The 144,179-nt window shown below is 38.3% G+C and overlaps 1 protein-coding gene across 7 annotated transcripts; it reads left to right on the top strand.

Annotated features, from left to right (window-relative positions):
• The first annotated feature begins 34,865 nt into the window (after nucleotides 1-34,865).
• On the top strand, nucleotides 34,866-122,208 carry Katnal1 (katanin catalytic subunit A1 like 1). Of its 7 annotated transcripts, none has more exons than XM_047553657.1 (12): nucleotides 35,464-35,599; nucleotides 38,260-38,399; nucleotides 50,544-50,719; nucleotides 52,395-52,555; nucleotides 68,452-68,617; nucleotides 77,751-77,878; nucleotides 78,467-78,572; nucleotides 88,605-88,763; nucleotides 89,470-89,596; nucleotides 92,022-92,156; nucleotides 115,569-115,695; nucleotides 116,980-122,208. In XM_047553657.1, exons 3-12 carry the CDS (start codon nucleotides 50,558-50,560, stop codon nucleotides 117,176-117,178), a joined length of 1,470 nt encoding a protein of 489 aa, XP_047409613.1. In that variant the 5' UTR covers nucleotides 35,464-35,599; nucleotides 38,260-38,399; nucleotides 50,544-50,557; the 3' UTR covers nucleotides 117,179-122,208. The 7 variants fall into 7 exon arrangements, with proteins under 7 accessions (XP_047409610.1, XP_047409608.1, XP_047409615.1 ...); XM_047553656.1 differs by lacking the exon at nucleotides 35,464-35,599 and adding an exon at nucleotides 37,640-37,742; XM_047553654.1 differs by lacking the exons at nucleotides 35,464-35,599; nucleotides 38,260-38,399 and adding an exon at nucleotides 34,866-35,007.
• Nucleotides 122,209-144,179: the final 21,971 nt, after the last annotated feature.

Genomic DNA, 144,179 nt, shown 5'->3' with positions numbered 1-144,179 from the left:
TAGCAGTCATAGTGACTGAAATAACTGGAGTTATTTCCATATTCAAATGCAGTTTTGCAGATCTCTTATGCAGGCAGCTGTAATTGCAAAGGAAACTTCTTCGCTGGGTATTCAGAGCTACACAGGGATTTGGGGAGTTAATCTTCACCATGTCTGTTGTGAGAGAAAAGGAACACAGAACTGCTCTTTCTAACCTCTCTTCCCCAAGAACATCTATCTCCTTTGTGTCCTGGAATGATGGAGATGGTGGAAACTGCAGCTGGGATCCAGTCAGCTCCTCCAGGCAAGCTGGGCTTACCTGAAAATCTCTAAAAGAGCAGGTGCGGTAGCACACTCCTCTAATCCCAGCGGTTTGGGAGGCTGAGGCAGGAGGGTCATGAGTTCAAAGTCAGCCTCAGCAAAAGCAAGGTACTAAGCAACCCAGTGAGACACTGTCTCTAAATAAAATACAAAATGGGGCTGGGGATGTGGCTCAGTGGTCGAGTGCCCCTGAGTTCAATCCCTGGTACCCAGTTATAGCTCATAGTCTTAAAGATCCCAGGATAGACATTCTACAGCCTCTCTGTTAGTCAGTATCAGTGCTCAATCTTCTGTTATCTGAATAACCTTTTTTTTTTTATGATGCCAACAATAGTGGACATTTTAAAAGGAACACTTGTAAGCACCCACAGCATTTAAAGAATTTTTTTTTTAGTTGTTAATGGACCTTTATTTTAAAAGGAACACCCCCAATAAGTCACTTGCAACTATTTTACTATAGTTCAAGTTCATTGTAGAGAGAGCAGGTATGCAGGAGACACTGCTTCATAAAAATAAGTGTAATTTTATGTCTGAGGCCCTGGGTTCAATCCTCGGCACCACCACCTCTTCCACTGAAAGTATTTTGGAGAGATCTGAGTGTGAATGAGTCCTATTTCTCTTGCTGCAGGGTTTGTTTCCCCCAAAGTCATCCTGCCTTTAGAAACTTCCAGTAAAGAAGCAGCCTGCTGTTCATGTGTACCCCCAACCTACAAAGGGCAAACACCCACACGTTGTTCTTACCACCCTTGACTACTCCAGAACAGGCCTGAAGCTCTGCAGCTGATCTGGAACCTACCCGGGAGCAGGGTGGCACTGTCCCTTTCTAGCAGGCTCCTGTAGTGTCTGCAGGTGACCTTCGTGGATTAAGACTGGGTGGACTACAGCCAGAAGCCAATTCTGGTTGGTTCCCTGTTTTTGTATAGCCCACGAACTAAGAGGACTTCATACCTTTTTTCAGAGGTTGAAAAAAAAAAATCCAAAGAAAAATACTAGTTTGTGATATGTGAAAAATATCCGAAATTCAAATTTAAGTGCCATGTCTTATTGGAACACAGCCTTTCTCATTTGTTTCCCTTTCATTCGTTGCCATCTACAACTGCCTTCACACTACAGTGACCGTCTTGAGTAGCTGTGGAGGAAGTTGTATGGCTGGCAATTCCTAAAAAATATTTACCAACTGACTCTCCCCAGAACAAGTTCTCAGTCCACTGTCTCAGGGCCCCCCAATCATTTGAGCTCTCTTCTCTTCCCCCCAGCAAGGGAGGCAGGCCTCATCCCAAGGCACGAAGCCCCTCAGGCCATCTCCCTTCCCCAGTCTGCTCCTTGGGTTGATGGTGGTAGGGCTTGCTCAGCCAAGGTCACAGTTGAGGGACAAGCAGGAGGGAGTTGCCCACTCTGGTCCTAGTAGTCTTCAGCAATCCTTAGAATGGAAGATAATTAGGACTTAGGGTTTTCAGGCTGTGGGTGTCATTCTGGAGAACTGAACACACAGGCCAGGAGAGGTAGGAATCGGGGACAATGTCTCCGTTTGGACCATATTTGGGGTCATGAATGGGGATGAGAAAGACCAGGAGAGGAACAGGCTTGAGCAGGTAGACGGAAGAATTAAGGTTCTGCTTTGAATGGACCGCGTTTGTGCTTTATTGAGTGGAAAGAGAAAACCGACCACGCGAATCTGGGAGGGAAGCCTGCATGTGTGAGTTTTCAGGAGATGGTTAGTCTGGAAAGTCTTGGTAGTGACTTAAATTGGCTAGAGAGTAAGTACAGATGGGCACAAGAAGCAGGCTGAGGGCCCAGACCCAGGAGGTTGGGTCAAGGGAGAAGCCAGGAGGGCAGGATTCTGAATGTCTCTTTCTCTGCTGCCTCCCTAGCACTGGATGCAGTGCCTGGCATATACTACATGCTCAATAAATTATTTTTTGAATGTATAAATGAACTTGAATTCCAAAGAACGTGCTTCCACTCTGAGCGTATTCCAGAACATCCCGCTGACCTACCCTTTCTCCCTCTTCTTGGCCTGCCTCCCCTTCCCTTTTCCTTGGCATTCTTGTCATCTTCTCTAATATATTTTAAGATATTTTTATTAGTACAGCGTAGCTATACATAATAGTGGGGTTCAATGTGACATAGTCACACATGCATGGAATTCAGTTTGCTCCATTTCAGTCTCCAGGGTCGTCAATATACGTTAAACCCCGCAGAGCACCCTGGCACCGTCTTGAGCCTTGCCTCGGGTAGCAACTGCAGGGGACACTGGTGACTGGTCCAGTGAATGAGCCAATATCGACCCTTCTTTTTGTCTACATAGATTGTTTTTAAAAATCACACACTCATTCCTCTTGAACCTGACCTTGATTAGGAACCACTTCTTCTGTCAGTCAATGCTGTTTTGATTTCTATGTCTGCCATCAGACTAATACAACTTGCTGTCATCCGTGATCTTAACTGGGAAGTTCTCAGTTACACACCTGGGGTAAAGGTAGAGCTGTTCCACCTGGGCTGCACTCTGACATGAGTGAGGCAGGCAGGTGCTTCCTTCCAGGCTGAGGCCAAGTCACTGCGAGGCCACCTTTCTGGTGGTACTGTTTGGCTCTTGGTGCTGGCACTCTAGAGAGAAAAGAGTCTCGCTTATTTCCTTGTATCTAGTTGATGGAAGATCACTTGAGGCAGCGTCTAAGGTCACGCTCCAGCCTAGCAAGAGAGCTTCACTTGCTCATTCCTTATCTATAGGGCCTGTCATCAAAGAAAATTAAATTGGGGCTGGAGCTCAGTGGTCAAGTTTGCCTAGCAATTGCAAGACCCTGGGTTCAATTCCTAGTACTGCAAAAATAAATAAATAGATATATATTAAAAAAAAAATTAAATTGGTCTGCCAAGATTTGATCTGCACATACCATTTGGGTGAGTACGAATTGCTTGCTTCTTGCTAGACTCACTTTTTTTTTTTTAACCAAGGATCAAACCCAGGGGTGCTTACCCACTGAGCCACATCCCCAGTCCCCTCCTCCTTTTTTTTTTTTGCTAAGGCTGGCTTTGAACTTGGGATCCTCCGGCCTCAGGCTCCCGAGCCACTGGGATTATAGGCATGCGCTACCATGCCCAACTATCTGGACTCCCACTTGACGCTGAAGATAAGTGGACTTGATCTGCTTGGGAGTTAAGCGGAGCAGGACGAGGGAAATCAGAGAGACCTAACAAGGATCAAGGTTCTACTTTGCCCCAGGCATTAGGCTGCCCCTTGGTGTAGCTTTTCTCACTTAAGTTTCCTTATCCCCAGAGACATTGGCATGATTATTTGTTTTCCAGTTATGGAAACGGAGGCTCAGACAGTAGAGTTTCTTGTGCCAGGTCTCACAGCTGTTAAATAGCATTAGCCAAGCAAAGAAACTATTCTTAAAGGTGAGGTTCACTAGGAACAAGTGTAACATTTTAAAAAACAATCTAGATAGACAAAAAGAAAGGTCTCTATTGTCTTACTCACTGAATGAACATCACCCAGAGTTGCTGCCAAAGAGGCCAGGCTCAAGGTGGGGTGCTGGGGTGCCCTGATGGGCTTAACCTATGAGAGAGAAGAAGGCAAGAAGAAAAGAGAGGGAGAGGCAGAACCAGAAACAGAGGAAGGGAGGGTGGGCAACCCCAACTTCAAGTCCTTCCCACCGACTGCAGCCGTTGTAAATGCGTGGCATCCTGAAAAGTACCTCATTATGTTAAAGAGGATCCTTCAACTTCAGAGACTTTAAATATCACTAGGGAACAAATGAGTTCAAAGTTCATATGGTTGTCCTCTAACACCCGTCCCCATCTCCTACCCTCCTGGATATTTCCACTGGGACATCCATCCGAAAGCTCAAGTTCAATCTATCAACTCTAATAATCATCTTCCCTCCAAAACCCAGGACTCCTCTCGTTCACCGTCCTAGGTGTTTCAGTGATACCTCATTTCTTTCAAACTTCTCAAACCCTGAATTATTTTAAGCTTCTCCCTGGGGATTCTGTCTCCAAAATCTCCCTTGCCTCCCCCTCCAATTTCCCTCTCCATCCTCTCTTGTGGTTCTGATTACTGCAATGGCAAAATGAAAATCTGTCCCCAACTGGTACCGTTGAAACACCGCTTAATCAAGCCAGTTCCTCCAAACTGTGGTCTTCACCTTTGCACATTGGAATCACCTGCGGGGAACTTATAAAGCATGAAGAACTACCTAGGATCTGGGGTCTCCCCTTTCCTAGTATTTTACAGGGGCCACATCAGATATGTTTGTATTTCTGAGACCAGTGATGTTATTTTAAGGTTCTGGGGACCAGACACATTCGCCAGGCATTAAGGAGGTGTGACCCTCGCCATACCCTTTATCTCATTGGACTGGATGTAGGCAAGTAGGCTAGGCTCCAATAAAAATAGAAAAGTAGGTGAAATTGAGCCTTATTAGCCCCAGGCATTATGCTGGCACTTGGTGTAGATTTTCTCATTTAAGATTTGTTACGGCCCAGGGACGTTAGTATGATTTTTTGTTTTCCAGAAATTTCCCCCTTTCTGATATCTCCCCTGAAGGTATCTGTCCTGTTTTCCAGTGACTCGCTCAGTTGAATGGTGCCTCGGTGAAGCCTTTGACCTCCCCAATACAAGGCCACTTTTCAGAGCTACCAGCTTCACTGTTCATATATTTTCTATCCAGCTTTCTTGGACTTCTTTTCCAGAAGACAGTTCATATGTTGTGCAAATCTGGGTCAATTAATCCAGAATATAATGATGGTGTGCCTTAATTTCTGTTTTGTATAACTCTAGAACCAGAAGGTGCGCTACAAAAAAGGAGACTTCCATGTCCAAGTAATTTGAGCTAATCTCTTGGAGGTGTGGTTTAGCATGTTAAGAGTTCTGAGAAGGGCTGCACTGAAAACTTTTGTTTAGTTATATTTAAGCCACTATTTTCCAAACTGATTTGGCCATGAAATCCTTTTGTTTTTAAGCACCATGTTCCGATAAAACTAAGATACCAGTGCCCATCAGATGTATCACGATTTTAGAGAGGTTCAAGCCTAAGAAAAATGACCAGTGATGATTATAAAAATCATCCTCTGTAGCAAATATTCTGATTTGGGAGACATTAAAAGGCAAAGGATTGTATATCTTAGTCTTAATTGAATTTTGTGATATGCAGAACTTCCCTTGGGGTTGGGGAATGGCTGGGCAAGATGGCTCTATTTTAACGGGGATGTTCCGGTTGTGGTTGGACGTGGCTTGAGCTGGGCCAGCATGGGCCCTGTGGTAGAAAGGGCAGGCAGAGACATCTGGGGAGGGAAGGACTTGCCAGTGGCTGCCACTGCTATTTCCAGGAGGATTGGTCTGGAAGGAAGGGATGATGTCTTCATTGCCAGTGGCCTAAACTTTGACTGGCAGAAGAGTGTGAAGGTCCAGTTCTGGAGAGAACACTGGAGAAGGGAGAACTGTCCACCCTGCCCGGCTGTAAATGCAGAAATGGGACCTTCTGCCTCTTCCAAGAGAGGACTCATGGAATCAGCAAAGGTTCGTGTGCTTCTTAATTGGGTGGCAGGGAGGGGTGGCCAAGAGACAGTGGATAGGGAAGAGGTGTTGAATACCAGCTGTGCCCCATTCTGGCTGTGCAAACTTGAACAAGTTTCTTAACTTATCTGAATTTCAGATCTTAATGCGTAAGTCGAATTGCTGTGATAATACAGGTTGAGCATCTCTAACATGAGAATTCAAAATGTCCCAGAATTTGAAACTTTTTGAATGCTGACATGATACCACCAGTGGAACGTTCCATACCAGGAGTGTTGGTTTTATGCACAAAATTAGGAAAAGTATTGTATAGTATTACCTCCGGGCCGTGTGTATAAGTACATGCTAGACATAAATGACTGTCATGTTTAGCCTTTGGTCCCATCCCAGAGAGACCTCATTATGTATATGCAAATATTCTTTAAAAATTCAAAATCTTTTTGGTCCCAAGTATTTTGGATAAGGGAACTCAATCTTCAATTATCAGATAGGCAGTATGTAATAGATAGGCGGTACACTATAGTGCTTTAACCAAGCAAAACTTTCTTTTTCTCACACTTCCAGGAAGTCCAAAGATTGCATTTTGAAGAGTTGGGGATATCCATGTCCCAGATTGCATCTTTCCATCTGTCTGTGATCCTCTTTGGGAGCCTTTTGCCTTCACATCTATCTCCTCATGGTCATAAGATGGCTGCTTTATCTCCTACGTTACTCTGTATTCCAGGCAGGATGATGAAGGAAGAAAGGGAAGTCCCTATATTAGGAAAGTGAAACCTCTCCCAGAACCCCCTAGCAGAATTCTGGCTAGAATCCACTGGTCAACATGTCTCCTACCCACAAGGGACATGTCTAAGCAGGCAAGTGTTAGCATGAACTTTGCCATCGTGAACAAAATTGGGATTCTGCTAGAAAATAAGAAGCTGAAAGTGGATACTGGGTAAGTATGCACAACATTGGCCACAAATACTGACCTCTCTGGCCATGGGAGGTATGAAAGTGATAAGCTGTACACCTGACAGAATGGACATGCACCCAAAACTCCCCTTTCTACACCCCCAGCAGCCAGTAGTGTTTGATGGTTTCCCCTTTCCTCAAGGTTGGAAAATGTGTTGTAACTTGTGGTTTTTCCACAAGGTGGCATGTAACCAAGAGGGAGCCAGAGTCAAGACTATGAAACCTTGGGTCCAATGTGCACCATGGAGGAGAATAGACGGGACATTTTGTAACAGGAAGCCGGGGAAGGATGCCAACTAGTAACTAAGACAACAGAGCACTGATCAATAGACCATTCTACCTCCGCTGGAGCAAGTCAGTGTTTGGGTCAAAGTCCTCCCCTGACTACCCAAGTGAATTGTTCCCTGGTCCTCTGATGCCCAGAGGACTGAGTTATCTGTACTGCTATATGGCACCCCTTTATTGTTATTCTCAGGAGTTTAATCTTGTGTCTTCAACCATGCTGTCAACTCCACTAGGACCAGGCTCCTTTTTAACTTCCCTGCTGTCTCCAACCTCTGCTCCAATCCTACCAATAGCTCAGTACCTTTGAGAGTCAGCCAGGTAACCCTGTGAGGTGGGCCTGGAGCTAGCGGAAGGTAGCACTGGAAATGTGCACAAGCCCTGCCTGATGGTGCTCATAGCATACAAAGCAAAACATGGAGGATTAGCGATTTCAGGAATGATAAGCCATGGCTACTTACCTGACTAAGAAAGGACAACCACCTATCTTATGCCTTCTGAAAGAAGCACACACCTCTGAAGAATTTGTGTCAAAAATATCAAACCCCAGTCCCAACCAGCTTCTAGAAAAAACTATCGATTTACAGGACATCAACGAGACAAGGGAACATGACAAGCAATACCACAGAAAGGCAATTAGTAAGATCCAGACTGTGGGAAACCCTAGGGGACAAAATGACCCAGATTTTTTTTTTTTTTCCCAAAAGTAAGTTGCAAAGAAAACAAGAAATGTAGAAGCCAAGTCTATAGATTAACAGAGACTCAAGAGCTGTATCGACCAGGTCTGATGTACAACTTATTTGGTTCCTGATCTGAACCACCTGTAAAAAGAATAGTTGAGACAATTAGAGAAATTTAAACACAGACCTACTTAGGGAATTGTTTATTTTAGGTATGATAACATTATTGTACTATAATTTTTGAAAGAGTCCGTAACACTGAGAGATGCATATTGAAAGATTTTAGAGTATAAATGATATCAGGGACTTGCTTCAAATTTGTGCAGATGTGTGGACGGGAATGGATGGTTAATTCATTGCAGATGAGAGCGAAGATAGCCCATGATGGTTGGGGAAGCTGGGTGACAGATGCACAGGACATCATAGTCTTTTTTTTTTTTTTTTTGGCGGTGCTGGGGATTGAACCCAGGGCCTTGTGCTTGCGAGGCAGGCACTCTACCAGCTGAGCTATATCCCCAACATCATAGTCTTGATTGCCCTCATCTTTGGTTATGTATGAAATGTTCATTAAAAAAAAAAAAAACTGGAGTAGGAAGTGTCACGGGACCAGCCAGAGCACACCCATGGCAATCAGAGGTGGGTTCACCATGCAGCAGAGGAAGCAGAGGCTTCAGAACCTGCCGTTGGCACAGCCCCTCCCCATTCTCTATTCTTGATTTTTTTCTTCGAGAAGACTTCCCAAACTGCAGAAGCTTCAGGTCTCCCAAAACATGGATCTACTTCTAATGGCAAACAACCAATTGACTCCCATTCCAGGTATTTGGTAAATGTTTGTCAGCATGCATTTTATTTTATTTTAAATATTTTTAGTTGTAGGTGGACACACTACCTTTATTTTATTTTTATATGGTGCTGAGGATCCAAGCCAGGACCTCACATGTGCTAGGTGAGTGCTCTACCACTGAGCCACAACCCCAGTCCAAGCATGCATTTTATAAAAAACACCTTTTAAATGAAGATTTCAAACTTACCCCAAAGTAGACACATCGCATAGTGAACCTCTTGTGCCCTTCCCCCATTGCAAGTGTCAACATTTTTCTTTCCTCCCTTTCCCTTCCCTCCTTTTCTTCTCTTTTTCACCAATAAAATTCTATGTTGCTCCATTTTCTTTCACAACCTCAAAATCATCATCAGATTTGACAAAATTAGCAATAATTCTTTAATATTCTTTGAGACCCAACCCAGGTTCAAATTTTCCTAATCATCTCAAAATGGTTGGTTGGTTCTTCTTCTTCTTCTTTATTTTATTTTATTTTTTTGGTATGGGGATTAAACCCAGGGGCGTTCAACCACCGAGCCGCATCCCCAGCCCTTTTTGTATTTTTACTTAAAGACAGGGTCTGGCTAAGTTGCTGAGACTGACTTTGAACTTGTGATCCTGCTGCCTCAACCTCCTGAGTCACTGGGATTACAGGCGTGCACCACCACACCTGGCAAAATGGTTGATTCTTAAGCAAAAATCTCCAATTAATACCCAAAATATGAAACAAGAGCTATTAATGAATTTTTCCCCTTTTTGCATTAGATGGTTCCAGTCACACTTTCCTCCTCCATTGCAGGTAGATCCATATAAAAATATTGACTAAGGTTAACCTTTTTGTGAAATATGCTTGAAAAGTTAAAACAGTTGTATTTATCAATGGCCACTAGGTGAATAAATAAGATATAAGCATGTTAGTGAAAAGAAAGGCTTATTTGAAATATAAAGAAGATAGCATTTGCTTTCTTTTCCTTTTTTCTTACTAGAAAAGAGCTAGGATTCCGCTTTTAGCTGTGACCTTTACTTCCAGCCCTACCGTTCTGTAATGACCTAATGCTTCATGTGTGCTTTACAAACTATGTGGACTATGCTTTGTAGTAAAGAACACGTGTTCTATGGAATATGCTAAGAATACTACATTTTATGTTTGGTGAGTAAAACAAGGTTAAGAACCTTGGTTGTCATAATAAAATTCTATCAACTGTGTGGCTTAAAACAGAAATTCATTTTCTCAAGGCTGAAAGTTCAAAATCAAGGTGCTGACATATTTCGTCTCTGGTGAGACCTCTCTTCCTGGCTCACAGGCTATGCCTTCACGCTGTGCTTTTGCTTGGTTTTTTCTCTCTGTGTGTGCACGCATGTCATGAGAAAAATGGAGAGCACCCTGGTGTCTCTTCCTCTCCTTATAAGGACACCAGTCCTATGGGATTAGGACCCAAACTTATGATTTCATTTAACCTTAATTCCCTCCTTAAAAGCCCTATCTCCAAATACAGGAACACCAAGCCTTAGAGTTTCAACCTGCGAATTCCGAGGGGACCCAATTCGGGGCATAATGTATGCATGCACATGCACACTCACACCCTTAGGATAAAGGGCAATGAGGAGAGAGGGGAGATGCTCATTAGATTTGAAATAAGTGGGTCTTTAGGGACCTTATTAAACATACCGCCTGTGTAGCATATAGAGAGTAAAATATATATTAGAAATTATCCAGTAGTGAATTAACTTTAAAGTAGATACTTAGGAACTTGTATTTGAAGAGGAGGGAAGATATATAGGATTAATGTCCATTCCCACCTCCCCTCTCCCCTGGTTATGTGTGTATTTTAAGGAGAGTGAATGAGTGGGGAACGTCAGATGACAGATGCTAGTTCTAGAAGGAATCTTGATAAATCAATCTGGTTCAGTGGTTGAGATAAGAGTAAGTGTGAACCAAGAAGAGGACCACCAATTTCAAAATAGGGAGGGAGGTGGGTCCTGGAGACTGGTGAGACGCTGGCACTGCAAATGGGGTGAGGGGAGGTCATGATTTCAGAGGTGGACAGCTGTAATGTGGAGATGGCAGTGGCCGGGGAGCGTCCATGTGACTTAGGTCATTTACAAAAGATGGAATCAATGGAGAAGGGAAAAAATTTTTTAAAAGGGGGTGACCCAAGAGCTGTGGGGGTGGGGACTAGTCTTCCTGAACCCTTTGACTTGGAAAACTGTCCAAATGGTTGTAGATTTATTGTCCAAATGGGGAACAGCAAGAACCTGGGCTGTTCCTGGCAAGCTGGAGTACAGGCACCCTGCCAGTGACTCTCTCCTTTCTTGCTGAAGATTTGTTCAAGCTTCTCAGCTGTTTGGGGTGTGGATGGACATTTGTCCCTTGACTTTCAGAAACTATGGAAATGTGCCCTCCTCAGGGTTTCCTTGAGGGGAGGTTAGAGCAGAGAGCCAGCCAAGCTCTGAATCTGTAAACCCGAAGAGCTTGGCCCGGGGGCAACACTGCTGATTTCAACATGGAGGCTGGGTTGGATTCTCTTTGTGCTCCGGGATCCAAGAGATAAATTTTATAAGATTAGTTCCTGGAACAAAAGGAGGATCTTTTACCAACTGTTGCAAACGCAATAACTTTTCCAAAAGTGCAAGAAAATGCTTGCCCAGAGCCCCTAGGTTTAGAAATTTAACAATGTATTGAGAAATTCTCAGTTTCCTGAACTCCTGTTTTTCAAAAAATAAAAATAAAAAAACAAACTCTTGATTTTTATATCAAATTACCCTGGTTGACAAATAAGATTTTGGAAATGTGTAGAGGAAGAACTTTTGCTATTATTCAAGAAGTCTCATATAATTGGCAAGAAATTTGAAGTGACTGAGATTTTATCCCACTTGCAAGCTAATGAATTATCTTGCTATAGTTTTAAGGGTGCTAGGAAAATACACAAGACTGCTTTGTCAGAGAAGACAGTCTATAACTCACAGTCAGAGCAGTAGACAGGCTCCAAAAATATTTTTTAAAACTTATACTGATTTCCCAGGTAAAAGGTGTGTGTGTGTGTGTATGTATTTTTTTAAAGGTCAAGGAAGGCCAGATTCTTCCTGCACATGCAATGGATTGCATTTCAGGAGAGGAATTCTGAGCTCAGGGGACCTGAATCTTTTATAAAGGGCAGTAGCATGCATGACCTTTACTTCAAAAGTTGATGGTTCTCTCTACCTTCCAAGGACATAGGCAAATCAATCTTTTGCTCTAGAGGTAGAAGTGGTTATTTTTCCAAGTTGTTCACTATAGAAACTTCCTTCAAAAGATGGTCTAGAACAAATGGCAGCCAGTGTGTCTTTCAAAATAGCAAAGGGATCTACAAAGGATCATAACCTAGCAGTGGTATGAGCGTGAATTCTTTCTCTGGTCCTGTTCTGTTTCTCCCTGGTATCGGGGATCCAACCCAGGGATGTTCTACCACTGAACTGCATTTCTAGCCTTTTTCATTTTTTCTTTAGAGGAAGGATCTTGCTGAATTGCCCAGGTTGGCCTTGAACTTGCAATCCTTCTGCCTTGCTCGCCTGAGTTGCTGGGATTACAGGTGTGCTCCAGCAAGCTTGGCTTGAGATTAAGTTATTAATAAATGAAATTAGAATGCAAAGTAAAGTTTTATCATACCTTATTTTCATCTTTATCCCAAACCCCTTATCTAACCCCTCCCTTTAAAAAAATGGTACTTTTGAAGAGTTTTCTGACTATCTTATCATTATCAATGTCCCTAAACTAAAGAAACTTCCTAAACACTGCTGGAGCCTTCTCTCTGCTTTATTCATGTCCATCTTTGGTATTAGATTCCCTCCAGCCTGAATACCCTTCATCATGTCTCTGCCCACATGCGTCTCCTCCGCACTGTGGCCCATCAGTCTCTTTTCTCTTCCTACTCTCTACCTTTTAAAGCTTTTCTGTTCATCTGGGATTCTCCTAATTTGCTTTTACCCATAAGATTTGTAAAAGACCTTGACTGATTCCACTTCTGAATGGCTTATCTCATTGGATAAAACAGGAAAGGATCTTAAGGATACTCAAGCCAACTTTTCAGATGTGTGGGAATGATCAATGGCAATATAAAGTTGGTTTGTTTATTTACTTCTTTATTTATTTTTGGCAGTGCTGGGGATTACACCAGGGCCTTGAGCATCCTAGGCAAGTCCTCTACCATTGACCTGCATCCTCAGCCTGGGAAATATGAAGTTTAAAGAGTTAAACCAAGGCAAACACTATGGAGAACTGCTTAACATTTTTCATAAAGTTAAACATATTTATTTTTATTTTTAAATTTATTTTATTTGTTCTAATTAGTTGTATATGACAGTAGACTGCATTTATACATTTTGATAAATCATACATAAATGGAGTGTCATTTCTCATTTTTCTGATTATACATTATGTTCTTGGTGCCCCACCAAAGTCTCACATGAAAATGTTTGTATAAGCCTTATCCATTATAGTTAAAACCTGGAAGCAAGCCAAATGTCCATCAACCTGAGAATGGATAATCAAAGCTTGGCTCTATGGTCATTCACCACATAATAATGTTTCAGCCAAGGATGGACCACATATATGAAGGTGGCCCCATAAGGTTAGGTTGCCTAGTGACGCTGTAGCTGTGTCAGTTTGTGTGAGTACCTTCTATGATGCTCACATGATGACAAAATCACCTAATGGCATGTTTATCAGACTTTATCCCTGTCATTAAGTAATGGGAGGCTGTGTGCGTGTCACATGAATTTGTTTACACATGCACAGTGGAATACAGCTCAGCGATAAAAGAAAAGACCTGAATTATGGATATAAACAACAGCATTGATGAAATTGAAAAATCTTTGAGCAAAAGAAGTCAGACACATACACAAAAACATGCAGAACTCACTAATCCAAGAACTAACAAAACCAGGCTCAAGTGAACTCAGTACTTTTCTTTGAGGGGTCACAGGGGTTTTCTGGAATGGGACTTGGAACTTCCTGGGGTGATGGAAATGTCTTCTTTTGTTTTGGGTGGTGGTAAATGAACATGAAACTCTCAAAACTTGTTGAACTGAATACTTGAGATCTGTGCATATGTTAATTATACCTCAATTATACCCATTTTTTAAAGCATATTTCTTCACTATGAAATTTGTAGAAAGGATTTAACAAGAAGAAATGTATTGTGCATCTTTAAGAAGGAGACAGAGCATAAAGTGTTCTTTGAACATATTCCAGGAGGGAACACTCGAAGGAACATCTCATGGAATAGAAAACCTTTCAGAGGAATGATGCTTGGCTCACACTTGACTTCAGTGTATTTCTCTATGATTATCATTTTTCCATTCCATTGCTGATTTCCTTCCTTTTGCTCATTGCAGAGATGGGCTGCTCATGCCAACCCATGGGACAGAGGGGTGAGTCAGTCACCCACTGTGTTAAATTCTCCTGCCTTTCCGTTACCAGATGGGTCTCCTTGATTGGTATCCTCCTCTCTCAGTGACCACAGGTCCACCTTCACTGGAAAGAGACACATTTTGGTGAGGGGAGCCCAGCCCTCCTGCATGTGCAGAACTTTACCTTTTTCAGTTCATCATTCAGCCATGAACGCTTTCCTTCACTCCTTTACAGCTCACACTTATGTGAGCCCCTTTATCTGTCTGTCACTGTCACTGTGCAATTATCTGGAGACCCCAAGTGAGTAAGACACAATTCCTGCCTTAAGGGGGAGAAAGTCATGCTAACACAGCTTTTAAACAAAGCAGAACTGCAGTATTGGAGCAGCACTAAAGGCCTTGCTATTCCTTCTCTTGCAAACACGCGATTTCCTTTTGCTCCTATGGGTTTGCCCGAGGCAAAAGTAATAATAGCAGCCATTTGACACAAAAGATTTATTACTGCAGTAGTTGGCTTCCCGTCACTGTGACCAAAAAAACTGAGGTAAAGAACTTCAAAGGATGAAAGGTGTACTTTGGTTCGTGGTTTCAGTCCATGGTTGGTTGACTCCCTTTCTTTTGGGCCTGTAGTGAGGCAGAACATCACAGTGGGAGCATGTGATGGAGGAAGTGGCTCACCTGAGGGCAACCTGGAAGCAGAGACAGAGGTGAAGGAGTTGGGATTCTAAAATTCTCTCCAAATGCAGGCCCCCAATGCCTTACTTCCTCCAAATAGGCCCCACCTCCTAGAGGTTCCACTACCTCCTGATGGTGCCACAGGCTGGGGACCAAGCCATTAACACACAGGTCTTTGGAAGACATTTCAGCTTCAAACCACAGGAATTACTTTAACCAAAAGAGTGTCTGTTGCAGCATAAATACTCTATATGTGGCAAAGTGGCAGGGCAGTGCAATAGATAAGGGTCCCAGGGTCTGCTGGGTTCTGCTGTGCATTTGTGGGTATGGTGGATACTGTGATTTGGTTATGAGGTGTCCCCCCAAAAGCTCTTGTGTTTGACGATGCAGGAATGTTCAGAGGTGAAATGATTAGTTTATGAGAGTTATGATGTAATCGGTGGATTAATCCATTTGATGTATTAATAATTTGGACAGATTATTGGGTGGTAACTGTGGACAGGTAGGTTGTGATTGGAGAAATTAGTTCACTCTGGACATACCTTTAGGGATTATATTTTGTCCCTGGCTCTTCACTCACACTCTGCTTCCTGGCTGCCATGAGCTGAGAAACTTTCCTCTACCATGCCCTACCACCATAATATTTTAGGCCCATAACCCTAGGCCCATAACAATGGAGTCCACTGACCATGGACCGAGCCTCTGAAACTGTGCACCCCACATAAACTTTGCTCCTCTAAATTGTTCTCATCAGGTATTTTGGTCACAGCAATGAAAAACATGAACATAGCAGGCTAGGAAGAAAACTCAGAAGAAGCTAATGCTCTAGTGAGAAGGTGACATATAGATCTCTAAATCCTGATCCTGATGAGTCCAGAGTTTTTTTCTTGTTTAGGGTGAGGAGTGAGGGGAGGTGACCTTTTAATTATTTTGTGGAGAGAGCACTAGCTCAGAAAATGCATCCTGATTTCTTATTCAGAGTGTAACTCAAACACTTGACATTTTCTTTGCTTGAACTGGCAATCTGGCAGGTGGGGAGGGCAAATTTGACTATGAGTTGTACCCAAAGGCAGCAGAAACAGCCTGGCATTGACCTTACTAAGTACCTTCACAAGCAGGTATCAAAGGGACGAAGTGAAGCTAGAGATGTTATTCAAAGACTAGAAGTTTCTTAAGAAAAAAAAAAATTGTTGATTGCTTAACAGATTAGCAAGCAGCAAGACTGACTTTGTGTGTGCATAATGTAGAATCCTATGCATTTTAGTATGTGTAGAGAATCAAGATACATAGCAACTCCATCACAGCAGAATCCCCCATGCTATCCCCCTTAATTCACACACATCCCACCCCTGGCCCCTGGCAACCACTGATCTGTTCTTAGCTGCCATAGTCTGTCTTTTTGAGAGTGCCAGAGAAATGAAATCATTACTGTCCATAGCTTTAATGGCTGGCTTCTTTCACACAGGGGAGTTATATCTATAGATCTTTCTTTTGCAGTTCTTCTGGTGCCTGGTCTACTGCCAACCAATTCTCTTATTTTTCCTTCATCTGACTTTATTTCACCTTCATTCCTGAAGAATATTTTCTTAGAATGTAGGATTCTGGGATGATATTTTGTTTTCTTTCAGCAATTTAACCTCGTTGCTCATCTGCCTTCTTGCCTCCAAATGTTTCGGAGGAGAATTCTGTAGTCATTGAACTGTTGCTCTCCTTTAAATGGTGTGTTGTTTTCCACTGATTGCTTTCGTGATTTTTGTGTTTGTCTTAATTTTTATTAGTTTGATTAGGATGTGTTTGGGTATGTATTTCTCTGGCTTTGTCCTGTTTGGGGTTCACTGAACTTCTTGAATATACAGGTTTGGGCTTTGGGCTAAGACTGGGGTTTTTTCAGTCTTTATTTTTCAAGTATTTTTCTGCACCAAGCTCCTTTTTCCTACCTTTCTAGGACTCTGATGATACAAATGTTAGACTTTTGGGGAATTGTTCTATAGGACCCCAAAGTGCTGTTAATTGTTTTTCAATCTTTATGAAAAGATTGTATAACTTCTGTTGCTATTTTCTGGTTGCTTGATTTAATGTTGTCATCTCTCTTTTATTGGACCATTTGGTAAGTTTTAAATTTTTATTATTGTATATTTTAATTCAAAACATGAATTTGATTCTTTAATATTTTATTTATTCATTTATTTAGCTGAGGCTTTCTAGAGTGTTCATTCTTACTTCTTAGAGCATTTTTCTACTAGCTGCTTTAATAACTTTCACATCTTTGTTATCTTAGCATTGACATCTGTGATTGTCTTCTTCTTTGTGAGTTGAAATTTTCCTGGTTCATATGCCAAGTAGCTTTGAATCCCATCATGAACATTTAGAATATTGTACCATGAGATAATGGGTCTTATTTAAAACCTGTAGATAATCTTTGTTTGTTTGCCTGTTGTTTAGCACGAAATTGACAGTTGATTTAGATTACAAATTCTCATCAGCCTTCTGAGATTGTGGTTGGAATGTCAATTCTGTTTTCAAAGTCTTGGCAGTGCTGTTTAGATTTCTCTTGGATGACTACTCTCTCATGGTCAGGCTAAGACCTAGATTAATTAATCAGCTTGTTGCTATGACAAAATACCTGAGATAATTAACTTAAAAGAAGGAAAGACATGGCTCACAGTTTCAGAGACTTCAGTCCATGGTCACTTGGTCCCATTGCTCTGGGCCTGCCGGGAAGCAGAACATCATAGTGGGAGGCCATGATGGACAAAGCTGTTCACCTCATGCAGGCTGGGAAACAAAGAAGAGAAAGAAAGAGAGGAAGGGGCTAGACTCCTAATATCCCCTTCAAGGACACATCCTCAGTGATCTAACTTCTGTCACAGGCCTCATCTCTTAAAGGTTCCACCATTTCCCGATATTGCCACAGACTGGGGACCAAGACTTCAGTACCCAGACCTCTGGGGGACATTTACAGTCCAAACCATAACAGTGATATAGCTGTCAATTCAGTTCTTACATTCTTTGTTATGCAGTTTTTGGTCAAATCCAAGCATTCATAGCTTGGGGTTAAGCCCCCAAAGTCTGCAAATGACTTTTTGAGTTTGCGTTTCCCAAGCATCTCCCCCTCCATGATCTCCCCAGAACTTTCCACTTTCCCAGGATTCACCTTCTTGCTTGACCATCCCAGAAGCTGCAGCTTTATTTACCCCGCTCTTCTGTGCCCTTATTGTGTCTCCGCCCCTGTTCAGGACCAAGTGGTGGGGGCACACAAGGTAAAAGAATGTTCGGGAGACCACAGTCCTTTGGTTGGAGAGGAAGTGTTCCCTTCCTCAGCATTTTCCATGTCGGGGGCCCTTCCATGCTGTGGCTGTCACTGCCAGAAGATGCCTTTCTCTCATCTTGAACCTGAACCATGAGACTGATGCTGGAGCTCTCTGCTCACACTGAAGCCCACTTCTGGGTTTCATGCTACCTTGAGTCCTACCAGAGGGAAAACATGGCGAATGCAGTTAGTTTGGTGGCCCTTTGCATTCTTGTTTTCTTCTCCAATCTACCTGCTCTCTTAAGAGTCCTCATGTGCGGTTGTGGATATAACTCAGTTGGTAAAGTGTTTGCCTCGCAAGCACAAGGCCCTGGGTTCAATCCCCAGCACCCAAAAAAAAAAAAAAAAGAGTCCTCACTTGGCTTCCCCATGCATTCTGTCCACCCATTAACTATATTCAATAGGAGAAGCAGAACCAGAACCTCCCTGAGCCATTTCCCCAAAATCCCTTTGGTTTGAGAACTGGGGATAGTTTCCTGACTACAGGGGTAGAATGGACACATCATGCTAAGGGTTTATGGCGGCAGTTGTCAATTATGTGGGTTTGCGTAGTTGTGTATGAGCCCTTGTTAGGTATGGAGAACAGACATTGTGAGCTATTGTCGCAAGGTGATGACTACAAGGAGGGACCAAACCCTCGTCACAGACTGAAGTGGAAGTCACCCTCTCTTCGTCCTAGCCACTACTCATGGGAAGAAAAGCAATTATGGTACTGTAGGCAACCACCTGCCTGCAGACCTATCATTAATGGTCTCCTGGGAGCATTTGATATTTGAGATACGGAGTGGACAGCCCTGCATCTCTTTTCAGGTCCCACCTGAAACTTTTTCTTCTCTTTGTCTTTAATCTGTTTTTTCCTGCCAGCCACTTGTTGTGGAGTAATGTAACATTAGGATAGAACGACAGCTCCAACTAACAGAAGGGGCTAGGTGGAGGGCTCAGGTGAAGAAACCAGGCTCTTCCATGTCGTAAATGTCATTATCTAGCCCGGAGCCGTCTGTGGGGGAAAAGCTGCTGTGCAGAAAGCCCTTTACTGATAAAGATAGAGTTGTTCTTGCCAATGTCACCCAAGGGATAAACACTTGCCTGCCATAAAATCTCATTAGTCCTGCCAGGTAAACAAGGAAATGTAAAGATCTGTGGCCCCACGCTAACTAAAGCCATTATCTCCAGACCGTCTGGGCGATGTGTTATGGGCCTATTTGAAGATTTCAATTTACCTGTAGTAGGTTTGCTTCTTTCATTCCACTGGCGGGAAATATTCTGCTTGTCTTATTGTTTTGGATTTATGTTCAGAGGACTGAGACTACCAGAGGCTTCTCTCCAAAAAAAAAAAAAAAAAAAAAAAAAAAATAGTCAAAACACCAGCCACCTGGCCTCTGTCCCAGCACACACAGTCAGTCTTAAAGGAGGTTTCAGTTTGTGCAGCAACGGGCCAGTTTGGTGCGTGTACAAGTCGAATGACATGGTTGACATACTCCTGAATCCATTTGTGGTTGAAAAACATGGTGAGAATCTAAAAAATGCCAGAGAGCCTCTGAGAAAGACATTATCAAGTACAGTAATGTTTTCCTCTTTTATATATTTGGTTATGTAAGAAACATTAATTCTTTCAACAAATGTTGACTGAGTGTGTCTGAGGCAGGGCCTGTGTTAGGAGCTGCAGAAGCTGCAGAGAATGCCCGCCTTTGCTTTCTCAGAGCTCACAACCTGCTGGCGAAGACAAACTGCGCTCTCAAGTGTGGCCTGACCATTCCCAGTCACCAGGTCAGAAAGCCTGGCCAAGCTTCAACTTCGCTGGGTGCTCACTTCCCACGTCCAACTGGTCACCTGATTCTCTGGGTCCTATTTCCAAAATTCTGAAATTGACTTTGTTTTCCTCATCTCATTGCTGCTGGACTCTACAAAGCTATTACTGGTGATAACTGTCTGGACTCCAGCAATCTCCTCCTAACCAATCTCCAGTCGTCTCGAATCTGATTGCATCTCTCCCCTACTTGAAATTCCTTCATAGTTCTCCATTTAGGTCCAGGTAGGCCCAGACTCCCCACATTATTCTGGCCCCAACTTGCTCTTTCATGGCTTTCTTCCACTAGACCTGTGATATCAGTTGCTCTCTGAGAAGGCCATATATTTGCCCACTTCTGTGCCTTTGTTCTGGTTATTTTTGTTTGTTTGTTTGTTTATAATCCCCATCCCTTTTTCTTTCCTTGCCAAGCAAAATCAAATTTGACCTTTGATACCTGGGTCAAATGCTATCTCTTCACCGTGACTGATTAGTGGTTATAGCTCCCATTTCTAGGATGCAGAATTTTGTTTAGGTACCATTCATTCATTCTTTCATTCAATATACTCATTAACAATACTTTATTATTGGGCAACAGCAGAAGATCAGCTGCTGAGAGTACTCAGGTAATCAATCAGTGGAGAGATGAACTTCAGTATAAACCCATGCAATGGCAGAAGTGATGGTTGATGGATGTGGGGAAAAAGGTACACTCATACATTGCTGGTGGAGTTGCAAATTGGTGCAGCCACTCTGGAAAGCAGTATGGAGATTCCTTAGAAAACTTGGAATGGACCCACCTTTTGACCCAGCTATCCCACTCCTCGGTTTATAATCAAAGGACTTAAACTCAGCATACTACAGTAACGCAGCCATATCAATGTTCATAGCAGCTCAATTCACAGTAGCTAGATTGTGGAACCAACCAAGATGCCCTTCAATTGATAAATGGTTAAAGAAACTGTGGTATAGATACACAGTGGAATATTACTGAGCCATAAAGAATAATAAAATTATGGCATTTGCTCGTAAATGGATGAAGTTGGAAAATATCATGCTAAGTGAAATAGGCGAAGCCCAAAAAAACCAAAGGCTGAACGTTTTTTCTGATAAGTGGATGATGATATATAATGGGAGGGGGTTGCGGAGGGAAGAAAAGAATGAAGGAACATTGGATGGTGTAGAGGAAAATGGGGTGGGGGAAGGAAAGATAGTAGAATGAAACAGACAGTATTACCCTATCTACATTTATGATTACATGAATGGTGTGAATCTGCATTGTGTACAACCATAGAAATGAAAAGTTATACCCCACTTGTGTACCCCATTTTGTGTCTGTGAAAATAAAAAAAATTTTTAATAAAAAAAAAAAGATTAAAAAAAAACAGTGATGGCTGAGACCTCAGAAGGCAAAACTGTGGATAAGTGAGGGGTGGAACCACCACACTCTTCCAACCTTCTAAACTATTAAATCACTAGTGACTTATTAACTTAAAATTATTCATCAATGCAAATTAAAAATAATTTCAGAAACCCTATATGATTGGGAATGACTATGTGGACTTACTGAGACAATCAATAAGGGTGTTGGAACGGTTTTCTGAGGCCTGTGGGGTCTTTGCTCTGTAGCACCTAAGAAGAAAGAGCGGAGGGACAGAGCCCAGCTGCCCTGAAGAACCTGGGAAGCAGCCTGACGCCGACCTTGGCCTGCCGTGCTCAGGTAACTTGGGCCATTTTGGGGGGTAGATTTGCTGTATCAGAACGGAGTGAAGGGGATCCGTCTTTGTCATGCCCTCGGGCTGTCGCTCTTGGTTCCCAGTCTCCCTACCCAATCCCTGGCAGAACCTCCCCAGGTTATACCCATTATTAAAAAGTTATCCGCGGCTGCTCCTTGCTTCCTTTGTCTACCCACATGAATCTATCAACACACGTCTGTTTCTAACACTTTCCAACTAACAGAACTCAGGGCCTCTGGGGCAGGGTCGCACCCTTGCAGTCTGGCCTTGGAAGCCCTCAGCCATGTGGCCTGTGCCTGGAATTCCTTCACTGAAGGATTTCACCCAGTTTCAAACAGAAAACGACACGTTGCAGATGAATGGCTCTGTCCTCGCCCTCACCTTCCTAGCTCCCTTCCTGCTGGAAAATGCTGGTCCTTCCCCTGCCTTTACCTCGTGGTCTCGATGCAGTTCCCCATCATCTTAGGTACCCAGGGAGGCCTGAATCCTCGGAGTTCCTTCTCCTCTGCATTTTTGTAGTTCTTATGGTCTGAACTCCTCACTTTACATAACCGTGAACCGTGTTGGATCTCTGTCTATCGTTTCCTGGGGCTATGTTCTGTTTCTCAAGTGGAATGCAAACTGCTTGAGGTCAGGGACCACGCTGTGGAATACTTCTTAGGTTTTAGGGTTGTATGTAATTAAAAAATGATACCTTAGACCTGTAAGTAAATATCTTGTTGAGACCTTGCACATAAATAAATCCACAAACCTGAAAATAATTTTTTATTAGACCATGTGTCTTATTTTTAAACTTCAAAATATGCTAGCTATTTTTATAGGTGCTAAAGAATCACAAAACGTGGTGGTAATAATAACAAACATGTAAGGAGTTCTTACTGTACCTTGCACACTTTCCCAGTGGTTTTCTGTGTAATAACTGCTTAATTCTCCTGACAGCCCAAAGACGCTGGTACTTGGGTTTCTCCCATCCTACAGCCAAGGACACCAGGGCACAAAGAGGTGAAGTCATTGCCACGGTCAGGCGGCTGGGCCTGGTGTCCAGGGGCTTAACCACAGTGCATACTGCAGCTCATTCATACAAGGACATGTGAAATGTAGGTCGAGTTAAGGAATAAATTATAATTAGAGGCCAGAGGAAAAACTGTGAAGGACCTTGTCAGGATTTACGTCTGAGAGGTGGAAAGACGGAACGTGTCCTCTGGGTCATGAAGGTGTTGTGTTCTAAGGAACTCAGGGGAAAGAACAGTTCGTTTTCTGTAGGATCTAGTTTTAGATGTTTTTTTAAAAGACATTATAAAGAAGAAGAGTCTTCAGTTAGATTACTGTGTCTATAACAGGTCTGATCTTCTTCTTATTTTTTTTAAATGCTCTACCCAAACTCTGGTGAACTTTGTTGAGTTTTTCGTTAAAAAAAAAATCTCCTTTTCAAACCTAGAAGATATTTCATCTTTTTCACGTCAACAGCTGGAAAGTCTCCCTTGGGGGGTCTTAGTTTTATTAACTATTTTTAGGTTTCCAGATTCTTCTGTCGGCTCTCCAGGAAACCAATTTTGTCCCTAAGCCCCTGAGAGTAGTCCAGTTCCACCTTTTACCCACTCACTGCAACGCAGTAAAATGTTGCCTAATTATCACTTTTGTGGGATCCCAGAGGTGTGGGTATTTGTCTCCAGGCTACTGCTGTGCACTATAAAATCTCAGAGGAGAGATAAACCCCTTCATTATTTAAATCTCCAGGTCTTGTAATAGGAGTTTGTCCCAATCCAAATTATTTGCCGTCTTGTGAAAGAAGTGATCAAATGAGACAGTGTAACTCATCCCAAGAGAAATGTCTAAAGCGAACAGTTGAAGGGACTGTCTCATTTGGGTGGTTCCCAGTTCCAAAGGGAGCTCCCCACAAGGTCAAATCCTTTTATTATTTTGTTTCTTCATTCGGGGGATGATTAGCAAATTCAGGGGTTAATAGATAAGGAAATGCTACTTCCTCTCCTGTGGAGACACAAAATCAAACCCTAATGATAGCAATACTTCGAATTTTACTGCACTTTTTCTTCTGATAATGGCTTCTTTAGGCAATTTGAGATAAATAGCTGAACCAACCTTTTTACTAGAAATTACTTTTAATGGATAAAAACATATCACATTTTTATTTATAAAGTAAATTGATGCTTATTTGGGTTAACCTTAAAATGAAATATCATACATGTACAATTTACAAGTACATTGGAATTCAAGGGAAGGAATTAATATTAAATGTTGCATGATTATTTCCTTATTATCAGTAGGGAAAATTATAGAATTGGCCACTAGTTGTTTATGTATTTATCCTTCAAGATTTTTTAAAGTATACAATTTTCTATTCACTCTGACATAGGGAAGGCATTGTGGAATGCTTTCAAGAAGTGGATTTTAATGGAGGAACAGCAATGGAGAAGGAACTCTCTGACCAGGATTCTCTACTCTGTTTTCTGCCTTATCCATCTGTGTCTCCCTCCAACAGTGGCTGTTTAAAAAAGAGGTACAATACTTTAGATCTGGAAGTGTCCCCTAAAGGCCTGTATGTTAAAAGCTTCATGACCAGCCTGTGGCACAATTAGGAGGTAGTGGAACTTTTAGAGGGCAGGCACTAGTGGAAGAGTCAGGTCACTGGGATGTATGTTCTTGAAGAGGATGCTGGAATCCCAGTCCCTTCTTCTTTCTTTCTTTGCTTCCCTGATGTCCTGAAGTGAACAGGCATCCTCTGACATGTGCTTCCATCATAATGTATTGTGTTGCCACAGGCCCAAAGCAATAGCGTCAACCAACCATGAACTGAAATCCTAAAACTATAGGCCCCAAACAACCTTTCCTCCTTTTAATTTGATTACCTAAGACGTTTTGTCACAGCAATGGAAAGCTGACTAATACAATAGGCTTGCTACATATGTGTTGGTGGTATTTTAGGATGATTTTGGTTTGAGCTCAGGGTTAAGTTCCTGGGTCTCTTTCCTAACAAACCTCAGATCTTCTTGACTTCTATACTTCCATCTTCATAGCAAAGGGATGGATATTTACAGAAGCAGAAGCTGTGTCCTTTAAAAACTAAGATCCCTTTCAGTAGCCATGAAGATGCATAAATAGTCTCAGTAGCTTTAGTTTCCAATCTTATCTGCATATTAGAATAGACTTGGAAACTTTAAAAAAAATATTGATGCTCAGTTCCTTCTCTGCCTTAAGATTAAAATTGTAATTGGTCAGTGTGGGGACTGGAAACCCGTCTGTTTAAAGATCCCCAACAGATTCCAGTGGACACAACACTGAGAATCCCTGCTCTGAAGTTATGCTAAGAAGAAAGAGTCCCTCTCCCTCACTGATCTGCAGCTGGTACACCTTGAGATATGGTACCCACAGGGGTGCTTTATAGATGACAACAAGCTGAGAAATTACTGAGTGGTTGTGATGAAAGGTACTGCCAAAATAAAAAGATTATAACAAGTATTACTCTGATTATTTTGTTAGAAAAGATTGCTAATATCTGACCTCTGGGGATTATCATGTCGGTCACAGGGCACTTCCTCCCCTGTACTGTCCTCTTAAGCACCCTGGGAGGCGGAGAGGGGTGGTATCATCATATACAGTTTTTATAAGTGAGGAAAGGAAGCCCCGAAAGTTGGATGATTAGTCCAAGATCACACAGCTGCATAGCCAGCCACCTGGGGGTTAGTATCCAGGTTTCTGATTATTATTTCATTGTAACAAATTGGTACTATGATAAATTAGAAACCCAAACAGTTCTAGTCACTTACTAGTGGTGTGACCCATGAGCCATTGTTTAACCTCTCTAACTCTGTTTCTTTGTCTACCAAAGGAAGCTAATACTTGAACCTATCTGACAGGACTGTTGTGAGGATAAAATGAGATAAAACACCTCCTCACAGAGTATAAAACTCAGAACAAAATATAAACTGTTGCTACTATTATTAACTAGAGGGAGAGAGCAGCAGTTTGAGGGTTAGGATATTTATGATGGTGCTCTCCTGCGCTTGGGATTTTAATTGAAGCCCACAGCTGCACTGTTACCTTAGAATATCTCATTCTTTTTAATACGGTCTGCTTCTGTTTTTGACTTGGTCTATTTGTTAATGTACCAGACCAGGGTTGCAGAATGGTCCTCGGCACACTGAGATTCCTGTCAAGGAAGGATCTGAAGGTGAGGCATTGAGTCTGTTTTGGGATTCACTCTCCTCTGCTCTGCTGCATTCCTGAATATTCTGGTTCTTACTGGCATCTGGAGCAGCTGCCGGGCATGTCCTTAACTACCCTCCCATCACCTGCTCCATTACCTCATTTTGGCTCCCCGGTGCTATTTTGGAGGGTCTGGATTAGTCATGTAGGGTACTTGATCAAAACTCGCTTGAACAGCTCTTCTTTTGCTCCACACTGGGCCTCGCTCTTGGAGAGCAGACCAGGGTTAGGAGAGCAACGTCTGAGGGATGTCTGAGGTTTCTCGCCTAAGAGATGAAAGTTGGGAAACCGTTAAAAGGAGGGATGAAAGAGATGAGACCTTTCAATCTACCATCAGTGAGCCGTTAGATAGGACTTAGTTGTAGATATAAAGACAGTTCTTATTTATAAATACAGATCATTTTATGCCTATTTTTTATTTAACATCAGCAAATTCCACTATACTTTTCATGATTCTCTCTGGTCCAATGCTCTACAAACAGTAGATTTTCAATAAGTGTTGTCAGGAATGTCTTTGTGATATTCGTTCATTTATTTATTCATATAAAAAACACTTATTGAGTTATAACTCTATGCCAGGCACCAGGCTAGGACCGGGGATACAAAGCTGTAGGACCCAATCCCCATTCTCAAGGAGCACATTGTTCAGCAGGAAAACAGAAGTGAACAGATGGTTAGAGTCAGCACGATCGCTGATGGTGGGGGCGTGGGGTCCCATGGGGCACAGGGGAAGAGGACTGGGGCTAGGGAATGGCAATGCCTGAGCTGATTCTTGCAGGGTACAGAGGAGCTGGGAAGGTGAAGGGTACAGAGCGGTTCGCTGGGGTGGGCAGGAGAGGTGTGTGGGCACGGATATCTGGGAGAGCGAGGAGGGTGGACAGCAGACAGCAAGGAAGAGTGGGCAGGACCAAGTCACCTGGAGGTTGTGTCTTCTCACATCCACCTAGTTCATGAATTAAATGCGAATGAAATGGAATAGAGACTATCAGAGAACAAGGTCCACAGTACGGGGCTGGGGAGATAACTCAGTTGGTAGAGTGCTTGTCTTGCAAGCACAAGGCCCTGGGTTCGATCCCCAGTACTGCACAAAAAGATCCACAGCACAGATAAATGCCACTTTGTAGGGTTTATGGTTGAGTGTGCGTGTGTGTCTAAATTAAAAAATAATAAACGTACATAAGTCTGTACTGAGTTCAGTGGTTCATGATACAAATGGTTTTGGATCCACTTTTGTAGATCAGCACTGCCACTGAAGGGTTTTGCCCTGAGAAGTGAAATGATCAGACTTACGTTTCAGTCCAGTTACTCTGACCACAGCCTGGGGGGTGGGTCTGAGGGGTTGGAATGCAGCAAGTGCTATGGCAGCTATTTTGTACAATGAGGAGAAGTCACATATTGCAAAGGGCAGGTCAATGAGACAGGGGGAACATGGGCCCCCGATGACTGCGGAGCTGTCATCCAGCCCTGCACCGCCTATTCAGATTTTTAAATGAAAGAGAAATAAATCTCTAGACTCGTTAAAGCATAGATCTGTGATGGTGGGCTCTCCACTGTCTTTAACTGTTATACTTGCTGGAGGCGTCTAGAAAGTAAGATGGTCTGTAATAAACCCACTTCCTGTAATTCATATTTCTTCATAATCCCCTCTTCTTGTGTATGACTGGGGCCTGTGACTAGTCTCTAATCAATAGAATTTGCAAAGGCTGACAACTGCATGAACAGATTATTTAAGACCCTGGCTTCTGTCTTGTTAGTAATCTTATCCCTTGCTGGCTTTGGTGAAGCAAGTTGGCATCTTATGAAATGTCCTATGCAGAGAACCCTACAGCAAAGAACTGAATTTAACCTCTGGCCAATAGCTTGCAAGGAACAAGTCAAATATCCATCAACAGGAAACAGGGTGAGTTTTTAAAGTTACAGGCAAGGATGCTAACAAGTAACATGAAAACATCTAAAAGTATAAAACTCACTGGTTAAAAGTAAGTACACCTTCAAATTGGAATACTCTAATACTGTAGTGGTGGTATATAAATCACTTTTAACTTTAGTATGAAGGTTGAAAGACCACATTATTCAATATAATAACCTTGTGTTAATCACAAAGCAAAAACTTACGGTACATAGACACACAAAAAAAATTCAAAGGAAGGAAGGAATAAAGGATCTATAAACAATTAGAAAACAATTAACAAAGTGGCAAAAGTCCTTATCTATCCATAATAACCTTGAACATAAATGGAAATGAATGGATTGTATTATATGGTTACAGAAATTAAAATTAATGTGCTAAATCTACACTTATAACATGGATAAATCTCAGAAACACAATGTTCAACAACAACGAAAAGGCAATCTCAAGTATAGTATAACAACATTTATATAAAGCTTGAAAACACTCAAAAAATATGTGATGCTTATAATATAGCAGATACAAAATAATAATAAGAAAATGTGTTCCCCAAATAGCATCAAATCATATCATAATCGATTATAATTATGTGTTTTATTTTCTTTTGGAGGTAAATCAAGGGCATGCTAAGCAAGACCTCTACCATGGAGCTACATCTCCAGTCTAAGTGTTGTATGTTTTAATTGTTAAGAATCTCAAATGCTTATCTGTCATGAAGGTGTAAGTCCTGGCACTGGTCAAGAAGGAAGAAACACGTTTCTTCCAAAACTTACTTAATCATTATCCTTACTTTATTTCACAGTCTTTGGTGTGTGTGTGGGGCGGGCACTGGGGATTGACTCAGGGTTCTTTACCACTGAGCTACACTACCAGTCCTTTTAATTTTTTATTTGGAGACATAGTTTCACTAAGTTGCTGAGATTGGCCTTGAACTTGGGATCTTCCTGCCTCATCCTGGGATTACAGGCGTGCTGAACTGCAGAGAGTAAGAACAGGGGACCAGTGTTTGCAGGGGATAGAGACAGCGTTGCTAGAATTCTTTTGCCACTGAGAATTTTTTGGAAATGTGAAATCTGAGGTAAGATTTGAGGCCGGAGTAAGGCAGCCTGGTGAACATAAGGAGAGACTATCAAGGAAAATAAGAATGGATGAACAGTTTTATTCAATAGTTAGCCATTTGGGAGAGACTCATGTAAGCTGATAATTATGATTTTATATTGTTTATATGTATAAATCACAAAGAAGACCTAAAATGCACCAGAGAAATGAGATGAAGGAATGGAAAAAATTTTCCCCAAAGCTGCTCTAAATTCTCTATATAGTTGAAGTGAAACAACACACAAGAAAAATAAGAAAGAATAACAGGGAAGGAAGGGGTCCCCTGGAATGGCTGGCATCTTCTAGAAGGGAAAGGGGAATCCCAGCTGTACCATTCTTTTTTTCCATTGAGATTTGAAATGTTTTGTGGTTGGGTTTGCTTGGCACAATGCTGTCTTCTATGAATAGAAAACCTGATCCCAAGCTGCTTTTCCTCTGCAACTTGCCACCTACATTTTAACACGCATCAGTGGATAAATCAGAAGGTGACATGCTTTCCAATTCACTGCAAGATACTCTGCGTGTCACAAAGTAACTCTTGCCAACATTTGCCTGAGTAATTCGCATTTAGTTATGAGTTCCTCTACTAAGTGAAGGGCCTAAATGGTTAGGTGAAAGAAGCCTTGCTAATCTGTTCCTTTCTAACAGGTATATGCTCTGAATTACTGCTGCGCTCAATGGAAGTAGTATTACTCCAGCTCCCACAGCTGACTGTTTTTATGCACTGAGTTATGTGTCCACAATACTCCACAGTGTTAGCATCCACTTAGCAGCCTCAAGTCTTGGATTTTCTGTTCATAATTTTAAATTAGCAAAAAGAAATGAAAAATCATAGGCAAGGATAATTCTTAGACTATTGCCTGGTGGTTTTTTGCTTATTTTGGCATATATGAGAAATATTTTGAATTCCTAAAATGTGGAACAGTTCTCTTCATTAGGAATATGTGATTAAAGTGAGGCTTGCTTCTAATGGGAGATGGAAGCCTAAATATAGTAAGTTCATGAACAAAATAGGGCAAAATTCTCACTTTGGGTAAGACAGAAATGAAGGAATGAGGTGTAAGTATCTTTATTTCTTTCTCTTGTCCATTATCCTCTCATACCACCTTCAAGAAATAGCAGTATCTGAGAGATAAAGCTGCCACCTTGAAAACTGGACTTTTTAGTTTAGTTCTTCCCTTCCATCGCTGAGTTCCACTTCACTTTGAGATCTCTGTTACTACTTCCTCGCTTCCTCCCACTTGCTGATAAGGAGTAAACGTGTAGTATAGTAAGTGGAAAATGGAGTTTCCACAGTCTGAGAGGGGTCAGTTCATGTGGAGCTCAGGCTTCAGGCCAAGCTTGGGATCATCAGCAGTGACACATATAGGCCAGACTGGGCCTGGGGTCTCATAATCATCTGCTGTAGTGGAACTGGGTCTTTGCTTTTCGTAAGACTAGAATTCAGAGTGACTCTAAAGGCTAGGACTGATCCTTTGGTACTAGAGCATCTATTAAAGAGGTCTCTATTCCTCTAAGACAGGGTTTCTTAAGCCTTTTAGAAAACGTATTTTACTTCCCAATGTATATTAGGAAAGAAGAACCTGGAGTATTTCAACATAGAGAATTTAGTTTTAGGCACTGATTAAACTGATGTTTGGGAGTAGAAAATTATTAAAAATCACAGAATAATAACTGCAATTAGCAGCTACAGCCTCTAGGGTTGGGAATCAGAGAGGAGGAGAAGGTTGGGGTTATCAGGAGCCAGAAGCTTGGAGGAGGGGCCACATAGAGCTGGACTCAGACCTTTGAAAAGGGACAGTACCAGGCTGAGCCATTAACTCTGGGACAAAGGGAGAGGGGATACAATGCAGCTGGTTCTGAAAAGTGCAACAAAAAGCTAGAGGTAGGAAAATCTGCGAACCAGGCTAAAGGCCATAGCTGGGGCGATGCTGAAGAGCACACTAAATCCAACAGGAAGAGCAAGTTGTCCTGCTCCTCCCTGCTTTGTGCTCTTTCTCCAGTGCCTCCCTGGCCTGATAACAAAGTAGAGGTGTGGTTTTCCCAGTTTCAGCCCCACCAACACCAAGCAGAGGAGGGGGTAGTTCTGAAGCCGAAATAGAACAACTCTGTGTCTGCTACACTGTACTTCACCTTAACTATAAGCGAGGACTCTGAATTTTTTTATGGCATTCTTTTGTTTTACTTTACCCTATGTTACCTTATCACATTTGGAATATTAAAAAGCTGGGAGAGCTCCTCATAGTGATTTCATGACCTACTGTAGCTGTGACCCAGTGAGGAAGCTCTGCTCCAGGTCTTCAAGGGCAGTGGGACTGAGCACTGGAACTGACTCCTTCCAGAGCAACAGTGACTTACGGGAATCTCCTTGCAAGGGACCCCTCTACAGAATACTGATATGGGACCCACACCTCCACAGGCTTCAGGAATATTTATATTAAGAGGTTGCAAATGTTCTGTATACGGTAGTGCCCCTCATCCCTGGTTTTGCTTTCCAGTTCCAGTTACCCATGATCGACCAGGGTTCTAAAATATTAAATGGAAAATTCAAGAAACAAACAATTTCAAAGTTTTAAACAACTCTTAATACACTGCATTGTTATAATTATTCTATTATTAGTTATTGTTAATCTCGTACTATGCTTGATTTACAAATTAAACTTTATCATAGGTATGTATATATAGGAAACCAGTATCTATAGGGTTCAGTACTATCTGTGATTTCAGGCTTTCACTGGGGTCTTTGAACACATCTCTTGCAGTTAAGTGGGGACTGGTGTAGTACGAGAAGGAGGTAGGTACTAGAGGAGAAAAGGACCTACCAAAATATTGTATTCTTAGCTTATATGTGTATATATTTATTTATATATGGTATTATAAAGATGCAAAAATGCACATTACAGAGTTTGAGATACAGTGAGGAGGAAAGGACAAAAGCTAAATAATAAATGAGTGCCACTAGGCAGTATGGCCAGTTGTCAAGTGAGTGATATAGGCAGGAAATATTGGTAATACAGAGCAGGGGATATGATTATGAGCAGGAATGATCTGGAAAGTTTTCACATAAAAGCCTGAGTTAGCTTTTGTAGAACAGGTGGAATTTAGATGGGGTAAGGGGATGGCTTCTCAGGGGACAAGAACAACAGAAGCAACAGAACCAGGTAAAGAAGCACAAGTTCTGCTTGCTGTAGCACTGAGACTTGGGGCTCAGAATGAGCAACAGAAATCTGAGCCTCAACCAGAGCTGAGGTGAACTTGGAAATGCAGAGGTTGTAGGGATTGAACCTTGGGAATTATTTTCAGATTTAAGAGCTGGGAGAGGAGTGGTAAGTAATACACTGAGGGATGGGTGGAAAGCTTTGATGAGAACCAAAGTCATGGACCACCAATAAGGGAGATCAGCAACATCAATTGCTACAGAGGCCGAAGCTGAGGACCTAGGAAAAACATCTGACTTTGGATCAGAAGCACTAAGTCTCTTTAATGAGAGTGGTGGCTTTTGACCACACGGTCTGTGTGCATTAATCTCTTGCTACTCTCAGCTTCATTTTTTGGGTTTGTTCAGTGTATTTAACTATCACTTGAATGGGTCCAAAGTGTCCAGTGAAAATAATAAAGTTTCTCATGATCTTTGTTCTTTCACAGCTGTTCATGGCCTGTGAGGAGTTTTACAGCTGTGCTTCAGTGGCTCATGGTCTTCCCTCGTGTGTCTGCCTACCTCCAGCTCGCTGCACAGCAGCTGTTTGCTTTCTCTGTTGTCATCCATTCTCAAGTGGCTTGTCCTGCCAAACTCATTCTCTGGGATCCTGGCATCAAAAACCAAGGAGGTTTATGCATTAGGACCTTACCTTTGGAGACTTCTTCATGACTGCTGACAGCCCTACAACCCCAGCCAGCTGCCTTACAGAGACAAGTGACTGGTCACAAGGGAAACCAGATGAGGGAGAGATGGATCAGGTGAACCTATCATCCCTACCACAAAAACATGTGTTCAGCTGGTAGCAGATCAGTATCATCTTATCCAGGAGTAAAGGAGAATCTATTTATATGCTTGTTACGAATGCAGAGTTGTGATCAAAGTGCCACAGGTGACAGGTCCAGGTGTTGAGTCTTTCAGGATATCATCATGGCTTAATGCTCAGATTTTGTTCTGGACTTCATGACTTAAATTCTGTCATTTTTTTCCTGCACAATGTTAAGCTATGGTTACACAGACTTTGGTTTCTTTTCTTTCTCCTAGATAATAGAGCCCAGCTATTATCACCTGCTTTCTTACTTACACTAAATAGAGTAAATTACCTTTATGGATGTAATAGAATGTTTTCATAACTGAACTCATGAACATAGCCTGGACAGGTCACATATGTACTGCTCAATATTTATTAACTACCCTGTGGACTGAACCAAATAGAATATGAAGACACTGTGATGAAGAACTATTTTAATAGCTGGCACCAGAGTTTTTCTTGGGGAAGATGCTTTCTTTGCATAGGAAAAACCTGGCAAATAGTTTAGCAATTGTAGGTAACTCTGAAGGCATGGATTAAGAGATGGAGATAACTAAAAATACTGTGTAAAGAGAGAAAGAGGAGGGGAGAGATGGGAACAGAGAGATTGTGAACAGTGGGAGGTTGTAGCTTATACTGAAGAAATGGAGTTGGTGGATAAAAATGCCATGGGGGGAAGTGAAGGACTCTTAAGAGCAGGGAATTATAATTTTAGTTTTTTTGTGTCTTTCATTTAAACCCCCTCAGCTGCTCCAATTTTTCAGAAGAGTGTGCTATAGAAACAACCAAAGAAAAGATGTTGATTTCCACATTATGTGCCAGCAGAAACAGAGAGAAAAGAGTTGCAGGTGACAGGTGAAGGAGTGTAAGTGTTCAGAGAAAGCAAGAACTCAAGAGTCAGAAATGACCCTGAAATTGTATGGTCCCAAGGACTGTGCAATCACAATGTGCAATCATAAGAGGACACTGGTCTCTCCACAGAGATGAGTCAATTTCAACAAAATCTCTGGGGCAGGGTGACCCTAACAACACAGTAACTTACTATTTTTGACCATAATTTAAAAGACATTTATTACCAGAAAATGACAAGGCCACAATTCACTCTATACCCTTCTCCATTTCTCCTATGAAATCTCTAGGCTTCACTTTCCTCATTAATAAAATCTGGATATTGGACCTAGAGTATCTTTATGGTTTCTTTTAGAGCTCTAATAATAAATTTTTATGTTCCTTTTGAGGTAAATTTACATACAGCAAAACTGTATAACTCTTAATGATACCATTCCAAATTTTGACAACTGTAGATACTTCTATAACTGTAGATACTTCTTTAATAAGATATGGAGCTTCTTTTATATTTCTTTCCTTTTTATTTTGATGGTACCAAGGATTCGGCCCAGGGCCTTGGGCACAGCAGGCAAGCACTCTTACCAACTGTTCTACATCCCCAGCCTGATACAGAGCTTTACCATCACTAAGGGGAATTCCCTCCTCAGCCAAACCATTCCTGCCACAGCCAGCCAACCAATATGGCTTTTATCACGATAAATTAAATAACTGATATTTGATAGCAACTGTTGGACCCCAGGCTTTGCTTTATAGTGCTTCATCAGCAATAATGGGTTTCTTTTTCACTTTAACTATCAGGGAACTGAGAATCAATTTTAGATGCCTACGCTTTTAACCTCAGTTTATACTACACTGACAATCCTGCGGAGTTCCCAAACGATTGCCTAATACATATAATAGCTACAAAATCAGTAGAGATCAAGGCCATCTACAGGTGCTAGAAACCTGAACAGTTCTAAAGGTCAAGTATGCATTTCATCATACCGAATGGTTTCTACCCCACTCCCCAGAGAATGGCAGAGGTTCCACAAATCCCTAGTGGGCAGGGCCAGCGAGGGATGGCGCTGGAGGCCTTTTAACTAGAGAGCCGAGCGCGTGCCCGTCCTGTCGCTTGTTCCTCTGTCAGGCATCCTCCCCGAAGGCAGCGAGCTCGGGCGCGCCGTACTGGGCTCATCCGGCAGCGCCGGCCCCGCCGGCCCAGCTCAGCCAGCCGCCTTCTTCGACGTAGCAGTCTCGCGGTTCTCCCAGAGCGCGCCCTCGCGCCTCCTTTCCCCCGCCTCGGGGCGGGCTGTCCAGGCTCCTCCCAGAGCTCATTCCGAGTCCCGGCGCGCGCGACTGCCATGGCAACCGTACGCCGCCGCCGCCTTTCCACGCACGTCGCGAACTAACGGATTCTGCGGCTGCGGCCTGCGCCCCACCCCCACCCCACCTGGACCGCATCACCCACAGCCCGACGCCTTGCAGCACCTAGGTATTGAATCCGCAGGCGAGCTGGAGAGCAGGGGGCGGGGAGAGCCGGTGGTGGGATGCCCAACTGGGCAGCCCCGCCCCGTCTCCCGCCGCCCGGGACGCCAGGGTACTGCGCCGCCGGGTTCCCTGGGGCGCGGGCCACCGGGTGGGGAAGGGGAGTGGAGCGCGAGCGCGGGACTCGCGGAGCATCGTGGGGATTGTAGTTCGGCGGCTCGCCGGGCTCGCGGCTGTTGCGGGGCGATTCGGCCTGGCGAACTACAAAGCCCGGCGGCCCTGATCGCTGGGAAAGACCGATTAACTTTGAGCGGACCGGGAGAGGGCGAATCTGTGTCTCTTTGTCTTGAGGGGGCTCTTGGGTGGTCGCGGAGCTGGGCTCTATGCGCTGGGAAAGGGAAGTGGAGGTGAGACGTGGGCTTCCCGCCCTGTGGTTTGGCCCGCCCGGGCTGCAGCGCCCAGCCCCACCCCGCGGGGCCACCGCCCTGCATAGGCTCCGGGAGGAGCAGCCGCCCCAGCTGCAGGGCCTTGGGCCTTCCGCGCCTCCCGCGCCTCTGACCCTCCGACCCTCCCAGGTTGCTGTCTCTTGGTTCAGAATCGTATGTATGGCACGAATTTGTCGTGAGACCAGAGAGACCGAAATTTAACAGATTTTTCTCCTTTCCCAGATACATTTATTTCTAGGTATTTAACCATATTAATTTAAATCCACCTATTAATTTCTCAAAGGGCAGTGATGTTTAAATGAGGAGTGTGAACGTGGATGAGACATCATTGCTCTTGTATGGTGTATCTGGTGTTTCACCGTTTTGCAATTCTGCGTTTTATCTACAAAGGTTCAGGGTTGTGAAATAAGTCCTCACCTGTCCTCCCTCGCCACCCCTCCTTACTAGTCTGAACCCTGCCTATGCATATTTTGAAAACTGGTTCAGTTTTAAATTACTAGTAACTTTTAAAGCAGGGATTTTTTTTTTTTTTTTTTTAAGTACAGGGAAGTAGTTGTTTTCTTTGACTATTCCAGTGTTTTTCAGAATTTCTAAGGAGCATGTTTTTAAAATGAAAAATGCCGGTTTTTTTTTTTTTTTTTTTAATGCCGCAGAATACACCTTAGTTAGAAAAGTTGACTCAAGGCCTGGTGGTAAGGGAGATGACAGAGATTTAGAAAACCTTCCTTGATTATGCTTTAAAAATTTTCGAAAGGTAGATAACCTTTTAAAAGTTTGGTATTTTATAGAGTGAGTTGGGAAATTGTTAGTATTGTGAGTTTATTTGTGTGTGTGTGTGTTTTAAGAAACAACACAAGGTCAGGAACATTACAATATTTTTTCTCTCAAAATGCTGACCTTTATAAATTTTACTTAAAGGAGCAATTTTATGTACTTGGCAACAGAAGTAGGTTTCATAAGACCATTAGGGAAAAAAAGGACCTTATGTGCTACAGGGATTTGAAGTATTTTGTTTTTTTCACTCATAATTTGTCAGTAACCTATTTGCCATGTATTATGTCAAGTGGTGAGAATGAAGAGATGAGTAGAAGATTGCCCGTGTCATGCATGGGCTCTTATGTCATCTCAGTAGTGGGATAGGTGCAAGTTGCTATAGGAACAATAGGAAATTTAGTGGGAATAATCATACAACATTAACCTTTGTTAAACTTAATTCTGTGTAAGAGGCTCTGAGCAGGGTATTTTGCAGGTGGTCCTTTTTTAGTCCTTACAACAGAGGTGTGAAGTAGTTAATTGCTGTTATTTAGAGATGAAGAAATGGGCTTAGATAGCTTGCCTAAAGTCATGTTTGGTAAAGTGAGCCCAAGTGGATCTAACTCTAGATGTAAGTCATAATCTCAACCACTGATGGCATTCTCTCCCCTAATTAGTAGAAAGGTCATGACGCTGTCTAAGGAGGTCAGGGGAGGTCTTTGACATGAAGTGACTTATCTTGTGTTAAGAAAGCTGAATAAGTTTCATTTGAGAGAGATGGGGAATGTTATAGTAAGCAAATGGCATAATGTGAACACAGAATAGATTTAGGAGTGAGCATTTGTATTTGAGGAACCCGCACTAGTTCTAAATGATTGAATTCTAAAATCCTTGCAATGTTTTGGGGAAGTCAGATCTCTTAGTATTTGGTATCATGATCAGAGTTTAGAATTTTTCTTAACATGGGGCAACCATTGAAGAATTTCCAATAACATAGTAGTGTCATTGGGTTTGTATTTTAGAAAAATAACTCCAGCTACAGTGTGGAGGAAAGATTAGAGTGGGGGATAGGAAAACCAAAGGTCCAGTAGAGAAACGAAGAGTCTGAACTAAGCAGTTGGAGTTACAGAAAGAGATGACTGAGGAATATTTAAGAAGTAAATTTGATATGACTTAAGATTTTGGATGTTGGAAGCTGGGGAGATTTGGAACCCTACAACAAATGATGCCTAGGTTTCTGGCTAGGATGACTGAGAATACTGAAACTTGATTGAAATGAGGAAGAGCAGGTTTTTGTTGAGATGAAAGATAAAAGTAAGTTCAGTTTTGAATGTTTGCTTAGGTTCCTATGGGACATTTGGGTGGAGATGTTTTTGAGTCTGGCGTTGAAAGAGATCAGTGCTGGATATAGAGGTTGCATACAGATGCGGAGTTCAAGTACTGCAGAAGAGAATGATCAGCTCACTTAGAAGGAATGAGTAGAAATGAAAAAAAGGAAGAGGTTTGAGTATGGAACTCTGGAAGCTCATCTTTTAAAGTAGGGGTATGTGTGTGCGTTTGGAGGAGGGGTCATGTTGGAGAAGAGCTGGGGAAGAGCTCTCAGACTGAAGAAGTAAAGACGAAGAAAGGAGGAACTGGGAGAAAGCAAAACAGCAAAGGGGAAGGAGGAAGGGAGGGAGGGAGTGAGGAAGGAAGGGAGGGAGGGAGAGAGGAAAGAAAGAAGAAAGGGAGGGAGGGAGGGAGGGAGGAGTGGTGTGGAGTGCTTGAGGGAGGGCAAGTGAGGTAAATGCCGAGAAATGTCCAAGAGGATTGGTGGTTAGAAATCATTTAAAAATTTTGCGTAAGTGAGAAGGAATCAGTAAGCATCGCTTCTTTAAAAATGTTTAAGGTTTTCCGTAATAATACATATGCAAAAGAGAAAATGGAATATCAAGACCCCATGTAATTATCACCTGGCTTGAGGAGTGAACACACAGTTTATTTATTTCATCTACAACCCCTTCCCCTAACTGGGTTATGTTGAAGCTAAACTCAACTTTTTATCCATAATATTTCAATAGGTCTCTGCGAAAGTTCAAGATTCTTTTTTTTAAGTCTTATATCTTTATCCATTGGGACAGTATTTCCTTAAAACAAAATTTCCAGTCACACTTCTTTTTGAAGAAGCTTGGCAATGATGAGGAGGTAGCAGCTAAAAAAGGTTTGTGGGCTTGATTTTTTTTTTTTTTTTAAAGATTTATAAGCCATTAGGGAAAGAGCCAATAAGGAGGAAATGTTTGAAGATGAAGAGGGAGGAGAGTGCTGATACAGGTCCCTGAAAACTTAGGGAGGGATGGGAGGAACAGTGTGAAGGAATTGGTCTTGGATGAATTTATTATCTTTAACAATTACCATTTAAGTACTAACTGTATTCTTAGGCAGTGTGCCAGAGTTGATAAAAGGAGGTGCACTGAGAAGGGAAGAGGTGAGAATGGACTTTGCATTTGTATGCCGGGAGTTTAAAGCTTATGGTCTCTAAGAGGTGGATAGCAATAAAGGTTAGGAGGGAGGAGTTGAAGGTTTCAGGAGAATGATGGAGATTTGGAATAGCCACTGGAGGATGAACTGAGTTAATACAGGCAAGAATTGTTTCCCTGAACTGAAGTTAGAAATTGGTAGTTTATGATGATAGTAAAGCTGGTAGTCCTATGATTTTTCTCCTTAAATTTTGATCGCTTTACTAGTGAAGAGCTTAAAATATTGGGGAAACTAGTAACTTAATGTGTAGCTGGAGAGAAGAGAATCCAGGCAAAGAACTGACATTTGGATTCATCTTTAACCACTGTAAATAGTGTGCTGGGCATGGTGTCACATTCCCATAATCCCAGCAACTCAGGAGCCCAAGGCAGGAGGATCACAAGTTCGAGGCCAGTCTGAGCAATTTCTTGAGACCTTGAGCAGCTTATCAAGACCCTGTCTCAAAACAAAAAAGACCAGATTTAGCTCAGTGGTAAAATACCTCTCAATTCAATCCTCAGTAACCCCCCCAAAAGATTTGTCCATTTAACTAATAATTTTTGCCTGTTTTACATAAATGTAACAGTAAACTAGAAATGTGCCTATTAACCTTTTTGTTCAATACTTTATTTTCTCAACATTTACAATAACGTTTTTGTATGGAGTGTGTTTCCCAAGTAGTATTAATTGAATGTGAGGCAGTGGAAGATGTTAACCAGATTTGTTTTGTAGAACTTCAGCTCATTTTCTGTGTGATTATCAACACCTTTTCAAACTTGTACTTTTTATCTCATAAGAGGTGTTAATACTTTTTTTTTATGTTTTTGGAAAGATTAAACAGTTAAATGAAGGTAAACCATAAGCTACTCAGTAACACTGTATTTCTCTTCCGCATCTTTCCCCTCATTACTAACAGTGTGGCAGGACTATTAAGTTCTGTCGAGGAAAAGGGCATGTTCTATGATTTTACATTTTGTATTAAGCAGGCATACCCACTAGTAGTTACATTACAAAAATAATGATTTGATTTTATAAAATAATTCATTTTTTTTTAAATGAAGCTTCCTTAAGTGCTATAAAATGTTATTTTATGGCCTTTAACAGTAATGTGTTTTTGTCTTCAAAGAAACAAGAAGTTCCACTGGATGATGTGAAATTCCAATAACTCTAAAATTCTTTCATTCTCTGGCTCATTTCTACTCTGATGTATATTCTAATTTCACTGATATTTGAGCATCTGAAAATGAAAAGATGCATATTTTAATGCACTCAGCAATATTAGCTATACTTATGAATGGTAGACTTAAGGAAATTTATGCCATAGAATGCCTAGTAAAATAACTGTAATAGACATTTGCCAAATAAATTCAAGGCATTGTGAGAGTGGTTAAAAAATAGAGTTCTTTTCCAAGGTGGGCTTAATCCCCACTGGCTGTCTTTATGTTTCTTTTGCTAGGATTGGTTTGATGGTGGTGCTACTTGAAGGTAGGGAAGGGAAACAAACTACTTTTGAAGTCCCTTTCTAGCTTTGTTTCTGTCCATCAGTAATCACTAAAGATCCTATTAAGCAGTCTATTGAAAAATAAACTTTAGTTTGAAATCTTCATTCTTTTTAAATATTTTTCTGGTCTAAAGCTGTTTTTATTAGCACTTTTATAGTTTTAATCATGTCTACATATTGTTTTTGTGTTTTGTAGTTTTATGCTTGGTTACTGAACACCAGTTGTATTTATGTTCTGATGTATTCTAGAATTCTGAACATAATTTTATGGACATTTGTCAAGTAGATGTGCCTTACATTTCAAAAAACACTTTGTATATTGAACATTGTACCAACCTCTGGCAATACACAAATAAGCTTTGACTCTTCTCTCATAGGATCCTTGGGTCTAGTCAATGCTTAATAAATAATTTAGCTGTGGTATATGCTTGTGTTTTTAAAGGAGATAGTCTCCCCAAAACAATTTATTTTATTTCTTTCATAGCTTTCATCATTTAATGTATTTTATTTCTTCCACAGTTTTCACTAGGGACAAATAATATAACTTCATTTGCTGTATTTCAGTACTGTTCTTTTATTCTTATTTATTCCTCTGTCCCCATGAGTGTCTTTATACTTCAGTATTTTTTTCTCTCTGATGTTTTCCCATTCTTTCTATTTTTCTTGATGACTAGAACGTAGAAAGAGAAAATGAACGAGAAAGGGAATCAGTAAGTTCTGTTTATTTTCTTACTTACCTAAGAGAGAGTGTAGTTGAAAGCAATATTTGACACATACTTTCTGATATGAATGTAGTTACTGTTATAATATTTCCTTTGTGTTTGTTATGGTTTGGATCTGGAATGACTCCCAAAGGCTCATGTGTTGAAAGCTTGCTGCTACCCAATGTAGCAGTGTTCAGAGGTCGGCATTTGGAAGGTGATTGGATCATGAGAATTCTGACCTCATCAGTGGATTAATCCATTGACAGCTGAATGGAGTACTGGAAGGTGGTGGAAACTATAGGTGGTTGGGCATGTATGGAGGAAGGTCACTAGGGGCATGCCCTGGTGTTTCTTGTTTTGGCCCCTTCCTTGGTGTCCTTCTGTTTCCCTCCTGCCATGAAGTGAGTAATTTTCCTCCTTCAGGCCCTTCCACCATGATGCTTCTGCCTTGAAGCCATCCGACTGTGGTCTGAAACTGAACCAAGGAAAACATTCCTCCTCTAAGTTGTTTTTCTCAGTTGTTTGTCATATGATGAAAAGCTGACTAACAGACTTATGTATTTTTTGAAGTCAAGAATTATGTTAGTAAACTCCCATGTGACCTTACATGGTTTCTTACATATACATAGGTAATTGCTTAATGGTTAGGTGCTTATTCAGTGGTGCAGATTGAATGATGAATGGATGAGCCAATAAATACGACAGTAAATTGCTTGCTTAAAAACTATGTGATAAAGTAATAATATGAAGCAGATGGTTTTTAAAAGTTTTATACCATTCAGAACACTGAAACTAGGAAGGAAATAACTTTTAATTATATAGGAAACTAGAACAACATACTTTATTTAATCTCTACTAATAAGCCCTTTATTTTTGCACTAGCTGCATAACTTTAAAGGAACTGATGTATTTTGGAGAAGCGTGAGGTAGCGGAGTATAAATGAGCCAGGAGGACTCTGAGTTAGACACCTCTCAATTCAAATTGAGGATCTATGGGCAAGTTGCCTACATTCTTTTGAGACTCAGCTGATTGCTTTATTAAATGAAAGGGTAACTTTTTGTTTTATAGTGTAGTGAGGAGTACATGAGATAATGACTAGAAAGCCATTTTTATCATATAGACTGATGTGGAGCAAGTGTGCAATAACTGTTAACTATTATTTTCATATTTGAAAGTTATGCATTTAAGGTAAAATTTACAGTTAAGCTGTGATTTTTGAGTCAGAGTGGCAGAGGCAACATTTTCTACATTTTGTAATGTTTTAAAGATGCCAATGAAATTTAGTACATGGGCAGAAATTACTGTGGTTACTTCTGAGAAATATTTAAGCTCTAGATTTTTTTGTTCGTTTCATGGACAGCTATTTCCGTTTATGAAGTATTTAAGCTGGGAGTTCAGGTAAGGAAATAAATGGAAAGACTTTGTTGCTGTGGACATTCTTTTCTTATCTCTGGGTTTGTGATTAAGTTATATTCATGGCAAGCTATGGTCCTTGAGAGTATTACCCAACATTAAGAGGTGGGAGGTATTGTGATTTTCAAAGTTAATTATTTCGATACGTACTCACATAGTATGTTAATTTATTGCTACTGAAACATAACTTCAAGATGCATTGATTTGGGCTGGGGAGATAGCTCAGCTGGTAGAGTGCTTACCTCGCAAGCACAAGGCCCTGAGTTTGATCCCCAGTACCGCAAAAAAAAAAAAAAAAAAAAAAAAAAAAAAAGATGCATTGATTTGAGAAGTTGTGCTTATGTGTTTTCTTAATTGCACATATTTATAGCATTCATTGCATGAAATAAACTGGACTTTGGTGATTTGGGGAAACATTTTAAATATGTGAAGTGTGGACACGGTCGAATTCAACATTGTGTAAAATGTTGAAAATCAAGCTTAATTTTTTTTAATTTTGTTACCACTTAATAATTGGTGTTATTTACTTCATATTACTATAGTTGAGACTGTGTCTTTGTTTCTAAAATAAGCATCTACTTTCAGGAATTTATAGTTCATAAAAGGAAAAGGAGCAATATGAGAAAAAATATGTGTGAGAATGAAAATAATTTAAAGCAAATTTTTTTCTTTGCCCTATATGTGTAATAACTGAGTTAGATATTACTCACATAAAATTAGTTTGAAAAAATGTTTTCTTTCCTATTAAAAACTATTACTGTGGAAACAAAAGAATTGTAAATATCATGGTTTCATTAAAAAAAGAATTATATTAATGACATCCCAAGTGGGTTTATGTTCTAGATACAAGCCATCTTTTAATTTCTTAGTTATGTGGGTTAGTCTTGTTAGGAACTAATTCAGGTATGTGTAGAGAGAAAGCTTGTATGCATACCTTGTGGAGAATAGTAGTTCACAAGAGAGAAGGGAGTGGTTGGAGATGTAGGTAGGTTGAAACCATGACTTATGTGTTATGTGTGGATCTGTGTCATGAAAGAGTGACACATAAATATCCGGGGCCAGATAAGCAGTGTGCTTTCTTAGTCTGAATATGAACTTGAACTAATCAGCTCTTCTCAATCTGAATATAGAACTCTCCTTAAAAATATTACCTGGATCCTTCTGTGTAGGGCAACATTACTGGATCATGTCAACAATAAATATTGCAAGAAGATGTGGAATTCATGTGTTGAATACATGATAAAGTCAGAATAAGTGTTGTCAAATATTAGACATTGCTAAAATATATCATGTCTTCCTTAGATTTAATTTGGCCTTTAAAAAAACCCCAAAACTCTTCTAATTTATATTAAAGGAGTTTTTTTTTTTAATTCTAAATTTCAATAGTTAAAATGATAGTAAATCTTATAGGAGTTTATGATGAATACTGGGATCAGTTAATTTATCTCTCTTCTGTGGAAATGTGCTTCATAAAAGTAAGGGAGTAAAGCAAGCAAAAGAAAGGCATGATACATAAAAAAGGAAAATGGAAGTGGCACAGGGGCTCCCTGGAATGAAGGGAGGTGCCGATCCAACAGCTTTGTAGAATAGATATAGTTTCTCTCTTCAGAGTAAAACTCAGGTCTTCTGCCTACAGCCTTGGAAGATAGATGATCTCCCTTTGGAATAAAGGGTAGACATGCATACTGCTCACTATACTAGATTCAGGTTTTTTAAGCTTAGGGTTGCTTTCCTGTAATTCAGCCTACTGCCTATGCAGATGTTGCCTAACCTTGTTGCCTATGTGAATTGGGACTTGGGAACATGGTGCAAAAACAAAAAACATCCACAAAGCAAAAACCTTAGGGGAAGGTTGACTTCTGGAAGCTTTGCTTCCCCCCACCCCCCACTTTTTTTATTGGTTTATTATAATTGTACCTACTGGTGGGATTTGTTGTTACATATACATGCACAGAGTACACAATATAACAATATAATTTGGCCAGATCTCTCCCCAGTACTTCCACCCCTTGATCCCTTTCCTCTACGGATCTTCCTTTGATTTTCATGAGATCTGCCTCTTGCCCCCTTTTTTTTCCTTTTTTCTCTGTGGCTAGAAGTTTTATAGTTTTGACACTTTATGTTTAGATCAATAATCCATTTTTAGTTCATTTTTGTAAGTGATGTGAAGTAAAGGTTGAGGTTCAAACTTTTTTTTTTTTTTTGTATCTGGAAATGCAGTTGTTTTAGCTCCCTTTGTTGGAAAAAATTGTCCTTTCCTCATTGAATTGCTTTGGCATTTTTATAAAAAATTAATTTGGCTGGAAGCATATAGACTCTTAATTTGTACCATTGATATTTGTGTGTATGTCAGTCACTCACTGTCTTGATTACTGTAGCTTTATAGTATACTTTAAAATCAGATAGTATGTCCTCCTACATTACTTGTATTTTTCAAAACTGTTGTGTACAGTATTATTTGTATTTCCATGTAAATTTTAGAATCAGCTTTTTTTTTTTTTTTTTTTAACAAAAAAGACTGCTGGGGAGTTTGGATTAGGATTGCATTGATTTTTATGGGTCACTTTCAAGGTAATTGTCATCTTACCCATTTGAGTGTTTTAGTTCTTAAAAACTTGTACATACATATCCGTTAATTTAGGCTATCTTTATTTTCTCTTAGTTTATTTGTAGTTTTCAGTTTACAGATCTTGCATATATTTTGCTAAATTTATCTGAGTATTTCGTACATTTGGAATGTTTTCATTGTTTTGATTTTAGTTTCCAGTTTTTCTTGGTACAAATGCAATTGAGTTTTGTATATTGACCTTGTATTTTCACAATTCATTTATTAGTTCTAGAGTTATTTTTAGATTCCCTAGGATTTTCTCCATTAACAATCATGTTGGCTGTGAATGAAAGTGATTTTACTTCTTTTCCAGTCTATATGCTTTTTATTTTTGTATTACCTGTTATATTGGTTAAAACCTCTGGTTCTGATGTTGCATAGAAGAGTGAGAGTAAATATCCTGGTCTTGTTCTTGATCTTATAGGGACAGCATTTAGTCTTTCACATTAAATAGAAGACTAAAACTGTATTTCATAGATGTCTTTTACTAGATTGAGGACATTCTCTTATATTCTAACTTTGCTAATGTATGCTTACCATGAATTGTGTTGAGTTTTATCAGATGCTTTTTCTGCATCTATTGAGTTGATCATGCAGTGTTTGTTTCTGATTTCATAATATTAGTTCGATTGATATTAAAATATAAACTATCTTGACTTTTTAGAATAAATCCCACTGGGTCTTAATGGGTTATCTTTTTAATTACTGGATTGATTATCTAAAATTTAATGATTTTTGTATCTGTATTCATGGGGGATATTGGATTGCAATTTTCTTATAAAGTTTTTGGTTTTGGTAACATGATAATACTGGCCTGAAGATATGTTAAGACTGATACAGTGGCACGTGCCTGCAATTCTAGCTACTCTGGAGGCTGAGGCAGTTTGAGGTCAGCCTGGGCAATTTAGTGAAACCATGTCTCAGAAGAAAAAATAAAAAGGGCTGGAGTGGTGAAGTGTCCCTGAGTACCTCCCCCACCCGCACATTCTCGTGAGTCATAAGTGCTATTTTCTGGAAGAGTTTGTTTAAAATTTGTTTTATTTCTTCCCTAATACTTGATAGAATTCACTAGCAGAGCCTTTTGAGTCTGGAATATCTTTTGAGAGGGATTTAAATTACAAGTTCAATTTATTCATTGATATAGGACAAGTAGTTCTACATAGATTAACTCTTTTCAAGCAAGTTTTGGTATGTTGTGACCATCACAGAATTTGTCCATTTTATTAAGGTATCTTTTGTTTTTTAGTATCTCTAATGCATATGTAGTGATAGCCTTCTTTCATTTCTGATATTGATAATACTTTTTCTATTTCCTGGCCAACCTTACTAGAGGTTTTTCATTTTACTGATCTTTCTGAGAAACTTACTTTTAACCACATTAGAGTTTTTTATTGTCTTTCTGTTTTTATTTCATTGATTTCTTCTCTTAGGTTTAATTTTCTTCCAACCCCAGATTATAAATATAGAAACTATAGACGAGAGTTAGCAAACTGCAGTCCGGGGGCCAAACTCAGCGTGCTGTTTGAATAACCCATGAACTAGGAATGATTTTTGCATTTTAAAAAATGGTTTAAAAAATCAAAAGAATATTTTGTGATGTGGAAATTAAATGAATTCAGATTTCAGTGTAAGTAAAGTTTTATTGCAGCGCACCGTATGTGTTGCCTGTGGCTGCTTGTGTGCGGGAGTGTAGAGTTGAGTAGTTGTGTCAGAGATGTGCCATTCTCTCTCTGTGCTGCCACTGCTGCTTGGTGTACTGTAATCAGTGTTTCGAGTGCTGTACTGTAACACACTTTACACTTTTATTTTTATCAGTGCATACCTGTTATGTCAAAACAAGAAATGATAAAAAAATAAACTTGGAATGTTATGCTTTTAAGACACAGTGAAGTGTGGAGCATTGAATTAGATGACACAGCATTGTGTGTATTACGCAGTGACGCTATAGCTATACTAAAGAAACACAGCATAGACCCATGCTACCAGACTAAGCTAGGCACTCATCACAGTATTCTCAACTCGTGAGAAAAAAGTAATGGTTAGAAAATGGTTAGAAAAATGTAATGGTTAGGAAACTTACAAAGGAATATCTTATTCCAATAGAATTTCATCACAAAATTAAAAAATGAAAATGAGGTGGCAGCACCCAGAGTAAATTTCCAAGTGGCTCATTTGTTAGCCAAGTAAGGAAGTCATTTACCGATGGTGAATTAACTAAATCATGTTGGATTGCAGCAGGCACAGAATTGTGTCTGGAGAAAATAAACTTGTTTAAAACTATTAGCCTTTTGGCATGAACGGTTGCTCGAAGAGTTGAGGACATCATTAATCAATTAAAAAACAAGGCAAATGATTTCGAGTGGTTTTCCTTGGCTCTTGATGAGTTAGTAGATGTTACCAATACTGCTCAGTTGTTGTTTATTTAAGAAGTCAATGCTGAGTTTGAAGTTATTGAAGAATTAGTCTTAATGGATTGTGTGTGTGGAAAAACTACAGACAGAACATTTTCAAAAAGTTAAAACACTAATTCCATTTCACCTCTAGTGGAATTCGCTAAGATATATTAGAACTGACGGTAGTAAAAATTTGTGTAGAACAGAAATAAGCTCAGGTGGAAAACTTTATAAACCTGTGGAAATGTAAGATATTTAAGGTTTATGGTTATTTATTGTGTTATTTCTTAGGTATTTTGTAGAGAATATTTGAGACTGTTACGTGATAACCAGATTCAACATTTATTCTTGTGGTCTTAGCCATTGTCAGTTCCATGAATTTTGTTAGAAATAGAAATGAAATAGTCTCACTTACCTTACCACCAGCATTTTGGTGGTTTAATGGTAAGGTTTATTGTGAACTTTAGGCTTAGGACTGAGATTAAAATTTTTCTGAATGAGAGGAACTGCTGTCAGTCACTATTATTGAATACTGAATGACTTTAGAAATCAGTTTTTACTGTATACTTGATAATGTTTCTTAATGAATTCAACCTAAAATTACAAGACAAAACAGTATTTATATTGAAACTAATACTGTGATAGAGTTATTTCAATGCCAACTAATATTTGAATCACAAATAGTATCAAGCTTTTATAAATCTTTCCATGCTGTCAAAATTTAAAACTAAGAATTGAGATCTCCATTCCCACCCAGAGTTATTGTAGATATGTTTACCAGAACTCAGACTAGTTTCAGCAGCATTTTCCTGATGCAAGTGCAAGGAAATTTCCATATTACAAAATTCATTTACCTGTTCAGTTGAGGTACTTTTCTGCCTAACCTTTAATTGGAAGTGATTAATCTGCAATGTAAGGACATGCTAAAAGGTAAATACCAAGAGAAGAATAAATTCTTTAAACGCTTTCCAAACAATGAATACGCTGAATGAAAATCATATGCTTGTGATTTGATATCAATATGTGGCAGTATGTAAGTGGTACTTTTTGCAAAAAGACATTTCAAAGATGAAATATGTAAAATCTTATTAAAGATCGGCACTAATAACATAGAAGCATTTGTGATTGATTTTGATGTTAGGGAACATTAACTTTGAATTCTAAGTGAAATGTTAGCCCTAAAAAGAGTTCTATTCTTCCTATTAGGAGACCTGTCTTACAGAAAGTTGTACTCTTATTACTATTACAATATTTTGAATTTCATCAGTGAAAACTATGTCTTTTTTTTGTCTCATTTAAGTACTTACATAGTGTCTTCCATTTTGCTTGTGAGTTCTCAAAACCTTGAATGCTTACTGTCTGGACCTTATAGGAAAAAAAAAAATATATATATATATATATATATATATATATTTTGGTACTTGGAACTGAGCTCAGGGGCACTCAACCACTGAGCCACATCCCCAGCCCTATTTTCTATTTTATTTAGAGACAGGGTCTCACTGATTTGCTTAGTGCCTCAGTTTTGCTGAGGCTGGCTTTGAACTTGTGATCCTCCTGCCTCAGCCACTCGAGCTGCTGGAATTACAGGTGTGTGTCACTGAAAATATTTGCTGACCCTTACTTTACATCAAGATTTTTCTTTGGTCCTGTACAGTGTGTATCTGCACTTATGAGTAGAAATAAGCTAATTAATTTTGTTCTCACAGTAGCTTTAGAAGAAAATAATTTATGGAGCTGCTTTGTTTCTACTGAATTTATTAATTGCAGCTTAGTCACTGTAATGAAACCTTAGTGTTTTGTGTTAATGTTCTAAAGTTGAACAAGAGGTTTTCCATGATTGTCTAGTGTTCTATGGATAGATTCACTGAAATACTGAAATTTCTTACTGCATAAAAGTAGTGTGTTGTTTACTGCAAGTGTGATTCCAAAGTAACATAATGCTACCCTCAAAGAACTTATACTTGAATAAGGGACAAATAGTGTTTTAAAACACAGAAAGCAAGTAACTATTTTGAAAAATGTACTGGAGTCATTTGAAACACTTAGAACTAGTTATGGTTAATTCTGCAGAAGAAATTTTTGAACCCCTTAAGAATATATAAAATATTCGGAGTTAGGAGAAGTCAAGCTACCCAAACCAAAGGCAGACATAGAGAAATATTTTGATTTTTCTCTATTGGGTATACCCATTGTTTTACTGTTCCAGGAAATAAGAGAAGTACAATTTTGATTCTTGCCCTGGATATCATCTTCTTTATCTCTGGACTTCCATTCGTATAGTCTTGGGAAGAAAATATTTTTGCATAGAAGCCACAGGTGATTCTAGGCAACTTTTGGAAAGCCTGGAGAAAAGCCAGAATTACTGGGCTGAATGGCTTTGGTGTAAACCAGAGGTTTAGAAGGTATTCTTACTACCATCTTATAGAAAGGAAAGATTTATGATTATTTGCACTACCAAAAGCTGTAGAGAATGATAAGATTGTAAGAGATTACAAGTTGAGATGCATAAAGGGCTCACAGTTTTAATTCATTGGTTTTGTTTAGATTTAAGTTGTATGGGGTAAATAGATAGTAATAGGCTGTTTTTCAGATGTGTTCCATGTGTATGACTTTCTGCCTCTTGGATCCCAAAAGTCTCAATGAAAACCAATTTTCTGTGGTTTTAACTGACATCAGTGGAAACTATAACATATTCATATATGTATGTGATAGTCATATGTTTATTTCTATGTTGTAAAGAACAAATTGAATAAAGCAAAGTCATTTTTACTATTATTGTAGTTTGTGATAATTATAAATGAGCAAGGAAAGTGAGTATTCAATTCATGTACCTTCAAATAACTCAATAGTTTAGAGCTGTGTAATTTTTTCCTTCCTGTCTCCTTGGGCATTCTTTGTTATCTCCTTTGTACTTCCCAAAGGAAATTTTGTTCAGTATTATAAGATGATTTCAGGTAACCTCAAAGAGTGAAAGATAACTATTTTGACTTTCAAAGTAGTTTCAAGCACATATTTTAAAGAATGATAAAATTTAAAAATTTTTTCTTTTGAAAATTTTTATTGGGTCATTATAATAATATATAATATTGGGATTTCTTGTTACATATTCATATGCATACAGTATCATTTGGTCAATTTTACTTCTTAGTGCCTCCCCATTCCCTTAAAAAATATTTTAAAGTCAATACTGAAAACTTTTAAAAAGTCATCTTATTTTACCTTTAGGTCTCTGAAAGAAGATGAATTTGGCTGAGATTTGTGACAATGCAAAGAAAGGAAGAGAATATGCACTTCTTGGAAATTATGACTCATCAATGGTGTATTACCAGGGGGTGATACAGCAGATTCAGAGACATTGCCAGTCAGTCAGAGACCCAGCCATCAAAGGCAAATGGCATCAGGTAAGATTGTGTTAAGGCGTTTGATGAATGAGGGTGCAGCAATTTGTTATATTTGAGAGATGAGAGTTGGAAAATTAGTTTGGGATTTTGTAAGTAGTTCTTATTTGTCTGAATACTGAAATACATTTCATAGTACTCTGAGTAATTTTCTGATGTCTTACCTAGGTAATATTTTATCTTTTTGATCATGTGTTTTATGAAGTTTATTTTGAAGATATTTAACTTTAATTGAATGTATTTTTAAATTTTTTCAATTTTCATGAGTTTTGTCAGACTACACAGTTTTGAAGTAATGTATTTCTACTTGCCCTTTCTCTTTTCATTTTTACATGTAGTTTTGACCTATTTTGTTAAACTTTTTTTGAAAGTCTTCTTAAAAATACAAATGAGTCAGCAATCTAATAAAAACATTAATATATTTGCAGTCTCTTGACTATACAACTTGATTATATAATAGTACAGTTAATAAAAACTCGAATTATAATTTTTCCAATTATTGTTAAGACTTAAAATCCTTTTAAAATTAAAAGTACAAAGTCAAGCTTTCTTTGAAGTTTCCATTTCATGTGCTAATGCCTTTCAAGTATGTCTGATGATTTTTTCCACTAGTCAAAAATTAGTGTTCTTCTAAGTTTTGAGGGGAAATTTTGAGGGTAAACTTAAGTGTTACCAAATTATGTTGAATGAGAACACCATGCTTGCTTTAACTTGGGCTGAAAGTTTTAGTTCTGTTCTTTGTACTACCCCAGGCAGAATGGTTAGTGTGGGCTAGTGGCCATTTCTGTTTAGATGTTTCTGTTGTGTTTCTTTCTATTGTGTTCTGTAGTTTCAGTTCTCTTAATATAGCATGTTATGTAATATGTAATTGCATATGTTTGATTCTGTAACTTCTTTATATATTCTTTTCAATATGTTATTCAAAGTAAAGACAAAGGAAAATTTCTCATTATGCTTTACAGTAAAATGTGCTCTCTGGTTAAAAACAATATAATTGTTAAGATGAATTTATAATTTTTAATCTTTATCTGTTTATTTTGAAAATCAGTGTGGACTCAGAATTTGAAAACAATTGCCACATAATAAGTGCTCAGTTGTTTTTAAATGTAGGGGGCAGTCAAGTTAAACTCAAAATAAACCTGGAAGAACTTAAGGCTGAAAAGAATCAGATTTTAGTTGTGTGTAATTGATAGCATTATAGTGTTTTAGACTTTCAGACCCTCATGGCAAGCATATCATGGTGAAATTGGGCGTAGGAAATTCTGGTGAAAATTTTGACTGACAAGTTTTTGGATTCTATTTACAAATGTATTAAAAGGATTTAGCATAACAGATTTAGCATAGTGGTTAACTTGTGACTAACTTACATTGCTTGTTTTAAATTGTATTAATGATCATCATAGTCTGGTTGAAATAGAGTTCCATTGTAACTACTTCTCTTATGAAAAGGTATGTAATTTTGTCTTTTTTCAAACCAATCTCTGCTTTTCTCTGTATATTACTCTGATAGTTTTTTTTTTTCCTTTTTGATGATGGTGGTTTTGATATTTTTTGATTCATTTTTGCATACTTTGAATGACATTTTAAAAACTCGAATACTGTATCAATTTATTATTTATAATCTTTGTAAACTTTAGACTGTTTTCTAGCATAAAGGCCTTTTTTTTTTAATTTTAAGGTTCGGCAGGAATTACTGGAAGAATATGAACAAGTTAAAAGTATTGTCAGCACTTTAGAAAGTTTTAAAATTGAAAAACCTCCAGATTTTCCTGTGTCTTGTCAAGATGAACCATTTAGAGATCCTGCTGTTTGGCCTCCTCCTGTTCCTGCAGAGCATAGGTAAATGAGACTTCATATCTCTCATGGAACTTCTAGATAATCGATATTCATAGTGAAGCTTTATTTGAACAAAGTATGAGACAGCATTTTTAGGGGAATGTAAATTTAATATTCGCTTATAATTTTTATACCTTATTGTTTTAGAGTTACATATTTTGTTACATACTTTGCTTTTGGAATACTTTACTACTGTAGTAATAACAGATGTTCTAAAATTTATCAGTTAAGAGAGGTCTTTTAGGCTCCATAATATCAACATCAAAACTTAGAAACTTGGATAGTTTTTTGTTTTGTTTTTGTTTAAAGACACTCACTACTTCATGTAAAATGGTGGAGAATTGAATTCATCTTGTTGGACCCACAGATAATTTCCAGGCTCTTAGAAGGAACTTTACTATCAAATTTCTGAATGTGGTGTATTAAGTGCTTATCTCCCACTAGTTTTTTCTGAAACCCAGCCTATGCATGATTTATATAAATCTCTCTCTTTTTGCTCTATGTTTTCTTGTCTGGACACAGTGTGTTTTTTCTTTAAGGAATACCCATAATCCCCATCTCAAACTCAGCAATTCATATGTATTCTTCTAGTTTCTCCTCCACTGACAGTTCTCTCTGCATCTTTTTAGGTTGCATAGCATAAAAGTTTGTTCAGAGCAGTTATCATGTTGCATTGACTTGCTTCTTTACAAGATTAAGGAACTTTGCAAGGGCAAGGACCATGGTTTTATTTACTGAAAACAAAAGCCAAGTAACAAATTTTTGTTGCTAACACAGAATTTGGCACATGGTAGGAATTCAGCCAAGGTTGAATGAATAACTCCCTTAATTTTGCAAGTGAGGAAACTGAGGCCCAAGATACCCTGACTTGTAGGTTAGGTTAGACCAGAATCTTAGTTTACATCTTTCTGGCTTTCTGACCCCTTTATTGTGAAGTGGTATTGTGGCTAGGGTGTTGCACCATAGAAAATAAGTTTTCCTTTGGTCAGTAGCTGTGATGATCTGTTTAACTGATCTCTTGAAGTTTTCTAAAAACATTTAAAGGACTGTGAAAAGTGGTTAATTTTTTTTTTTTTTTTCAGGATTTTTTTTCCACTGAGTTAGATAATTTTGTGACTCCCACGGTAAAACCACTAGATGAAGATTACTTTTTAAGGACAGTGTCAGTTTTTCCTCCAATGTAATCACCGTCTGGTGTTTTGAATTAAGTGATCCTGATCCCTCAAAAGGCAAAGGGTTATAGGATTGTTACCTTGGAAATTCCAAAGTAAATACCGGAAGAAATAAATAATGGCATTGTGATCTTTTAGAATTTGAAAATTTTGTTTGTGTGTGTAATAAAGTAACTTTTTTCTGTAAGTCATTAATTCTGAAGTCAATTTCTAGTTTAAATTTAAAATCTGATAATCTAAATATAAGAATACATGTTCTGAATTGCTAGAGCTCCATGATTCATTTAAAAATTTAGTGCCCACAGATAATAACTGATATTCATGGCATAAACTGAATAAAAAATTATGGATAACATTTTCCCATTGGTGAATACTAACCCGAAAACTCCTCATTAGAGAAACACTGGACCAGTTGGGTTTTTTTCTTTTGTCCTTCCTTACCTGTCCATATGTAGATCTGATTTATTTTTGTACTTGTTTTTTAATCCTTTTCATGAGGAAAAATGAATAGACCAGAATGTCTATTTCTTCAAATCTCCTTTCTCCATACTAAATTTTAAAAATCTTATGTGCATGTATGTTTTTCCTCCGTGGATCAGAAAAGCAAATCTAAGACTATGTTATCTGGGGGAAAAAAAATTCCATTTTTGTGTATATATCAGTGACAATAAGAAAACATCCAACAACTCCAGGAGGTTTTTACTAGAGTTGGAATTATTCTTAGTACCTTGAGTAATAACATGGAGTTAATAGTTTCAAACTTAATTAATAAAATCTTTACGTAGCAAAGCAACAGGAATGTCACCAACAATGTTATAGTGATGTAAATATAAAGCAAATGTTAACCAAAAAATACCAGTTTTATGAGTAAAATTCCTCAAGTAATTTTATTTTCTCCTTGCAAATTTTGCATAAAATCTTAATTTTCTGAAATACTTTGAATAATTCTGGCAGAGAGGATATTTTTAAATGTACAGGTCTTATGAAGTTGGTGATCATTTTCAGGGTAAGGATAGTTTATAGTTATAGATCATTTACTGTTTGTTTTATAAGCATTATTTGAACTTCCAGCGAGCCCATAAAGTAGATATTGTTATTATGAACTTGTATTATCATTGGTAATTTATTATTGTGAACCTGAGTTTCAGCTGAGAATACTGAAGCTTATCAAAGTTTATTATTTTTCTGAAGTCATCTGAACAAGAAAGTGGTAGGGCCAGAATTTGAACCCAGATCTCAATTTTAGTGTTACTTGTATATCCTCTCTACTCTATGAAGTTTAACCAACTCCCCTTTCTCCCTTCCTCCCCCCGCCCCCCGTAACTTTGGGAATAGGAAAATATAATTAACTCGCACCTTTATTTTGTACAAAGCTTTTCAGGTATGCAGTTTACGTGTTTGATTTTAACCAGTTATGTGTTAGTCCTGTTTTTGGTTCCATCCTTTTTACTTCATTGACCTCTGATAAATTTTTTCTCCATCCTTGTTGCTGCATACGAGGGTAATGTGTACACTATAGTTTTTTCACCAGTGGTTTTGTTGCATTGTGTGTCTGTGTCATGGTCTGCTGAATTTAATTATGATTATGTTTTAAATCACCAGCAACTGCTTGGATAAGTCAAAGCAATCCTTTAAAATAGATTGGTTGCCTTAAATTTGGAGAAATGGAACTGTAAAAGTAGGATCATGAAAGGAGGTAGTAGCTGTATCAGAATTAAACTCCAAAAGAGAGGAAGTCTTCAGATCATTCTTAGTGTTCAAAGTTAGAAAGTTTATTGTATTAATGAAATGATATTCATAATATTTTGCATGTTGGTTCATTAAGTACATTCTCTTTAATGAGATGATCTCTTCTAGTGAAACCTAAACCATGAAACTAAGATTTTTCTATTTTAGAACAGTATTTGAAATAGCATATATTCAATTCTCTTTGTTCAGCTTAAAAATAAATGTGGTAGATCTTTTTTCCACCTTTATTGAAATATAGTTGACAATAAAAAAGGTGTACTTAATGATTTGATATACCTGTACATTGTGAAATATTCACCACAATTAAGCTAATTAGCATATTCATCACCTCACATAGTTCACCTTTTTCTTTTTGTGGTGAGAACACTTAAGATCTACCATCTTAGAGCACTTGCCTAGCAAGCGTGAGGCCTTGGATTCAATCCTCAGCACCATATAAAAATAAATAAAGGTATTATGTCTACCTACAACTAAAAAATTTTAAAAATAATTAAAAAACTATCTACCATCTTAGTAAATTCCAAGTATATGATACAATATTCTTAACGACAGTTTGCTGTGTTTTAGATCTCTAGAACTTACCTTGCACAACTGAAAGTTGGTACCTCTTGACCAACATCATTCTTGCTGTAGTTTGAGTGTGACCCCAAAGCTCATGTGTTGGAAACTTAATCCCCTTTGCAATAACATTGAGAAATGGGACCTTTAAGATGTGATTAGGTCATGAGGCTCGACCTAATAAATGTTGTCATCGTGGGAGTGGGCTTGTTATAAAAGCCCCCTCTTGCTCTCTAAAGCTCTCTTGCCATTCCCCCATCTATCCATGAAATGATGCAGGGAGACCCTTGTCAGATGTGAGCCCCTCAATCTTAGACTTCCCAGCCTTCAGAACTATAAGAAATAAACCTGTTCTTTATGAATTATCCAGTCTCAGGTATTCTGTTACAGTAGCAAAAAATGGATTAAGATACTCTATTCCCTTCCCCCTCAGCTTCTGGTAACCACCATTCTACTGTTTCTAAGTTCGACTGTTTTAGATTCCATGTATAAGTATTCAGGCAGTATTTGTCTTTCTGCAACTTATTTATTTTTCCCTTAGCATATGTCCTCCAGGTTCAACCATGTTATTGCAAATATCAGGATTTTCTTATTTTTAAAGTCTGAATGCTATTCCATTCACCTGTTGATGGATGTTTAGGTTGTTTCTTTTGAATGTATATTGGGAAATGGGATTGTTGGATCATATGGTAGTTTTATTTTGAATTTTTTGAGGAGCCCTCATAGAATTCTCCATAGTGGCCTTTACAGTTTACTTTCCCATGTAGTAGATTTTTAAAAACTATATCTTTGGGGAGAGGTGGGAGTGAGAATAGTGTATACAAGCTTGAAATTAATCATTTGACTTATTTTGTATCGGTAGACTAAAACTCAAGTAGACCTTCTAATGTTGTGTCATCAATCCCAGGGCACTTATTATGTAATTTGTTTCTGTGTACATACAAGAAGATTGATTTTTTAAAAAACAAAAATCAGTGCTATTCTGGAGAATTTCAGCAAAGAGGAAGTTTTTATTGACTTGGTATTAAAGTTGTTTCTTTCGGTACCCAAATAGATTAATTGGTAGCATTTAAAAACCCAGTCTGCAGTGAAAAGATCAATTAAGGCCAAAGTCAAATACTGTTAGATAGTAAACTACCATCTCATCTGTACAAATATTTTACCTAGTCTCTGATTTAGTTATTTTCCTGGAATTAGATGATTGGAAAGCAAGTTTTTGTATCAATTTCATTACATCCTACAAGTTCACTTTTCTGTGAACTGTTTTTCCCTTTGTCAAGTATACATATGAGATTGCTTTGTAAAACTGTTTTGAAGTCTTAGGAAGAAAACTGCTATATCATTGATCTGTCCAACATGTATTTCATAAATATCATCATATGCTAGATGTTGCCTTTGGCCCTGAAGGCAGTATGGCAGCAACTAAAAAACCCATAGGCCTTGACCTCAAGGAACCAAGAAGAGAAAATAAGCATCTTAGAAAACTTGATATTGTATATGCCAAGTACTGTGCCAGGAGATCCTGACCACATATAGTGGGATGCAGACACAAACATGGTCTCTGCCCTTTTTAGCATTTGGTCTTGTATATGGGTGTGAGAGCCATTACTGAGATAGAGTGGATTGGATTTAGTCATTCATGAGATGTAGAGAAGGGGAGAAAAATTGGTACAGATAATTTAGACCAATTTGTTTAGACCATGCTGTTGAACAGGAATTAGAAACGAGAGCCAAACTTTGAGAGAGATTGGGATTAGTAGTATTTAGGAATCAACAACAACTAAGGTTGGGGCAAAAATTTTAAGGTCATTCTTTATATGATAGAATAGGTTATTTGTTTAATACTGTTTGTAGGTTGGGGTTCTATTAATTTTCTTAACACTCTGGAGTCATATTATCTTCTAAAATTCTGATTCTAAAATATGGAATAGACTCTGGTTTTGACTTTGAGTAGAATGTAGGTAGCAGAGTTGTTTAAGCAGAGTAATAAATAACTAATATTAATTGTTTTTATTGTGCTAATAAACTCTTAACATGATTTATTTCTTAATTTTCATAACCACTTTCTACAATAGGCAATATTGTTAACACCAAGTGTTTTAGAAGAAGGAACATGTTTAGAATCTCAAGTTACTTTATCAAATACTGCATATAGGTCAAATAGAGTAAGGACAGAGATTGGATTGGATTTAGGTGCATGAGCTCAGTGGTGACCATCTTCAGTGCAGTTTGGTAGAGTGGTAGAGAATAATGGAGTGTGTCTAGAGAATGGGAATAGAGGAAATGAAGACAGAGTCTTGCTGAAAAGGGAAATAGAGAAATTGAGTGGAAGTTGGGGAAGATAAGGAGTCAAGGTTTGTTATTTTAGAGAGGAGAGGAATAAAAGAGTTTTTATATGCTGTGGTACAAAGAGGAAAATAGACTCTATATGGGCAAAATGCACAACTTCAGAAGCAGTCTTAGAGTAGACAGAGGAGGTGGATCCAGTGCACATGTAGAGGGAGTGGGAGAGCAACTGGCTCAGTCACAGGAGGACAGGCAGTTGGTGCAGAGCAGTGGCACACACAGAGGTGACAACTTGTGCAAGTTCTTTTGTGATCATTTCACTGAGGAAAGCAAAAGCAAACAAGACCATCTGAGGGTGAGGACAGAGGGAGCAGGGTCTGAGTTGTAATCTGAAGTGTCCCAAGGGTGGGAGGATGTTCCATTTGGCTTCCTTGTTTTATTTTTAAATTATATCTTTTATGTAAGTAGTCTCTAGGGAGCATTATTCTTACATTATAGAACTCAGCAGTCACTCATTTGAAATTGATGATTTGGAATTCTAGGTATTTATTACATCAAGTGCCTAAAAACGTGGTATTTCTATCTTTTTTTATGTTACAGAAAAGGCAACTGAAAGATAGAAATTGTAATCATTAGAGATAAACTAAAGAGTGGGAACGAGATAGTGGTAAGTCAGAGTGAAGCCATAACACATTACTTTTACATTGCTCTTGAAAAAAATCTTTGCCTTATACTTTAGCCACTGTCATTCCGCCTTGTTGTTCCTTTGGCAAACTGCTCTACACTGAGGAGTATACATCTATTTCCTTTCACTGTCCTTTACCCCTTAATTACTAGAAATTGTGGATTTTCAGTTATCGTAGCATACTTTTGAAGATACTGAATAACTTCCTAATTGAATAATGGAATGGCTTTTCTCCAAACTTAACTGCTTTTCACCTTTGTAACATTTAGTGTTTACCATCTCTTCTCCCTCTTGGTTTCTGTGGGATTACATTATTCTGCTTTCCCCTCTCTTTTCCCTTTTCTCACTGTGGCCTCTCTAATTTCCTTCTCTTACTGTTCTCTAGTTCTCAGCCCTCTGTTCCTTCTGTATCCAGTTCAACTTAATGTCCCTGGCGTCTCGGGTGCAGAGACAGGTGGGAGAAGGACTTTGCCTGCAGGAGCTCATGTTCTAGGAAGGTTGTTTCCTTTGCACAGAGCCTGATAATTAACTGGCTCCCAGCTACGAGGATCGTCATTGTAGCTCTGCCACTTAGTGTCTGTGAGGATGAGCCATTCATCCTCTTCATCATTTTCCTCCTCTGTCAATTGGGATCAGTTATGACAGTTGCTTCACAGGGTTATTGTGAAAATTAAATGATTTAATGCAAGTGAAGTGTAAAGAACAATCTGGTACATGTGGCATGTCAGGAAAGGTTTGGAGCTTTATTATACACTCCCACCCATGTGATTGTTCACGTCTTACCCTGACCACCCTATTTAAAATATTTTCCCTTTCACCTGTCTACTCTGTCCCTTACTCTGCATTACATTTCCACGTAGCACTTACTGCTACCCGGTAGTAAATTATATGTATGTTTATTGATTGTAAGACATGAAAATTTGGGTCCTTAGATTTACCCACTGCTGTATCCCCAGAACCAAGAACAGTATCTGGTACAGTGTAGGCATTCAGTAACTGTTGGTTGAAAGAATGAGTGAGTAAAATGCTTACTAGATAGATTTGTTCACTTTTTTTATCAATTGTTTTGTTTTCCATTCCTTGCACTCTACTTTCTCTGGATTCAGTTTCATCTTTACTGAAGTATATTTGGTAGTTCTTAACAGCAGAGGTCTCTATAAATGTAAACCGATTTTATTCTTAAAATAGTTAAATATTATTCTCTCACTCTTAAATGATAGTTCAGTATAGGTTACTGGGTTGGTAGTTATTCTTTGTTTTAAAGGTCTATTAGTAATAGTATTATTTAGCCTTCTGGCTTATATTATTAGTATAGTTGTATTTTGCTTATGGCTAACTTTTCTTTTTCATTGTTTTTAAGACTTTATTTTCTGTCTTTGGTGCTGAGCAGTTTCACTGCAAATTTTCTTACTGTGGATTTATTTTTATTTATGCTACTTAAGACTTCTATTTCCTTTATTTAAAATTCCTTTTTAATTCTTTTCATCATTTTAAACATACTTATTTTGTTGTCTTACCTTCTGGTAAGAATAGTTTTGTACATAAAAGAATATTTTACATTTTATCCACTCTTTGTTGTCTTTTTATTATTTCTGGTGACTCTTGTTTGTATTAAAGTTAGGAATGTCTCTTCAGTAAGGTTTTAATTAGCTTTCCCAATGTGTAGCTTATTTGGAGAGGGCATCACTCCTGAAAAGGTCTGTTTGTTTCAGTCAGGTGCCTTAAGGACATCACCTGCTCAAGATCACTTTTACGTAAACTTCTTTGCTTAAGTAGTATGAAGTTGAATCCCAAAGTGGACAGGCCCTTGACTAATATTTCTAGAGGAGACTTTGCTTGACTCTAATAGAAAACAGACCCAGACAGACAAATGTTTTTACTTTCTCTGTTTTAAATTCTACCCTTTCATTGTGGTTATTGCCCTTTGAAAGTCCTGACTTTATGTTGTAGTGTTAGTACAGCTTCTGTGATTTGCATGGACTTAAGACCCTCTTTTAGGTCTCACTATTTGGTCACTAAAACTTAAGCCCTCAGATGACCCAGGTCCCACACCCCTAAAGGTCTGCTCTATCATCATCTCACAGTTTTTTCTTTCTTTTTTGCTTTGTTTGGTCTATGAAATATTTCTCTTACCTTCTGGTAAGAACAGTTTTGTACATAAAAGAATATTTTACATTTTATCCACTATTTCTGAATGTGTTATTGTGGGAAGGTTTTTCAGCTTATTTTTATTATCACTGTGTTATTTTTGTAGTTCTGTCATAAATTATTGAGAGTCTTATTCTACAGTTGGTTGTTTTTTATGATTTTGGTATAGTGGAGGGCTGTTTAGTAAGGCTTTATTTAGTTGCAGGATTTATGTGTGGACAGAAAAGGATGTCTAGTGTGATTCTAAAATACGTAGATATTTTGCTAACTTATAGGCTTCTCAGATTTGCTGAGATGATGTGATATGCCACTGGTAAGGTATTCCCTTATCTTACAAATTAGTAGCATAATCTCAGAAATTGACTAGAAGCAGGAGAGAGACCTGTGAGATATATAAATTCAATAAATATTTGTAAAGGTTGTGTAGTCTTAATAATCTGAAAGAATACCATTGTCTATCTAGTTTTAAGATCTAGTTAGGCAAAAATAAACTTAACTCCTTCAAGTTCATTGTTCTTTAGAATTAAATGGAAAAGATAAGACGCAAGCAAGCAGTTAACCTGTGTGACAGTAGTGAAATTCCACTGTTAGATTAAAGAATTAGTGATGTTATTTCCTTCCTCAGAATGTTTGAATGACTGATTAGCAACTGTAAATAGGATTTAGTATGGCCCATCTGAATCACTGACAAGAATCTACTTAATGTCCCATCTGAAATAAATGGTTGTGGGTGACATGAGAATGCTGAGGGCAGCCCCCATCGTTTTAATGGGATCATATAATATTTGGTGTGAGATGTCTGCCTGCACCGCCAGTTCTTATACCAGCTGCAATTTCTGATTAATTGTACCTTGGTTAACTTGCATAATGAGTGTTTTCTGAACTTGGTAAATATCTCTTAACTCCTAGATAAATAAAATAGACTAAGAATTAGGACCTGTAAGATTAGTGGTAATAATGGTTTTCTCTCAAGAGAGATGTGCATAGTCCCATGTTTATTAATTTTACATACTTAAAATATTTAAGAAAATGGTTAACAGGAGTTTATATATGCAATTCTACATTAAATATATTATGTAATAATTTTTGATTTGTGATTTTTTTTTTTACATAAATATTTATGCCAAGGACCTTCTTGGAACTTTAGAATTTTAAGATTGTAAGTTTGATTTGTCATAAGATTAATAAATATATGTAAATTATTCTTAAATAAAGAGTGGAAGAACTAAGGAGAAAATAAATTTCTGAATATAGGTAAGTAAAAAAATTTTGGTGGCATTTTGTTAACTAGGTTTGTAAATTGGACCAAACATTTAAACTCTGTTAAAAGTGACTTCTAAGATCTTTCTGTCTTGTACTAAAAAAAAAAAAACCATTGTAGTGGAATCAAAATATTTAAGGAAAAAACTGAATGTTTTTTATTTTCAACTTTAATAAGTTGAATATCTTAAATCAAAACCTCTAATGAGTATCATCTGCACAAAATATACTTTTATGGAAGATATAAAAAACTAAAAAACAGCATTGTCTACAGTACTTAATGTATCTCTGGGTGTGATTGATTTGCTTGAGATGATGAGGGAAGAGTTAACCTAAGGTAGCCTTTTATATTATATAGCATGGTGCTTAGCATTCAGCAAGAGTTCAGATATTTGTTGAAAGAATTAATAAATAATATTCTAAATAGACTTCAGTATGATATTGTTTTTAATTTTCTGATAGCAAACAAATTTCTTAAATGCTTTTTAGAACTGGGATTTATCATTAAAGATTGAATTTGGTGAAGTCACTTGATTTGCACTGCAATTCAGTAGGGAAAGGTGGGTGGGTCTTATCAGAAAACGCTTCTGGGTTAATTAAAATACCCATTTAGGGGGAAAATCTTGCCACAGCCTTCCCCATCTTATATCTTATAGAAACATTGATTTGATCAATACTTAAAATATAGGAAATAGTAAAATAAAGCTCCTAGAAGAAAACATGGGAAGGTATCATCATGATTTTGGGGTAGCAAAGATTTATTAAAAAACATGAAGAAAAAAGATTGATAGGTGAGACCAATAATTATTGAGAGATACCATGAAAAAGAGTCAAAAGGTGAACCACATACTGGAGAAGATAATTTTAATATACAAATGGTTATTATAATAACAATAATCAAGAAATTAGTAAAAAAGAATATGACTTTTAAAACATGGACAAAAGACTGGAACAGCTATTCTACAAAATAAAATGTATACATGACTGTAAGCAAATGAAAAGATGCTTAACATCCATAGTCATTTCAGAAAGGCAGTGTAAAATCACAATGAGTTGCCACTACATTGCCACCCAAATGGCTAAAATGGGCTGACTGGCATTCTCATACATTGTTGGAAGACTGTTTACTAAAGCTAATCTTTAATATGCTTTATGACCCAGCAACTCCACTGCTGACTATATACCTCAAAGAATTGAGTGCTTATGTCTTCATTATATGAACATAATGCTCATTTTCATAGCAGCTTTAATAGTAACCAAAAAAATCCTCAAAAAGATTAGATATACGAGTATATTTATGTGGTAGAATACTACACAGCAATAAATGGAACAAACATGGATGAATTTTTCAGGTAATGTTTGAAAGAAGGTAACCAGACACACAAAGTGTACTGTAGGATTTCGTTTATATGAAACTGAAGAATAGGCAAAATTAATCTGTGATATTAAAGTCAGAATAGTAGTTGCATTTATAGGGACTTGTATTGACAAAGAGAGAGTCTAAGAGCTTTCTGGAATATTAGGAAATGCTCAGTATTTTTGATCTACTGGTAGTTACATGGTACAACTTTTTTGAGTTGCATTCTTTATTTTTAATATTTTTAGTTGTTGATGGACCTTTTATTTAATTAATTAATTTATTTATATGTGGTGCTGAGAATCAAATCCAGTGCCTCATGCATGCTAGGCAAGCACTCCACCACGAGCCACAACCCCAGCCCTTGAGTTGTATTGTTAATAGGTGTTCATTTTACTATATGTAGTTGTACCCAAATGAAAAGTAAACTTAAAAAGTTCTTAAAGTCGGGATATTTGGAATCATCTTTATTCTGAAACACTGCTCAGTTCAAGAATCTTTTCTTTCTCAAACTTTTTTAAACTTAAAAAAATTCGTGATGTATTATTATCATCCCATTTATAGAGGAAGAATGTGAAGCTTGTAGACATTGATACTTGCATATATTCAGTATTTAGTAGACCCTGGAAGTAAAATGGTACTCAGGTTTTAGGATTCCAAATCTGCTGATTTCAGGCCACTATTCTGTTCACTGTGAAGGTTGAAACAGTATTTGTAGTATTTTTAAACCAATCATAATATTCAGCATAGTTTCTGTAATTATTAGGTACATAATAAATATTTTCTAATTTGAAAAAACAAGTTATATATCTGATGAATTGACATCTGAGTTGATAATCATCACTGTTTAATTTTAGAGCACAGGTTTAAACTTTTTTCTCTTTGTTTTTCATCAAATAATTTATCTTGAATTCAGAAGTCTCATGTTTTGACTCTTAAGTTCTTCAGTGAAAATATCTGTATGAACTACTTGGAATTTATGTTTCTAACCTTTTTATTAGCTATGGAGAGAGGTGTGTTTTCCTTTTAATTTAATTCTAAAGTTATATAGATTAACGTAATAGAGTAAGATTGTCTTTCTTTTCTAGAAGTTAGCTTTAAATAATGTGAATTAATGTTCTTGGACAAAAATCCTACTGTTCCAAATTATTTACTCTGATACCCGAATTCTAACAACGAATGGACAAATAGATGTAACCAAGGAGTTTAAAACCATCATCAAACAGAAAGGGGAAGTGGAAAGCTCAGTAGCTGTAAGAAGGAAGGAGCCTTTGTGTCTTTCTTGGAGAAAGTTGTAATAGTAGTTGTAATAGAGAAAGTTGTAATCCTGTTTCTTAGCATGGTATGGAATCAAGGCCTCTTGGAAAAGGTCTCTCTTCCTTTGACTTCATGGAATCATGTAAGAGTGAATGTCTACCAAACAGACAATCCTATTTCTGTCACCTGATATTTTATGGAGCTTTTCTAGGTTCGGATCCAGGAGATTCAGTTTTTAAGATGTATAATCAGAGCCCTCATTGTGTGCACATGCTAAAACTTGTAGCAGTCCTACAGTTTCATTTCTTAGGTGCTCAAATATTTAACTAGTGTTATAATTCATGTTTAACATTTTATTAACTTCTGAGTAGAAAAATTGCAATTATGTAAGATATAAAGAATCACAAGATAATACATTATGATGTATTAAATTTAAGATGAAGAACTTTACAGTATGACCATTAAAGTCATTTGTACTTCTCCATATCCTCCTGTTCCCTTCCCTCTATTTCAGAGAGAGACTACTGTTCTGAATTTAGTCTTAATCTTTCCCTTAATCTCACTTTATATTTTGACTATGTATGTTGGTATCACCTTATTTTGCTTGGACTCCTACTGTCTGTATGCTTTGAACTTGTTTCTTCACTCAAGATTATGGTCCTGAGATTTCATCTGTCATTGTTTTAAGTAGCTGTAATTAGGTTCACTTGTCTAGTATTTCCTATTATATGAATATAATTTGTGTACTATTCTGATAATGGATATTTGGATTATTTTCAGGTGTTTATTACAAGCAATATTCATAAGAACATTTATGTATAAAATTGGTGAGAAAAAGGAAATACTAGATTTAAGGGGAAATCAGGTGCATGTGCATGCACATAATAGAATAAGGCGTGTTTCTTATTCCTATAGGGAAATCTCAAGTAGGAAGACTGAGTGCAGTGTAGGCACTTCTGACTTCATCTGTAGATCTAAACAGTTATTCTCTATATTTGAAATGCCGTAAGCTGGTATAGTGGCAGTCTTTTTGACCATTAGGACAGAGGTCAGTGATGTTGTGTAACCCTACTAAAGTATCTTTTTAAAGAGAGACTAGCCAAAGAAGCCTTGAGAGTCTTATTGTTTACCCAGTCTGGAAGCTGTCACTGAGTCCTTAAAGTGAAGCATGACATTGTGCAGTGATGCACTAATGGACAAAGAAGTACAGAACAGAATCAAGAATGTCCTTTGGGAAGTTGTCAGGGTCTGTTACAAATGTAATATCAAACTGCAATGAGATGGAACCGAAAACTTAACAAAGCACAGCCACACTTCCTGCGAGACATGGGACTTGACACAAATGGAACATCTGGCTTCTTGAGCAGTTTCATTCAGACCATCTATAAGCCCATCAAAATATTTGAGTGGCAGGAAAAGGTCAGCAGCAGCAAATACTTGGCAGCCTGTGTACCAGCTTTGAAATAATTTGAAATAATTCTACAACATAAGCCTTCCTTAGCTGAATGCGTATGCAAAATGGACTGTGGCAGTCCTAAGTGACTGTTAAATAGCAGGTTGCAGTGGGGAAAGCATAAGCTAAGACGGAAGGACTGTCTCAAGGTCGACCCTAAGCAGTGAGGCCTAACGGACAGGCGCAGCAGCTGCAGAGCATCGTGCTGTGCAGCTGTAGGGGCTGTCCTTGCTGTTGGTGAGCAGAGGCTTTCACTTGGCTGTTGAGTCTAAAAAGCAGGACCACAAACAATGACAGATGTTTAAATAGCAGGCACAGCTGCTAACAAGAGGGCAAACTTGACATGTGTTCTGGTTGGATGAGATTGTTGATCTCATATTACTATCTTTGGTTGTACTCATGAATGTGATTAGGAAAGATGTTATGCACACTAAAGTTGTACTCCTACTTTATACCTCTTTAGAACAGAAAAAATAAGTTAGAAAAAACAGTGTTTGCATTGAAATACTGGAAATAGAGCAATTTATCATTATTAGTCTTGAATTCTTTACCAGTCTATTCACATTTTTATTTTATTGACAGAATACTGAAAAGACTAATAATGCCCTAAGAGCCAATAATAATATTTAAATTACAAAGTACCTTATTGCCATTTTACTATGCATTATTTTTTAGTCCCTTTTTAGTAGATTTCTTTTATAAGATTGCTTATTTATTTTCATTTCTTGTAGGGCCAGCACAGTAGAGGCTGTTTTCTATTTAATGGATGTTCAATAAATAGTTAAATGGACTGAACACCAGGGATTAAGATGTCAGGTTATGGTAACCTAATTGTATCTATTAGGGAGACACAGTTTTTCACCAGCCATTTTTATCTTTGCAGTTTCAGGTTATAGTCTGATTCCAACAATTTGAATACACTGTTTTAGACTGGCAACACATTGGCCCTTTTAATCTTTTTTGCACCAAGTTTGCAACCTTTATGACTTTTCATCCATTTTCCTATCTTTTTGGATTTGTAGTTATATACCACATCACCTTTACTGATACTAGGAATTAAACTCTCTGATGAGTTAGGTGAATTTAACAGCATGACTCTGAGAAAGGAAAAATAGGTATGGTATAGGGATGAATAAGCAACCCCCAAAAGGAATCTGAAGTATGACAGATATAAGTATAGCCATCAAGAGAGAAAAGGAAGTAATGCAGGAGACTGTTCAAGGAAGAACTAGGTCCCTCAGCCAAGATAACAGAGATTACTAAATACCGACTCAGAAACCTCAGATCTTTACTATGTGAAGGGGCCAAGTTTTACATGTATGAAACAAAATATGCTACTCTGTATGCACATGCATATATTTGTCATAATTCTTAATCACAGTTGGAGGCAATATAACGGAAATGATCCTGTACTTTTTGGCATTCTTAAAGCATGAATGATATTTTTACATAGAAATTCCTCTGTTTATAAGATTTCATTGTTAAGCCCTGTCATTTGTAATTTGATGAATGAAATGTTGAATTTCTAGTACAGAAGCAGAGAAAATCATCTTGTATAAAAAGCTAAAATTTGTAAACTGTGCTAATAGTTGTATTTTGAATTCTTAAAGAATAGCTTTCAATGCTTTTTAAAAGGTTAGCTATTATTGGTTTAGGACAGCAATGAATAAAGTAGTTGTCTTACCATTACGTAATTAATCACAGGGGGTATTCTGTGTTGCCCTCTATTGGAGATTAATAGCTACTTTGGCAAAGTGCTGCCATATGTATCATATATATGTATATGTAATAATTGTATCAAACAACATGCTTTAAAAAAAAAAAAAAAAAAAGAATTGAAAACTAGCCTAATAGTCATGGCCACAAATTGGAAATGTAAGGTTTTGGGCTTCTTGATTTAACAGTTTTATTTACTAAGGTAGTAATGATATACTTTTGTCCTTAATTAATTTTTATTTTTTATTTTTTTGTCAGAGCTCCACCTCAAATCAGGCGTCCAAATCGAGAAGTAAGACCTCTGAGGAAAGAAATGGCAGGAGTAGGAGCCCGGGGACCTGTAGGCCGAGCACATCCCATATCAAAGAGTGAGAAACCTACAAGTAGGGACAAGGATTGTAGAGCAAGAGGGAGAGATGACAAGGCAAGACTGTCTCTTTGCAATTCACTCTCTCGAAGCCCATGACTTTGGTGGATATTACGATTGTTGCTGGCTTTTCAGGGTATCGTGGTTCTAATGTGAAGGATTAAAAGAAAGTCTGATTTGAAGCCTGAGTGATCTTAATATTTTGAAGGCCAGGCTGCAAAGTAAAAATCTTCAGAGAGAAAGCAAACACACATGGACTCTTGGAAAAGTATTAAGTAAAACAGCTACTTTGTAGCAGTATTTCAAATAGTTTGAAAACTTTAAAAACAATATTTTAACAAATATTCTGAATGAAAATAAATAATAAATGAAAACATAATTGTAGGAGAAAGACTTATAAGAAAGCAAATTCATAGAATAAGGTGAAAGATATGATTTACTACTGTAAAATTAAATTTAGCTGAATTTATAGAGTATTATAAGACTTTTATTTTCTTTAATGAGAAAATGTCCCTTGGTGAACATTCATTGTGCACATTTACTTACCTAGGAAATTGATTTGTCAGATAAATTTAGTCGTGGATGGAAAGTCTGTACTGCCGATAAAATGGGCTTTACAACAGTGGGTGGAAGATGATTGCACAGTAAGGAGTTAGTCATGATTATCTAGTGTATCTCCAGTCCTTAATTTTAGTGAGAAGACAAATTTTTAGTGATAGTTTTTTCATTCCAGCATGATGTTACAAATGAATGATAATGTAGTGAACTTCCACAAAGAGGCTTTATTTTACTAGTTATAAATTCAGGATTTATCATTAAATTCATGCCATAATTTTATAACTGATAGCAAGTAGTTATCTTTCAAAACTGTATGCTGTATTCGAAGGTTTTTATTAGCAAGTTTTAATCAGTAGATAAGGACTCTAAATAGATCAATTTCCTAGGTATTATGCATGTTGAGTCTGTGACAGAATAAAACTGGTGTTTTCTGGGTATTTCTACTCAAGAGATTCAAAGACATATTTTACCTTTCTGCCTTACTACGACACTGAAAATGAATAGTATTTTTTGACTGTTTGTGATTTGTTGATGCTTTTATTTCATAAAACAGTAAGTGAATCCATCTCAGTTCCTTTTAGGAATTATTGAGAGATACTAATAAATTATTTCCTGTGGAGAAATTGAGCTGGTTTCCCCCCATTATTAAAAGCCACACAAATGGATGCTTGAAATTATGTATCTTAAGTTTCATCTTTTTTTCTTATTTTTGTTCAGCTAACTTCAGTTTGCATTTTAGAGAATGAAAGTAGGGGTTGAAGTCCAACCCTCACTCTGATGTTCGCTTTTAAGTCAACTTTTAGAACAAGATAAGGAACTTTGTCTTTAATTTCATGTAATACAAGAGAAGAACCATGGTTTATTGGATGCTTCTTTTGCTAGGCATCATTCAGAGTGATTACAGAATAATTCATGCAACAGTTCCAAGAAGTAGGTGTCTTATTATTGCTATTTTACAGACAAAAAAACTGTGCCATAGAGCACTGAAGTAACGTGCCAGGGTGAAAAGTGAAGTCTAGAGGAATGGAGTCTGTAGAGTCTCATGCCTTTGTATTCTTTCCCCCCATAGTATGTAGTATCCTTACACACCAAACTAGATTTTAAAAATCTGAATTGGATTTGAAAAACGTAATCCAGAATAAGTAAATGTTGATTTTTAAATGTGTCCAATGATGCTTAAACTGAGACGAAAACAACTGAGCAGCATTTGTTAAGTATCAAATACCTTTTCTTCTGGAGGTTGTAAATAGTCTTTCGTGATGTTTTCAAATAATTTTCTGATTATTAGCTTTTTATTCATTGACACTTAAGTACTCAGAATGTCACTGTAAACTAAGCCATTTATTAAAAAAAATAAAATAAAAAAGAACCTTCGTTGGTTTGGAGATAAAGAATTTTCTGAGTCACTAAAAATAAAAGGGACTTAAACTCATAGAAACTTCATTAGAATATGAAGGGGTATTTGTTTGGTTCTGATTCTCATAACCATTTAAATATTCATTAGAATACTACAGTCTCAGAAACTAACTGAATTGTATGATAGGGTTTGAAGCTGTTAGGTAAAACTGGTAGACATCAAATTCTGTGGAAAGGTAATTTGAAAGCGAATTTTAAAAACATCCTCAGAGATTTTGTAGGCTCTATCCCTACTGCCCACCTTAGTCAACTTCCTCTTGAAACCAGCTTTGGGGAAAAAAAAAAAAAAAGAATAAACTAGAAAATTCAGTTTATTGCCCATAATAAAGACAGTATTATTTTGAGAAAAAATTTAGTTATGTAAATAAGTAAAAATTTAGTTAATATCAACATTTTTGTATGCTAGCTTATGATCTAATGTGCATTTATTGCTTTGAGTCATGGTCAGATTTTGAATGCTGCTGCTGCTATACTTTAACCACTGACTTTATTGATATAGAAAAGTGAGGATAAGAGAAATTACATACCTTGCTCAAGGTCCTTGTTATATTTGAATTTTTAGTGTAGTAGCAAATGTTACTTGTCCTTGAACAGTCTTGTGCACATAGACACATTCACACATGAGTTTGTTATACATCTGATAAAAAGGATGTGTAGCACATAATTTGTAAATAGTAAACTACCTTATGTTCTTTTTATTGTAAATTTCGTAGAACCAGTGGACTCCCACAAAGTACTCTTGCTCATTTGGCCCAATTCTTCTATCTGTGCCTGACTTGCATTTGCATTTGATGGGGAAATGTACTGCTGACTTGAATGTTAGTGGATAATGTGTTTTTATTAGTAAGATGGTGATGAAACAATAAAAATATGCTGGAATTCACTTATTCATCAAAGACTTGAATGACTTTGATAATTTGGATAATTTTCACATATGGAAGAATTTTTAGTGTGCTATTTATGATGTAACAACAATTGAAATGGCACACTTTTAAGTTTAATTTGCATTATTAAAATTTTTCCCTTCACTTCTGAAGTCTAAACAGTTAACAGAACAAACCAACCCTGATTTATAGCATAGCAGTTGCTGATTTCTCTGTTATAAATACCTCCATTGTGACAGATTTCCACATGATGTCACTGAAATGATTCTGGATGAGAATGGGTAGCCTTCTATCATGCAGGGTTTCCACCATACAGATGCAGTAGACTTGAGTAACCTCCAGAGAATAGGTAATGCTAAGGTCATTAAGAAGTAAGGAATTTTGAGTATTATCTTTTCTAAAAATATAATATATTCTAAATTTGTGTAATTTACCATTAACTAATGGCAGTGTTTCATTGGCTCACAAAATTCCTGAAAATTTATTAATTGACTCTCACAAACCAAAAAGAAACAGTTTCAGCATAGCACTGTATGTAACTTTTGTAACTGCCCCATAATATGTGTAATCTCAGGGTCAAGAAGTAGAACATTTGGTGCCTCAGAAGTCATGTTCATGATTTCTCCTAATTTCTGCCACTTTCTTCTTTCCCAGAGATAACAACTCTTGTGATTTCTAGTGCCATAAATTAGCTATGCCTCATTTGAAACTTTATGTACAGTTAAATATTCTTTTGCATCTGGCTTCTTTTGCTAAACATATTTGTGAGAGTCTTCCATGCTCTTGCAGATACACTCGGTTATTTTCATTGTTATATTGTGTATGTACAATTAAAACTATTTCTTATTAATGGATATTTGAATTGTTTTTAGTTTGGAACTGTTATGAATAACTACTTGAGATCATTTTATTTGTCTCCTTTTTTTTTTTTTGCGGTGCTGGGGATCGAACTCAGGGCTTTGTGTTTGCAAGGCAAGCACTTTACCGACTGAGCTATCTCCCCAGCCCTATTTGTCTCCTTTGAGTGTGTGTGTGTGTGTGTGTGTGTGTGTGTGTGTTTCTCTAGAGTATATACCTAGGAGTGGAATTGTTGGGTTATAGGCTATTTGTAAATTAAACTTTAGTATATAATACTAAGTAATTTTGCAGAGTAGTGGTGCTAGTTTTCGTTCTTACCTGTAGAGAAAGATGCTCCACGTGCCTGCCAGCATATTGCCAATTTTTTTTCGGTGTAATCTTATCACTTACAATTTTGCCATCATGTTTATTATATTGTGCATTTATTTGCTTTATAACTTATTAAATTGAAAATCCTTTCTATACTTATTAATTTGTATTTTCAGTGACTTGATCTTAAGAAGTATTCTGGCATTTGGATAGTGAATCACTCCACACATTTTTTTTATCTTATGGCTGCTAATTTATAGAGCTGTTTTTTTTTTTTAACATTATTGCATTATAATAAAGTAGTTTTTTTTAAAACTAAACCCTTTGACTGAACTTATGATTTTGTAATTCCAAACTTATTTGTGGAAGTTGGTATTTTTAAAAAAAAACCCACACTTGATTTTTTTTTTCGTGTATGAGCATCAGCTTAGTCTTTGAGAGAGGGGATGAGCTCCTAGGTCTTAGGAAGATTTATATTAAAATATTTTAACCCCTTGTTCAAAAGACTACTCAACTTATTTTCCTTAGACTGAATGGTTTTGCTGTATTTAAACCTTGTCCATTGAATCTCACTTTCAAGGCTATTTTACTAGGAGCTCATGAGTGTGATATTTCATATATAGTAAGATTAAATGTGAATCTTAGTAACCATATTTAAATGTTTTCTCCTTCTTAGGATCGACCACTCAAGCTAGCTGCTCAGTATACTACAGAAAGGGTAGACTAGAACACAAGACAATCCCCTACCCTGGTCTGTTTATAATATAGCAACCAGGGAATTCCTGTTTAACAGGTCAGATTATGTCCCTCCTCTGTACAAAACCTTCCAGTGGTTTCCCATCTTAGACTAAAATCCAGAGTCCTTATAGTGGTCTGTAAGGCCCTACATGGACTGGCATCCATTACCTCTGACCTATTTTTCCCGTTCTCTTACTCCTTTCTGTTGGTTTCCTTGTTGTTCCTGGAGCTGGTCAAGCCTACTTCCACCTTGAGGCATTTGTACTTTTGCTATTCTGCCCCTAAATGTTTTTTTATGTACTGTGCCCTCTAACTTGCATGTGTGCCTTATAATGGCAGGGGTTTCTATGTATTTCTTCATTGATATATTCCCTGTGGCTAACACATAGTGAGTCCTCATAAATAGTGTTGAAAAACAGGTATATTGATAAATATGTGGAGTGCTGTGGATCCCTTATTTCCACCTAAATGTGTTCTGTATTACTCCTCCAATGCAGGACATGACACCAAAATTAGAAAACACTGTTTTGATTTATCAACCTATTTTACATTGCAAAATAATAATCTTAGGAGAGACTGCAATTTAGAGATCCTGTCCAACTTTTCCTGTGTTTTCTGCTTACATCAAGGTAGGAGTAGCCCAGGGATGTGCTGCAGGATGCCATAGTGAACAAATTCACCGATTCTGGAGCTAACTCGCCTAGGATCTAGCTGTATGTCTTGGATAATTTACTATCCTCTCTGTTCCTCAGTTTTCTCATCTGTGAGGTAAAAATAATTAAAGTATCTACCTCATGGGACTTGTAGGATGAATAAGTGAGTTAATATACGCCAAGAAGTTACAGTGGTGCTTGCCACCCAATAAGCAGTGTATGACTTTTAGCTATCGATCTGACATGGAATTGTGTGTATGTGGGTCGGGTGACTAAACAGATATGAAAGAGAACACAAAGTCACTTTTTAAAAAAAATAAATAATGAGATGTCTAAAGAATCTTGCACTCGACTTGGGCCATGGAATCCAGGCAACCTTGGGCAAGTGAGAGCCTGCGGCTTTACAGAAAGAATCAAAGGTCAGCTCTTATTCAGTTTCGACATCCTTGTGACTTTGGACCAGTGGTTTTTATTACTGATTAGCCAGTAGTCATGTCAAGCAGCTCACTGCCTAACAAGAGATTTGACTGCTTTGTTGGATAGGACCATTGTTAGAAAAATTCATTCTTTTGTTGATCTGAAATCTACCTCTTTTGTTACTTCATGTGGGTCCTGGTTCTTTTCTTTGGAGTAAGAGAGCAGGGAGTTGGTTGTGTTGCTGGATTAGCATTTTCTTCTTCAGCGTAGATGTCCCTAATGTTCTTGTCTTCCTCCATATGTCATATTGTTTGAACCTTTGTCACCCTGCACATCCTTCCCTGGCTGTAATTTGTTTGTCAGTATTTTTTTTTTAAATGCAAATCAAGAGCTAGCAATGGACTATATTTCACTTAGTCTGCCAGTGTGAGGGTTTGTACAACACAAAAACCATGATTTGTATTTTGACCGAATTGTATCAATCATTGACTATTTCTCTTAGTCATTTCGAGCCTTATTTTTCTCAAATAGCATGATTAGTCAATACTAATAAAAGATCCTTAACAAAGCTTTCTTGATATGGATAATTCAGATATTAGTAAAAGAAATTAAAATATTTTTTCCATGAGTAAAAAGAATATCCACCTTCATGCTAAGTATCAAATTTTTGTAATGTTGCCATTAGTCAACTAGTGTGAAAATCGAAGGATGAAATTCTAGGATCCTTTCTGGGACATTGTAACTAGTGTTGCGCATAGGTAATAATATCTTGGGTAAGGTTAACTTTATTGCCTAAAAGCTAACACTGTATTTTAGGCATTGCCTATTAATCAGCGGTTGTTAATTTTGATATCCCTATTCTAACTCATCTTAGTATTTGTTATGAGGGTAACTCACCCATTTTACTCATTCCTTGTTATAACTAAGTTAATTATTTAGTTTTCCTGAGTCTGTTTTTTCTATTACTTTGCCATTTTGATTTGAAAAAGTTTCTAGAATCTTCATTGGAGTATCTAATGGTAGAGAGATTCTTATTTCTATCATTGAGAAATTTTTTATTCTCAGGACATAGTACATAAATGGTCATCAGTTGGGCTTTTACCCACATTTCCTCTTCTATGCAGTAACCAGCTTTTACTTCTTCAGTTCTCCTCCATGCCATCCTTTTCCATATAATAGCCAGAAGGGTCATTTAAAAATCCAAATCATATCTTGTCATTCCCAATGCGAAGTCCAAATTCACTGCTGCTTTTCCCGCCAACCTCTTCTTTCTCTTGATGTCTTTTAGCCATATCGACTACTTAGTTTTTCCACAGCATTTCACAGTTTATAATTATATATGCCTTTGCTTTGTGTACGTGTTACTCCACACCCCTGCTAGATGAGATGCTTGATGAGGGCAGACAATGTATTTTTTTATTCACTGCTTTAAAACTGAATGCACAATAAAATATATTGTACATAGGATATACTCAGATATTTACTGTTCTTAAAATTCTGTGATACTACTACTTCTAGGTGGGTATGTAGTTTTTCTTTTCTCTTGGTGTAATTCTCCCCTGCTATTTGGACATTTATATTAATATGAAATTTTAATTTAATAAGTCTCAAATTATAGTGCCCCATGAAGACTTGTTAAGCTCTAGGTATATCAGTTTCTCTTGTATTCCTTACTTGTTTTATTTCTAGAATAATTTAAAAATGACTACAGAGTGTTCCAGTGATTTGTTTAAATAACTGTAGCATTGGCCTATCCATAATATAAAATGTGACTCTGTGCTGAACTTAAATTTTGTTTGTTTGGTAGGGGTGCCAGACATTACTTCTTTTGATAGTGTCAATATTGATATGTCGTCTGAAATGCGAGAATCTTACTTGAAAATTTAACTTAATACTGCTGCCATATTGCCCAGATATATAGTTTATTTTGGGGGTCAGGTCACTAGAATACTGTTTGGTCATTACCTGGTGGCTGAAATAACGGGCATCTGAAAAGGGAGCTATTTAGTCCCCTCTCGGCACTTACTGTTCCTTTCGTTTATCTCAGAAGTAGGATCAGAGGTCACCCTATTCTTTTATCTTTTTTGAGGAGGTTGATTCATTTCCCCCCTTCATTTTTACGTTAGACAGTAACTTGAGGCTGATGCTGTGGGGATAGTACTTGATGCCTGTCAAAGTAGTTCCCTAGTTGAAGTGTTCTCTGGCAAATTAGTGTTTCATGTAAGTCTCTTCAAAGCTGAGTAAATCTTGGCAGAATTCCACAACTAGAAACCATAGCATATACTTTTTAAATATAGCCACCATATCATTAAATGAATAATTTAGGGTAAAAGCATATTGGCTTTAATGATCTTAGTAATATGATTTGAAGTCGTCATTTTATCATTGTCATTACAGTGATGTTATGATGTGCCTCAAAAATCCCACTGGAAGAAACCCTGAATCCTGAGGGGGTTACTTATGGTAGAAAGGAAAAGACTCAGTAAGATGCACTTGCACAGTCCCAACGATTACCTCATCTGCAGCCTCTTTCTCAGATTCTTTGGAGAATCTAATAGTTCTGCCATCTTTAAATTCAGTCAAGGCACGAGATGATCTGATGTTGAATGGTATGGGTTTAGGGAGGCAGAGAGACTGAATTAAAACGATCACCTTAAAAAAAAATCTCCACCATAATGTTTACTAGTGAACTTAAATTACTTAGCCTTATCTATAAAAAGAAGGAAAAATACTGTCTATCTTGCAGGGTTGCTGTATTTAATGAAATAATGTATATGGGATTTTCTGCTGCATAGTAGTCTTAATTAATTTTCTTTTTTGTCATGTATTAATAGTTTAAATATTCTGTAGCACTGGTGAAAAGTCTCTCCATGTACCAATTCAGAGAGACTTTTCCAGTCTGTTTGGATCTAGCAAGGATCATTTTAGTTTTACCTGCAACTATCCCTTTAAGAATTCAAAGATATTTATATTAAATTTGACCAGTTCATCTAATTCTGATTGATTAAATAGGGGAGGATGATACCTAAGCAATCAGAAAATACTATTTTAAATTGTAAGAAGATATTTTAAAAGTGATTATAGTTGGGTGTATTGGCACATGACTGTTATCTCAGTAACACAGTGAGATAGGAGGATCACAATATGAGGGCTGCCTGGGCAAATTAATGACACCCTATCTCAAAGAATAAAGAGAACTGGGGGTTTAGCCCAGTGGTAGAGTGCCTCTGGGTTCAACTCCCAGTATCTTTATAAAAAAGAAAAAAAAGTGATTATATTATAACGTTTTGAAAACTTAATGATGTTATTTAAAATTATCCTGTTATTGACCAGAACTTTTTTTATACCTGTCCCTAGGGAAGGAAAAATACGCAAGATGGTACAAGCGATGGTGAAATTCCAAAATTTGACGGTGCTGGATATGATAAGGATCTGGTAGAAGCCCTTGAGAGAGACATTGTATCCAGGAATCCTAGCATTCATTGGTTAGTCTTTTAAATTCTTGAATTAAAATAGAGGAGAAAACATCATAGATTGACTTGATATTGAGCCTTCTCTTGTTATCCATTAATTTACTGATTATGTCTTCATCTGTAATATGAGCATATAGAATTGATGGGAGACTTCTGTAAGAATATAGCCAAGGAGCCAGGTGCAGTGGCTCCCACCTGTAATCCTAGTGGCTCAGGAGGCTGAGACAGGAAGATTGTGAGTTCAAATCCAGCCTCAACAAATTAGTGAGGCCCTAAGCAACTCACTGAGATCCTGTCTCTAAATAAACTTAAAAATAGGGCTGGGGTTATGACTCTGGTTGAGCGCCCCTCCAAATATATATGTATATAAAACCAAGGATATTTTACATGTTAACTTGATGTTGATATAACTGATAAAGGTCTTAATTAAATAACATGTCTGAATAACTGTAGTGTTTTCACCAATTTTATACAGTAAGGATTAGAACAATATTCTTAATATAAAGATAATGTCATAAGTAAAAAATGTATGACTTAGTTCTGACCGTAAGTCATAGGCATTCCTGATAAACCTCATGCAACTTTGTTGTTCTTACACAGGGATGACATAGCAGATCTGGAAGAAGCAAAGAAATTGCTAAGAGAAGCTGTTGTTCTTCCAATGTGGATGCCTGACTTTTTCAAAGGAATTAGAAGGCCATGGAAGGTGAGGACTATTAAAGCAGTTGTGGTATGAGAATGTTGTTTGTGTGGTAATGAAAGTTTGTCAATATCAGGGGAGGTCTGTGTGCATCCAGAACACATGGATTTGAATTAGGGTGTGTGGCTTTGTGGCAAGAGAGATGGGCATGGAGTGTTGAAGCTATAAAGTCTTTTCACTCAGGTGCTGAGCTAGAGGATAGTTTTAAGAATTTCCTAGATGTCATTTCTATAAATAAAAAGTTAAGCAAATTAAATAGCAATAGTACATAGTCTTATAGAATAAGTGTTTGATCAAATAAATACCTTTTTTAGGTTGATTTATTTCTCACTAATCATTATCATTTAATCTAGGCTCAGTAAAATTCTTAGACATAATCAGAATGTTTGTTTCTTTCTAGCTTACCTGCTACCATAGAGTTTAAAGCCTACCCAGGCCTAGCCCCTAAGTTCAACAGTTTCATTTTAGCATATTAAAAACTCTCCCAAGCTCTCTGGAAGCTACCTTCCTGCCTAGAACTTTTTTTTTTGGCTTAGCCATAGGCAGAGTCTTCCTTTATTTTGATTAGTTGAATGAAATGAAAGCCTGACCTTACTTTGCCCTTCTGGCTTAGCTAGAAAGGTCTGTTTATTTGTTTAACACCTCTTCCTCTATTCTTGTGCCAAAAATAGAGGGAGGGGAAATTGTGTAGTTACCTGAATGATCTGAAACACCCATGGCAATTAGATTGCCTCTCACAACTTGAGAACTTTTATAGACTATGTTTGTTATAGGTCATTTTTATTCCTAATATGTATTTTACTTTAATTGACAAATAATATGTATTTCTGTAATACAGTGTGATATTTCAAAATAGTATACAGTGTATAATGATAAAATCAGAGTGATCAGCATATCTCTTATCTCAAACATTTATCATTTCTCTATGTTGGAACATTCAGAATCCTTTCTAGCTTATGTACAACTAATCATTGTCAACAGTTACCCTTTTGTGCTGTAGAATATTACCAGTTACTCCTCTTATCCAGCTACATGTGTTGACCAACCTTCTTTCCATCCCCTTCTCTCCCATGCCTTTCCCATCCTCTAATATGAGACCAACTTTTTTAGGTTCCACATGTAAATGAGAAAGGGTGGTATTTGTCCTTTTTTGCCTCACTTACTTCACTTAACATAATGTCCTCAAGGCTCATCCCTGTTGCCACAAATGACAAGGTTTCATTTTTTATAGGTGAATAATATTCCACTGTATATGTATAACCCTTTGTATTCATTCATTCACTAATCTAGGCTTAGTCAATGTCTTGGCTCTTGTGGATAGTGCTACAGTAGACTGGGTGTGCAGATATGTCTTTGACATACTGATTTTATTTCCTTTGGATATGTATACTCAGTACTGGGCTTGCTGGATCCTGTGGTAGTTCTATTTCTAACTTTTTTGAGGAACCTCCATACTGTTTTCCATAATTGCTGTACTGATTTATATTCCCTCCAATAGTGTTTGAAAGATCTCCTTTGTCCAGCATTTATTATTTTTTGTGTTTTCGATAATAGCCAAAGGGGTAAGGTGATATCTTATTGTGATTTTGACTTGACTTTCCCTGGTGAGCAGTGATGTTGAGTACTTCTCTGCCACTTGTTTGCCGTTCATTCCTCATTGGTTTAGGTTTCTAGTTCTTCATGGTGCAATCTTGGTAGGTTATGTGTGTCTAGGTTTTCTGTTTCTTTTAGGTTTTCCAATTTGTTGTCACGAAGTTGTACTTAATAGTCCTGAATAATCTTTGTATTTCTGTGTATCAACATAAATATATCCAAAAAGGATGAAAAACATCTCTGATTTTATTTATTTACTTGGGTCTTCTCACTCTTTTTTCTTAGTCTAGTTCTGACTTTTAAAAAAGCCAGAATTTTGTTTGGTTAATATTTTTTGTATTATTTTAGTCTCAATTTATTGTTTCCTTTTTCTTTTCTTTTCCCCTCCCTCCTTACTCTTTGTTTCTTTCTACTATTTATGAGTTTGGTTTGTTCTTGCTGTTTTAGTTTCTTGAGTTGCATTGTCAAATGGTTTATTTGAAATCTTTTTTCTTTTTTGAAGAAGACATTTATTGCTCAATTTCACTAATAGTATTTCTTTTGTTGTTTCCCATAGGTTTTGGTATATTGTGTTTCTATTTTCATTTGTCTTAAGATACTTTAAAATTTGTTTTAATTTCTTCAGGTTATTTAGTAACATGTTGTTTAATTCCCAAGTATTTGTACAATTTCCACAGGTCCTTTTGTTGATCTCTAATTTTATTCCATTTCATACAGTCAGAAATGATACAGAATATAATTTTGATTCTTAAAAAATTATTGAGACTTGTTTTGTAACAAGATTTTTCCTGGAAATTTTTCCGTGTGCTTATGAGAAAAATGTTAGGTGAAATATTCTGTAAATGTCTGTTGGGTTCTTTTGGTCCATAGTATAGTTTAACTCAGGTGTTTCTTTGCTAATTTTGTGTCTGGATAATCTATCCACATGGGTGAAGGAGTCCCCAACTATTGTATTTTAGTGGAATCTCTATTTCCTTTTAGATATAGTAATATTTGCTTTTTGTATTCAGTGATCCCATGTTGGGATATGGATATATATATGTACACACACACACACACATATAATTTATTTATATATATGTGTGTGTATATCTCCTCTTCTTGAATTGATACATATATATGTATATATATAAATCCTCTTACCATTGTGTAATGAATGACCTTTGTCTCTCTTTTTTTTTTTTTAACTGTTTTTAACATCCTTTTTCTTATTAGAGCTTTATAGGTATACATAGTATAACTATATTTGTTTGCTTATTAGGGGTAGCCCAGTTTCACATAAGCTTTCTTTGCTCTTTTTATTCTTTATTGTTGTTGATCCCCTGTGAGTGGGTTAACTTAAAATTTTTTTATTAGAACTTTATAGGTATAAAGTATTGAGTTCATACAGACAAAATTATACATGCCTGGGAATCAGTTTCAGTTCATGATCCCCTGCATTCTTCTTCCTCTGCTCCACTAGACTTCCTTTCACTTGTTTATTAATTTGTATTTAATTGGTTCTTTATGTTATCTTATCATTCCTTTCCCTTTACTTTACTTAATAGAGCTTCCGCTGTCTTTTTATGGTTCTTGATATGGAGTATATCTGGGAAGAGTAGCTACGTGCTAGCTTTTGGTTTTCACCTGCATGGGATGTATTTCCCATCTCTTCACTTTGCATCTGTGGGAAGCGAGTTGTTATAGGCAACATACAGTTTTTTTTTTTTTTTTTTACCTTGTCTCTATCTTTTAATTGGAAAATTTAATTCATTTGCATTCAATACTACTGTTGACAGGTAGTAATCTACTGTTTTCATTTTGTTAATTTTTTTCTGTTTGTTTTGTATAGCCTTTGTTTCTGCCTCTCTTACTGACCTTTGTGATTTGGTAGTTTTCTAATAATAATATTTGACTATTTTCTATTTCTCATTTGCATATCTGCTTTCATGTGTTTTCATTATGGTCATCATCAATCACCCTTTTGCTTCCAAATGTAGGACTCTTTTAAACATTTCTTGTAAGGTCAGTCTAGTGGTAAGTTTTTGAGAAAAAGCTTTATTTCTCAATGATTTCTAAATAATAGCTTTGCTGGGTATATTATTCTTGGCAAATAAATTTTTTTCTTTTAGCACTCTACTGTTTTGCTAGGTTTCTACTGAGAAATCTGCTGTTCGTCCAGTGTAGATTCCCTAATATGTTACACTTTTTCTCTTATTACTATTAGAATTCTGTCTTTGACTTTGGCTCTTGATTTTACTGTGCCTTGAGGAGGACCTCTTCCAGTTAAACCTAATTGAGGTTCTTTCTGAGTTTTATGGATCTTGATGTCTAAATCTCTCCTAAGACATGAGCAGTTTTCAATATTTATTTTGTTCAACATATTTTCTGTGCCTTTCTTCATCTCTTTACCCTCTGGAATTCCCATAGTACAAATATTTGCTTATCCCAATTTCTCATAAGCTTTCTTTGCTCTTTTTATTCTTTTTTTTATTTTATTGTTGTTGTTACCCTGTTAGTAGGTTAATTTAAAAGATCTGTCTTCAAGTTCAGAAATTCTTTCTTCTGCTTGATATAGTTGGTTATCTCACTTTGACTTATTTACTCGTATTCTCTTATTTCTCACTGAGCTTTTTAAAGATCATTATTTTGAATTCCTTTTGAAATGTTTCATAACTTTCCTTTTCCTTGGGTCTAATACTGGGGAATTATCATACTTCTTTGGGGGTGTCATTTTTCTTTGCTTTTTGTGTGCCAGTGTGTTTGTTTTTTTTCCCTGCGCATCTAGTATAGCAGTTTCCCTTTCCAGTTTTTAAAAAAATTTTCTATATATATTTTTCAGTTGTCAGTGGACCTTTATTTTATGTATTTCTTTCTATGCGGTGCTGAGAATTGAACCTAGTGCCTCACACATGCCAGGCAAGTGTCTACCACTGAGCCATGACTCCAGCCTGCCCTTTCCAGTTTGATGAATTTTTTCCTGTCCCCGCCCCCACCCCCGCCCCGTGGGGAGAACACTGTGATGGGGGAAGAGGCGTTGGTTGGATGTGATGTGTCAGCTGATTCTGGGTGGACACGTGGTGTCATTTCTGTGTCGTTTCTTTAGCTATGATCCTTGTCAGTGATGTCAGTGGTTGTGTCACTGGCTGAGGTTGTGTTTGTGACTCTGGTGTTGTGGTGTGGTTTTGCTGGGGGTGAGACTGCCATATGACTAGCTATTGGAGTGTTCATGGATGCCCACAGGTGCTGTGGGCTGGTGGCTGTGTGGTGGGTTCTCTGGAGGGATGGAGTCACTGCCTGGCTGACTGGGAGGCAGGGCTTGAGTGTGTTTTGGGCCCCCAGCTGTATGAGGGTTTCCCCTCTGTGCAAGTCCACTGTTCTCCAGGGGATGGGACACCATACCGTTTTGGAGACCTCATTTTGAGCCTTTCTGCTCAGCCTGTGGTTTGAGCATCTGGGGTCTTGGTCTTGGGTCACTTGTATGGACATGGTGAAATGACAGTGGAATTTCCACATTGAAGATACACTGTGGATGCCACCGAAGGGCAGCATGCACTCTAGCAGTAAGTGCAGGTTCAAGGTGGCACCCAGCTGTAGCAGCTCAGCTCACAGAGATGGGAATGTGCAGTATGAGTTCATTTTCTGGCAGTATAACCACCTGAACTCATAGCAATTCGCTAAATTCTGGGGCCTATTAGGGCTGCAGGATTGTTCTGCGTAGTCACCTTTAGTGGCAAGAAGAACCATTGCCACTCTCTAGCTTACATTTTTTTACATAAAGAGAGGTCTGATTTTTCTCCAAGCCATTTGGTCAGGGAGATGGTGAGAAGAGGCGGGTCCCCCACTTTCCTCTTTATAGTGCTGTCTTGGGGTTTTCATGCCACATGAGGATATTGCCACTGCAGAGCTACTCTCTAGTGTGCTCCCTTGTCACTCCAGTTGGAATACAGTTGATGAGTGACAGGTAACTCTATTTGTCCATCTTGCCAACATCCTGTGATAGATTGTTGTTGACTTTATTTTGGGAACATATGACCCAAAACTTCCTCTTTATTGTAACTTTTAGCAATATTTAAAAGACAAAATGTTTTAAGTAGGGATTTACATATGTATTGTGTGTTTATGCTCATATATTTTAATGAAACATTTATTTAATGACTGATGACTGATGTTATAATTTAAAAGCAAACATTTGCCACAATAAAGCTTGTGTGTCATAAAGTAATACATAATCATAATGGTTGAGAATCTAATTATAGCTGTGGTGTTTGTAAAACTAAAAATAAGTGGTTGAATTACATAACCAATATCTTGTGTCATGTTAGAAAGCTTAAAATTTAGTGTTTCCTAGATGTAGTTTCTTTTTTTAGGACCAGTGTTATCATCAGTTCATATATTTGAATCAAAATATATAAAACAAAACAACATAAAAACAAGCAGAGACATCTTGGGCAGCTGAATAGTGATGTCCATATATGGCTTCTGGTGGTTGTGAGGTCAGTCCTTGATTCCTTCTGAATTTGTGGTCTACCAGTTGAAGTTTCCAACTTCTTTTGTATGTCTCCCTCTATCTTTGATCTACCCGTGATGATCATGATAGGGCAACATATGAGGTGTTTTTCTACAAATTGGTTAATTATGCAAGAATATTATAGGATTTACTATTCTATTTATCTAGAATCATAGACGCTAATAAAATTAAAGAAAATGGAATTTTATTGTTTAATAAAACTGTCATTTTATTATATCAAATCATCAATGGAGAGAAGGGGTTTTTGCAGTATAGGATCTATATTTTGACATGAGGTCCACTAGCTTCCCCAGTGAAGGGCCTACCAACTGAAAGTTCCGTTATATCTCTAAGAAGATGAAATCTCCAGACTGGGGTCACAGTGATATGTGGGACAAGGGGCAAAAGTATCCGACCAAAGGTGATGTCAAAGCCATTGTTTGAACTTTCGAAAGTTCAACACACTTTAACCTTCATAAATGTTCTTTCTAAAAAGATCTTTAGTTGTTTCCTTTAAACAGTTCATTTCACTGTTAAAAATATGATTTGGACTTCATCAGTTTATTTCTTCATGATGTGCTTTTGTAGTATTTACTGTCCTCAATTAAGAAAATAATGTAAGCATTGATTTGTAGTGAATCTTATTCTTGGACCAATGAATTTTTTTCTGCATTAGTAAAATGAAATTACGGGATATGGAACTTTGATTTTTAAAAGTTATATTGTACATATTTTAGAGATTTTTGAGTTACTTAGAAATTTGGTACCCCCTCAAAAATAAATAAAAATTTAAAAAATGGGACAACAAATAGATTTTAGAAGATATGAAAGTAAGGAGACCGCAAAAATGCATCAAATTTATAAAATTTGTCTTAAAATCTAAATTGTAGAATTTTAAAATTGAAACGAGCATTTAAGATCATCCTATAAATAGAATCCCTGAAGTTTGACAGACTAAAAATTCGAAGTCCAAATAGGTTGTGACAGCCATAATTGTTCCTTGAGAAAATTTAAAATTCAGCATGTCTGAGCTTATTACATCTATGCTGACCTCTCCCTCCCCAGCATACTTTTTCCTGTATCAAATGTGATGTCATTTCTTTATTTAGCTATCAGATACTTATCAAGCCTTGTTATATGTAAGGATCTTTGTTAAAGAACTTGGATTATGTATGGGAATTTCAAGAAGATGCCTGGACTGTGATCCATCCAAGATGGAGTGTTGGGCAGATGCAGGAGGCTTTCAGTTAAAGACAGTGGAGGAGGCCGATGGGTGCTGTAGGCCACATGTACCCTGAGAGCTCAGCAGAAAGCTTGGTTAGAGAAGCCTTCGTTCCTGACGATGTGGGATCTGGAGGACTGCAAGAGTTTCTTTATGTTGGGGCAGACATTTCACTTGCTGTTGGAACTTGGGAGGAATGGGATGTGAGCAGTGGAAGGTAGATGAGAAAGTATAAGTGCGTTTGGGAAATAGATGCATTAGAGTTTTATAAGGGAGGTAGCAACAGGGTACAGACATGCCTTTTTTATTGTATTTTGATTTATTGTGCTTTGCAGATACCGCATTTAAAAAAAAACAGATTGAAGATTTGTGGCAACCCTCTGTTAAGCAAGTCTAATGGGTCCATTTTTCTAATATGTCAGATGATCGTTGGCATTTTTTTTAAACAAAATAGTTTAATTAAGATATGTAGATTTTTAAAACATAGTGCTAATGTCCACTTACAGCTACAGCATTATGTAAGCATACCTTAAGCTTTGGGACACCAAAGCTCTGTGCGACTTTATTTATTTCAATATTGGTTTTATTGGTCTGAAACTGAAACCTGGATGTCTGAGAGTTACCTGTATTGTTTGTTTATTTGTTGGTTTTTTTGGTAGTGGAGATTGAACCCAACTCCCCCCCTTTTTTTTTATTTTGAGAAATGATCTTGCTAAGTTGCTTAGGGCCTTGGTAAATTGCTGAGACTGGCTTTGAACTTTCAATCTCCTGCCTCAGCCTCCAAAGGGGATGAAGCTATTGAGAGAGGTTAAGGACAAGGATATTCAGTGCCTTTTCAAAAATGAATATCTCTAGGATGAAATTTTGTCTAATGGAATAATGATGAGGTCCTTCCTTATAAATTTTAAGTTCAGATTATATGACTTTTTTTTCAGGGCAACACTTAAAATTATACTCAGAAGATAAGGGGTTGCCTAGGAGGTAGACTGCTGTATTTCTCAGTGGCTCAAATATATATGTATGCCTGAGTCACTCTTACATTGAGACTGTATTCACACATTGGGCCTACCTCAGCACTTTTTAAAATGCACTGTAATTTATTTATCTCTTTCCCCTATTAGATTTAAAAGTTTTTTTAAGGATTTATGTGTGATTCCTGGCTAAGTCAACTACGTGTCCTCAGGGCCTAACTCTTAGTAAGGATTCAGTAAATGTACATTGGGTAATACATATTTATTAGTTATGTGTCAAGTGATAAGTGCAGAGGACACCAAAATGAGTAAATAACTACCACAGGAAGCTCATGGTCTTTGAGGAAATTATTATTACAGAGGCAGCGTATTGTGTGCAGTATTTGTTCAACAGGACAGTGTCACTCGTGCTGTTATAGTAAGCAAGCTGCCGTGGCAGCAGAGGAGGAGTTACTAGATCTGCTACAGAAAATATCAGGGATAGTTTCCAGAGCCGCTGGCTCTGAGCTGAGACTTGGAAGTCGAATAGGAGTTCAGCAGGCAGATGTGACGAGGAAAGTCTCTAAGGTAGAAAGGTTGTCGTGTCCAAACATGAAAGGTGTAGGAGGATGTAGGGTATTTGGGGAATCATGGATAGTTCAGTGTGGCTGAAGCATAAAGTGTTTATATGGGTCATAGTAACGAAAGACACTGCTGAGTAGCTGGTGGAAGCTGCCTCTCTTGAAAAGCCCTGTGTGTCATGCTAAAGATGCCTGAGTCACTGATGAGCTTTAGCAGATGACTTGCACATGTAGAAGGATGCTCTTCTGATAGCAGTAGGAGGATTGATTGGAGGTGGACATAGCTGAAGAGAGGTGAGGAATGTGATCAGAGGGCTATTGCAGTATTCTAACCAAACGCGAGGACTGGAACAAAGGCACTGGCTAGTGGAAAACGGGTGGATTTGTAAGAGGTATTTAGAAGTAAGGACTGATTATTTATAGGGAAAAGGGAGAGGGACAAGTTGTATGACTCCCAGATTCCAGGCAACTGAAGGATTATGTGGTGACTTCTGACACCACTTTTCCAGAGTTGGGCCAAACTTCACAGGTTGAGAGCAGTTTTCCTCAAAATAAAAAGACATCTTCTGTGACATGTTGAACTAAGCATTCCTTGTCCTCAGTAAGGGAACAGTCCTACCTTCCAGAAGTCATTTATAACTTATACTTTTTAGTCAAAAATTAAGATCCATCTGAGGTAATAAGGTAGCAGTGAAATCCAGTGGTCATTCAGACATAATTAAATTAGCTAGAATTATATCAGTTTAATGTGCTATGCAGTGTAAATAAAATAGTGTTAATGATGAAGAGCCACTAAATGCATACTAAAAACTCAACTTGAGCTACTTCTTACATTTGAAAACAAATACATTAAATATCTGTAAAAACAAATCAGTGAATAATGAAAATGTCTTAAGAAGACCAATACTCTAAGTCTTAAAGATCAGTGAATATTTAATAATTATTATTTCACCTCCTCATGAACTTACTCCTGTAATTGTTACCTCTTTCTTATATCTTCTTATCTATTAACTCTTTCTCCCTACAGTATAGAAACTTGCTTCAATTACTCTTCACTTTTTTTCTATCCATAAAATGATACTCCTGCCAAATGCACAATGGTCTTACTGTGACCACTGAGTTTATGTACTTCAACATGACGGTGATTTATGAAAAAAGTATTTTAATCTGATAAATCATTTAATTCATCTTTTGAAATTTCAGGGTGTGTTGATGGTTGGACCCCCAGGCACTGGTAAGACTATGCTGGCAAAAGCCGTTGCCACTGAATGTGGAACAACATTCTTCAATGTGTCCTCTTCTACACTGACATCTAAATACAGAGGTGAATCTGAGAAGTTAGTCCGTCTCTTGTTTGAAATGGTGAGTAATGGTGTATTTAGATTTAAAGTACTATTTGTGTAAGCATATGGTGCCCCCATATTCTAAGTCCATTCCCTAGGAATCTTTTCAAAAAGGGCTTTGTGCTTATATTTCAGTAGTTCTGGACATACATCCGCCCTGAGCAGTGGGGTGGTGGATTTTGTGAGGTAGTTCATGTTCTTCAGTGCACCTTTGTCTCTGAAGAGGGCCCTCTGGTATCTTGCCCAGTGGGAGTAAAAGAGACTCTGACATACGTGGACTGGATGGTGTCCCTGGATATCTAGAGAACTGGTGGAGCAGAAGAATAATTTAATATATATTTGAATACCTAGCACAGACCACTTTATCAGAAAGCGATACAGCACTAAAACTTCTTTCTTTTTCATAAGGGATTTGTAAAAATTAAGAATGCATGTTTGGTGATAGAAATTGATTTATCTTTCAAAATTTTCTTTCCATGGATATTGCCAAACACAAAAGTAGAATATTATGGTAAATCCCCATGTAGCTATCACCCAGCTTCACCAACCATATAACTTATAATTTTGGAAATTTTTGCTTATCTAATTGATTTACCTTCTGTTAATAAATAATTAGGTTTTCAACTTTCATTTGCCATATTTTAAAAGGAAAAAATGATATTTTAAAAATATTCATATTATTTTATGAGATAGTTGAATGATTTCTTTAAAATATTTTTACAAAGGCTAGGTTTTATGCCCCTACCACAATCTTCATTGATGAAATAGACTCTATCTGTAGCCGAAGAGGAACTTCTGATGAGCATGAGGCAAGTCGCAGAGTCAAGTCTGAGCTCCTCATTCAGATGGATGGTAATTGACATTTAATTTTTATTCCAAACTAGTGTCTTTTATGTTTTTAGATAGAATCATACTTTGGATGTTTTCAATGAATGAACTAAAAGGCAGCCTGAATTTATTTTTGACTACTTATGTACCCACCCATATGTTCATTTGTTCTTGAATTCAAAAAGAATTTATTATGTACTTGTAATGAGTCACGTACCTTTCCAGGTTCTGAGGTTATAGAGAACAGGACCTCCATGGCCTTCAAGGAGCCTCTGTGAAAGCAAAGGCTCTAGAGTTCCAGGGGTCCTTGAGACCCCTTTAAAGGCCTTGCAAGGTCTAAACTATTTTAATAGCAATATCAAGTCTTTGCCTCTATTCACTCTCATTCTCTCACAAGTATATGGTTGAGTTTTCCAGAGACTTTGAGACCTAGGAGTATCAGAAAAGTTAGAAACCAGAAGCAGATGTGAAAATCCAGCAGTTCTCTATTTAGTCAGACATTAAAGTTTGAAAAAGTCTCATCTTACTAAATATACTTATTTTCATAAGACATGTTATTTATGTTAACAATTCATAGATATATTAATTTTTTTTCTTTCTTTTTTTTTTTTTTTTTGTGGTGCTGGGGATCAAACCCAGGGCCTTGTGCTTACAAGGCAAGGACTCTACCAACTGAGCTATCTCCCCAGCCCAGATATATTATTTTTAATCGTATTTTATAAATTTAATTTATAATGGTGAATATCAATAGATATAATCCACACACAAAAAAAACTCTTTGGCATTCCCAAGAATTTTTAAGAGCATAAAAGAGTTCTGAGACTGAAAATTTTGAGAACCACTTTTAGATGGGAAGCAGGCCAACTGTTCAGAAAATTTATAATATGCTGATATATTCTGTGGTAGAAGAAAACTCTGGGTGCAGTGAAAACACAGTAGGTGTCATACCACCCAGACTAAGGGGGTTATGGAAGGGGATAGATGAGTCGGGTTTTGAAGCATTGGTTGGGGTTGTCCAGACAAAGAAAAAAAGGCTTTGGGTAATCAGTCATCCCAGAGAGTTACGGGATTAGAGTTGCTGCTTCCTCTGGTAGTGCATGGTACATACCATGAGAAGAGATTATAAACTATTTAAAGCTATCCAGAGTATATGTTTCAAAATGCCCTGGCTATTATCCACTAACCATGAATACTTACTGAATATTTATAGCGTGTGTTACATATAGTGCCTTTTCCTCAATGAGTTTGCCATTTTAACTTTTGCTAAAGTATGAGAGAAAGGAGCAGCTGTGTTATGTTTTGCAGGAAGGGTATAGGAGAGAATATTTGTTGTTCAAAATTGGAAAAAAAAAAACAATACACATTTGATCAGGAGAATTTCATTGAGAATTGCTTATGTCCTATGCTTGATTATCAGTTGGACGCTTGATTCTCTGGGATAGGACTAAAATAGGAGTTTTAGTGTTAATTTATTAAGAAAATACATATTGAACTGGGTGACTCTAAAGCCACTAATTTGTTACATCAGGCTAGAAAATCATATCAATAAAGTTTGTGAGTTTTTGATGTATCTGTTTTGCCAATTATTTCCAGAATTTCTGTTATGTGACCTAAAATTTTTTAATGTTCTTACTTGTACATTATAGTTATACATAAAATATTGGGGTTCATTTTGACATAGTCAAACATGCATGGAATATAATTCGCTTCACTTAAGTCCCCAGTACTTCCCTTTTTCTTTCCCTTCTCCCTTCCCCTAGTCCCCTTTCTCTACTCTACTCTGACCTGAAATTTTATATTCTAAATTTTAATTCTAAAAGGCAGACTCTTTGTACATACCTGTAGTTGATTTGGTTATAAAAGGAAACAGTATTTGGATTAGACTCAGAACTAAAATAAAATAATTTTTGAGAAAATATGTGGTTAAAAAAGAAATAATGAAGCCAGGTGTAGTTGTTAATGTCTGTAATCCCAGCAACTTGGGAGACAGAGGCAGGAGTATTGGAAGTATGAGTCTATTCAAGGTCCCGTCTCAAGAATAAGAGGTCTGGGGATGTAGCTCAGTGGTAGTGCCCCTGGGTTTAATCCCTAGTTCTTAAAAAAGAAATAAAAAAAGAAACAATAGGGAAAAAAAGGAGTAAAGAAAAGAAAGAAAGAAAAAGACTAGTCTCTGAAGGCTTTTCAGAAGAAATATACTTATTTTCTTAAAAAAGTTAGTTTTTCTTAATGCATTAGAACCCTGAGCAAGATTATGTGAATTCTTTTACTTCCTTGTTTTGTAGTTATCTGTTGATGTATCTCATTTTGTTACCACATAGAGGTCAGAAGGACTACAGTATTTTCATCATTAATTCGACCACTAAGCAGTATGATAGAAATGTTAGTTGAATAAAAGAGTAAAGGGCTGTAATAAAAACAATAACAACCTTTCCTCATTTAATGTGTCTAGGAGTTGGAGGAGCTTTAGAAAATGATGATCCTTCCAAAATGGTTATGGTATTGGCTGCTACCAATTTCCCATGGGACATTGATGAAGCTTTGCGAAGGAGATTAGAAAAAAGGATATATATACCTCTCCCAACAGGTATGATAACTTCCTTCTATTGTATTTTGGACTTTTCTGTCATTTCCTGTTACCTTTTTCTCTTTATTCTATTGTCATTCTGCTTAAAGAAGTTTATAGTGTCACCAATTATAACCAATTTATAGTAGATAGAAACAGAGGCCACAGTACTCTATTGAAGTACCTTATTTTTTGAAGAAATTCTTAGAACTGTATTTTTGTTAATCAGTTTGTTAGCACTTAAGTTTTTACTTTTAAACTTGAATAGTCTTCATCAAACTTTATTTAAGTGACTAAAAATGACATTCGCATGGAGTATTTTTCAAAATATGCTTCTTTGAAAAATATAATTTCACTTAATGGATATTGAAATTTTCATAAGTGAAATTTTTCTTTCTATTTTGAGATAAAATTTGCAAATAGTGAAACGTACATGTCTTAAGTGAATAATTTAGTGAGTTTTGATAAATGTATCCTCCACTTTGATCAATGCCCCAGTGAAGATATAGGACATTTATATTACCCTTTAAAGTTTCTGTGTGCCCCTACAAGTTAATCCAACCCTCCAGTAGACATTGTGTTAGTTTTCCATGACTGTGACAGAATAACTTAACACAGGCAACCTAAAAGAGGAAAGATTTATTTTGGCTCACATTCTGGTTTCAGTTCCTGGTTGGCTGGCTTCATGGGCCTTAGGTAAGGCAGAACATCAGGTGGGGGGACATGAGGGGTATGAAACTGCTAAGCTCATGGTGACTGGGAAGGAAAGATGGAAGGGACTGGGGACAGGATATCCCCTTCCAGGGCACACCCCCTTTATATACCTCTGACTAGGACCTACCTTACACAGTTTCCACCACCTCCTTGTAGTGCCACCATCTGGGGACCAAATCTTTAACACGTGAGCCTTTGACATTCCAGATCCAAACTATAAAGAACATTCACTTTATCTGATTTTTATTGCCACAGATTAGTTTTGTCTTTGTTAAACTTTACATAAATGGAAACATAACAACTTATAGTCTTGTTTTCTGCCTACTTTCATTCAATGAAAATTTTTTGAAATTCATTTATGTGATTACATGTTTTCAGTAGCTTATTCTTGAAATGATTATACCATAATTTATTCTTCTGTTGATAGGCATTTCAGTCACTTCTGGTTTTTGGCTATTGTGAACAAAGCTACAAACTTTTTTGAACAAATCTTTTTATGGATGTATGTTTTTAATTTAATATAATTAGAATAGATGGGTCATACAGTAGGTGTGTGCTTAACTTTATAAGAAGTACCCCATTTGTTTTCCAGAGTGATTGTACCATTATATACTCTCAACCATCAGCGAATGAGAATTCCAATACTTCCACATCCTTGCCAACATTTAGTATTGTTAGTGAATTTTAATTTTGTTCATTCTCATCAGTTCAAAATACTCTCTCATTATGGCTTCAATTTGTATTTCTGTGTTCAGAGGTATTGAACACCTTTTCATGTACTTGTTGGTTGGTCATTGCTACATTGCTATATTTTTTGTGTGGTATTTTCCCTCCAGGTTTTTTTTTTTTTTTTTTCTTTGAGACAGGGTCTTACTAAGTTGCTTAGCAGCCTGTTCTCAAATTTGTAATCATACTACCTTGGTTTCCCAGGTAGTTGAGAGTATAGAAATGAGGCACCATGCCCAGCTTCCCCCAGTTTTTAATTGAGTTATTTGTTGTTTTATTAATGCTTTATATAAGTTCTTTAACAGTTTGTGTCTGTGAATATTTTCTGTTTGTAGTTTGCTTTTCATTTATCTTTATATGGTGTATTTTGATAAGCAGAAAAACTTTAATTTTGATGAAGCCCTCTTTTCAAGTTTTTCTTCTATGGATAGTGCTTCTCATGTCTTAAGAAATCTTCGCTTTCCCCAAGGTTGCAAAGTTTCCCGTATTTCCTTCTAGAAACCATATTTAGATATGTGAACCCTCTTGATTTAATTGTGTGTATATGAGTTTAAGGGATGGGTGGATGGTGGGGTTGGGTTTAGTTTTTCATGGTACTTCTGATTATTCTAGCATCACTTTGCTTTTTCCATTAAATTATTTTGGCACTTTTTTTTGAAAATTATTTTGCCATGTATGGGTCTATTTCTGAACACTAGTCTAGTTGATGGTTTTATTTAATAGATAAATATAGGGCTATCTATTCAAGGTAACTATTTCTTCTTGAGAAAGCTTTGCTAACTTGTGTCTTTCAAAGAATGGATACATTTCCTCTAAGTGGCCAAATTTATTTGGATTTTAACTTATATATGTGTGGATGCTGGCTAAACAGTTTAGATGAAGCTGTTGATTTCCAGTCTGGAACTTAAAGTCAGTAGGAGAAGGCACTCAGAAACAGAAGATGAATGTGAAGTGGTTAAAGTAATGACAGACTAATCTGTGGAGATGAATGGGAACCCAGGAGGATAGATTGGAACCTATTTTAAGGCTCTCATTTCTTCTAAGATGTCCAACTTTGATGACTGGTGTTTCCTATAAAAGAAGCTGGCCAAGTGTGTACCTAGCTCATGAGTCAAAAAAGCTGAAGGAAGAAATGTGGCAGCAGCTAAGAGCTGGAAGTGCAAGTGCTGCCCCACTAATAAGGTGTGAAACCAATTCATAAGTGACAATATGTATTAACTTTATGAGTGGATTCATTTCTGCCTTTCAAGACTCATGCATAATGACTTGCCGGGTCTACACTAACTCAGAAATATGCAGTGAAGAGAATTGTGGGAAATGAAATGCCAGCCTTTCTGGAGCTGGCATAATACAAATCCACATGCTTCACCTTCCTTTTTTTATCTGTAGGATCTGTGATAATGTCTCATTTTACATTCCTAATATTGGTAACAGATCTCTAGTCTTGATCATTCTTGCTAGAGATTTGTCAGTATTATTAGTCTTTCAAAAACCAAATTTCTGCTTTGTTAATTTTCCTATTTCATTTATTTCTTCACTTATTTTTCTCCTTTATACTTTGAGTATTAATTTTAGGCTTTTCTTCTTTTTTAAAACATTCCAAAGCTGTAAATTTTCCCTCAAAGCACAACTTTAGCTTCTTCTCACAGATTTTGCTATATCATATTTCTGTACCTAAGTTAAATATTCCTTCCTTTTTTAATTGTTAGTTTTTGCTGCTTATTTTACTTCTTGCATTTTGAAGTTCGGTTATGGGGTACATAAGTAATTATCACTGCTATATCTTCTTGGTTCTTCAGTCTTTATGAAATGCCTTTACCTTTGATAATACTGTTTTGATTCAGTATTTACTTTGACTGATATTTGTATAGCCTCACCATCTTCTTATCTTTGATGTTTACTTTGTTTTTATATTTATGGTGTAGCCCATGTATAAGACTGATATGCTCTTGCTGTTTGTCCAGTTTATCTCTGCTTTTTAATTGGAATATTTAGTCTTTTTTAATGTGATTATTGGTTTGGCTGTGTTTAAGCCTTCCATCTTGATGTTCTGTTTCTCTGTATCTCCTTTACTAATTTCTTGTGACCTAATTGACTTATTTTTAAATCCATCTTAATGGATTTTTTTTAGCTATACCTAATTTTTTTGGTAGTTGCTTTAACAATTACAATATGCATAGTTTTTTGGTTTTTTTGTTTGTTTTTGGTCTTGGGGATTGAACCCAGGGACACTGTACAACACTGAGCTATAATCCTGGTCCTTTTATTTTAAAATTTGAGACAGGATCTCTCTCAGTCACTGAGGGTCTTACTGAGTTGTTGAGATTGGCCTCAAACTTGTGAACCTTCTGTTTCAGCCTCCTGAATTACTGGAATTACAGGTGTGCACCACCACGTCCGGCTTGCATAGTTTTATATAGTTATTTTATGCTTTTATCTTTAAAATTCTATACCTAAAATAAAAGTGACTTCTATACCACCATTATAGTATTGAAGGATTCTGCATGTCTCTATATTTACCTTTACCGGAGAGCTTGTAGTTTCCCTTGTTTTTAGTTTGTTCGTTTTGTCGTTTTTGCTGTCTAGCGTAGTTTTGTGTCAACTTGTTTTGTGTAGCATATTTTTGTAAGGCAGCTTTACTAGTGATGAACTCCCTTAGCTTTTTTTGTTGGGAGGGTCTTTATTTCTCCTGGAAGAGCAGTTTTACCTGATATCGTATTTTTGGTTGGCAGGCTTCTTCTTTCGTATGCCATGCCTTTCTGGCCTGTAATGTTTCTGTTGCAAAATCTGCTGAGAATCATATGGGAACTACCTTATAGGTGAAAAAACCACTTTCAGGATTCTTCATTGACTTTTGATGGTTGATACAGTGTGTTTGAATGTGAACAACTTCTGGTTCAATCTTCTTCAAGTCCTTTTGAACTTCTTCAATTTGGATGTATATTTCCTTTCTTATATTTGGTAATTTTAGGGCCATTATTTCTTCAGATAAGCACTCTGCCCCTTTCTCACTTTCTGTCCTTCTGGAATTTCCATACTATTCATATTGGTTCATCTGATATTGTCTCATAAGTTCCTTAGGCTTTTTTCATTTTTCTTCATTCTTTAAAAACTTTTTTTCTTGACTCAGTAATTTCCAATGACCTGTCTTTGAGTTCACTGATTCTTGTTCATCAAATCTGCTGTTGATTCCCTCTAGTGAATTTTTCAATTCAGTTATTGTATTCTTCATTTTCAGAATTTCTGTTTGGTTCTTTTTAAAGCTTCTCTTTATTGAATTCTTACTTATTAGTTCTTGCATATTTTATTGATTTCATTTAGTTGTTTATCCATATTTTTGTTTAACACTGAGGTTCTTTTAAAATCATTATTTTGAATTCTTTGTTAGGTAATTCATGGATCTTTGTTTTTTTTAGAGTTGGTTCATTTGATATTGTTTTCCTTTGATTGGGCCACATTTCCATTTCTTCATACACCATTTTTTTGTTGTTGTTGTTGTGATTTGTGCATTTGAAAGAACAGCCACCTCTTCTGGTAGTTTTGGTCTGACTTTGACAGGGGAAGAGCTTCATCAGTCAGCCTGCCTAGAGATTCTGGAGCTCTCTCAAACCTTTTGTGGGGATGCTTCCTCTGGAGTTTCTTGTGTAATTTCCCAGTCAGAGAGGTTTAGTGATCTCTTTTTTCTGGTGCTTTTGTTCTCTTGCTCCCTCTGCTGCCTGTCTGTGGTATTGTAGGCTCTCTAATGTTGCAACAAGACACCTGTTTTTTATGGCCCACAAGCCTCCAAGGTATACCAGTTCCATCAGTGCCCCAGACAAAGTGAGGCAGAAACCAGTCTCTGAGAAACACCTTCAAAAGCTGGAATGTAAGACATAAGTCCCACTCTTCTCTTCCCCTCCCAAAGAAAAAGCCACAAGCTGGACACTTTCTTCGAGTCATATGAAGCTTAGCTGACTTTGGTCTGTGGCATCATAAATTCCTGGTGCTAAAACAACTCTTTTGTTCTCAGTGGCCCCTGGGCATCCAAGGGATGTTTATTTCTCCTCTGTACTTCAAGTCTGATGAAGCAGAAAGCAGTCCTTTGGGCAGTACCCTGGAAATCTGAAATATTGGATGTGTGTACTCTTCTTCTCTTTCCTTTCCAATGGAGGGAAAACTAAGTTTTCCTGTAAGTTGGGCTTTTCTTCCTAATTACAGCGACCTGTGTTGGCTTGGTGAAAAGCTGAGTCAGTTGAAATGAAATAGCCTTTCTCACCCATTTCAGTACAGTTGCAGGCTTTGAGCTAACCTGGGATGCTATGACTTCTTGGTTGGCTTTTGGAGTTCTCATATAGGCTTCTGAATCATGTGTTGTTGTTAAGTCTTGGTCTCATTGTTGGTTAGGAACAACATCTGGGGCTTCCTATCTCACTATCTTGCTGATGTCATTCTTGGCCTTTACTCTTTTTTGATGTGATATAAGCTGTCATATCATTGCTTTCTTGTGTGCTATAATGTCTTTTTTACTTTGGCTACTTTCTTGCTTTAAAATAAGCTCTATTGAAGAATAATTTACATATAAGATAATTTACATCCATTTAAAAGTCATACATTTAATAGTTGTGCACTGCCATTACACCGTACCACAATGAAGTGGTAGAACATACCTTTCACCCTGAAAAGATTTTTGTTGCTCCTTTGCAATCCATCCTTCCCTCATTCTCCAATAACTTCCACCTTAGGCAACCAGTAGTTTGTATTATTTTGTGGCTCATTATTTCACTCAGCATAATGATTTTTAGTTTCATCCATATTGTTTGTTGTTTTTTATTGGTAAGTAGTGTTCTATTACATTGATAGACCACAGATTGTTTATTCTCTTGTTGTTTTGTGAGTGTTCGTGCAGTGTGTGTATGTCCAAAATACCTGACAAAATAACTTGTAGGAAAAGTTTACCTTGGCTCACAATTTCAGAGGTTTAGGCTATGGTCAGCTGAGTCCATTGCTCAGTGTCCAAAGTGAGGCAGAACATCATGGCAGAAGGGTGTGGTGGAGAGTGCTAGTCTGATCGTGGCAGCAGGGAAACAGAAAGAGAGACGGGGCCTCAGGGCAGATGAACCCTTTTGGAGCATGCTCTGAGTGACCTATCTCCTCTAGCCACACCCCACATCCTGTAGTTATGCAGTTAGTTCTTTCAAATCAGGACGGACTGATTAGGTTACCGCTCTCAAAATTCAGACTTGCACCTCAGAAGATTCCTGCATTAACACAGGAGTTTTTGAGGGACACCTCATATCTAAACCATAACTTTTATGAATGGATATTTTGAATTGTTTCTAGTTTGGGGCTGTTGCGAATAAAGCTGATATGAGCATTCATTGTTGAGTCCTTGGGCATTTGTTTTCATTACCCCTTGAACAAATGCTTATAAGTGAAATGACGGCGTGTGATAGTATATATTCATAGAAAATGAGTTGGGCCAGGTGTGGGGACGAATGCCTATAATCCCAGTGTCTCAGGAGGCTGAGGTAGAAGCGAGATGCTAAGCAACTCATTGAGACCCTGTCTCTAAATAAAATACAAAATAGGCCTGGGGATGTGGCTCAGTGGTTAAGTGCCCCTGAGTTCAACCCCTGGTACCCTCTCCCTCTGAATCCCTGGTACCCTTCCCCCCCACCATAAATAAATAAATAAATAAATAAATAAATAAAAAAAAGAAAATGGGTTGGTATTTTCTTGAGTTGTTATCTTCTCTGGTTGTTTTTAAGATAATCTATTTATGTTTCAGCAGGTTGACTATGATATATGTCTGTAGGGTTTTCCTTTTATTATCCTGCATGTATGTTGGACATTTTGATATTCTTGCACAGGTCACTGAGGCTGTGTTAAATTTTTTCCAATCTTTTTTCTTTTCGTTCTTCAGATTGGATAATTTCTGTTCATCTGTCTTTGTATTTGCTGACCTACTTTTCTGCCATCTCCAATCTGCTTTCAAACTGCCCAGGGAATATTTTATTGTAGATATGCTATTTTGCAAATTTAGTCTACTAAGTTAATTTTTAGTTCCATTACTTTGCTGGGATTCTTCATCACTGGCTCATTTATTTTTGTTTCTCTTTAATTCTTTGACATATTTCCCTTCTGAAGGTGGGGCTTAATTTCCCCTCTTTGAATATGGACTGGACTTAGTGATCTGTTTTTAAGGAATAGAATAAGGCAGAAGTGATGCAAAGTGGCTTCTGAAGCTAGATCTAAAGAGAATAGTTTCTGCCTGGCTCTCCTTTCTTGAATTATTCACTGTTGGGGATCCAGCTGCCATGCCATGAGAACGTTCAGGCAGCCTCTGGAGGAGCTCGCATGGGAAGGAAGTGAAAGCAGCTGGCAGCATCTTGCCAGTCATGTGAGTGAGCTACCTTAAGGTGACTGCAGTCTTGACCTATAAATTGACCACAAACTCATGAGGCACCCTGTGTTAAACAGAACGAATAGAGAAACAGAACCAGTGGGATAAGTAGTGTGTACTGGGGAGTGAGGTGCTTAGTTTTAGGGAATTGGTTCCCACAACTACAGAGGCCGCTAAATCCAAAATCTGCAGTGGGTTGGCAGATCAGGAAAAACTGATGTTGCAGTTCAAGTCTGAAGGCCAGCTGTTTACAGAATTCCTGCTTCCTAAGGGGAAATCAGTCTTTTATTCTGTTCAGATATTCAACTCATTGGTTGAGGCTACAAACATTATGGAGGATAGTCTGCCTTACTCAAAGCCCACTAATTAAATGTTAATTTTGTTCAAAACAACTTCACAAAAACATTCAGAATTAAGTTGACAGAATATTTGGGCATTGTGGTCCAGCCTGCTGATATACAATAAGCCATCAACAGACCCCAAGCTAAACCCTATCTAAGCTATATCCAAATTCTAGATTCATAGAAACTGTAAGAACAATAAATTAAGCCTTTAAGTTTTAGTACAGTTTACTATTTAGAAATAGATAGTTAACGTACTGCTGTATACTTCGTGTCAGCTAATTCTAGCATTTAGATCATCTGTTTCTCTTGACTGTTTTTTAATTTTCTTTATTATGGGCTACATTTTTTAGCTTCCTAATGTGTCCAGTAATTTTTATTGTGTGCTCTATGTTATAGGGAATCTGCGTTATGTCGTTTTCCTTTAAGGATGTTCTGGTATTCCAGTGGGTACTCAGATATATAAACAGCTACAAAGCCTATCTTAAAATTCTCTACTGTCTAATACATGAGAACAGTTGCCTCTTATTTTTGCCTCATTTTGTAATTGTTTATCATAGGAGGGTAAGTCTGGTACAGGTACTCATAACTAAAAACAGAAGCCTCACTTACAAAGATTTTTTTTTTTTTTTGATACAGGGGATTGAACCCAGGGGTGCTTACTGAGCCACATCGCCAGCCTCCCTCTCCCCCCACCAATTTTTTATTTTTATTTATTTATTTATTTTGAGACAGGGTCTCATTAAATTGCTGAGGCTGAAGCTGGCTTTGAACTTGTGATCTTCCTGCATCAGCCTCCCGAGCTGCTGGAATTACAGGCGTGTGCCTGTGTGCCTGTGTGCCTGACTCATTTATGAATTTTGAAACAATTTTTGTCACATATTCCTTGATCACTTTTGTGACTAGACCTTAAGGCTGTATAATGTAATTAGTAAGCTTTTAGCTCCCACGTTTTGTCTTATGTTGTCTTTCCTGGCTGTTATTCTTTACTCTGTTCATTTTAATATCCTTATTACTTAAAAAGAAAACTTTTCTTTTTCTTAAGGTAGTTCTTAATTTACTGATGTAGCTTATAGAATAATATGCTTATTTAAAGCAAGAACAGAAGTGATTAGATTCAGAAACCAAGAAGTCCTGGGATATTTTAAACCCTAGAAATAACTCTTTAATTCGCTTCTCTATTACATTAGTCACATGAATTTTGAAATTTGAGTAGTTTGTTTCATTGATTTTATATTTCTTCCCTTTCTGCTTTTTTTCCTTTGCTCATCTTCCTTTCTTTCTGAACAAAATGTATGCATGATATCTAGTGTATATGAAATGATTTTTAATTTACTACAATTATATAGTGATTTTTAAAATTTATTTTTATTGTAAACAAATGGGATACATCTTGTTTCTCTGTACATGAAGTAGAGGCATACCATTTGTGTAATTATACATTTAAGTAGGGTAATAGTTTTTGATTCATTCTGTTATTTTTTTCCTTCCCCCCACCACTCTCACCCCTCTTTTCCCTCTATAAGTCCCTCCTTCCTCCATTCTTGCCCCCCTCCCACCTTCCCATTATGTGTCATCATCCACTTATCAGCGAAATCATTCATCCTTTGGTTTTTTGAGATTGGCTTATCTCACTTAGCATGATATTCTCCAGTTTCATTCATTGGCCTGCAAATGCCATGATTTTATTATTCTTTATGGCTGACTAATATTCCATTATATATATATATACCACAGTTTTCTTTATCCATTCATCAATTGAAGGACATCTAGGTTGATTCTACAATCTGGCTATTGTGAATTGAGCAGCTATGAACATTGATGTGGCTGTATCTCTGTAGTATGCTGATTTTAAGTCCTTTGGGTATAGGCCCAAGGAGTGGGATAGCTGGGTCAAATGGTGGTTCCATTCCTAGTTTTCTAAGGAATCTCCACACTGCTTTCCAGAGTGGCTGCACTAATTTGCAACCCCACCAGTAGTGGATGAGTGTAACTTTTTCCCCACATCCTCACCAACATCTGTTGTTGGCTTGTGTTCTTGATAATCGCCATTTTAATTGGGGTGAGATGGAATCTTAGGGTAGTTTGGATTTGCATTTCTCTTATTACTAGAGATGTTGAACATTTTTTCATATATCTGTTGATTGCTTGTACATCTTCTTCTGTGAAGTGTCTGTTCATTTCCTTAGCCCATTTGTTGATTGGGTTATTTGTATTCTTGGTGTAGTTTTTTGAGTTCTTTATATATTCTAGAAATTATTGCTCTACCTGAAGTATGAGTGGCAGAGATTTTCTCCCATTCTGTAGGCTCTCTCTTCACATTGCTGATAGTTTCCTTTGCTGAAAGAAAGCTTTTTAGTTTGAATCTGTCCCAGTTATTGATTCTTGCTTTTATTTCTTGTGGTATGAGAATCCTGTTAAGGAAGTCTGATCCTGAGCCGACATGTTGAAGATTTGAACCTACCTTTTCTTCTATAAGATGCAGGGTCTCTGATCTGATTCCAAGGTCCTTGATCCGTTTTGAGTTGAGTTTTGTGCAGGGTGAGAGATGGGGGTTTAGTTCTGCTGCATATGGATTTCCAGTTTTCCCAGCACCATTTGTTGAAGAGGCTATCTTTTCTCCATTGCTTATTTTTGACACCTTTGTCTAGTATGAGAAAATTGTATTTATTTGGGTTTGTGTCTGTATCCTCTATTCTGTACCATTGATCTACCTGTCTATTTTGGTACCAATACCATGCCGTTTTTGTTACTATTGCTTTGTAGTATAGTTGAAGTTCTGATATTGCGATACCTGCTGCTTCACTCTTCCTGCTAAGGATTGCTTTAGCTATTCTGGGTTTCTTATTCTTCCAGACAAATTTCATGATTGCTTGCTCTATTTCTGTAAGGTACATCATTGGGATTTTAATTGGAATTGCATTGAATCTGTATAGCACTTTTGGTAGTATGACCATTTTGACAATATTAATTCTTCCTATCCAAGAACATGGGAGATTGTTCCATCTTCTAAAGTTTTCTTTAATTGCTTTCTTTAATGTTCTGTAGTTCTCATTGTAGAGGTCTTTCACCTCTTTTGTGAGATTGATTCCCAAGTATTTTATTTTTCTCGAGGCTGTTGTGAATGGGGTAGTTTTCCTAACTGCTCTTTCTGAAGATTCATCACTTATGTATAAAAATGCATTAGATTTATGAGCATTGATCTTATATCCTGCTACTTTACTGAATTCACTTATGAGTTCTAAAAGTTTTCTGGTGGAATTTCCCAGTTCCTCTAAATATATAATCGTGTTATCAGCAAATAAGATAGTTTGAGTTCTTCTTTTCCTATTAGTATCCCTAGGATACTATTAGTATTCCTATTAGTATCTTTTGTTTGTCTAATTGCTCTGGCTAGAGTTTTGAGGACAATGTTGAATAGAAGTGGCAAAAGAGGACATCCCTGCCTTGTTCCAGTTTTTAGGGGGAATGCTTTCAGTTTTTCACCATTTAGAATTATATTGGCCATGGGCTTAGCATAGATGGCTTTTACAATGTTAAGGAATGTTCCCACTATCCCTATTTTTTCTAGTGTTTTGATGCTGTATTTTAACAAATGCTTTTCCTGCATCTATCAAAATAATCATGTAATTCTTGACTTTAAGTCTGTTGATATGGTGAATTACATTTATTGATTTCCAGATGTTGAACCAACCTTGCATCCCTGGGATAAAACCCACTTGATCGTGGTGCACTATCTTTTTAATATATTTTTGTATGCGATTTGCTAAAATTTTGTTGAGAATTTTTGCATCACTGTTTATTAAGGATATTGGTTTGAAATTTTCTTTCCTCGATGTGTCTCTGTCTGGTTTAGGTATCAGGGTGATATTGGCTTCGTAGAATGAGTTTGGGAGGGTTCCCTCCTCTTCTGTTTCATGGAATACTTTGAGAAGTATTGGAATGAGCTCTTCTTTAAAGGTTTTGTAGAACTCAGCTGAGAACCCATCTGGTCCTGAACTTTGCTTTGTTGGTAGGCTTTTGATGACTCCTTCTATTTCATTACTTGAAATTGATCTATATAAATTGTATATGTCCTCCTGGTTCAGTTTAGGTAATTCATATGTCTCTAGAAACCTGTTGATGTCTTCGAGATTTTCTATTTTGTTGTAGTATAGATTTTCAAAATAGCTTCTAATTATGTTTTGTATTTCACTCTTGTCTGTTGTGATATTTCCTTGTTCATTCTGAATTTTAGTAATTTGAGTTTTCTCTCTCCTTCTCTTTGTTAGTGTGGCTAAGGGTTTATCAATTTTGTTTATTTTTTCCAAAGAACCAACTATTTATTTTGTCAGTTTTTTCAGTTGTTTCTTTTGTTTCAATTTCATTGATTTCAGTTCTGATTTTAACTATTTCCTGTCTTCTACTATTTTTGGTGTTGCTCTGTTCTTTTTCTAGGGCTTTGAGCTGTAGTGTTAGGTCGTTTATTTGTTGATTTTTTTTCTTCTTTTATTAAATGCGCTCCATGAAATAAATTTTCCTCTAAGAACTGCTTTCACAGTGTCCCAGAAATTTTGATATGATGTGTCTTTGTTCTCGTTTATCTCTAAGAATTTTTTTATTTTCCTCCTGATGTCTTCTGTTATCCATTCATCATACAATAATGTATTATTTAATCTCCAGGTGTTGGAGTATTTTCTCTTTTTTATTCTGTCATTTATTTCTAATTTCAATCCATTATGATCTGATAGAATACAAGGTAGTATCTCTGTCTTCTTGTGTTTGCTAACAATAGTTTTGTGGCATAGAATATGGTCTATTTTAGAGAAGGATCCATGTGCTGCTGAGAAGAAAGTGTATTCGCTCTTTGTTTGATGGTATATTCTATATATGTCCGTTAAGTCTAAATTATTGATTGTGTTATTGAGATCTATGGTTTCTTTGTTCAATTTTTGTTTGGAGGATCTGTCCAGTGGGGAGAGAGGTGTGTTAAAATCACGTAGTATTATTGTGTTGTGGTCTGTTTGATTTCTGGAATTGAGAAGGATTTGTTTGATGTACATGGATGAGCCACTGTTTGGGGCATAGATATTTACAATTGTTATGTCTTGCTGATTTATGCTTCCCTTAAGCAGTATGAAATGTCCTTCTTTATTCCTTCTTACTACCTTTGGCTTGAAGTTCACATTATCTGGTATGAGGATGGATACTCCAGCTTTTTGCTGAGTCTGTGTGCATGGTATGTTTTTTCCCATGCTTTCACCTTTATTCTGTGGGTATCTCTTTCTGAGATGAATGTCTTGCAGGCAGCATATTGTTGGATCTTTCTTTTTAATCCAATCTGCCAGTCTGTGTCTTTTGTTTTTTTTTTTTTTTTTTAGAATTTCTTTTTTTTTTTTATTTATTTATTTATTTTTTTTTACGTTTACATAGGGTAATGATGTTTATTATATTTTCCCCTCCCCCCCACCCCTCCCACCCCTCCCCACCCCTCCCACCCCTCTTTTCCCTCTACACAGTCCTTCTTTCCTTCATTCTTACTGCTCTCCTTAGCCTAACTCTAAACCTAACCCTAAACCTAATGCTAGCCCCTCCCACCCCCCATTATATGTCCTCATCCGCTTATCAGCGAGATCATTCGTCCTTTAGTTTTTTGAGATTGGCTTATCTCACTTAGCATGATATTCTCCAATTTCGACCATTTGCCTACAAATGCCATAATTTTATCATTCTTCATTGCGGAGTAATATTCCATTGTATAAATATGCCACAGTTTCTTTATCCATTCATCAACCGAAGGACATCTAGGTTGGTTCCACAATCTGGCTATGGTGAATTGAGCAGCAATGAACATTGATGTGGCTGTATCTCTGTAGTATGCTGCTTTTAAGTCCTTTGGGTATAGGCCAAGGAGTGGGATAGCTGGGTCAAATGGTGTTTCCATTCCAAGCTTTCTGAGGAATCTCCACACTGCTTTCCAGAGTGGCTGCACTAATTTGCAACCCCACCAGCAATGTATGAGTGTTCCTTTTTCACCACATCCTCGCCAACACCTATTGTTGCTTGTATTCTTGATAATCGCCATTCTAATTGGGGTGAGATGAAATCTTAGGGTAGTTTTGATTTGCATTTCCCTTATTACTAGGGATGTTGAACATTTTTTCATATATCTGGTGATTACTTGTACATCTTCTTCTGTGAAGTGTCTGTTCATTTCCTTAGCCCATTTGTTGATTGGATTATTTGTATTCTTCGTGTAGAGTTTTTTGAGTTCTTTATAGATTCTGGAAATTAGCGCTCTATCTGAGGTATGGTTGGCAAAGATATTCTCCCACTCTGTAGGCTCTCTCTTCACATTTCTGATAGTTTCCTTTGCTGAGAGAAAGCTTTTTAGTTTGAATCTATCCCAGTTGTTGATTCTTGCTTTTATTTCTTGTGCTATGGGAGTCCTGTTAAGGAAATCTGATCCTGAGCCAACAAGTTGAAGATTTGGACCTACTTTTTCTTCTATAAGATGCAGGGTCTCTGGTCTGATTCCGAGGTCCTTGATCCATTTTGAGTTGAGTTTTGTGTAGGGTGAGAGATAGGGATTGTTCACAGTCAGTAACAGTCTGTGTCTTTTGATTGATGAATTCAGGCTATTAACATTCAGGGTTATTATTGAGATATGATTTGTATTCCCGGTCATTTGACTCATTTTTGTTTTTTTTGACACAACTTGGTTTCTCCCTTATTTGGCTATTCCTTTAGGACAGTTCCTCCCTTTGCTGATTTGCATCATTGTTTTTCATCTCTTCCTCATGGAATATTTTGCTGAGAATGTTCTGTAGTGCCAGCTTTCTTTTTGTAAATTCTTTTAGCTTTTGTTTATTATGGAAGAAATTTATTTTGTCGTCAAATCTGAAGGTAAGTTTTGCTGGGTATAAGATTCTTGGTTGGCATCCGTTTTCTTTCAGAGTTTGAAAAATGTTATTCCAGGCCCTTCTAGTTTTTAGGGTATGGGTTGAAAAATGTGCTGATATCCGTATTGGTTTCACCCTGAATGTAATTTGAGTCTTTTCTCTTGCAGCCTTTAAGATTCTGTCTTTATTTTGTATGTTAGGTATTTTCATTATAATGTGCCTTGGTGTGCGTCTATTGTAATTTTGTATATTTGGAGTCCTATAACCCACTTGTACTTGATTTTCCATTTCATTCCTCAGATTTGGGAAATTTTCTGATATTATTTCATTGAGTAGATTGTTCATTCCTTTGGTTTATTTCTCTAAGCCTTCCTTAATCCCAATAATTCTTAAATTTGGCCTTTTCATGACATCCCATAATTCTTATAGATTCTGTTCATGATTTCTTACCATCTTCTCTGTTAGGTCAACTTTGTTTTCAAGATTAAATATTTTTTCTTCAATATCTGAGGTTCTGTCTTCCTGGTGTTTTATCGTATTGGTTATGCTTTCTATGGAGTTTTTAATTTGGTTTATTGGTTCCTTCATTTCAAGGATTTCTGTCTAGTTTCTTTTCAATATCTCTAACTCTTTATTGAAATGGTCTTTTGCTTCCCTCATTTGGTCTTTTAACTGTTGAGTGGTGCGATCATTCAAAGCCTGCATTTGCTCTTTTATCTCATCATTTGCTTCTCTGATCATTTTAATTATGTACATTCTGAACTCTCTTTCTGACATTTCTTCTGCCATGCTGTCATTGGATTTTTATTGATGTAGCATCTAGGTTTGTTTGGGACATTTTCTTCCCTTGTTTCCTCATATTGGTCAGGTATCTTCCCCTCTTAGTGAAACTCTGAGATATTGCAGATTTCCTCTGTTGACTTATAGTGTCCCTGTGGATCTCCAATAACTCACCTCCTAGCCTTCAGTAGCTTGAAGTCTTGGAGGAACTTGATAATGCAATGCTCCACAAGGAAGCTTCCCCTCCAGGGGTGGTGGCCTTCAGGTGGGGTATATTTCCTGCTGTTGGGCAGAGATGCCTCCACTTGTTGACCAATGGTCAGTCAAAAGGGGGACTAGACTGCGGGCTGGGGCATGGCTGGTCTGGGCTTGTGTCTCTGGTTCTACCACCCTGGTGGGAAAGCCTCGCCCAGTGGGGAAGACTCACCCTGTGGGGATGTCTCGCTGGGCAGCTCTCCTCCGAGATGTTCCCTTCAGTCCAGAACTACTGCCTGGGCTGGGCAGCCCTCCTCTGCGACATTCCCAGGGGTCTGGTCCTACCTCCTGGGCCAGGGAGCCTCGCCCTGCAATTGAGCCTCTCACTGGGCAGCCCTCCTCTGCGATGTTCCCTGGGACCCGGAACTACCAACTGGGCTGGGGCGCCTGGCCCTGCGAGGGACTCTTTCTCTACTACGACATTCCTGCGGTCTGGTCCTGCTGCCAGGGCCTGGGACCCTCACTCTGCGTTGAAGCCTCTCGCTGTGTGGCCCTCCTCTGCAGTGCTCCCGGTTGAGCGGGTTCTCGGCTCTAGCCGGGGAGTCTCACTGGGTCTCTCTACTCCACGAAGTTCCCTGCGTTCTGGGACTGCTGCCCCATCTGGGGAGCCCGCCCAGTGGGAGAGACTCATCCTGTGGCTCTGAGTTGGTCCCGAGTCTCTCAATACCTCCTCCTCTTGAATTCTGAGTCCTCTTGAATTCTGTCAAAGGGCCTCTAGTCTCCTGTAGGTGTCTCAGGAAGGGAGCCGCCCTTCCAATGATGATGGCCACGCCCTCAGGAATAATTCGAAATGCCTGCACCAGCTGCCAGAAAAGCTGGGGAGCCCCAGCGAGGGTGCGCTGAGTCAGCACAGAGGCAGGCACAGTGTCCCTCAGCAGTAGGGGGGGCAGGCAGGCTCAGCAATGGCGTCCGACCTCAGTGTGGGAGTAGGTGGGCTGCTGTATAGTGATTATAAATAAAATATTGATACCAGTGGGGGGATAAAGTTTTACTACCTGAACTATTATATCATTCAAGCTTTTGTACTTTGAACTTCTGAACTATTACATCATTCAAGCTCTTATACTTTGAACTTTAGCTCAGTATAGTAAAGAGAAAAATACGTAATGATAAAAATAGTCGATGACAGTAATTTTCTGAATTTCTGAGGCAAGCTTAGGTTTGAGAGGAAAGACATACTTTATGGTATAAAGTATAAAGTATATTTATACTTCTTGGAAATGTAGTAGAAAATAAATTTGGCTGACAAGGGCTTCCTTCCCTTTTGAGACAGTTATATCCATTATAGCTAATTACTTTGCTCTTTGTGGGTCTGAAGCTTGTTTGCCTGATGACTGTGGAACACGCCTTCTCCTAAAGACTCCCAAGCAAGTTAATCATTAGAACTCTGCCCTTTTTCTTTCATCTGTATTAATCCATCAATAGGTATTTATTTAGCTCATTGCTATCTGTAAGACATTTATTTTAGTTACTGTGGAAATACAAAGATAAATAATGTGTCATCCTCGTTAGAGAACCAACACTGGCCTTTGGAGGCAGACGTGAACTGAGCCTGGTTACCATGAAAACAGTGGTATGTGGGATACGAAAGCTTTGCACAGTATTTTTAGAGTGGAGAATGAAGAACGATCAATTCTGATTTGTGTACCTATGGGAGACTTCATGGAGGATGTTGCATTTTAACTGAATTTTCATAAACAAAAACCAGAAACAAAGGCATGATTGCTTGAAAATAAATAGGTAGATAGCCACTGTGGCTGGAGCATCTGGGAAGATAAAAGGGTCTAGAAAAGAGAATAATACAGAAATTTGGAACAAAAAGAGAGCTGAAAGAACAGTTTGGAAGTCTAGAAAGTAACTAATGAGAAGAAAAGTGGAGTGTATTAATATAAAAAAATGGAAAGGCATTTTATGAACAAAAGCATTTGTGAATAAAAAAATTTTAATTGAAAAAAGCAAGATATAAAAAGAATGAGAAGAAATAAATGAGCCACTAAAGGCCACCAGAAAGGCACATTATATGCCTGTAGTCCCACTGATTTAGGAGGCTAACGCACTAAGGAGGATCACAAGTTCAAGGTCAGCCTGGGCAACTCTGCAAGACCCTGTCTCAAAATAAAATATGGAAAGGGCTGGGGATGAAGCTTAATGATAGAGCATTAAGTTGGGTTCCATCCTTAGTACCAAAAAAAAAATGTAATTTACATAAAGAAATGAGGAAATTAAAATTGAGAATTAAACATGGTGGCAGGAAAAGTCAGTGTGTCAGTTTCTCTTGCTCTTTAATGAACCATTCCAACACTTAGTGATTCAAGACAGTTGTGTATTGTGCTCATGTGGGGTGGGGCACGGCAGGACTGGCTGTGTCCTATGCTGCCTTGCATCTCAGCTGGGACCTGGGATCCCTTGGCCATGGCTTCATTTACATGTCTGGGACCTCGTGGGGCTGTCTTTCTGAAGCACTTCACCTGTTGCCTGTGATCTGGGAATAGTCAGATTTCGTACCTGATGGTTCAGTACTCCAGAGATGATTGTTCTTTGAGATATGTTTGAAGCTGCATTGTATTTATGACCTAGCCTTAGAGGCTATACTTCTGCAGTACTTTGGGAAGAAGCATTCTCAAACCTGGCAGGATTCATGGGGCACAGGGAACCTTTGGGTGGGGAATGAATGGTAAGGCTTCCTTGTAGAAACGAAGCAGGCCTGGAATGAGGATCCCTTTGCAGCCATCTTGGTAAATAAAATCTGTCATCCTGGACAGAAGGCAGAGTGAGGGGCATGGGTGAAACTCTTAATGTTCTTACTGTAAGTCTCTTCTCACTTTCTAAATGTACATTATGCACACTTGTTTAATTATATTTTGCTTTTAGACTAACCCCTAAAATACTAAGATATTACAGTCTTTTAGATTCTGAGTGACTAGCTTTCTATCGTATCAGGGCCAGAGTTCTTTTATTTACTTGTTTTTTTATTGCAAGTTCACACCAATGTGTCCTGTTTCTTAGTATGTTTATTAGTATTCCATTGTACTTTCTCCACTTATCTTTTTTTTCCATTCGGGAACATGCAGACATCTTCCTATTTCTACGTCCTTGTTTATAGTGCTCCTATTTCCTGGACTATTCTCTCTTATCTTCTATTTAAGTGTTACCAATCTTTCAAAGCCAACCTTAAAGCATACCTACTTTAGCAGCCTTTAACCCTGGCTTGTCTTCCTTGTGGACTTCCCATCCCTTCTCTCTGTGTTTCATCTGTGTTGGTTTCCACAGAAGGAATTCTGGATTTTCTCATCTCCTTGACATCTTGGTTGTTGATTGACTGGTGGTGGTGGTAGAGTTGGGGGAGTGAATATTTATTGAATGCTGACTGTGGTCCAGGCCTTACGTGTATTAATTCATCTAACCCTCATGAAGGTTGGATGAGGTAGATTCTGTTCTGATCTTTATTTTACAGGTGAGGAAGCTGAGGCACTCAGAGCTTAAGTTTCCACCCAGCAGTAGAACAGGTGTGTGAGCCAGTTTGGCCCTAGCGCATGCTCTCTTTATCTCTCCCCTCCATCGAACTGCCTGTTGTACTCGAGTTGTGAATATAAGGAATGGTGTTTGGTGCTTCTAACCTTGTTTGTTTATTTGAATTTAGAATTGCATTAACTTTGTTAGATAGCATTGGCAGTTCTTTACACTATTATTAACATATTAATCCCTCATTAAATCTTATTACAAGGTTATTAAATATCGTTAATTCAGTTTTACAGAACTGATAAATCTTAGAGTCTTCTAACAAATCACTGATATAGCTGCTATTAAAAGTTAATTGCCCCCAAAGTCACAATTCTAGGGTAAAGGAGGATGCTTCCTACCATGCTTCAGACTTACTAGTCCTTTCTTAGGAGTGGGTTTATATTCCAAAGTTCTTTTGAAATCAGCTTTCTGGAACTTCATTTCTGTGGAAGAATACATTGTATTAAACTTAGTGGTTAAAGTTCTTAGGGTCAGACAGAGGAATTTACAAGTGCAAGGGTTTTCTGATATTGGAACTAAAAAATTAAATATTAGTTCACCACTATTCACTTGCTCTATGTGGAGCACTGAGTAGCCATGCTCTCTTGTTGAAATTATGAGTTGTTATGTAGACATCAGGAAGGTAGCACCTTTGTAGCAGTTGGTGTAGGAGTTCCTCCCCTTCCCTCTTCCTTCCCCACCACCTCACTTGCCATTCACCTGAGTGGAGGATGTTTGTAGCTCTAAACCACCAGTCTGCCAGATAACCCCTGTGAAGTGCATGGCGAGCTTCTTGACTGGAGTCCCAGGATCAAGGAATGCTGGAGGTGAACTCTTTGGTTTTGTTCCCCTACCTCCATCTTTTTTTCTAGCAAGTCTCAATAATGCCTGTTTGCTTCTCTTTGTACGTGGTTACTGTGTCTCGCTTTGCTTTGTCGTACTTGGCAGTGTGTATATGTGTGTGTGTGACATATACTCAAGGACAGAAGCGTTCATTAAAACGTTTGCTTTACCCACTAACTAGCAAAACAAGCAACTGCATAACCACCTCTAGGATAAAAATGAAGCATCCTCTGAGCACAGCTGCTGCCTGGTGTGTTCCTGCCCCAGCACAGTTCATTTTTAAGATTCATTCATTTTGGCACACGTGGATGCTCTTCATTTTTGTTGCTACTGCATTTGTTTCTTAGGCTGCCACAACAAATACTATAGACTGGGTGGCTTGAACAGCAGAAATTAACTTGCTCACAGTTCTGGAGCCTGAAAAGTTCAAGATCAAGGTGTTAGTAGAGTTGGTTCCATTTTGAGGCCTCTCTCCTCACCTGTCAGGTTGCTATCTTCCTCAAGTGTCTTCCTGTGGTCTTCTCCCAAGTGTGTCTGTGTCCTAATCTCTTCTCATGAAAATACTAGTCATGGGCCTATATGACCTCGTTTTACCTTAATAACCCTTTAGTGGCCCTTTCTTCAAATACAGTGATGTTCTGAAGAACTGGGAGTTAGGACTTCAACTTATGAATTTGGGGGAGTCAAAATTCAGCCCTTAATATCCATGTTGTGATTATGCTACCATTAGTTATTTGCTCAGTGTTGTGATTGATTCCCATTATAGATTATTATGAACAATCCAATACGAACCTTCTTTTACATGTATAAAAATGCCTGAGTTTCTTCAGGCCAGGATGGAGGGTTATGTCCTAGAAGTAAATTGTAGGTCATATTGCATAACTGCTTTAGTGGATAAATCCAGTGTGTTTTCCAGAGTGGTGGTTCCACTTCATACTTTCACCAGTAGTGTATGAGAGTTCCTGTTGTTTCATATTTTTCCAACACCCAGTATCGACAGACTTTTAAATTCTACCAGTTAGTTGGAATGCAGCATTACTTCATTGGGTTTTAAGTTGCATAGCCTTAATTATTTAATGATTTGACTATCTTTTTTTTAATGTAATGCCTGCTTGGATTTTATGATATATCTATTCAGGTCTTTTGCCTATATTTCTGTTGGGTAGTTTGACTCTTTCTTATTGATTTGTAAGAGGTTTTTTTTTTTTTTAATACTCTGGATATAAGTCCTTATATGTCATAAGTATACTGTAGTTTGTCTGTTTTCACTATATTTAATACTATCTTTTGATGAATAGAAGTAATTTAAATGTGGTCAGTTTATCAGTCTTTTCTAGTTTGTTTTTGAATGTGTATCTTGAGAACATTAAGAATATTAATATATTTTTCCTGAATTATCTTCTAAAATGCTGATCATTTTTTGTCATATATTTAGAAATAATCAGCACTAATTTTTTGTATACAAGGGTATATCCAGTCTTATTTTTTCCTGTAGACAGTTGTTCCAACATTGTTAATTGAAAAGCCATTCCTAACAACTGCTGCCTGAATAACGTCTGTCCATAGTCTATGCTTTGATCTGCTTCTAGGCTTCCAATCTCTTATCACTGACCTTTTTGTCTATCTCCACAGAATGTCATAATGATTTGAATCCTGTTGCTTTGTAAGTCTTATGAACTGATAGAGCAGTTCTTCCTATCTTGCTTTTACTCTTCCAGAGTGTCTTGATAGTTGTTGGTTCTTTCCAGTTCCATAAACATTTTAGTATCTACCTGTTAGGTTCCAAAAACACACCTCTTAAGATCTTTATTGGAATGCTTTGATTCTATAAGATCAGTTGAAGAATTGTCAATGTCATGAAAGATGAGACAAACAAAAAATAAACATGGGGGAAATGTGTTAGATGAAAGAGGACTAATGGAACATGGTAACTAAATACAATATATGATGGTTTGTAAATATTAGAAAGACCTGGGGCAAATGGCAATATTTTACTTTGAATTGTGTTTTAGATGTTAGTAATGTACTATTGCTAATTTCCTAATAAGGTTGGTAATTATATGTATACCCTTGTTTTTAGGGGATACATGCTAAAGAATTTAAGGTGAAATATAATCATAGTATGGTCAGTTCTTAGTTCAAAAGGGTTGGGGAAAGGTGGGCAGCTAATGTTAACAATGGCAAATCTTGATGAAAGGTAAATGGTTTTTTTCTGTAGTTTAAAATCTTTTCAAAATAAAAGTTGAAGAAATTAAATTTCATTTATTATCTCAGAAAATAATATAGAGCCAGATAAATTCATTATGTATTCTTATACTATATTAAGCAAATGTGCCACTAAAAGCAATGGTGAGATAGCAGATATGATTGGTTATATAAAAAGTCATCGAGGGACTGTCAGCTGCTTGACAAGCTCAAGTTCCTGTGCTTAGTCCTCAGTACTGGAAAAAAAAAATTTGTTTGAATTGACTCAGTACACATTTAAATTGTACAGGAATAGCAAATGTCTCTGGGCTGGCTTGACATGTAAAAAACGTAATAGTGAGCTTTTAATGAAAATTACAGATTTCCATTAATTTTTTAAAAAACTACTGATGAAAGTTGTGGAAATTTCCTTCTGTGTCATACTAAACAGAATAATTCATAGGATTTATACTGCATACAGTCTAGTTTTGTAAATGTAGGCCAAATATATTTTATTGGAAGCATTTCTGGTGCTTGAATATACTGATGTCTATGTTTTCATAGACGATCTCAATTCCCTTGTTCTCATAGCAGGTATCCTCACAGTCTGTAAGGAAAACTGAGTTATGTTTCAGATTTCAGTTATTGCAGCTGAGGTGCACAGAATGATTGCCTGAGTTAACGCAGTGGATTGATGATACTTGTGGGCTCACAGTTCTTAATCTGCTTTACTCTTTCTCTCTTTCTTTTCCTGAACATTAATATATGATTTGTTGGCAAAATGATTTGTAAATTAAAACATCTAACAACTAAAATTTTTTAACAGCCAAAGGAAGAGCTGAGCTTCTGAAGATCAATCTTCGTGAAGTTGAGTTAGATCCTGATATTCAACTGGAAGATATAGCAGAGAAGATTGAGGGCTATTCTGGTGCTGATATAACTAATGTTTGCAGGTATTTTTTTTAATGATCTGTGATCCTGGACATTAGTTACAGATTTTTCAGGAGAACCTATCTTAAAGTCAGTGTAGTTAGCCATTAACCCAAAAGCAATTACCCATTTCTTTGAAGTATTTCCTTATTTGTGGGAAAAAAAAAATGCTGTATTGCTTCATTGGTCATTGTTAGGTTAAACGATTACATTATAATATGGTCCCTTATGGTTTTGATCCTTTGATTTTTAAAAAATATTGTATATTCAACTTGGTAATAATGACTTTAACAACTTACAGTCAGTTTAGTTCTATGTTGGAGCCTAGTTGAATCAGCATAATGTAATATCATTTAGTTTTGGTTGGCATTATTAGGCCACATGAAGATGAACAAAGTTGACCGATTTAAGTTGTAGAATAAACACAAACTCATTTTGTAAATTTTCCTTTCAATTTAGCTGCAAAATAATTTTTAGACAATTCACATCACTCAATTTTTTTCTTTCAGGTATTTAACTGAACTTACATTGACATCAGTGGCTTTTCTTTAAAGTCTTAATACCTGTTTTTCTTTTTCTTTTTCTTTTTTTCCTGCTAATGTTTTTCCTATGTGCATCTTAAGTTTAGTGGCATACAGTAAGCTTACAATAGTTTTTTACTGTCAATGTAATAAAACATTTAAATGTTTTAAGTTTTGATGACCTTGGCCTTCCTCTTAGGTGACCATGAATCATCTGTTTCTTCCAAAGCTTTGTATTTTTTTGTAATTGGTCAAATAGAACTGCAGATAGGATCAGGATATTCCAGAGCTTATACTGTTAGTTGCCCACAAATATTCCCATATAGGAAATTGTATGTCTACTATATGTGTATGTATTCATGTTCCAGAAAGAGGGGTTCTTCATTTTATCCCTTCTAACTAGGCTGTAGACAGACTGGCATATATGTGGCTTGAATTAATATTGGCCATATGTTCATTTCCAAGTGTGCAATTCAGTATTTCAAAATTTGGCTCTAGTTTCCTAAACTTCGCTATTTTTGAATTATGGGTATAGAAAAGAGAACTCAGTACTATCTGAGCTCAGCCTAGACTTCTGTGGTTCATTAACTGTACGTTTTATGCTTTAAGACTTTTGTATCCTCTTTTAATCTCTCCTGAAACCTCAGGATGTCTCTGAAGTGGAAAGTTCTAAGCACATCATAAAACATACAAAATAATCTCTTAAATGTTTTACCACAACTTTGTAACAGTTCAAAGTGTCAAAAACACAAAAATTACTGCTGACTGATTTTGGTATGTTTTTAGGGATGCTTCTTTAATGGCCATGAGGCGACGTATCAATGGCCTAAGTCCAGAGGAAATCCGCGCACTTTCCAAGGAGGAGCTTCAGATGCCTGTTACCAAAGGAGACTTTGAGTTGGCTCTTAAGAAAATTGCTAAGTCTGTCTCTGCTGCAGACTTGGAGAAGTATGAGAAATGGATGGTTGAATTTGGATCAGCTTGAGTTTTTGTCAGCTCTTTCATTTTCAGTGTATTTGCTTATAAAATGTGAAGAAATTCCTACAGTTTTTCAAGACAGGTTTGGAATTTTTCATTTGAGATATTTTGACTTAGAGGCAAAAAAAAAAAATCTAAAACTACTAAGAATACTCAGTGTGATTGAGAACTAAGAAAAACTTATACAAAGAATCTGATCATCTCCCTTGCCTGGCCTTGTGCTGGTATTCCACATACTCATGCATTGATATTCTGTACCCAACCAAACCAGTATATCAGGGAGGCCAAAGAAAGTAGCAGTGAATTATTTTAGAAACTTGTTTACAAAAGATTTAGAAGGATGTTTATTTCTTATTTGCATTTGTCTTTTTTTTTTTCCTTTCAATCTACTGCTCTGTGACTATGAGGGTGCTATATATATTGGCTTTTAACAGCAAAAGTGGGTTTGTGTCAAATTCATTGTTGTTAGAAGAGTGATAGTAAATTTTGGAGGAAATAAGGAATTTGCTAGTTTCAATCTTTAGAATTCAGTTCCTACTAGAGTATTAATAGTTACAATATTCACTCCCCCCCCCATTTCCTCTATTAGCTATTTGATTATTTTCTTGATTATCAAGGACAACCTATGCTCTGGGTTTTAATCATTTTACCAGGTGGTTTCTCTGGTTTGTAGTATTTTTTGCCGATGTCTCTTACATTTCATATTGGAAAAGTGGAAAGAATGTTATGATTACATTAGTAGCACTTGTTCATTCTAGACTTATAAGTTTGTTTTCATTTTTCTTTCAACATGTTCAAACAGGTAACAGCCAATATTTTTCTCAGCTCCAACACAATTTGATTTTTGTTGAATTCAATATTAGTATTTAAAAACATACTTCGGCATTTTAAACAAACTTAGTCTGCATGGCTAATGCAAAAGAAAATTTTTGTAGTTTCCACACGGCTTATTTAACAAAACAGCATCATATGTAATGAATGATGTTCATTTGAAAAGTTTGAAGTTCTTCCTTGTCTTGATGAAGAACTGGTGCACAAAGTAAGATCAGGTTAGATATCTGTCTGCTCATCAGTCTAGCAAGAATTTGATGGTAGATCAGAACCAGGAAAGGCAAATGGCATATATCTAATCACAAGTAGAGCATTCAGAATGTGTAATTAATTACATTTATCCTATTTGAATTACTAGACAATCTGTTTCCCATGATCAATCTTTTTAAAATTTATATTTGATAACATACTGAATTCTTGATTTTGAATAGCAACTACTGATTTAAAACTAAAAATGTATATATATATATATATATATATATATATATATATATATATATATGGCTTACAGGCAGATGGAAAAACTCTTAGTGTTTTGCTTAAAAGATTTAATTTTTTCCATTAAGAACTATAAATGCCTCATGTTCTTTTCAGATAACTTAAGTTTCCTTTTAAACTTCAGTGTTTATCTGATATAATAAATTGCCCTTTTTCCTCAGAAATACAGATAAGACTCCAAATCATAAGGAATCATGATTTTAATAATTGGGTTAATTCATCTTGAAAAACTGAAATGAAGGAAGTTTCCTTTTATTTATTAACTTTAATTTAATTTATTTATTTATTTATTTTTGAGAGGGGCTCTCCCTGTGTTGCCCAGGATGGTCTCAAACCCCTGGGGTCGATTGAACCTCCTGCTTCAGCCTCCCAAGTACCTGGGACTATAGGTATGCACTGCTGCACCCTGCATCATTTGTAAACTTTGAAAATAAAGAAATAATTCCACTAAAATTATCTTGTGAACTATTGCCATTCAGTAGTGTATTTTCCCTCTAAATTTTTAGGGACAATTGTTAAAACATAGTTTGGTGATTATTAAACTTCTCTGTCACATTTTAATTGATTAGTAGACCTTTTCTGGGTTTTGTGCCTCAGTGCATATTTAATTTTCTGAATTCTTCATGGATAATGACATGGCAATTGTGTTTCTTTTATTACCAGTTAAGCAGTATTTGGGGACTCAAAACTTCCTGGAAGCTTATCTTTACTATGTTCAGTGAGTCAGCTGTGCTTGTTTCCTTTGTTTCTTGTTTTGCTCTGTCAGTGGGTGGTGAAGGCTTTGTATATCTTAAGCCCCTTAAAAGATCATGAAGAGTTCTCTCATGTGTTCTGTCCGGCTTTTAGTGTACATGTGTATACACTGTCTTTATTGCAAGGCAGTGTGTTACCTTACCTGGAAAGAGATAGAATTGCTTTGGTTTGCTTTTCTATATGGCAAAAGCAGATGCATTATCAGAAGTAGAAATATTTGGTTCCTTTAATTCCTCTGAGAACGTGAGTATTCAGAATTCTGTTGGGCAGACGTGGTTTGGTTGCTTTCTTTGTACAGGACAGCTGTTGGGAGCTCTGTGGCTTGCAAAGCTGGACCAGATAGTGAAGTTCTGACTTGTTCCTTTCTCCGATTCCTCTACGTAGCTCCTACCTTCTGCTGAAACAAGAGTTTACCTCATAGGTGGAAAGACACAGCAATCTATGTTTGGGAAGATAATATAAAAATGTCCCCCCCTCAAGCTCTCCCCCCCTTTTTTTTTTTTTGCTTTTCAGTCAGTTTTAAAATTAGAACTGATATCCATTTGTTTGAACAGTATAAACCTGTTAAAAATCTGATTGTTATGTCAGTTTTTATCATTTTCTATACCATAATTACATGTGCAATTATGGTAAATGTGTACATGTTACATTTTTGCTATAAACATTTTGTTCCCATAATTCCTTTTTTTTAAAAAAGGGAATTAATGTTGATGAAATGGACCAGATAAACTGTTCTTCACTGGAGACTGTATCTTCTTAGTCTCTCAAGTAGACAACAGATGACAGCATCACATCCACCACTTTCCTGCTGGTAACAGTGTAGTCACTCCACAGTGACATAGCACATCTAGGCTCCGACTCCCATCTCCTCAGATACCAAGACATGGTGAAGTGGAATCTCCCTGCAGCCTGGCTATATAGCAAGGACTTCATTTGAGCCCCTGAGATTATGGTGTTTGTGATGTGATTTTTGACTCAGATATCTCAAAAAATTGTCTGAAATCACTATTCAGAAAGCAAACAAGCAGGTATCTGATGAATCTAATAAGAACAGCCATACAGCTATATCAAGGAAAAATGTGTATATGCAGGGCAAACTGAAAGTACAGTTATTCTTTCACTTTGCCCTGTGCAGCCTGTTGGACAAGAAATAATAGATACTCCTTAGGTTTGGGAGAGCATGAGTTCATTTGGCTTCCTTTCTTGAAAGTAAGTTTCTGTGTACACTGATGAGTCTGAGATGAGAATCATAAAGCAGTAACAGTGTCTTTGACACAGCGTGAGGTAACATGAAGGACAAGGCAGGTATTCATGTGTGGGTGTCTTTGACTCCTCTGGTATTGTCTAAGTTATTGAGTCTTTTTTTTGCATTATGGTCAGTTTCTCCTTTTTCTATCTTAATGATAAATCACCTTAGAGGATATATCCTGTATTTTGGAATCAGATGTTAAGGGTGTATGCTGACTTTTTCCAAGAAAAGGTCACTTATCTTGTATGAGGAAAAAAAATCATACTGTTCTAACGTTTTTTGTGTGTTTGTTTTGTTCTTTAACTGTTCTGTGTATTTTTTACATACCACTTAATTTGTGATGCACATAATATTTATGTGAACCTAAACATCTGTCACAAAAAAAGAAAGTAGGAACTACAGTTGGGAGGACATGTTAAAGGTATAAAAATGTTTTGCTTTCATTTCCACTAATAATATTTGCATAAAGAGCTAAAACCCTGTTGTAATTACTGTAAGTTTACTTATTTATACTTTTAAACTAGGCTTTTCATACTTATTTATTTTTGGACATTCACTTTTAATGTTGTTTCTGAATGTGGAAACTGTGAGTATTTAAAAAATCAAATCTGTATAATGATAGATATGTTTTCACACATTTATGTCATTGACAATAATTTGAATTTTTTTAGGTTTTGGATTCTGAACTCTAGCTTTGATATTTCTAAATTTCAGATGGCTTATTAGTAAAACAGGGAAAATGTTAAAGTAATATAAAATTCTTTTTGTTTTACTTTTCTCATTTGTTGAGAAAATAAAAATAAAACCTGGATATATTATTTTATCACAAGTAGTATGTAGCTTTTGTATACTTGGCACAACAAATAGGGAATTAGTATAGCAAAGTCTCCCTCTTATCAAAGGGCTTTCATTTGATATGTTCAGAGCTATAAAATGCACTTTTACTTTACATTCTCTGAAATGACTAAATACTACCCTTTAGAAAACCTGAATCTTTGCACATGTTATTCCCAGAGTCTACCTCAGGTCACCATGCTTATTAGTTCTAGACGTGAACCCAGTTCAGTTCTTCATATATGCAGATTTGCTTCTTTCAGTACTCTATTCCCTTCTGCTCGTGCCCTCTTCTTATTAACTTTTTTATTTAAACACAAAATTTTCTTAAAAGCTTTTCTTTTAAAAGCTTTTCGCCTTTCTTCCTCTTGCAGATTACGCCTCTGTGAATTGTCAGAGTTACTTTCCCCACTGTTGTCATGGCCAGCTTCATTATTTGTGTGTATATCATTCTTAGGAGCAGGTTCAAACACAACGTGCATCCTACTATTTCCTTGTAGCTTTGTAAACAGGGACATTAAAAATTTTTGAACCTAACCGTTCTTGTGCTATTTTCTAAGAACCTAAATACTTTTTGAAAAACACTCCAAAGTGGACAAATGTACATTCATCGGGAGAAGGCTTCAATGAACACTGTTGCGCACAGTGTCCAGCGAATCGCTGCGTGTTACAGTGGTTTGTAAAGGTCTTCCTAAGATTTTTGTTCCAGTGTTTATCTCCCAGTATTTGAACCTAGTTTAAAGAAAAAGGGTTTTCTTAATTGTATTTATTAAATGTGTTTTTCTTCACATTTTGTGCTGCTACTTTACTAGTCTTGAGCTTAGTTGTGTTTGTGTGTAGGTTGTAATCTGGTAATAAATTTCTAGAGTGTTGGTTGTTGGTGTTTTCTTTGTGTTTTATTTTTTATGTATAGTCACTGATATGCTTTTTGCCACCAGTGGAAACAACAGACCCCTCACTAGTAAGGTATGACTTTTCCCAGATTTTTGTTCATCATAAAATAACATATTGTTAACCTTATATTTTGTGTTTGCAGTGCATTGTACTAATATTTTCAAGGTTGGTGCAGGTAAGAAGTGTGGTTATTTCTGTTTTACACTTGTCTTATTTGGTAGCACCATTGCAAAATGGATGTTCCATATGGTGAATTTTCCAGATGATCGAATCTTTTTTATGACTTGTGTCACTGTTATTATTAAAGTCCATAGTTTAGAGTTCACTGTGTTGTACAGTGTTATGGATTTTGACAAAAACATGTTATTTATCCACCTTTGCAGTATCATATAGGATAGTTTTCACTGCTCTAAAAATCCCATGTTCCTCTTCATTTTTTCCTCCCCTCCGAAACCCCTGGCAACCACTGATCTTTTTATTGTCTATATTTTGCCTTTTCCAGAGTGTCATATGGCTGGAATCGTATAGTATATAGTCTTTTCCATCTACTTGCTATGAGTTACGCATAAAGCAAATATGCCCTTGAGGTTCCTCCTTGTCTTTTTATAGCTTGATAACTCATTTCTTTTTAACACCAAATAATATTCCATTGTATAGATGTACCAGAGTTTGTTTATCTGTTCAACTACTGGAGGACATCTTGATGGTATATAGTTCTAGAAACTCTGAATAAAGTTGGTTTAAACATTCTTGTGCAGATTTTTTGTGTGCACATAAGTTTTCAACTCATTTAAGTAAATATCTCCAAGTGTGATTCCTGGAACATATGGTAAGAGTATTTTTACTTTTATAAAAACTACCAAACTATCTTCCAAATTATTGTACCATTTTGCATTCTCAACAACAATGAATGAGAGTTCCTGTTACTCCACATCCTCACCAGCATTTGGTGTCATTGATGTTTTGAATTTTGCCATTTTAATAGGTATACAATAGTAGTATCTCTACTAGTTGTTTAGATTTGCATTTCCCTAATGACAAATGATGTTGAGCATTTCTTAACATGCTTATCAGTGTTTTAGTTAGTTGTGATTGATACCTTGATAAAATAGATAAAACCTGAGTTTGTAAACTAGAGAAATGTGATTTTTGTAAACTAGAGAATGTGATCTTACCCTTCCTTCGTTATTCAGAGTTGTGGGCATCAATCACTTGTTCTGTGCTGCTCTCAACAGTAGTGGAGGGGATTTTTTTTTTGCCTCTCTTGGGGTTTCACTGTTTGCTTTTATAACATTTCTACTGGTCTGCATCAGAGTGACAGCCTCTCTTCCTCTTCCAGTCTCCTTCCAATTGGAAGGGGACTGTGAAGCAGTTACCAGGCTGGGTAGACTCCTGGGTAAGGTAGTACAGCAGTTATCACGTGAGGAATGGTAAGCAGTTTCTGTGCTTTGAGTGTTCATGCTTTGTGTCATTTCTCTGGGCTCTTTGTGGCCTTTTTATCTTTGGTTCCCAGAAGTGTTCCAGGTGGACCAAGTGTGAAGTCAGTAAAGCTTAATCACATTACTATCCAGTTAGGTAGTATTTACAGCTGGAAGCATCTAGAAGTGGTTCCATGCCCCTCACCCCTGTTTTTTTCCTCCCGTGACCATGGTGAAGTTTAGATCTCTTGAAGAAGGGTATAAAGGAAAAGAACTAGGTTAAGTGGGACAAAAATAGGAGACACATGACTAGAGCCTCCCCACTTTCTTTTCAGTCCTTTCTGCCTTCCCCAGTGGACATGCCCAGTGCTGCCGGTTACTGGCCAACATGGCAGAGCATGGTTCAGTGTTTGGGGGTTGGGGAGTTGCCCCAAGAAGCCGGGAATTCAGCTGGAAACCTTGAGCAAAAATACGAGCATTGCCCTGCACATTCCCTTCTCAGCATCAGCTACTTCCTTTCTGGTGGACGGATAGAATGGTAGGTGGGCCCACGACTGCCCTGGCTGGTTCCACCAACTCATACTCACCCTGGATGCTGGTGCTAAGGCACCACCCTCCCTGACTAGATATTTCCACAGCCAACTGCAGCTGGCACAGGCCTACTTGGGATTCCTCTGGCTCTTTCATCACTGCCGTTCCTCCTTCTGCACCCTGAACAGGCAGGAAAGGGAATCAAGGAGAGGCTCATGTGGCAAGGTTACTTCCTGTTCTCTTTATGATCAGGTAGCCTTTATGGACAACTCTTCCTTAACTTTTCCTAATATTTTCTTAAGACCTGCCATGTAAGTTTTGTGCTTAGAGCTGAATCCAGGAGCATATGACATAGTCCAATCCCCTCGTCTTTTAGGTGAAGAACTACACCCATGGAGATTTTAAAATACATGTTCCAATTCACATGCTGACTTGGGCAATCAGGACATATATCTGTTTCTGATCTTGAAGAATACTGCTGATAAGGCTTAAAGAAAGCAAGTCAAGACAGCCAGATATTAAATAACTTTAAGACTGTATAGCATTGCACAGGTTGAACATCCCTTATTCATAATGCTTGAAGCCAGAACCATCCAGGATTCTGGATTTTTAAAAATTTTGAAATTTTTTTGAATACATCATAAGATATCTTGGGGGTGGAACCCAAGAATAAACACGAAATTCACTTGATGATATGTCTTAAACACATTCTGAAGGTAATCTTAGTGTATTATCTTAAATGCGCCTGTTTTTTGACTGACCTGTCAAATTCAGGTGTGGAGTTTCTCTCATGTCAGTGCTCAGATTTTGGAGCTTTTTGGATTTGGATTTTTCAAATTAGGGATCCTCTGCCTGTACTGAAACTGTTCAGCCCAGTTGATGATAGTTAAGAAATACAAGATGCTGAAATCAAAGGATTGGAACTAACGTAACGTCTAGTAGGTGCTAAGTACTTTTATTGTTTCATTAAATTCATACTTTAGCCTGAGGATGTATTTACTATTTTTCTGCAGAAGAGGAAATCGAGGCTTGTAGAGTGACTTGCTCTAAGTGCATGGATCCTACGAAGTGGAGGAAGTGTGGAACCTAGCTCAGTTTAGGTCAGAGCCTTTTCCTTTGCCATGTTTCAAGATTCTTCTCAACAAGTTAAACACGTACAAAACGTTCTCAGTTCTTAAACATGTTGCATTTACCCAGTTTTCTGAGGTTCTTAACCACTCTTTTTCTTCCCTTTAACACCTTTTTTTAAATTAGGAGTTTTGTAGATAGACTCTCATGATGTGTCCTGTTGATAGTTTTTATGTTAACCATGAGATTTGTGTCATGGGATTTAAATGAATTTGGGGATATTGTGCTATTTGCTATATCAGAGTATAAATATATGCCTATTGTTTGTTTCTCAGGGCAAAGCATTTATGAAATGAACTCATTGTTCTAAGAGTTCCATGAATTCTCTTTAGGCCACCAGCTTAAGAGACATAAAGCTACAACCGTTACTTCTGTTACTCAGATTGATGCACTGCTCCACTAACTGGATGACAGCTCCTGGGTCCCTTGCTGGATGTATGGTTGTCATCAGTTGCAAGGCACTTCCAAAGCTCTCCTTGAAGACTGGATTTAGTTCTGAATGCTCAAAATGTCTTTCAATTAGCACGTCTTAAATAATTGTTTAAACAAATAACTAATGAGAGTGTGACTACTGTATTCCATAACATAAATCTTCAACTATAGCATTAATACTTATTATGCACTTAAGGATGAATGACTTGCACTTCATTTGGGGTTTGTAAAATACCTCGAGCTATTTTTCAAGCATTTTGAAATATATTTTGTAACATTTCTCAAACATACTTTACCAAACACATTTCCTCTAATTTTTAAACCCTTGTGTATTTTAAGGGAAATTTAATCCATATGTTTCTGATTCATTTGCACTTAACTCATCAAAGTTGTTTTTTAAGAACAATTTAGTTTCCAAGAAGTTTTAGGAATCCTTCTCAGGAATTCTGTCAGCCTTTAAAAGCCTTTTCCCCAATCAAAACATTTTTCCCTCAAGATAAATAAATGTGGATGAAATATTTTAGTTTGGTTTATAACATAGTGCCCATGTTTCAAAATCTAAGCCCTGAATTCAGGATAATAAATTACTTTGTTTTTACTGTGAGAACTTGCTTCATTTGTTACTCTTCAAAGCTAGGATCAGCAAAAGACTTATAAGAACCATGCTCTCTTGAAAACACAGCATATTGCTGTCTTCCCAAATCCATAGCAGAAGTGAATCCGTCTAACAGCAAACTGAACCAACTAGTTATTGGGAGTCTGTCACGTGTACTGGTTTCATGTACATATTCACATAGACATGAGAATATACACATTTAGATTTGTACAGGCTAACTTTTTGCTTTTGGTGGAGGTTATGAGTATCTTTTACCTGAAATACTAGAACTGTAAGATTTTGGAGTTTTTTGGATTTTAGAATGTTTGCATAAACTACCAGTTGAGAGTGCCCCCAGTTTGAAAATTCCAAATGTTTCAAATTCTGAGACTGAGTATTGTATTGGTGCTCAAAAGGTTTTGGTTTTGGGGTTTTTTGAGGGATATTCAGTCTGTTCTTATAAATTTTAAGACATCTCTGTATTCTGGATTGAATTAACAATGTATTATCATTTAAGAATATTTTTTTCACCTGAGATTTAGTTCAACAGGTTTCTGTTGCCTAGCAGTAGGTTTTTGAGAGCTGCTTTTTTTATAGCTCTAATTGAACAGGTTAGTGGTACGAAATCTTAGAAAAAGTAAGGTCATTGCAGAAGGTAAAAGTAAACCTGCTGACAACTAATTGGACAGAATGTCATAAACCACAATGGCTCTGGAAAAGATTTGCAGAAACATAGCAACAAAAGAAAGGCATTTGCCTAAGGCACCTAGAAACTGCATTCAGAAATATACCAAGAGAGAGGTGCCATTTTCTTCAGTTCTCAGTGGGCAATCGCATATTTACTAATCAAGAGAAAAAACCTTTAGACTGTCTTTTAATGGAAATTATTTCATTTCCCGCCCCCTGAATTGTTTTGTAAAAACGTTTTTCTGTACTTTTCAAAGTAAACCAGTTCCTTACATATTTCATGAGTTCATGACATAAATGAACATTAAAGAAAAATCTCTAATGATAGGTAAATTTCTCTTAAGGATTGACTCATAACATCTTGTTCAAACCAGAATGCAAAACATCTTGCATTAGGAGAGACTTCTACTTTGTATTTTGCCATAGGATAATTGTTTTATCTGGCAAAAGAAATGCAAAATTATTAAAGTTTTAGAAAGTAGTACTTGGAGACATCAAGTTAGTGCCTGCCTTTATTCCTTTCTCTCAAAAGCCCTTGGCCTAAGAGTCAGACAAGTCTCTTGATACCCTTTCCTTTGGCCTCAGGGCAGGATTGTGCCAGTCCCTGTCATTAATATGGGACAGTGTTCACCAAACTTTGACAGTGCTGCTCCAGCAAAACTTGTGAGCTATACACTATTACTATGTTGATAGTTTACAGAATATTGGGAATTGATAGTACTTCCATATAATTTTCAAAACACAAAATATAGAAATTCTAAAGACTAGATTAGAAAACACTGGAAAGTAATTTTATTGTTCTAAAATCCTTCCTAATATTGTGAATAATATTTTTATCAAGAGCCATGCAATTAATATCTTTCATTATTATTTTTTAACCTGGGGATAACAACTTAGGAACAATGATTTAATTTATTTCACTGCTTTGTTTCAATGACCATTATAGCTGAAGAAGTTACTTTACAAAAGTGTGTAAGTCCAAGTGGAAGAAACAGATCATAGGCTATAAATATAAATCATGATCTTAATATTGTTTAATCATTTCTTTGTATTGGAACATTGAAAATCCTCTAGTAGTTATTTTGAAATATTCAATTAACTCTTGTCAACCACAGTTATCCTACTTGCTATAGAAGGTTAGAAGTTAGTCCTCCCATCCAGCTCTGCCCTAGTGCCATTAACCATCTTCTCTCCATCTTCCCCTCCCCCACATCTGTCCTGGGCTCTGATGACCACCGTTTTATTCTCTGCTTCTGTGAGATCAACTTTTTAATAAATTTCATTTTTAATCATGCTCACTAATTATGCAGAAGTTTTTGTTTAACTTTGGCTGTTAAATTTACATTTTCCTTGATGTCAGTCAGTTCTTGCAAATTAATTGGAAGGTTGAATTTTATTTTAATAGTTCAAAACCCACTGAACCTCTTCCTTTGGAAGATTTTTAGACAAAAAAAAATTGTTTCAAGTTTAAGTTGCACATATTAGATTTTTTAATAAGAGACTGTTTTTGGCAGCAAAATTATGTAACAGTGGAAACATTTCTCAGTATGAATTTCCTCCACATAAAGATTTCTTTCAACCAGTAGCTATTTTCTCATACATTTTTTTTAAAGTTGTAAATTGAGAGTAAGCAGTTCATTTTACATGGGTACGTATATGAGTGCATGTATACACACACACACACCACTGGAGTTTGGTTAAAAAAAAAAATGCCCTTATTATGTGTAATGCACTCTGACATTTTCCGATCAATTTCATTTTGTAAAATTGCAGGACTTGTTGCAAGAAATTGATTCATTACACTGACACCTTGTTTTTGAAAACACTCCCTCCTGGACCGAAGGCTCTGCGTGCAGCCCTCGCCCTCTTCGTTCATTTGTGCTGAATCCTTGGTGACCTGTTCTGAAGTGGACTGGCAGCAGCCACCCACACCTGGTTTTCTGGGCACCCAGGGGCCTGTTCTTCACCATGCTGTTCCTGACAGGCTATTAGGAGTGTATTGCTTGAACCTTGTTCTCAAGTTCCCAGAGTGACGCACTGGGTATTTGCTCTCTGCCTGCCTTCCCCCCTGACCTTTGTATGCCTTGGAATTCCAGCTGTTGCTCCCATTGACTGTTGTCCTGACTGCTCTGTCTAGACAGGATAGTCCTTGGATGACTTAGGACAAGTTTAATTCCTACTAAATGTTCACTTCTCCTCAGTCTTAAAATAATCATTGATTTGCAGATATCATATGAACGTGTCATTACCATTTTCTTCACTTAAGAAAAGTTATTATTATCCCTGTGCCAGTGTCCACAAGCTTCTCCGTCTTGTGTTAAGAATGTCCCCTGGGACCAAGTTACTGTGACTCTCAGGCTCGTGTGGAGCATTCAGCCTGCCGCCTGCTCACAAGGGCAGAACCATTCGGAACACCCAGGGTAGAGCAGAGACCTGTGGTTACTAAGGAAAGTATTTATTTTATCTAGGTCTGCAGACTAGAAGACAGAACCACAAGGAAGGAGGGTGTTGAGTCTTCAAGGGAAAGGAGATAGTTGCATGCATTCTGCTGTGCCTGAAGGTGACAGAGCCACAAACTTTTGATCTTATTTGCCTGTGCCTCTGGCCACAGCAGAATTCCTGCTCTTTAACTAGACACCTGTTCACATGGAGGCATCTGTCAGATCACAAGTTGTGAGAACTTCCACTCTGGGCTTGGGGATGTGGCTCATGGTTGAATGCTTACCTAGCATGTGTGAGGTCCTGGGTTCAATCCCCAGCACCACAAGGTAGGGGAAAAAAATCTCTGGAGTCAGAAACCTGGATTTTAGCTCCATCTGTACCACTTCCAAGCTGTGGGACTTTGAGCAGGTCCTCTCTGTGCCTGTGTTACCTCACTTTAAAAATGAAGACAATAACAATAATAATGCCTTTCTCATAGCGCTCTTGGGAAGATTAAATGAGGTACTCAAGTGCCTTTCGGTAATAAACCCTCAACTCAGCGTTAGCTGCCATGGTGGCTGTAGGTGTGGTTTTCCTAGAGCCAGCTGGGTAGTAAGGAGTGTTTCTAGCCTTTGGACCTCGGAGAGCTTGGAATTGGCCATGGCGAGATCATTTACACCTTGGAAACCAACACGCGCTACAGGTCGGTGCTGTCCCTGTCCTCCAGCCCTTCTGGAGAGCTTGTTTACTAGCATGTCCCTGGTTAGCAATATCACCAGTCCTGGCTCATTGTCACTCCCTCTAAAGTAAGTTGTGGTGGATAACACTACTTGCCCTTGGCAGTTACAGCGTCTGGCATCAACTTGACTGTGGTGAGCACTTTTGACCAAAGGGGTAAATGACTATTTTGGCATCTGCCAAAATTAGGGGCCACTCCTTCTCTGGGCCAGACAGTATCCTGACAACTTTTATTGCAGTTACAGAACTCTTAGCACACCAGAAGTAGACCAGAGGCTTCACTCCCTGTTATTCCCTGACTGACACCTTCTGAGCAACCTCTCCACTATATCCACACTGCTTTCAGCCTTTTGCCAAAGGTGGGATTGTTCAGTTGTCCAAAAGATTCTGACCCCCACCAGTTGGTGTGGCTTACTAGTGGTGATGGCAGACCTAAGCACGAGAGCATTCAGCTGAGTGTTTGAGAGCTAGAAGGCTCCTTTTCCAGTAACAGTTGGGGAGGCAGGAGGAAGAGGGGTTCTTTTAATAGGGGTTCTCACCTATGTTAGTACCTTTCCTGAACCAAAGGTTGCTGTTAGCACCCAGTTAGAACCCCCTTGCCTTAAGTAGCATAGTAAGAATTACATTTCTCCCTATTTTCAATAGAAACTAAAAAGCAAACCATTGCTCAGTAAGGAGGCACTTCAGGGAATTTACAAAAATTACACATTGTCTTATTGCAGATATATTTTGGGGAATCTGGCAGATGTCTGTGTACCTCACTTAAGAATCACAGGCTAGAGTCACATTAGTAACATTAGTAACTGGCTTTGCCCAAGAGAGAAAAAGCATTGCTTGATGTCAGGGAATTTTCAAGGTCTCCCATAATATAGTTTCTGTGTGATCCATAGGGCGTTACTCAGAGAGGAAATCTGGAAGCTCTATTTTTTTCATCATCCTAATTTGAATTTTATACAAATATTTCTTTTACGTAGGTCTATTACTAGACTGATAAAAAGTCAGTCCAACCTATTGAATGTGCAGCAGAGTTGAAGCACACCCCCTGCCCTTGAGGAACTTGGGTCCTGGTAAAGAAAGCCATGAAACCATCCTAGGACTCCATGCAGTAAGAGCAGCTAGCATGCGCCAAGAGGTGACCTGGAAGAGAAGGGGACTGGAAGGCTTAACAGGATGTGAGGTCACAGGGTTCTGAAGCACAGGCACTTATAGGCAGCATGGAGGGGACACTAGAGTGGGCATAGGCACACGTCCCCACCTTCTTGGCCCTTGTATTGGAGCTGTATTTGCGTCTTTCTTGAAGGAGTCTGACAGCTGTCCCTTGCACAGCTGTTACTTTTATAGATGTTGTGCTTGGCAAGAGCTGGGAGCACCCTCTTCACAGCCACCTCCGCAGGGTTTTGCAGATGTTCAAATCCCCTGAGGACAAGGAGAATCTGAGCACACATGAAGGTCTCCTTTCTTCATCACGTCCCTGTCAGCCTGACCCCGCAGAACACTGAGAGCAGATACCTTCACTGTGGCACCAGTGAAGCTGGGGTTTGGAGTCAGCTCCCAGGCAGACAGCCCAGAGAAAAGTCGATGCCTTGGCTGCGAACATGGCCCAAATAAATACATAACTTCACTTCCTTTCATTTTTGTTGCTTAAAGGAAACTTCCTGTGCTGACCCGTGGGGTTGCGGATGAGCTGCTCAGCCTGCTTCCTCAAGAGGGAAAGAGGCTGCCCCGATGCCACGGTCCCTGCGTAGTGCAGCCACAGACACAGGCCTTGCTCTCGGGGGTGTGATTTCTAAGTGCTACAGCCAATGACGCCGCACTACATTCTCAGTGTCTTTTTGTTGCTACAAAATCCCCCTGCATTTTTCCAGGTCCACATGCAGTCTGTTGGCCCATATCTAGAACCAAGCCTACTTTGAAAATCAAAAGGCACTTCCTAATTTGCAGTTGTATATTAAATTCACACATTTCAGATTGGAATTCGCACAATCTATTTTGCATTACTCACACTTAATAGTAATTTCTTTTGGCTATTGCCCTCAGGCTATATAAGAATGAAAAAAATAGATTTGAACTCTTTATTTTGACTTTGTTCACAGATTGTAGATCTAATTAGTTCTCTGGTTTTTTTTCTCTATTAAAGTAACATACACGTTGCTTACCAAACAAAGACTGATCAGTAAGGGTAGTTTCGCCAATAGCCACTTTCATCTTAAATGATCTTGTCAGTTCGCTTGGAAAATTCATCTGCTTCTCTTTTCTTTTCTGCCCTAATTTGCTGCATCAAGTTGATGTGTGCCACTAATAGACATGGCATGCCCCTGTGAAATGGTGAGGAAAATTACGTCCAGATTAGGTAATGCGCTAAGATTCATCTATTCCAGAGCTGGGAGGGACCTTTGGATCATTGAATTCAATATTTCTTAGACTGAGCTAGAGAGTCCATTTGTTCTATGAGGAATTTTTAAATAGTATGTCTATTTAGATGAGCAACAGCAAAGACATGCACAATCTGGCCCATTGAGGATGCCCTCTCTGAATGGAGAGCCACCAGACACCATGATTTTGCAAGGTCATGTGACTTGGCTCCAGGGATAAGGTCAAAGTCTGCAGACCTAAAAGAATTCAGCAGTCAGAGAGTGACCTGGGGCTCTGGGTGATAAGTCCAAGGTCCTCTTCAAATGGGATTCCCCTTAGAGATACGGTGATTGAGGATTACATCCTGCTGGCCCCAAACCCCTGTGGCAGGCCACTGTGTTACGTACTTGAATGGTCTTGCACCCTGTTGTCCATGAACTAGTAGAATGACAAGGCTTCTGCTGCCAGGAGCTTCCCCTCTGAGGGTGTGTCAGTTGAGCTATGCCTGTCATGCTTGAGCTTTTGTCATGAATGTCAAGCCAGCTTTCCAAGGTAGGACTCGGGTAAGATGACCCCAAACTCCAGGTGGCTTGCAATGACCAAGTTACACTTCTCTTCCCATGTATGTGTCACCTGCTGCTCTGCTTTGGCCACAGTCCTGCCCTGTGCATCATCTTATTTGGTGATCAGGAGGCCTTCAGCATGTCCATGTTCTCAAGGAGCAAGAGGACTCAGAAACATTCAGAGCCTCGTGAAACTGCTTTCAGGTGTGGTAGGTATCACTTCCACTCCATGCCATTGGCCAAAGCCCACTGTTGTTAGAACCAGGAGATGTTACTCTCTGCTCAGGGCATCCTGTGGCAATGGGTGGAGAGGTACCATCCTCTTCCAGGGAGGGAGGATGAATAATTGGGAATACTAATACTCCACCATGAGAGGGGTCCACTTCTCCACTCGGCCATGTGTCCCACTGAGCGCCCTGGTCAACCCTGCTATTCAGCACAACTTCCTGTTTTTAATGTTTATGTTTTCTTTTCTGGAAGTTTGATTGGAAAATCAGGAAGCTCTAGGGCTGGGTGGACATTTGGAGATCTTGTGCACTTGTGTTTCTAGTAGGGGTACTGAGGTCCAGTGAGGTGACTGGTCTAACATCATATCCACAAGATCTCACTTTAACACTTCCTTCACTGTGGAGCGTGGTGACAGAGGATGGGAGAGCAGAGACTGAGATTGGGAGTCTCTGATGACCTCATGGCTGTGGCATGCCCAGTGCCTGGGAACGTTTCTGTGCAAGGGCACAGGATGCTTAGCTGCTGTGGTAATGCCCTGCACAAGGAGGCTCTGTGCAAGAGTCCTATCAGCTCTGACCTTGATCTCAGGCACACAGCTCCTGGGAAGGAAGGAATTCTCATGCTAGACAACCACAGTGTTTCACCAGCTCCACTTCTCCAGTTCCTGCCTGCCTTACAGTAACTTTAAACAATGGACTTCCTTGAGAGGTGCACAAAGCTCCTAGAATTACACTTTGCCACTGTGGATTGCAACTATGGAAAAGCTACAGAGATGTCCTGGTTTCTGTAACTTTCCTGAATATGAAGAATAATGGTTGCATAGTCTTTAACCTGATGATGAGATGTATATAAATAAAGATCACTGGCATAACTCTTTAGACTGGCATCTTCATCAGAGACCAGAGCTCCACCTGATCCCAGCTTAATCTTCAAGATCTATGTCCATGAATCTTTATTTTCCAATCCCCCTTGGCCCCTCGCCAGACCTGAGAGTTTGGTCACACTGGTGGAGGCACTTCACCACATCAATTTGGGAAAATGTTCGAAAAGAATTACTGCTTTGCTAATTGTGAAAGAAAATGCTTTGTTTTTCCTGAAATCATATCCCTCTGGGAGACAGAGACATAAAACAGAACCTGAGTGGTCAGTTTTAGAATGAAAACCAGCTCAATTTTTGATCAGTTTTCCTCCCCAGCATATTCATGTTAGAGGAAACTCATTTAAATTTATCATGTAGTATCAACACAACACCAGGAGTTATTTCATACTCTAATAAGTCACAGTTCCTGCCAAGGCAAATTGCATCTCTGTTTTACAAACCGTCTGCACCATGTGCTGATTTGATTTAAAATATAACCTGTATGTAGTATCCTCTGTTTCCTTTCAGCCTTTGTGTGGTGGAACAGTGGGTGGATGATCTTAAGACTGAAGATAGTAACCGAGGTGAGAGCTATTCAGTGGGTATTCTGTGGGCGTCTTACGTTTTCATGGTGCTCAACTGATTAAAAACAATAAATAAATAACAAAACCCAGCATTGCCTGCATGAGATGCGGATAACCTTTATTCAGTCATTGACTTCCCCAGCACCACACATCTGTTCTTTGGAGTTTCAAATCCTGACGTCAGCGATCAGGGAGAAAGGGATGAAGTAGATGGAAGGTACTGGAAGGGTTCCCAAGTGGAGGACCAAAGCAGGGAGACACCAGAAAGAGGAAAAGTAGAAGCTGCTGCTGCTGTTTTGGGAGGGAATAAAAAGGAAAGCGAATGGGGCGGTTGTCATGTACCCCTGAGAGCCTGTGACCTGGTGCATACTCCCTGTCTCAGAGAGCAACTCATGGGCAAGCACACCTTGAAGGACTGCATGGATCTCAACCACCATTCGAAGGTCTGTGACATCTGTGATCGCATTCGTCAGCATCCTAGGTAACAGAGGACCCCAAGGTAGAGGGTTTCTTGTAGAGTTGCCCACATGGTTGAGGTGAGGAGGCATACGTTTGTGGGGCTACAGGTTAGGAAGAGCGCCCCTCCCTGGATGCGCACGCTGTTCCACCTTGAGCTTGTGGCAGTGGAAGGAGAGCGAAGGGAAAGAACACCCAAACGGAGTTCATTGAAAACGGCCTCAGCATCTGGAGATTGAAAGCAAAATTAGTTCAACCAAATTGAAAAGCCCTCTTCCTGTTTTTCCAATGCCTTCCACCTCCTGAAATGTCTCCTGTGAATCAAGTGCCCAGTGCTCTTAGGTTTTCCAAGCCTTGTGTTGAGACAACCCAAAGCATACTCGTATCATGTCAAAATAATTTCCCCATCTGCATGTCAGCTGGAACACCTCTTCCCCAAGTGCTGGGTGTGAGGCAAGCAATCCAATTAGACCCCGTTATGCATATTGAAGTTCTAGCACTCTGTGCATCTGCCTCTTCCTTTGATCTTCCCTAATTTTTTCTTCTCTTTGGCTGCAATTTCTAATTACCTCTGGGTACACATATAATGGGTACAAATCTGTGCACATGATGATTCTCAACTACGGTGATTATTAGGAGCACTTGGGGAACTTTTTAAAATACACATGCCTAAACCCCCTTCCTTGAGTTCTGATTTGGTAGATTTGGGACTGTCTGAATTTTTAAAAAGCTTCCCAGGGCCTCTGAATCAACATTCCTGGCCAAGGACTGTGGCCTGGGAAGTCTGCAGTGCCGGGTTGCTTGCCTTCATGGGTAGAGGCACTTACCTTTCGATACCAGGACCTGCTTCCCAGGAAGTCTTTTCTTTGAGAAGATTGAACAAGTATTCTTAGAGTCTGTCCCCTCTGCCCAAATTCCTAGCTCATTCAACCACCTCCAGAGATTGGAAATGCTTGAACAAAGATACATTACAGTCCTGGAAACTGCTTGGTTTAGCAAGGGCAGAAGTCACTCCTAACCCTGATCTTACGGATGACCCTATTTCCATCCCCCACATCCCTTCTTTTTTCTTTTAGAACATCTCTTTACCCAATTTGTACTCTAGGGGTTTTTGACTGTTTAAGGAAATTATTCCTCCCTTTATGGTGAGTGTCTTATCATTCCCTTTCTACTACTGAACAGCACAATCATGACTGTGCATATTGTCCAACTGTATTGTATTCACACAGTTCTAAGTTTTAGTTAATGCTGCCTCGGAACTCTGTTTATGTATTGCTCTGATTCCACGCCTGTCTGCTCACAAACTAACACCGTCTGGGATGTTTCTCTCCTGTTTGACAATTTGGCACCAGGCAACAAAACCCAGCTGTGAACCACAGAGGCCTGAGTGGACCAGCATGGCCAGAACCTGAGAGCGGTGGTGTCTCTTCATATTTTGGACTTGAAAGCAATTGTGATCTTCCTGGCTTTCTACCAGGACTGTGTGTGTGTCCTTGAGACTGGACGTAGAATCCTTGCCAAGGCATTGGTAACATCTCCAGTGATGTCCTTGTGCACAAGGTAGAGGATTGCAACCTGCAGGATGGTGACCTGGATTCTTGACTAGCTGGATGACTACACCAAAGGGTGTTAATTAGTGGACCTATTCTGGATCCAAAAGAAGGCTTTACACACATGCTGTAGGGCCTCACCCTTGACCCTGCCCAAGAGTTTTAATTGAGGGTGGAAAGTGAAGATGTCAAATTCACAGATTACCCAAACCTGGGAAGGACAGATTATATTTAAGATTTTTTTAAAGAACATTTAAAATGGGCTCAGTAGGATGGGAGGGAGACCGAAAATGAACAAAATGAAATGTGAAGAAATAAAGTGAGATAGGGAGAGATGTAGAAGATGGTGCCCGACCATCGCCTGATGCACCAGGCAGAGAGACCTGGCCTAATGGTCACTGTATGACAAAAGCCTACTCCAATATGCCACTCAACAGTTTCCAGCTTCCCAGAAGTTAGCCATGGGGGTTCCAGAGGATGTGAGGCAGGTCAACCTCCAGAGACTCTTGAGGGTGCTAAGCACCTCAAAGGTGAGTGAGAGGAAGCCGGGAACCCCACCACCCACAAGGACCCACCATTCACAGCACTGTCCCTCTTCTGAGTCCAGCTCTTACCACAGTTCACCCCGGTGGTTTGTGCATCTGCCTCCGCTCCTACCCTAAACCTCCAGGGTGTGGAATGTGCTGTGCTGCTTTCCGAGATCCCAGGGCTGCAGTGCCCACAGTGGCACAGAGCAGAGTCCCCATAGGCAGGGATTTTGTTGATGGTTTATTAGCGGCTGTGTCCACAGGACTTAGAACAATGCCTGGCATAAGTAGGTCTAGGTCTCAGTACATATTTGTTGAAAGAATGAATGACACATCGAGATGCCCCATAAATCTGAGCCATTCATTCTCAATGTGGTGTGGCATGTCCTATTAGTAAGGCACTATTTGACTCTTCTAAAGGCTGCATGCAACTTCACATCTTTGTCTTTCTTTATCTTTTCAGTTTTAAATGTGTTCCCATCTCTGACTGTGGTGTGGATTTGAACAGAAAAGCCCAAATAGGACCAAAAAGTTTGGTGATCCCTTGTAAAGACATACTGTAGTCATAGCAACGCACTCCTCCCTTTGGTGGGAAGTTAAGCACGCAGGTTGAAGTCAGACGCATCTGGGTTCCGATCCTGACTGGGACAGAGATTTATGACTTTGGGAAGAATCTCATTTTCTTGAAGCCTTGGTTTTCTCATAAATGTGGATAAACAATTTACTCCAGAGAGTAGGTATGGTGTATATAGAACACAAACTACAGTCTTAATAAATGTCACTATTATTATTACTCCTCCAAGGCGGTGGCTCAAATAAGAGCTGCAAGCAGAGAGGGCAAAAACTCCCCGGGAAGAATCAAGGAAAAAGAAATTGGAAATTGCTGAAGGCTCGCCTTCGAGGCTTAATTCTTTTTATGTCAAAGCACCTGCTCCTATTAGACAAGTAAGCTCCTGGGCGGGGGGCGCAGAGGCCCCGCATCATTGAGGGATCACCAGTCTCCATGGCAACAGCACATTAGATTCTGATGCAGGCACACCTGGCATTCTCAGGTTGTTCCACCATATGGCACCTCATATATTTCATCAAGAAAAAAAAAAAAACTTCTGCCTTGACCTCCCTACTACCGCCCAGGAGCCCACAGCACACACACCCCCATCCCTGGTCTAATCCCCAACCAACGAAGCGATGTAAACCTCTGTCACACAGATTGGAAACACAGTTCCAGAAGGCATTCAATCAAACAAAGGACCAGAACAGTTATTCTTGCTTCAAAGTGGTGCCCAGAAGAGAGGTACCTGACACCCACATTCGCAATGCGCCTCTGATGAGACTGATGTAGGACTGGGTGGTCCCCACCCATCGGCTTGTTAATAAAGCAGCCCTATCCATCACCTGCCGGGAGCAGAATCACAGCCTTGACCATGACTCATCTCATGACATCATTTGTAAATGTGGCCTTGCAAATTCGCCCTACCTCTAAATGGCCATTAAATGCTCTGCTTTGAACTAGTTTAAAAGGAGAGAGATTTTTCTGATAGGATTTAAAAAAAGAAAGAAGAAAAAAAAAAAAAAAAAAAGCAGGCATCCTGTAGTTGCTGCGCGACACCACCAAAGAACCATGCTCAGAGATTTCCTGCCCTGCCTCAGAAACAGATGTTTAGAAACTTCGCGTTAAAAGAGATGTCAGGAGTTGGGGACAAAAGTCACCGTTCCTTGCAGCATATCAAAGTCCTCCTTTTCAATGGCATCTTATTGATTTGGTTTCTTCACACCGAATTTCCTGGAAAGCCCATTTGAATTACCCACGCACGCTGCCCCACCACGCTTGAGTGCAGCCCTAGTGCCTGTGAGTGCCATGCTTGATAAAGGGCCTTTGAAGACAATGTCTTAAGAAGCCGCAGTTAAGAAACGTTAGAACCCAGCGATCTAGACATGTTGGCTTACAGGGGTGCTGAGGGTGTTTTTAAAAAGTACTTTGGGTGACCTCCTGAGCGATAAATAATCATGACCAAATGCGTCTGCCCAGCATGGGAAAGTGAGCTGTGCTCTATAAAGTTTGTACTTTATGTTTTGAAACCAGCTCAGTGTGCAAGGTTCCTGGATCATTACTTAATTTTAATTCGTGGAAAAGGCATGATGTTGAAAGCAGTAAAAACTTTTCCTTCCATGTCACAGCAACCTTTTGGCCAGCGTGCTGGCTATTTCTCTCAGCAACTTCCCCACCCCTCTTGGTCATGAGGTTAGGTGGTGACAGCCTTTGAGCCCCAAAGGGAGCTACAGGTCTCTCGGATCATCTCCAACCTCCCTTAAAAGTGCCAGGTATAATCAAACTTTGGGTTCTAACCATGACCAAGTAGCCCTGTTGCTAATGGCTCCTCCCTCTCACAACCCACGCAGCACAAAGGATAAGCACAGAAGACTGAAGGAAGTTGGGGAAGATGGCGGCCCCAGGGGTCCTCAGGACCAAAGGAACAGCAGAGGTGTGGCTCCCCAGGTTTCCTATTGCCAAACAGAACTACCACCAAGAGTGTCCAAGAAAACCAGTTCCTTGCGGCTGGCACATGAAGGGTGTCCTACAAGGGTGCCGCGGAAAATCTTTTTGGCAACACTTCTCCCCTTAAGGATAAATTGAAAAACCACACAGCCCCGGGATTTCAGCGGGGTTGGCCAGGGTCGTGATCCTGGAGTCCAGTGGCTAACCAAGCCTGGCGCTTACCCAGACGCAAAGCTGCGGTGTGGGAGGCAGGCTGGGTGACAGTCCCGTTCCTCTTCCATCCCCTGGTGTCAGCAGGGCCCAGCAAGAAGCTGCGCTTCTGCTCCAACCCTACAGCACAGTGTGAGCCAACCCCCGTCTTCCCTGCTCCTGAGCTCACACCTGCCTTCGGAGACCATGGGGCGGTGTGGATTGATGCCCTGCATTTGCTGAGAAGGTATTTGTGGGGTTCAGCCCCCTAAATTTTATAGATTCAAGAAGCTGAATGGACCCCCAATGGGATAAACCCAAATGGTGTGCAGCTGATGCCAAGACACATTATCATTAAAATTTTAAAAGTTAAAGACCAGAAAACAAAAAGAAAGAAAACCAAAAAACTTTTTTTTTCTTTTTTTTTTTTTAAGGCGAATAGAAAGAAACAGCTCATTCCTTCCTTACAAGGGAACTCCAATTCTCTTCCCATCTGAAGCCGTGGAGGCCAGGTGGAACTGGCCCACCTTTTTCAGGTATTGAAAGAAAAGAACTACCAACCACAAATTCTGTATCCAACGCGAGAATGAAGAGGAGCTGGGTGTGGTGATACCTGCCTATACTTCCAGTGACTTGGGAGGCTGTGGCAGAAGGATCGCAAATTTGAGGCCAGCCTCGCAACCCAAGGCGACCCTGTCTAAAAAAAGAAGGAGGAGAAGGGAAGGAGGAGAAGGAGAAGAAGAAGAGGAGGAGGAAGAAGAAGAAGAATGATGGGGAAATGAAGACATCAGACAAAGAAAAACAGAATTTATTGTTAGCAAACCTATCTTTTAAGAATGGTTAGAGGAAATTCTCTATTTCATGCCATGGAAACATTAATTTTTAAAAAGCAGGAATGGCTAGATTAACATCAGATAAAGCAGACTTCCAATCAAAGAGAATTCTTAGAAACAAAGAGGGGCATTTCATAACCTCAGAAGGCTTGAGTCGTAAACTAGGAAGGTAAAAAAGAAATCATTGCCCTGTTCTGATGGCACAGATCTTCCTCCCTCCCCACCTGGACCGTCAGTGGGGAGAGGACCACACCTGTTGGTCTTATCCTCTCACCCCCACCTGCCCCAGGAGGTGCTTAGGAAATGCTTTTAACTAAATGTAATGGAAGTAGCTTGCAGATGCGGTCTGGCCCACAGACACGCACCCCTTCTCCCTGGAGTGAGGAGGCTATTCCTGGCAGTACAAGAGGCTGACAGCTGAGGTGCCCTTGGAGGCAGAGCAGGTCTTGACTGGCTCACTCTTGACACTTGTGGTGGGGACTGGTTTTTCCCTCATGCTGCTGCTTTGGGGTTTAGCTAGAATCTTCCCTTTGGTATCTGTGCCCTATAGAGGGGAATCTGCCCCTAAGCCTCCCCACAGTCTTTTTTTATAGCCCGTCCCAAGAAACTTAGAGGTTATTATGCAAATAACTCCCCAGCTGTCCTGAGAGTCATATGCAGATTAGGCCCCACAGTGACCCTACACAAGAAACCATAGCCATAAATAATTCCAACTTGAAGACACATGGGGTCAGCCTGCGAACCATTTGATTAAGTGGTGCAGGGGAATGCAGTAAGGGTGCTTCTGACGAGCTGACGTCAACCTGAAAGGGGCTGGCCAGGAAGACATGGAAAGCTTTCCCTTTCGTATGATTATGATACTTGGTGGTGAGAAAGGAAATTTTTTACTTGGGATATCTCCACAGTGACATTTGGGATCATTGGTACATTGCTAATGATTTTTGTGCTCTCGTTTTATAGTTTTATATTTGCTCAGTGCCCAAAACTGACAGGATGTGACGTGACATGGCATCAAGCTTGCCTGGCAATCGGGTACTTGCGGTAGGGTGAGCTTGGGGCTGAGGCCCAAGCAAGCTGGGTTGTGGCTACAGAGGGAGGTTTTCCCTGGAGGCCTTTTAGGGCCAGATGCTGAATAATGACCTCCCAGGCCTGCAAAACTCAGAGGTCCTACCTAAACATTTCCTGACCACATCCTCCTAAGGAATCCCTCCTGGCTCATCTTTCTATGTGACATCTTTACTGAGGCTCAGACTTCAAACTCCTACAGACATTTTGCCCCGATAACTCCCTCTAGCCCAGGCCTCTTCCTCCTCATAGCCCACTCGCCCCATGGGCTCAGGCAGCTGCATCAGCTATCCATCAGGAGACTGCAGCTGGCCAATGCAGACCTTTCCAAGTGGGGTGCTTTGGTTTGGCTAAGTGTCCCCCTAAAAGCCCATGTGCAGAAGGCTTGCTCTGTAGCCCATGGTGCCATTGGGAGGAAGTCAGTGGTCAAGGGGCATGCTCTTGAAAGGAGAAGACCCCAGCCCTGGGCCCCCCACCCCATTTCTTTCTCTCTTTGAGCCTGCCACAATTTCCTGTTTTGGTACAGGGCCAAAGGCGAGGGCTAAGTCATCATGGACTGAAGCCTGTGAAACTGTGAACCAAAATAAACCTTTTCTATTTTTAAGTTGGCTTATTTGAGGTGTTTGTTATAATGATGGAAAGCTGACTAACACACAAAGCCTTGACTCATTGGTCTCTTGGTCCTCATCCACATTGGCCTCTTGGTCCCACATTGGCTTCTGAACTTCAAAGCCTGCTCCTCCTCAGGATTCACTTGGGCCTTCTCTTGTCTTCTGCATCTTTAACATTCTCTTGGGCCCATCTGCATTGTCCCCATGAACTGCTCTTGGTCATTGCACATCCTGGCAATAGCCTCTTTGCCCAGAGCCTCCACTGAATGAGCCTGCGTCTCTTCCCTTCATTTCTTCCCCTTACTCATCCTCACCCTTGAATATTCACCCTAAGAATCCAATTGAGCCTTTTCATGGCCACAGATGAGAGGGTGCGCCCTCTTTTCTGTCCTGCATACTTTACCTCGAGGCCTTTAGTGCTAAGCAGTGGGATCACAGGGTGGCTAGAAGCAGCACTGGAGTCCAGCTGCTGCCCAGACTTCTGGCCTCACTCTTGCTTGCTGTGTGATCTGGGGCAAGTGAGTCTTTCTGACTCAGTTTCCTGTTCTATGAAATCATGATCCTAATAGTAGCTCCCTTAAAGGGTTGTGGAGAAGATCAGATGGTCAATCCATGGAGAGCACTTAGAACAGAGCCCAGCACATGGCAAGCGCTGCGTGCCTGTTGTTTTGCCAAGTTCATCATTAAGAAGTAAGCCAGCTTTTAAAAGCCTGTAATTGTAGGAATGCTGACATGGCCTTGTCATGCTTGGTATGCCACGTCCATCCAGCCGAACAGGAAGTCTAAAATAAAATCAGGTTCGATGGAGGCAGAGGGAAATTTCTGATGCATTTCTGTCAGTGATTTTTGAGAAGCAATCTCCCTGAGAGATTGCACGGAATATTAGGTCCTAAAGCAGATGACTCCTGAAGAGCAACTTTTAATGGAAGAAACACCTTCAAAAAGTGGGTGCCACTTCCTCTAATTCTCAGTCTCCTTTGTCAACCAAGTTGGGGATCTTAGCTCAGAAGCTCTTCTGAACAGTGGTCTGTGTGCGGTAGGCAGCCTCTTATCACAGCAATAGGTTCCTCATCTCAGGGTTGAGTGATCGTCTCTTTTTCTTAGCCACAGGTGGCCACTACAGTCTGGCAAGATGTTTCTGTTCCTTGTAGTGAAGGCCGTAATTTACTTAGCAATATTCTTGTGCATCTAGTTAGTGTTCTTTCTCTAGCAGAAGAGGGAAGGGAGAAGTGCTTTGAAGCTGCGTGTCACTGTTGAAGACATGAATTGCTTGGGGAGGCCTGAAAGCCACAGCAGGTGGTCGCCGCCACCTGGAGAACCCTGCTATCCATGGCTGCCACCCCTGGCTGCCCTCCTGTGCTCCCCTCCACATGGCCTTTGATCATCCTGGCTTAGCAGGACCACACGGCCCTCTTCCTCACCCCGTGGTGCCATGTGCCCTCTGTGCTGCAGGCTCAGGCTTGGCAGGGACTGTTTCTTGCGATGGCTGAAGGGCCTGATTCTCTGTCCTGGGATCATCCCTATGGTGGGAGTTAGGACTGAAGGCTGTGCTTCCTGGGGCCTGGGAGTGGCAAGGGAGAGGGCATCAAAGGTGGCTTCCTCAGAAAGTGATGCCTGGGTGGAATTTCAAAATTAAGCATGTGTTTGCCAGTTGACTGTGTGTGTGTGTGTGTGTGTGTGTGTGT

This window comes from Sciurus carolinensis, chromosome 5 (assembly GCF_902686445.1).
Source record: "Sciurus carolinensis chromosome 5, mSciCar1.2, whole genome shotgun sequence".
NCBI classification, from domain to species: domain Eukaryota; kingdom Metazoa; phylum Chordata; class Mammalia; order Rodentia; family Sciuridae; genus Sciurus; species Sciurus carolinensis.
Note: the sequence above shows the minus strand (reverse complement) of the source record. Positions and strands in the feature narration are given on the sequence as shown.

Excerpts from the sequence above, each read along its gene's own strand:
- Katnal1 (XM_047553654.1), top strand. The coding sequence starts at position 50,558 with ATGAATTTGGCTGAGATTTGTGACAATGCAAAGAAAGGAAGAGAATAT. Across the intron at positions 78,573-88,604 it reads GAATTAGAAGGCCATGGAAG|GGTGTGTTGATGGTTGGACC; the intron begins GTGAGGACTATT and ends TTGAAATTTCAG. Across the intron at positions 88,764-89,469 it reads TCCGTCTCTTGTTTGAAATG|GCTAGGTTTTATGCCCCTAC; the intron begins GTGAGTAATGGT and ends ATTTTTACAAAG.